The sequence below is a fragment of the Hermetia illucens genome, chromosome 1 (genome assembly GCF_905115235.1).
Source record: "Hermetia illucens chromosome 1, iHerIll2.2.curated.20191125, whole genome shotgun sequence".
Taxonomy (NCBI): Eukaryota; Metazoa; Arthropoda; class Insecta; order Diptera; family Stratiomyidae; genus Hermetia; species Hermetia illucens.
The window spans coordinates 160904785-161047304 of NC_051849.1; the positions used below are offsets into that span (position 1 = coordinate 160904785).

General features: G+C 40.4%; 2 protein-coding genes across 10 annotated transcripts in view; one reads left to right on the plus strand and one right to left on the minus strand.

Moving 5' to 3' along the window:
* Positions 1-17462, plus strand: part of LOC119647262 (protein turtle) — a 792821-nt gene extending 775359 nt beyond the window's left edge. For 3 of the 9 annotated variants that reach the window (XR_005248828.1, XM_038048148.1, XM_038048149.1), the window contains 2 exons: positions 10482-10489; positions 14167-14299. Coding sequence is in view for 7 of the 9 variants with exons in the window: in XM_038048148.1 (XP_037904076.1) it covers positions 10482-10486 (5 nt within the window). In the remaining 2 variants the exon portion in view is untranslated. Of the gene's footprint in view, positions 1-10481; positions 10490-14166 lie in introns of all 9 variants that reach the window. The other 6 variants (XM_038048144.1, XM_038048147.1, XM_038048146.1 and 3 more) reach the window with 5 other exon arrangements.
* A 10166-nt stretch (positions 17463-27628) lies between these two features.
* Positions 27629-112542, minus strand: LOC119661674 (clavesin-2-like). Its single transcript, XM_038071111.1, has 4 exons — positions 111888-112542; positions 68643-68687; positions 28526-29164; positions 27629-28432 (listed from the first exon to the last, which is right to left on the minus strand). The coding sequence occupies exons 3-4, from the start codon at positions 29126-29128 to the stop codon at positions 28034-28036; spliced, it is 1002 nt and encodes a 333-aa protein (XP_037927039.1). The 5' UTR covers positions 29129-29164; positions 68643-68687; positions 111888-112542; the 3' UTR covers positions 27629-28033.
* Between the last annotated feature and the right edge of the window lie 29978 nt (positions 112543-142520).

Consider the following 142520-nt stretch of genomic DNA (forward strand, 5'->3'; position numbering starts at 1 on the left):
ATCCATCGCGCCCTCCAATTTCAAAATCTGATCAATAATCTTTGTCTTCGCGAACAGACTCTACCCAGCGCTTTCGAGGCTTTCTCACAGGTTTTCGCCCCTCTGTCCTGCTTACCGGGAGTCGGAGTTTATAAAAATATCCTTTCCTGATGTAGAAGATCGTAGCATACTGTTTGTATGGTACGAATATGCGACGAGTCGGCAGGACTCATAGAACAGAGTTCCTTTTGTGCCCACAAATAACTTTGTACAGTTCGTTTCGGTCAGTCAATTTGGTGGACGTCGATGTTGAATTCGCATTCGCATTTCTAGTTTCTAGTTTCTAGTTTGATCGTAAATGGCTGATCAATTGTCGATCTTCCAGGCCTAAAACTTCCTTGGTATTCACCAGTCGTCTTATCGGCATACATTCTAATTCTTTTATCTAGTATTTTCGTGGAGATTTTATAGAACGTATAAAGTGGTGACTACTGTTGCGGAATTCAGATCGAAAGAACCAAATTATGGGGAGCTGTCATGGTCCATGGACAGCCTGATTTGATGATTTCAGCAGGGATGTTATCTATGTATTCTTGGCGCCCTTTTTGGCTATATTTCTTGTATATTCTGGTGATGGATTTGTTTACGAGGAGTTGAAGACTTCTTTGGAATAAGACTCCCATTACTCACATGTATCACTTTCGTTCCCGTTTTTGCTTTTGGATTGATATCCATGCCTCAGGCTCTTCAATACTTTGTAGGTTTATCTTGTGTCGTTTTTCACAATGTTGTCATCAATCTTTGATTCTTCCTCGAAATGCTTTCGTTTCTTTTGCCTTAACATTTGATTAGCTGCCAGAGATGTTCATAATTTTCTAGCTTGTGTCTGTATGCGCCGTACACTCCGTACTACGGGCACAGTATGTGACCACTTGAATACAACTCTGCCTGAACTCCACAGTTGGTGCCTGCGCAATGGACTCACGGTGAACGCTAGGAAAACTAGACTAGCTGTGTCCACTAGGAACGTCCGGCGGGGCAGCTACACGCTACCGACCATAGCCGGGGCGAAATTCCAACTAGCACAAACAGTGAAGTATTTAGGAGTGCATTTCGACTCCAAGTGAACGTGAAAGCACCATATTAAGGAACAGTATCAGAAATCCTGCAAATTTTTCTGGCGCTGTAGGACTGCGATAGGTAAGACCTGGGAACTTTAACTAAAACGGATACATTTGATGCATACATCTATAATAAAACCCATTTTGATGTATGCATGGATCGTCTGCTGACCAAGATTGAACTTTACTAACCGCAGGAAACAGAAAGTTGCTCGGATGCCTAAGTGTTACTGGAGCAATGCGTACTACGCCGACAGCGGCACTTGAAGCTATCCCAAATTAATCCGCCATTCGCTTGGAGGTAAAACGGAAAGCAACTAACGACGCATATAGACTCGATACCATTGGAGCATGGAAAGGCAGCCAATCATAAGGCCATGCGTTGGAAATTCCTTGGTAAACATCCGGTAGCTCTGATGCCGGCCGATCATACGGTTTCCAGATTCGTCTTTGAAAAGACATTCACTGTCGTAGTCAGCAAAAGAGAAGAATGGTCGATAAATATATATTAATAATCTTCACCGACGGGTCAGTCATGGAAGACGGATTGGGCGCAGGGTTGTTCTCGAGGAATCCGGAACTGGCCTGACCCCTCAGAAAAATGACGACCATGTTCCAGGTTGAGATATATGCCATTGACAACAGAAGAATGTCTGCGACAAAAATGAAGAGGTCGCACCATTCAAATCTATTCCGATAGTCGGGCAACATTATCAACACTAAACAGCAATCAAACACAATCACTTTTCCGATGTCGGGATTCATATCCATTTTTCCCGATTTTGTTTTAATAGCGCGTTTTATGCGATACCAGGTATCATTTGTATATTTCCTCGTGAAATTCTGTCTATCTTGTCTGGTAGACTTCCGCTTTTAAATCATTTTTTAGTTTTCTCACCTCAAATTGTCGAATTGGGTTAGTTTTTATCCCAAAGATCTTTGAAATTCAGTACCTGTAGACGCTTTTTACCATGTAGTGGTCGGAGACGCAGGTTGTTCCACGATATGATCTTACGTCGAGGATGTTAGATGACTTTTTCTTTTAGTAATGAGAACCTAGTTCATCTGGTTGAAGGTAGCCCCATCTCAGAATGCCTACATCCTTTTGTGAATACGCTTGTATGGGGAGCATGTCGATTTTATAATTAAATTTCGGCAACTTGCAAAGTCAATGAGGCGTTGGCTGCTGCCATTTGATATATCATGGAAACTTTGCCTCCAGTCGTTCCTCGATATGCCTCCTCGTTCCCAACCTTGGCGTTGTAATCACCGAGTAATATCTTGACGCCATTCGGAAACAATGAGTCGTATGGCTATGATAAAATTGATATTGCCTTCGTCATCTTTTTCTTCATTTGGAACGTGTACGTTGATAAGCCATATATTAAAAAAATTTGCTTTGATGCGAGGTGTAAACAATCTTTCGGGCGTAGGTTTGATGTTAATAATATTTGCTTTAAAGTCACAATGAAACCGACTCAAATCGTGTTTCCCGCTTATCTCGCAACCAATCCATTCCTTCCTGGACTGCTAAAACTCTTAACTTGTACTGGTCCGTTGGAACAGCATCAGATTTGTTTAGTGATCTAACATTCAAGGATCCAAGAACGTAATCATTCATTCGTTTGCGCGGTTGTTTCCCTGATATCAATCCTGTCCCAGGGTGTTCATTCTGTTTCTGGACATGATCTTTGCTTTTTCGCTGGATGAAAGGTTGTAAATCCATCACTCCAACACCCAACCCGGAAGACCAATTCAATTGCATTAGACCCCTTTGAAGAAGGGTTGTAATCAGGTAGCAAAGAATATGGTGGAATTATCCCAACTAGGCTGACCTTTCAACTCTACTTTCTTTTTCACTTTTGAACAAAGTCGTCCGTTAAACCATTGGACTTCTTATCGACAGCTCTTTGTGACAGTATAAAAGAACGAATTAATACTGTTCGGATGAATTCCCATGTGGTGCCATTTTCCTAGTTTCTTCCAGTTTATCGTTTCAGCTCTGCCGTTCCGCTCTGGTATTTGTCAAACGGAGTGAATTTGAATTGAATCTCTTTGGCTAGAGAAAATTTATTGATTGCCTTTAAAAGATGTAATAGCCCACTGGATATCGAAAAAGCCAAAATTTCACGTTAAAGTGTGTAGTTAGATTTGGAATCTAAAAATATTCCAGGCTTTGAAACTTCGATCCCATAGCATAATTTACCGTGAAGTGGACGAATTGTTATGAGAGAGGCTAACATCATTATACAATGCTGGTTTGGAAACTTGTTTTCCCTTCATATGCATTTTGCTTAAATCCTTACGCTTCTTCTTGAAGTCTACCATCATCGCTCCGTGCAATTCTAAAGCTTCTTGATGTAATCGAAAACCATGTAATGGGAAATATACTTTCCTTCAATACAAATTCTGCATGAATCCCCCAGTATGTTTTTGAAGTTTATCTTCACTTTTCTAGTCAATTCCGGAGTCTCTTAATGTTTTTGGAGATCCCGTTCTTCTTATAATAATAACCCTTATAAAATTCAGGTCATACAGTTGCAGTTTTTTCGGGTCGGATTGGCCCATACGAGTTTTGATTCTGTATTTTTGTACTCGTAACTTTTATAAGCGCCCCCCCCCCCCCCTTTTCTTGCCCTTGTTGCTGAGGCAGCATCGGAATGGTAATTTGTTTGCACCTTCGTAGAGCCTTTTCGACAAGGGGAAATCCATTTCCTTATTTTTGCATATTTTTGATAACTTTCATCTTTGAAATACAACATTTACAATAATATTCCAGTTACTTTTCCTCTACCGCGTCATTTGGTGGTGGTGGTTTACCGTGCGTCAGCTCTCAGGAATCATCTTTTGCTTGAAAAAGTCAACTCAGGAATGGTTAGTTGATATAAATTAACATCCCCTTGACGTTACGTGGAATAAAACCAGAATTAATTATTACATAGATATCTCGTAAATTTTTCGGATGAGGTTGTCTATTCCATCTGAACTATGTAGAGAAATGTAAAGTTTCAGCTAAACGCTTGTGTCTTTGCATATTGGCATATAGTTGATTACTTCCTGTGTTAATTCGCAATTATTGTCCAGAAAGGGCATTCGTCACTATTTTGCATTTCATATTTGCGATCATATCAAACTTTATCATTTCTAGAAGAAAAGAATCAAGTATTGAAGTAAAATTCTATCATTTTGATGTAACAAGTACAGATCATTAGCAAGTACGTTCACTATAATAGGAAACATCGGACAGTGGGAGGACAATGTGATTCTTTTGAGTCTCAATTGTTGAATTCTCAAATGTTCAAGATTTTACTTTGGAGACTGATAGCAGATAATTGCTACGATTGAAGGAAGGCCTTACTATAATCATCTAGAAGCTACTCCCTTGTAAAAGTAACGATGTTTTATATCACTTTCTTCTCTCTTTGTGATATTTAAAATGGGAAATCTGTGCTTACAAAACCAAAGTCCCTTCTTTAAGATGAGATTCGCGAGACTGAATGCTGCTGAGAGAATTTCTCACTGTTCACTGCATGAAAGCTGTTGTAATTACCATGCTGCGTTAGCTCTGCTTTATATTTTTGAATCATCTCTAAAGCGATTCAGACAAAAATTGCTGCCACCAAGAAATTTCACCTAACTTTCTTTCTGACTGAATCTAATGTTTTGCCAAGCCGTTTACTTTTTTCATCTAAAGGTATAAGATTTCATCTGCTTTCCTGTGTTGATCTTCATATACCATCATTCCAATAGATTTTCAAATCTTCTGTGAGGGTATCACAATTTACTATTCGAGAAATTTAAGCAAAGTTTGGGTCATCAGAGCCCTCGAAAATAAAAATTTTACTCTAGCATAGTTGTTGGCTGTCCTGCGCCAATACGGGTCACTCTATGCAATGGATCCCAAAAAGTTACAATTTTCTAGTAGCCTTATCGCCTCAATCACACAGTCCAATTTCAGAAAATATTCATTACACTCTTCTAAGCATAAGATGGATTTTTTAGCAACAACACTTATTGTCCTATTGTACATAGTTTTCCTGGTAAATAATGGGGACTTGGTTTGTAGAGGGTGCATTATAAAAATAATGCCCATTTACCGGGAAAAATAGATTTATTCATCCGATTGATCCAGACGATTAAAATTTTTCAAAATAATCTCCTCCTACATCGATACACCTGCGGAGACGATTCTGCCACGCCTGGAAAGCACCCTGAAACTCCTCGACTGGCACCTTGTAACTTGAGCTTGTTCTCCACCGACTTCCAGTGCTTTCCCTTCAGCTCTTTTTTCAGTCGGGGGACGAAAAAAAGTCATGGAGCCAATTCAGGGCTGTTAGGAAGTAAGAGGCACCGCGATGAAAGCCGTGTGGCTGAGGGCATTGTCGTGGTGGAGTTCAGTCTTTTAAGCACCTCCAGGTGAAAGGCTGCGTTGACAGTTGGTTCTTGCGGCACAAACTTAAAATGGACGATTCCTCTGACGGCGAAAAAGACAATCAGCATTGTTTTGATACAAGACTTGCTCATGCGCACTTTTTTGGGTTTCCTTGAAGACCTTTTACCACTTTCCGCATGGGGATCTCGAAATGCATCGCTCGTTAAAAGCCTCTTGAAGCATTTGATAAGTTTCCGTTGCATTCTTCCCAAACCGCATACAAAATTTGATCGGGTACCGCTGTTCCAGTAAGCGCTCCATTACCCAGTGACACAATCGAAAACAGACTCCACGCAAAGACACGTCCTACCTCCTAGCCGACTGGAGTTCAACTACAATGTTTTTACCTAGATAAAGTTCGGCATATGGTGAATCAGTCTCCTTAGTCTTGGGTAGCTTTTCTTTTAATCTGTAGAAATACCCGCCACCATGACCATTAATAATCACGCAAATACAGTTGTGTCAACGCTTCATCAGATATCCCTTGACGATTGTTACAATTCGGGCATTTTTATTCGCTGTCATACTACGGCTGAACACATATAAAGAAGAGAATTTCAGCCTACTTACTGTGACCAAGAAGCAATTTGAATTGACGATATCACTACTTGCTCAAATATTACCCTCAAAAACAGAAAAAATAGAATAATGTAAATAAGAAATCACGAACTTTGATCATTATGCCATCGTAAACCACTTGGTTTGAAGTCTTACCAAAAAGATGAATTATCTCCATAAGTCCATATACTCATTCGATACCCGCAAGATATGGAGGATAACTGATCACATAAGTGGGTCGAAACATTGGTTTAACACCATAAAAGATTAAATAAGTGTTAAAATTGTCATTTCTTAGCATTTATTGGAAAATAAGGAAGACCAACGTAAATAAATTACCTTCACTTGCTATGCTTCCTAGATTTTTTACTTCTCATAAAAAACCTCAAATTTTCCTTTAAGTCGTAGATTATCCACTCATCTCAGTTTATCAGGAGTGTTAAATTAAGAACGAAGAAACTACCCTTCACTTCCTTCAGTCAGAAGGTAAGAACAATACCATTCAAGTTTTTTGTCAGACCTATTTGAATTACGCACTTAGGCGTGCGTTGACTGGTTGCAACCTAAATACTAATTTCTGTATATCAAAAAACTTCTCCTCGTTGTTAACATGGTCACTAAGGCCAAACTTCCACACAATCCACTGGTCGATTTTATCCTACAATTTTTCTATAAAGGAAGGAGAAAATTTGAGATGAGAGCTTCAAAAATATCATCATCATCAACGGCGCAACAACTGGTATCCAGTCTAGACCTGTCTTAATAAGGAACTCCAGACATCCCGGTTTTGCGCCGAGGTCCCTAAAAGCTGTCTGGCGTCCTAACCTACGCCATCGTTCCATCTTAGGCAGGGTCTGCCTCGTCTTCTTTTTCTACCATAGATATTGCCCTTGTAGACTTTCCGGGCTGGATCATCCTCATCCATACGGATTAAGTGACCCGCCCACCGTAACCTATTGAGCCGGATTTTATCCACAACTTGACGATCATGGTATCGCTCATAGATTTCGTCGCTATGTGGGCTACGGAATCGTCCATCATTTTTCTTGCTAAGAACCCAAGTCTCCGAGGAATACATGACGACTGGCAAGATCATTGTGTTGTACAGTAAGAGCTTTAACCCTATGGTGGGAAGTTTCGAGCGGAACATTTTTTGTAAGCTGAAATGGGCCCTAGATAGGAGAAATTATCAACGGTCTCAAAGTTATATTTTCTTTATTCTTCCCGTTTGAACAGTGCGGTTTGATGTTATTGGTTGGTTGGTTTTCGGTGTTGACATTGCCACCATATACTTTTTCTTGCCTTCATTGATGTGCAGCCCAAGATCTCGCGTCGGTTACCCGATCTGGATGAAGGCAGTTTGTACGTCTCGGGTGGTTCTTCCCATGATGTCGATTTCAACAGCATAGGCCAGTAGTTAGGTGGACTTAAAGAGGATCGTACCTCTTGCATTTACCTCAGCATCACGGATCACTTTCTCGAGGGCCAGGTTAAAGAGGACGCATGGTAGGGCATCCCCTTGTCGTAGACCGTTGTTGTTGTCGAATGGTCTCGAGAGTGATCCTGCTGCTTTTATCTGGCCTCGCACATTGGTCAGGATCAGCCTAGTCAGTCTTATCAATTTCGTCGGGATGCCGAATTCTCTCATGGCTATACTATGCTATCATAGGCGGCTTTAAAGTCAATGAATAGATGCTGCAACTGGTGTCCATATTCCAACAGTTTTTCCATCGCTTGCCGCAGAGAGAAAATCTGATCTTTTGCTGATTTGCCTAGAGTTGAAGCCTCTTTAGTATGGGCTAATGATGTTCTGGGCGTATGGGGCTATCCGGCCTAGCAAGATAGAGGAGAATATCTTATAGATTGTACTCAGCAACGTGATACCTCTATAATTGCTGCACTGTGTGATCTCTCCCTTTTTATGTATGAGACAGATAATACCCCGTTGCCAATCGTCAGGCGTTGATTCACTGTCCCATACTTTGAGCACAAGCTGATGAACCACTTGGTGTAGTTGGTCGCCTCCATATTTGACCAATTCGACTGTAATTCCATCGGCTCCTGGCGACTTATGATTTTTTAGCCGATGAATTGCACGAACTGTTTCTCCTATACTTGGTGGTGGCAGTATTTGTCCGTCATCTTCAGTTGGCGGGACCTCCAACTCACCGATGTTCTGGTTGTTCAGTAGTTCATCAAAATACGCAACCCATCGCTGCTATATGCCCATTCTGTCCGAAATCAGATTTCCCTCTTTGTCTGACTATACTGTGACTATACGCATCCATTATTAAAAATACCCCCATCTAGGCTCTTCATTTGCTATACTTTTAAATGACCAAGCTAAACATTTTTATAGGGCGCAAACAAAGTCCCTTTTCTTTTTCTTACGCCGAAAATTCTACACTCCTAAAATGCAACTTTAGATGAAGCACAATTTCCGTTTTACTCCAGTTAAGACTTGTAAGTGGTTATGAATAATCTAGCCTACTGTTCGTTTATGAATGTCGCTGTTAACGTCGTTGTTAACGCCTTAAAAAAAACCTTTGCCCGAAAATGGGGTCTTTCGACCGACGATGGTTCTCTGGATATACACAGTCGTGGTTCGTCCCATCTTAAAGTACGGTTCTATTGTGTGGTGACAGGCATTTAGCAAAAAATACAAAAGGACAAAGTTTAATAGGAGTGAAAGAACCGCGTGTACAGTTGCTATCGAAGCTCTGTACCCTTTCCTTGTAGATGCTTTCAATGTACTCCTACACTTCCTCCAACTGGAACTCCACATCAAATACGCGAGTCCACATGTTAGACAGCGAAGCCCTGTGGCCACAATAACATCCTAGACGAAGTACCTCGGGAACTCTGGGCATTTCCAGCGCCACAAGTAAGCCGAGCTTCATAAGAACTTTGCGAGTGGCGACATTTTGCAAGGTTATAAAAAAATGTTCTTCACCGACTGATCAAAGATGGTCTGTGTAACTGATGTGGCAGTTTTCTCAGATACCCCAGTATTTGCCAGTGTATTCCAAGCAGAAATACTGGTGATACTATAAGTCTGTCGATATAATACGTAACATAACCTTTCTGAGAGACAGCCAAGCGGCAATTAAGGCTTTGTACTCAGTAGCGGCATCCTCCAGGCTTTGGATTCCTGGTCATAAGAACATAGAGGGGAATGAACCAGCTGGCGGACTACCCAGGCAACTACAGCACTAATTTGGGCTCAAAACGATCGGTGATACCTACCTATCTACCTTGACAACGATTAGATACTTGCGGATTATGCAAACATGGATCTACAGCGCGAGAGATATAGAAACGATTTTGACTTTATTTTTGGTCACTTTCATTATTTTTTTAGACTCAATTATGCAGATTTGACCTGAAGCCTTGTTGTAGGATTTTCCTGCGAACTGTTGCCCAATGCCCCGGATCGAGGGTTAGGCCTTCATTCATTCAACGATTTGAAGCAATATTTTTTGTTCAGCTTTACGACTTATTTTACCCTTCATTGCCGGAGATTTGATTGGCTGCTCAGTTTCTTCCAAACGGCTGTCAGTCCAAAAAGGTAACAAAAATGTTAGACCTCGAAGAGGTCTGTAGTTGTAGTTGAATACCGAAATAGCAATTGGTTCACGCTAATTGAACTTTCACCGATGAACGTCTAACATTTCATATTATGGGGTCTTTTCATATCTAGACGACAGTTAGGCTTCTTGAGTAGGTATTCACCAAAATCCGATTCTTTGTCAGTTATTTTTGCATCGATTATTTTCACTGTTTTCTTCGCTTTTCTGACAACATTTTCGGTTTCTCTCTTTGTCTCCACTGTTGTTTTATAGAAGTTTAGTTGCAGTTACTGGATTTGTGCACTTTTACATTTGATAGGTTTTTCGTTCCCCAGAAAATATATCTCAACCTTTTAGGTTATAGAAAAGGCTCTTCCCTAATTCTGAAGTGACTAAGATTCTGGCCAAAACTATTACTGAGTGAGTCGCCTACTAGGTTGCTCCGGCTTCATTAGGCTCTGATGATTTTTGGTTTTTTCAACTAAAACCACATAAAATTTAAGTTGATATTAAAAGAAAAAAAAATTCTATTTAATATTTCATTTCTACAATCGGAATCACTTGTTTGAACTCAGGAAAGCTAGGAACCTCAAAACAATCTAGAATCGGATTGATTTCAGCTCGAAGCACTACCATTGTATCTAAACAATTTCAGTTGTAGAATTATTTTTGTAGATTTCTTGATTTGATATATATATTTTACCTGTGATATCATAACTCACTTTATATAAAAACTTATATACATCTTCATGTAATTTTAACTTTCAACGCTCACATTATAAAATGGATTTGCTCACGAAAATGCTTTCAACGTAATTTCAGGCTAAAAGGTATATGGTAAAGCAACAATTTTGAACTTTAAATTTAGTGAATATCTAGTCAATTATTGCTTTTGTTTTGTGTTTTTCTATAATATATAAAGCAAGTACTGCGAAGTATTAGAGATTGTTTGATTCAACTGCAAATATTTTCACTTATCACCTAATTCCTTGTTTTATTGCACTTAATTCTAAGAATAAATCATTTCTCCTTCACTTTGAATTTAGGTACGCTTTCAAACCTAATTACTTCCAACGACTCTATCAAAATATTATACAAACTACTTAGCTTGGATGTGTGTCAACTAATTGAATAAATTTTCATAGAGCTGGATAGCCTTCAGCCTTCAGTTTTTCATCAAATGCACCTTATCTAAATATTAATATTAACAGCTGTTCCCCCTAAAAAACTTAGTATATCAGAACATACTTGTTAGGTGCTAACCCTTCTTATCTCATTTGTGGTACCGTACCCATAGAAATGAGGCCTGAAGCCTGATAACTTCCTAAATTTAGCTAATTTCAATGTTCGGACTTCATTCATTCGTTCAAAAGCAAATCAAATTAACCTCTGCATTAAAGCCTATATTAATTAGGAGGTACCATGCAATATGAGACAATCAATAAACTAACATTAAAGCGCATCTCAACCATGAAGTAACAGGAACGTGATTTGTTTAATTGAAAGAATTACAGCTACCTATTCCTAAGCTCAGTTAACACAACTAATCTTCTCACCTTTGCTGACGTACGTTGAGGACCTATGCGTCCTCTAATAAGATAAATGGCAATTAGGAGTTACTTTAATCCTTAAAAACCAGTTGAACGCCTTAACCCTAGGATAAATATAGCAATGATTTTGAAAACTACCATATATCTTATCCCATTCTCTACTTACTTCTTATCCATTATGTGCTTACATGGTGCCTTAGGACACTAACCACACCTACGAGCAAACGTGCTGCAGCACACCACATGATTTTCCAAGAAGTTTGTACTAGTCCTCCACTGTTCTGCGCAACATAGTTCTAGGGCGACCCACCCACTACCGCTTTCGGATCAACACGTCTACTGGTATCTCCGCCGCAAAGTTCTCATTTGTTATCACAACGCAGACACGAGTTCATAAAAGCTTGAAACTTTTCGGTGACATTAGTACTCACTTTTCATAACTCCCATATTGCAGCACAGAGATTAGCACGGACAAACTTCAACTCGATCTCGATGCCGAGATTTTACACAAAACAGGACAAGCGGACTTAATGCTGTAAATTTATTCAACGCTTTCAAAGTTCTGTCCAATAATGCAGTTAGTAAGAGTCTGATGACCACGTTCAAAAAAGGCCAAGGCAGCATGAAAAACGTCGCCGATCACAAGGAAAAAATATCGGCAGCAGGACGCAACTCTGACGGATTCCGCTTTAAACCCCAAATGCCTCCACACATTTACACCATTATATGTTGACAGGTGCGATAGTCGAAATGGTTGAATGCCAACCTTTTGATCTCGATTCTTCGGACTCGAATTTCGGTCGTCGTGGATGTTCGTTTTTGTCATCATACTGTCCCGCTTATGATGATAAAGAGACTGAAACAGAGTATCATTGAAAACTGAGACTGCGTGAATCCCCTATACTCCACAAAAGGAATGAACAGAATTTCGGTCTGATAGTAGCTATTAATTTCTCCGAAATGTCCTTACAACGCAGAGTATTTCAGATATATTGCCGGTTGACTCTGTCGAAAGCCGCCAAAGTAGTTGAAGAGTAGCTGAAGCTTTGTCCTCAACTCTCCGCAATGATCCGGAATGGGGGATCCAGCACTCAAACGAACTTATTCTTTGCCGATGAAGCTTGCCAGGGGTCCCTTCTTTCAGGATGATTTAGGTAGTACCTTAGCGATATCAGAAAGCATCATCATCAACACTTCCTGGCATATCCAAAATGGGTCCTTCTTCAGAGTCGTGACAATCATCCCCTTCTTCTATATACTAGGAAAGATACAGATTTGCAGTTCCGCGGGGAGAGCATCAAGGCAAATAGCTTTACTTCACTTGAGCGCATTGCTAACAAGGATAATTCTACCCATACGTTATCCATACGATTCAGAATGATGGCGAATTATTCACTACACTTCTTCAACTGCTCATCATCGCAAATGAAAAGCCTTTTCTTAACGCTCCTAATTGGACGATCAATAGGCTTACGACTACCTATAAACTCCGCGGTATTCTGTAACGAAATTGTTATTATTTGCGGAACGTGACAGCTCTTATTTCCATCGCCAAATCCATGGTCTAATTCCTTTTGTCACGTAGTACCCTAAGTTATACTTATCGCTCTTTTTCTCGGTAACGAAATTCCAGTGACTTATACTCACTCCAAAACGCAGCCTCAACATAGCTCTAAACTCGTTACGCTCCCACGTTTTCGCAATCGCGCAGTTCTTGTAACGTCCTCTTGAGCCGTGATCGACAACTTCACCCGGTCAGAGATAAAGACACTATTAATGGTCTGCTTGGTGCTCATTAATATTCTCGGACGAATTGTTGAGTTGGAGTAGTGTGCGGAGCAAGAAACTTTTCCGACCATTGGACGACAGCCGGATCGCAGAGTCGGCCCGTATAGAACATGTGTGGAAGCTCTATTCCGCTGAAAATAGATGCTGTAGCCACACGCAAACGAATATAAGCGATTATCACCATAATGGCCCCTTTCGAATGCCAATCTTTTTACGCACATTCAGAAGCCAACTTCCAAATCTATTGTTGATCGTGATGTGGTTGATTTTATTAGGTTTTCGTTGTCTGTCAACTGACCTTATGGCAGGCTTTGTTCTACCGCCGATGACGATGCGGTCAAACCTCCAGAAATCTACAAACCTTTAACCACTCTTATTGCGGTCACAAAGATCATGCCCCCCATCACATGCCCGATCAAGGAGTTTTCAATACCCACCTTTGTATTTAGATCTCCTATGATGATTATAATGTCATCTTTAAGAAGTCTTTGCTAAAAAGCGTGCAGTTGCTTATAGCAAGTATCCCCACTAAGCACACTGCACTCCTAAGTGCACACCGGAATCTTGCAGTTAATATCCTATCAGAAACCGGCTCCCAGGGTAAAAAAGCGCGTTTTTGCGATAGCACCAGCAGCAATCTGGAGAAAGTGTGCATTCTGACACCTTCGATACCGTTGTCGAAGACCGTGCGCACATTCCAGAAATTAATAACAAACCGTTTTTGGTACTCAAAAAACACCCATGAGGTCAGCCCCTGTCGGTGGGATTATTGACTTCTTGGTAGCAATAGAAGTTGAAAATTTGCCATTTTCTTGAGCAAAAATTTACTTCAAAGTCAGTAATTTCCATTGAGAGATGGCTGAGATGGCTGCAAGCAGTTCTTTTGTAACTTATAACTAGGAAAACGAACCAAAACTTTATATTTCGCCACAAAAAAGCGATACTTCAGCCTTTCCCAACTTTCCTTAAAGGGTCCATTCCTTTACCTCCACCACTTCGAAAAAGTATACCAAAGTAGTTGATTTACTATTTTAATTTCCTATTTTTATAATCCATTTTCGATCTTTGCTTTGGAACAATATAATTTCTTTTTGACAGTTTTTCCTTACTTTAACTCAGATTCTAAATTGGTCGCTTTACTAATATTTGCTTCACTCATTTCATTTTAGATTTAAACAAGGCCGAATATCGGGTCTAAGAAAAATTCTCACAGCTATACTACATTGGATATGGCCACCAGATCGTTGTAAAAATTGTCAATCAGTTTATAGTGTCTCAGTAATCGATCAAGTTGATGGTAATCTAAATAATGTCGGACAAATACATCGAACAATTGATGGACGATTTGTCGTGGGCAATTCACCAACTCCCGCCGAAGAAGTAGACGAGGTTGATGACTACGAACGTGATCGCCGAGGATCACAAAGTAGTAGTAGCGATGATGGGGGCTTCTTGGCCAGACGAGCGGCACATGGACGAGCATCTTGGAGGCGACCTTTAGTAGCATCTTCAAGTCAGCTGAGTTTACGCTCTGAGAGCTCGGCACAGAATTTGATGCGAGGTTTGGGTGGTCTATTGAAAATTGGCACCCGTCCTCAACAACATCTCTATAAGAATCTACCGCTTCCACAGAGCCAGCCACTTACACAAAATCTGCATATAAATACAGTGAGTGGAAGCATGCCTGGACCAGTGACGCCAAGTTTTTACACACCATCGAAAGTGTCCAGAATATTTTCTAGTTCTCCTGCAAGTACAGTGGGAGTCACATCGCCATGGTCTGCGAACCAATTTAGTGATCTCAGCACCGTATATCCAAGTTCAGCCGAACGCTCATTTCCAACGCCGTCAAGTGGAAATCTGAGTAGGTTCCGGCTTTCACAAGAGCTGCCATCGCTTAGGACAATTCAAGAGGAAACCCGTCAATTAAATCACGGATTTGTTCCTCTACACATCCACTCGCCATCCTGGAGAGGCTACTATCAGACCCAAGTTCCATATCACAGCTACCGACCCAGAACTCGATGGTTCCCGCGTCATTCGAGAATAACTCGAAGTAACTCTGAGCTCCTCTCACCACTATCACCGCTAAATTTTACAATGAGAGGGGTGGAGGCTTCGCCAGAGAGCCGCTCCAGTTCCAGTGGATTCGGTAGCAAAAATACTTCAAGTCAACAACAAGGATCTCATTCCGGAAGTACAAGTGAATGGCGACTGTTGCCGCCTTACCGCCCACCTCCACCTCCCCCCTCAACAGCATTTCATCAACAACAACTCTATCCCTACTACTATACTAGTCAGCGCCCCTCATCCCCGCCATATACAATGGAGCATTGGCTGGAGATGATATCTCGTCTAAATAATACCACGGAAACACCCAACCCCCAGAAAGGGTTGGATGTGGGAAGTGTCGACTGCCATTACGAATTCGATCCATCAACACCTACTCCGAGCGCATCAACTCCGACAGGTGCGCCTCGTGACGATCTCCATGTCGATCCGCAGCCTACGACATCTCAATTTCACACTATCGGCCCTACTACGGGGACAGGGTCACGCAAATCCCGTCCCTCACGCTATGACAATATTGAGGCTCGCGTACAAGCTATGAAGGAGGAGTTCTATGCATATCGTAAACGACAAGCTATGAGACGAGCTGGTGTTGAACTCGAGAGTGCATGCTGATGTACCAAAAACGATAACACACACGAACGTGTCATTTTAGGTAATATTTAAATAATTAAATAAGGAACTGCATTATGTAACATAAACAACAATACTGCCAACCTCAAAACTGGATTAAATTATACTTCTCGCGTAATATATCTAGAAAATACTTAGGATTAAATAAATCTTAATCTAATTACAAACAAAACAAATCCAAAGTCATTTAAAACTTAAGACAATTCGCACAGCAATGCATGAAATACGAAACATAACGATCTAAATGCACTCCTCAAATAGATTCTTCTATCGAAATTCAAAGAATTACAGTTCAAACTAACTCAATCAATTCCACATAAAAATATTACTAAAATATTCTTTCAAATAACTTGCCGTATCTTAGAATCGAATACGAACCGACTTGCACTGCTACCAACCATGCATTTGATGGAGTTCCACAAGGTTCGTAACACGGTCCGATTGTATTCTCAACCTAAATCAACTAAACAACAATGTACTCTGCACAGCCTAATGTAGAAGAACAAATGAATAAAATAGTTAAGAATGTACTCTTAAAACACATGTAAATGTATATCTTCCTTTCGGAATGTTCTGTTTTTAATTTTCTTAAAAACAAACACACTCACAACGCTTTATTTTCTCCTAGGGATACGATATGAAACCACACACACAAAGTCTATACCATAAGTAGAAACTTTAATGAAAATTAACATTCGTAATTGTAACTATCTGAAGTAAATTAATTGAATAAATTTAAATGCAACCTAACGAACTAAATGCATGATAAAACGAAGGAAAACAAAACCAAACTTTACGATAGACGTGAATAAATTAAATTAAATTAATTTGAATAAATTTACTATGTGCAAGCATGCAAGCAACAAACAATTTTAAATAAAACTATGGAAAATTAAGTGTGCGCGTGGATCAACGATTTAGTACATTAAATAATTTAATTATGAAATTAAATTAAAAAACAAATTACGATTGTAAAAAACTGATATTTATATAAACTAATTCATAAATAAAAAATATATTAAACGTAAATCTACTCGTAAGACAAGAAAAGGAAAATCTTCAAAAAACCGCAAAAACTACAAATTAGAGAACGTTACAATTTACACATATAGACACAGCTAGCCAATAAGGTCTTCATAAGCTAATCTATTAAAATCTAAAGAACACAAAAGAGGCAAATAAAATTACATGAGAAGCAAAATACAAAATGTACGATTCAATAATGTGATAATAAAAACAAGAAAAAAACATGAAGGAATAAGAATGGCGACATTTTTATTATGGAGAAAATACGAAAATTAGAAAAATATTTAAACACAAACATCACATTACAGCGTAAGATCTAACATTGTTAAATAATGTAACAAAGATAAGAACCCAAGGAGGCAAACAAACGAAACTATCTAAATCCATAGCTTATTCACAACAACAGGAAGGACGACTACAAAACCAGTTATTATTCTAATAGTAAATTGTGTTGACAATTCAAAACCAATGGATGAATGCAAGAAGTATAAATCAATTAAACCATTTTGATTCGGTCGTTACTCCACAATACTCGTTAATTATTATTATTTCACTTTCCTTTTGTAAAAACAAAGAGAATATGAAAGAGGAACGAATTAAATATCTAATTTAATGGACTGAAAAATAGAAGCAAAAGCAACAAAAAAATTGAAAACAAAATAAGATCTAAAATAACAAATTCAAAAAATGTTATGTAAGAAAAATGAAAGAAAAATAAATTCATAATAAATTGAAATTTATTTCAAAAAATGTTTTTTTAAGATTCAGTAATTACAAGGCTCGGAAATTACAGCAAGCAATTTATTTACATATATCGGATGGTCCTAATTTCCGTGCTTTTCTGTTTACAAAGTGTATTATTATGTTTTATTTCCAATTCTTCTAATCTTCTCGTAATTTTGGGGTAGAATAGTAGGTGAAACTCTTTACGCACTCAGTATTGGACTTCCATAACGGTAAGACTTCAAAACACCGTTTGACAGATTAGTTTGTGTAAGTCTCGTCTTAAGGAGCCTGAAAGTCAAGGAATCCCTTTCAATAAAGGGAAGACGGGAGGAAGGGTTAGTTCAAAGAAAATTCCGTATTTTTTTTTTTTTTTGCAGCTGGAATCTGAACATAATGCGCAAATAGGATCCATGTCAGCGCTCCCCTGTATCTGCTTAAAGCTGCTGATAAATTCCAGGCCAACTTCCACAAGAAAAAAGATATGATTGGCGGCGTCCATCATCCCACTGAAAAACACAGTCAGGGATCCTACATTCCCAATATTATGCGGGTAACACGGAACGCTTCCATTCCTGCTTAGAGGCGGAGTGGAGAAATAATCTATCTGACCAGCGAAGGACCTAAATTGTTGAAACGCAATCTATTTACCTCCCAGGTGTATTTTATCGTTCTTCACGAACATCCACCTTCCTTGTGTCTCTTCCTTTGCACTTATAAATCATTTTTTGTTACTTGGCAAGGAGTCACTCCTTCGACCGTCACTATCGGTTCTGAGGCACACCCCGCAGCTACCTATCCTTGTACTGGCACAAGGCGAGTGCGACCTCCTCGACAAGAGCATGAACCCAAATCTGCGCGCCATAAAACAAAACGGACTGCGTTGCATTCATAAAAAGACGTCTCTTACTACAGCCAGAACCACCAACGTTTGTCATCAACCGATTTAAGGCCGAAACATCAGCTATAGGTTTGTCCGCTGCTACTTTGATTTACTCGAAAAATGTCATCTTCATGTCAAGCATCAATCCAAGGTACATAACCGTTGGTTTTCACCAATCTTGCCGACCGATACGGGAGGCAGAATCGATATTTTCTTTTTAGTCAAGATGACCACTTCAGTTTTTCCAACGCAAGGCTGAAATCAGAGCCCGTCATCGGTCCGCTTAACCATGACATCAATACGCCAAGTCTGCTTTGTGCCTATTAAACAATATGCCCAAACTTTTCTTGCATGGGAGCAATAGGTCGCGCCGATGGTCGAATACCAGCTTGTGTACCTTTGCAGGTGTACTCTCGGTTCATGGCGCCTTCTTATTTTTTATAGAGTGACTGCCTCTTCCAGGTAAATCGTGGTAAAAAGCGCGCATCCTCGGTGCCTTCCACGCTGTTGTCATCAACCGCAACGGGTCTATCTGTTCAGCATTAATTGAATAAGGCTTTGGCTGAACCTAGAAGAAACTTTGCGCCATTGTGCCGATCGCATAGTCATGAACATGGCCGAGAAAAGTGATTTTTACGTACAGTGAAATTGTTTTAAAATGTAGCCGGGGACCTCTAGTTTATACTTAATTAAAAAAGCCTATTTCAGCTTACAACTGTTCCGCTCGAAACGTCTTATCGTAGTGTCAAAGCTCCTACTGTACAAGACAATAACTTTACCAGTCCTTATGTATTGATCGGAGAGCGGGTTCTTAGCATGAAAAATTGCGAACGATTGGCCGTGTTCTAGAGAAGAATCCTCCGAAGAATTTTAAGCTCCCTACATGAGGATGGACGGTTTCGTAGCATACATAAGGACGAAATGTATCAGCGATACCATTACCATCAGGTTGTGGATAAAATCCGTCTCAATAGGTTGCGATGGGCGGGTCACTTAATCTGTATGGATGAAGATGATCAAGTCCGGGAAGTCTGTAAGGGCAATACCTATGGTAGAAGAAGAAGACGAAGCAGGCCCTGCCTGAGATAAAACCCATTGCGTACCATTTAAAGCCCTGAAACGATCACATCGGTGCAACTGAAAGTGAAAATCGAAGTTTCCTATTTGCCCTCTTCCTTAAAAGATTACACATTTCCATTACTTCAATATGAATCGCACCGTAATACTTTGAAATACTTTGGTCGTCTATAAATCACAAAAATGCTGAAAATCCTTAGTGTTTAGAAAAAGGTATTGTTTAAAAGTGTTTTGCGTTTTATTCATTCATTCATTTATTTGTATAAATAATTTTTAGCGGGAAGACAAAAATGTTTACAGTTTTACTTCGATGAGAAAAGTGGAGAGAGAGGATGGTCCATCGCTGCTCCGGAAATTTATTTGTAGAGAGGAAAGGACTCCTGCCTCACCGAGGGTTTTCTGGTACACCGGGATTACTCTCTGTGAGCATACCTTCAAGTAGAATTCCTGGCGGTTGGCCCCTTGTGGGAGTTTTATGATATTGGTAGTTATGCTCATATCGCAGGCAGAGATTGTTGTGAACTCAAGTCTGGAGTTGTGCTCTACAACTCGGGCGCCGTACCCCTTACTTGCGGTAGAGGTTTTAAATAGAATGATGAGCCTACACTCAGTATAAACGAATCCCGCTGTACTAGTCGGGGCAGTATTTGTAGTCTCTAAATCAATTCGTGTTCGAAAAGGACCTTCATATAGAATTGTAGAAAAGACTCGTTCACTCATGCATGTAAACGAAAGTTATTTTCACAGTGGGTCTTTCTCTCCCCATCTCGACTGAGTTTTCCTGTGCCTTAACCTAGCCCAGTGCACACTCGGGGCAATGCTTTGCATCGAAAGGTGCCAGGGTCTTGTCATCTTTTATCTCTCGGTTTTGTTGAGTCTATCGATGACTTCTCTACTCATTATTCGCTTCTTAGGCCTAACCTGATAGTTTCTTTTTGAAACCACTTTGCCATTCTTTGGGTTAGGAAATTGACCGCAACAATAATGAACGGGGAGAGATTAGCCATTTCCCATTGCATGTAACTCGTTGTTGTACCTGATGCATCATTCATCTTCCGAGAGAAATGCTCCCAATGTTCTGCGAAGGAAATTGTTTTCAAAGGCATTCAGTGTTTTCATTGCTGCCGAAAATAAGGTCCACGCTTATATATAACATTTCACAGGTCTGATGTCCATTTTATAGATGTGCAACTCTTCCCGCTCATACATACATTTTCACTTTAGAATGGAGAAAACTGCGTAATATTTATGGGCCAGCTAAATGCTCGTTTTTATTTCATTTCCTCAATTTCATTTGGGTTCTTTGAAAGCTCATTTCCTATAAATGTAAAATTATTAACATTTTCAAAATTGTATTCACCAATACTAATATTCTGTCTAGGTGGCGTTCTTTCTGGTTTGCATCATAACCTTATATATATATGCCATTCACCCCTTTGTGGGGTATAGCGCGTCAACCACATCTACGAACCATCATTCCCATACCAACCATACCTGAAACACCCTTCAAACAACTTCATGAGATGCTCGCACTCTTCTTCTACTGTTCTGCGCCAAGTGCCCTTCGGGCGACCCACTCAATGACCATTTTGGGAGAGTGAATTCCAATTCATGGGGTAGTCCGCAATACAATTGTCACCACTCCTTATCCAGTGTCACTTCCGTCTTCCGATCATATCGCGTACGAGTAACAGACCAGTGCGCGATCAAGTTTTTCGCACGAGATAGTGTCAGGCCAGCGTACTCCGATGATACGACGCAGACAGATATTGGGGAAAGCTTGTAGCTTTTGAAAAACAGTGCAGGTCACTTTCCATGTGCAACTCCCATATATCAGCACAGAAAGAACGCTCTCAACAGAACAGTCTCAACTTTATAGTGGTGCTGAGATAACTGTCTTTCCACATTTTAGGCAAAACAGTTAATGCGTGGGCCAACATCCAGTTCAGCGTCACTGTCGACAGAAACCACGCTTCCTAGATATACAAATGAATCGATGCTTTCAATGCTCTGCCTATTAATGCAAACAGGCAAAGTGCGATGACGCATCAGACTGGCACCTTGGTTTTGATGGTGTTTATCTTCAGTGCAACTCTACTTGCTTCTCTTTCCAAATCCAAAGCCATTTGACCAAGGTCTATGACCCGGTGAGAAGGCAAAGAGATGTCATCAGGCATTAATATCAATCAATCATCAACAAATCGTTTTTAACCCTTATCAGAAGTGAAATTAATAATAATAATGGTATTAAGAAAGGTTGCACTGCGTTCGGGATTCATATCCTCCCATGAGCACCTTGGACTGTTCCATTCCTGGTAAGCTCCCCCAGAATAGTTCCCTTTACCGTCCCTCTTCATTCCTTAATAGTAAGCATCTTTCTTGGCTAGCTTATCAACTGCCCCATTGCCTTCTAACTCAATATGGCCGGGAACCCTGAGTATCCAAATCTTACTGCACGAATGACAGATATTCAATTTATTAAGCCATTTCCATAACAATTTAGAGTTTACCGGATCGGACCTAAATGATTTAATAGTCACCTGAATGTTAATCAGAATAGCGATATTCTGCCCTTATTGTTCGTTTGGAGGTTAAAGGAGACACTTATCTAAGGAGTATATTTCCAGCTAGAATATACTAGTGTGCTTACCTTATTGGTTCAAAGTACGGTTGCCCTGAACCATTGAACCAGGATCCGTCAGTGTACCGGATAATCACTTGCAGGGTTAAGTCTGAAGTCAATGCCACACTCTCGAAATGAATACAGAGTGTCGTTAACGCCCCACGTTTTTTCCCATTCAACAATTTCCAGGACTTTTTCTTGTTCAACCCCACTATTTATTTCTAGACGAAGACAACTCGCCAACGCGAGAATTTAGAAACTTCCTAAAAGTGAACTTCAAAGTCCGACTTATATTGCTTACAGTAAGCTCCTTGATGGCAGTTTGACGTTGGCTTTAGTTAATACACCGCATCTTAAAGATGTCATGCTAAACCTTAGTAACAATAATTTGGGATAGCACTTAATATCAATATTTCTTGGATTTAGGCTACCTCTCCGCCTCGCTGACAATCCAGGTGCTCTGAAAATGATTCTCATTCCCTGACAGTATATTAAGATAAAGAGGAACACACCCCTAGAAGGGCCTCCAGAAATCCCGTTGAGCACATCCTTATTTCCCTAGTGATATATACAAGCCAGTCTTTGAAGTTTTCGCAAATCTCTGGCTGTTGTATAATATTGCCATGTATATCCAGCATAGGATTTGCAAGGTGCATGCATCCCCACTTTTCCGGCTGTGGACCTACAGTTATCAAAGCCCTTGTAGCTTTTCGACATATGTTGCATGTTACGGAATAGTTTTTGATCAGCTGGAATTTCCAAGTATTTAACCTCTATTTCTCGTTTAACTTCTATGCCATGCAGTGTAAAGGCTTGCAAGCAATCAAGGTTGCGCTTCCTAATTAATGGCACTATAGTGGTCTTGACTGGATTGATGCACAGCCCCCCTTCCCACACCAGGTACTAGTGCATAATTCTCAATCCAAACAGGATTTTATCACATAGGGTGTCCTCATATTTATCCCTACGGACTAATACAACTAACTCTGAACCTGTATTCCAGTACTTGTTAGCTCTCCTAAGAGTTCGTCAAATACTATGTTCCACATAAGCAGTTATAGTACTCCGCGCTCTGAAAAACCTTGGGTCGTGTTCATGACGATAGAATTGGTACTCGTCGTTATTTCTATTTGCCTGCTATCTAACATCACACCCATCCAGAAGGTCAGAGTGTCCTCGGCTCACTTGCGGATTAAAGCAGGGCTATTTCCTTGGTTTCTATAACATCTGGTAATATATCCGTCAGTTAGTACAAAGCTGTTTTAATTGATCGTCCTGCCCCTGTCGACATGGATGGAAAGGAAAATTAGTGAAGTACATGTAGGGACATTAGACGTGGTCGAAAGTATAAAGATTTATAAAACCCGAAAAAGTGTACTTCTTAAGGGGACCAATGCAACGGATATCCCTGAAATATGCGTGTTGGCAATAGATAAAATAAGAATGAAAAAATAAAAATGAAATATATAAACACGGCCTTCATTGAATTTCTGCTATCAACCATCAATTCCACCTGATAATCCCTAAAAATGTATATCAAGTCGAAGGAAACCGGATACAGTCACCGAAGGTGGAAAGCCACCAAAATGCTTTGGCAAGACCTAGCCAAACATTTACAATAAATGTGTGGCGAACAACTTCAGACAAACATGTAAGGGGGTCATCCCGTGTGTCGGGTTGGAGAAATCGATTTTTTTTGCATGAATTGTACCTATATATAGTGGAGAATATGTGGGCAAAGGGATTTTCCGATATTCCTAGTCGTTCAGAAATTACAGGGTTAAACAGGTAAGGAGTTTGCAGCCGCGGCTAGAGTACTCGATGAGAAAGAGCATCGAATCTTTTTTTTACCTGGTAGTTTTTTACCTGAGCCTTATAAATTTGAACACAGGTATAAATATAAAAAGATGGAAAACCAATCAATTGTCTAAAATTATTTGCTGTTTGGAATAAAAAGGATAATCTAGTCTAGAGTGAGCACTGAAAGGCTTTCAAGCTATACTCAGTTATGTTTTGTTGTAAGTATTGTGCTGTTTGTGTGTTCAGTGATTTTTTTAAATGGATCGTACGAAGGGAGATCGCTTCAACGTCCAACGTCATGCTCGCACCAAAAAACGAGTATTTCATGGGAATCGATACTTATCAGAGAAGAAAAAGGACTTCCCATCAACATCAGCAAAAAAAAATGTATGCAAGCATGAACATGGATGTTTCAATTACGACAAGTTTTGTATATTGCATATTGGATTTTGCTGGAGTTTTCTCCGGTATTTCTGCAAATTTCTGCAAATAATAAAATTTACGTAGTAGTAAAAAAGGAATGCGTAGGACATGTCGAGTAAAGAATGGGAACGCGGCTTAGAAATGCAAAGAAGAATCACAAAGGAATTGGTGGAAAAGGGGCTGGAAAACTTACTGATAAGGTTATTAACGACTTCACTACATTTTTTGGGCTAGCTATTCGTCGACACGCAAATTCGATACAAGGAATGAAGCAAGAAAATTGGGCAAGTTTCTTCCACAAATGTTCTACAGACGAAATGTTCTACAGACGAAAATCCTCAGCATCAAAATTGTCTAGCAGGCGTTGGTGCAAATGGCTCACAGCGGAAACTAAAGGAGAACTGGATAGTTTCCACCACGAGAAGGCACCTTTGACTGAAGAAGTTCAAACAGTCATCAAACCAATCTACGAAGATTTGTCCAGAGATGATCTCTTAAACAGATGTTTAGGAGCAGAGACCCAGAATAATAATGAGTCGTTAAATACATTGGTCTGCACTTTCACTCCTAAACACCTCCATTCTGGGGCCAAGGTGGTAGAAATAGCCAGTTTTCTGGCTATAATTATTTTCAATGGAGGATTCAATAGCATTCTCAGAATCCTAGTGACAATGGGATGTCAAGTTGATCACATATGTTAGGTTTATGTCGCCCGCCGTTATGAAGCGCGAATTTGGCGGTCCGAACGACGATCGACTAACCTCGCTGAAAGAGCCAGAATTAAAACCAGAGAGCAACAATCGGCCTTACAAGACTTTTTTGAAGAAACGGAGGATGCTCTCTATGGACCAGCTATAGCAGATTAATGGTGAGTTAAAATTTTACTGTTGATAATCACTCTCAAATCTGATTTCCGACAGAATGGGCATATTAGAGCGATGGGTTGAGTACTTTGATGAGCTACTGAACAACCAGAACATCGGCGAGTTGGAGGTCCCGCCAACTGAAGACGACGGACAAATACTGCCACCACCAAGTTTAGGAGAAACAGTCCGTGCAACCCATCGGCTAAAAAATCATAAGTCGCCAGGAGCCGATGGAATTACAGCCGAATTGGTTAAATATGGAGGCGACCAGTTACACCAAGTGGTTCATCGACTTGTGCTCAAGGTATGGGACAGCGAATGAATACCTGACGATTGGCAACGAGGCATTATCTGTCTCATACATAAAAAGGGAGATATCACACAGTGCAGCAATTATAGAGGTATCACGTTGCTGAGTACCATCTAGAAGATATTCTCCACTATCTTGCTAGGCCGGATAGCCCCATACGCCCAGAACATCATTGGCCCATACCAAAGAGACTTCACTCCAGGCAAATCAGCAACAGATCAGATTTTCTCTGTGCGCCAAGCGATGGAAAAACTTTTGGAATATGGACAACAGTTGCAGCATCTATTCATCCACTTTAAAGCCGCCTATGATAGCATAGCCAGGGTAAAACTGTACACGGCCATGAGAGAATTCGGTATCCCGACGAAATTAATAAGGCTGACTAGGCTGATCCTGACCAATGTGCGAGGCCAGATAAAAGCAGCAGGATCACTCGCAAAACCATTCGACATCAACAACGGTCTACGACAAGGGGATGCCCTATCATGCGTCCTCTTTAACCTGGCCCTCGAGAAATTCATCCGTGATGCTGAGGTAAATGTAAGAGGTACGATCCTTTTCAAGTCCACCCAATTATTGGCCTATGCTGACGATGTCGACATCATGGGAAGAACCACCTGAGACGTACAAACTGCGTTCATCCAGATCGAGCAGGCGGCGCGAGATCTTGAGCTGCACATCAATGAAGGCAAGACAAAATATATGGTGGCAACGTCAGCACCGAAGACGAATCAACCAACAACATCAAACCGCACTGGTCAAACACGAAGAAGAATAAGGATAGGAGAATTCAACTTTGAGACCGTTGCCAATTTCTCCTATCTAGGGTCGAAAATCACAACCGATAACTACTACGATGATGAAATCCGCGCACGGTTGTTGTCAGCCAACAGAGCCTATTTCAGCTTACAAAGACTGTTCCGCTAGAAACGTCTCACCATAGGATCAAAGCTCTTACTCTACAAGACTATGATCTTGCCAGTCTTCATGTATTCCTCGGAAACTTGGGTTCTTAGCAAGAAAAATTGCGAACTCTTGGCCGCGTTCGAGAGAAGAATCCTCCGAAGAATTTTTGGCCCCCTACATGAGGATGGATGATTCCGTAGCCTACACAATGACGAACCCTATGAGCGATACCATGACCGTCCGGTTGTGGATAAAATCCGGCTCAATAGGTTACGGTGGGCGAGTCACTTAATCCGAATGGATGAAGATGATGCCACCTGGAAAGTCTATAAGGGCAATATCTATGGTAAAAAAATAAGACGAGGCAGACCCTGCCTAAGATGGAGCGATGGCGTAGGTCAGGACACCAGACAGCTTTTAGGGATGTCGAATTGGTGGACCTCGGCGCAAAACCGGGATGTCTGGAGTTTCTTATTAAGGCAGGCCTAGACCGGATACCGTTTGTTGCGCCGTTGATAATGATGATGTTGATAATCACATTTAAATTTTCAAATGCGTTTTTCTCCTAACTGCATCTTGAAAATCTATCTAACCAAATTCCTTGAAATTTTCACGACTTCTTTAATACAAATTTCTACTGTCCGCAAACTGGGATAATTGTAATCGGAAGGGTCGTTTTTTTTTATTCATAAAAAAGCCATAAAAAAACACCAAAATCAAAAAAATTAAGTTTATTTTCTAATTATCCCAGTTTGCGGACCGTCGAATATTGTCCACATTAGTTTAGTTTTTTTTCCTCATATGAACACACACCTTTTTTTTGGAGATCGGTGCATAAATTGACACGTATTCCGAACACTAGCTACGATATCAAGCTGAAATTTATCACATATACTAGAGATATCAGTAAATATATGATGAAAAAATCACATTTCTATCTTTATCCAGTCCTCCAGAATAATTTTTCAAAAAAGGCAAAAAAAAACGGCCTTCACACGGGATAGCATTCCGACGTAACTAGTCCGGCTCATTGAAAGGACAAAGACAAAAACGGTAGCTCAAGTGCGAATTCAAAATAAGTCAGCTGGGTAGCATGGGAAATGAGGGCCAAATCAGGTGCAGCAACGAGCTGTATGAATCCTATCTAACTACAAAGACTCCACTGTGCTGGCCATCTACCGCCTATGAGCAACTCGAGAATACCCAAAAAAATTAAATATTTACAGAATGAGGCCGCCAAAGAAAAAGAAGAATTCAATCAAAAAGGTACAAAAACCAAACGACGCCACAATTTCTAGAAAACGCCATTTATTTTTTCTTACAATTCTTCAGCAGGAATACAAATTAATTCAAGAAATGAAGGATACGATATTCATTTCACATGCAATAAATAAAGTCCTAATGCATAAATTTACACTGTCATTAAATGTATTTATTTTTAGCATTGATAAAGTTTATATGCACAGTTTCGAGAATGATCATTAAAAGTTTGACTTTTTTCATAAATATCTGGAAATACTGAATTTCAATTGATTCTCTACAAAGTACAAAATGCTCCTAAGCCTATGAGATTATAAAAAGTAGTCGCACAAATCTATTAGACATCTAGGGGAAAAGAGAGTCATTTAAACGTACATCCTAGCTCTAAAACACACTAACAGAATATACTCCTTGATCATCTCCGCTTATGGAGCTGTCACAAGTTATGTTTGACCTCAATCAGAGCTGTTTTCGCAGTCGGCTCAAAATTGGCTTTCAAATTTTCCGACGATCCTTTGACGAAGCCTTTCGGTGGCATTGAGTAAATGGTGGTCTCAGTGATCCTGTAGGACTTCGGCGAATCCATTGTTTGACTGGATTCGAGAAGTGTGTGATACCAGTCGAGAGCATTCAATGCAGGTCCTTCGCCTCCTAGTTCAGTGGGGAGGATGTCCTTGGGAACGCATTCGTGGAGGGTTGAGAGATTACCCCCATGCAGTTTGATTCTGTTGCGTGTTTTTTCCTTGAGGAAGGGTTTTATCACGGCAAGTGCTGCTTCGACGTACCATGGTTGTGCTATGAAGTGTATTGCTTTGAATTGCACTGGAAGGCAATCCTAAAAATGGAAAGAATAATAGTAATGAATTTCTATTGGATAGTTTTCCTCTATTATATGCGTTTTGTTTAATAAATAAAATAGAGGCCCCACCTGCAATCCTTCAATCATAAGCTTCAAAGTCTTCGGAGCTAAATGTGATGATTGTCGTAAAGTGAAATTTGTCCAATCCACAATAACTATGAAACCTTGCGATTGATTCTGTTTGTCCTCCAGCAACTTCTCCAATGATAGGAGAAAAGCTCTGTACACTACTTCCATTGAGAATGCCGTAGGATCCCAGTTCGATGTAAAGAACACAATAACCTTCCTTCCACGTCGATCGCGATCTGCTAGGACACTGGGAAAACCGTCTCTCAGAGCCAACTGTATAGTTTCATCGAAGATGGTCAGTCTTTGGAGTAGCAACCTGTTCCGTTGCAAGTATGAATGGTAGTTTACTATCAACTCGAAGGCCTCATCAATCCGAAACTTGCGAGCGTAAAGAAAACGCATAAGAAATTCATCGTCTACATAACAGGATTTGTCGCGTAGAACAAGATTTGTGCTGGCTCCAATCATATCCTTTATTGTTTCCAAGGCGCGACGTCGATCTCCAGGATCATGACGGTTGATTGACTTTGATTCGGCATCGAGATATGATGAAGTGCCGCTCCTATAGCTGCTGGACATTTGAAATTCGAAGTATTCCGACATGTTGATGTTGTTTGATCATAGAATTCACTTCAGTATCTGGAATGAAAAAAAAAATAAAAATGAGAAAATGGTATGTGCATTCTAACTTGAAGGTAATTATACATAAGCGTTAAATATAAGAAATTATGAAGTAATAGCGCCAACTCGACGCAGGATGCGTGAAAGAGAATGTAATTGTTTGCGATTTAGACGTCGATGCAGACAGGACTACGTAAGTGACCCTAGAACGAATATTGCCATGGCAAAAAAAAATTATGAGCAATCAAAATGAACTTTTTCTCACTTTATGATAAGTTGGCAGGCATAAGACGTCAAGAAGGACGGAGTAGTAATCAGGATCTTAGCTAGGTCTCAACATGAAAAAAGACTCTTCATTGAAGGAAGACGAACAGGTGAAAAAGTACGAGAAAGTCAAATATATTGACTATGATGTCGTGTCTAGAATTTAGCTAAAAAGCAAATATTATGTAAGAACGAAGATACTATTTATACATAGTTCGTATTGAATATAAGTTGAATATACCCAATATTCAATTCGATGGTTCATTTTTTTATGCATGCAGGTGGAAATCTTAAAAAGACGCTGCTACGTTAGGTTGCACTTCTGCCTAATAATTATCAGCGGGACCATCTTCACTTCGCCAACACAATAAAGTCACGCCCAACCTTTCGTCTATTGCAGTTATTGTTACGTTTACCGCTCTCGAATTTGATTCCATTCTCAGCATCTCCTTCGTGAGATTATGGGGTCCGATAACTACGATGAGGGCGTCCTTCTTCAATCGCGAATCTAAGGCAATAGAACCTAACATGCTGCGGGTCCTCGCGCATTCAGAACAGCCTGGAGACTCCTCCAACCCCAAGCGACGCAAATACTTCCTGTGTTCATCGGGTCTCATAAGGAACTGTATTAGGTGGTAAATCAATTGTCCTTGTTTTCGTTCAACCCATCTCGCAATACAGGGAATCATTGTATGGGTCCAGCAGCCTTTTACACAATTATCCTATAGCTGCTACCATCTCCTGTACAGCTCACTCCTATTGACTTTTCGTAAGTTCGTAGTTACATCGGGCGGATTTACCCTCCTTCTCTGATAGAGACAGTGTGCCTCATCCCATAAAAAGTCCAAGAGAATTACCAGATACATATATGCACACCCTCAGCTTAACTGGTCGGTGTGACGAACTAGCCCTTCTCAACTTCACCGTGTTGTCTAGTGCTCCCGCCCAGATATGAGCCGCGTATAGCAGGATGGATTTCAGCACAATATAAGGCGCAATATAAGGCGTTATCCATGCTGGAGGTTGACTATCCACCACTGCGTGCCACTGGACTAGCCTAACTATTTTTCTATTTTTCCAGTTCTCTTGCGCGGGAGGCGGCAGTCAACGCCTCCTCGGTTTCTAATGTCGAGAAGGATGGCCTGGTGGTCACTGTGGATGTAATGTTCGCTCACCCGACAGACTGTCCCCATCGCCAACGAGGTAGTGAGGTAAATTAGCCTCAATCAAGCCTAACCCTCTGCATCGGAAGTATTGAACATATCCAACGTTGTCCAGTACGGTGTCCAACTTCGCGAAGATTTCAAGTACGATTTGGCTCTTGGTGTTCATCACTCACCTTCCCCAGTATGAGGCCCATGCGTTGAAATCCCCAAGAATAATGTTAGGGATGTGGTCTCTGGGGTCTAACCCCAAGCTGTGTACCATATCCTCAGATTGCACTAATGTTGAACTAGGAGGAGCGTAGCAACTGTAGATATGGTCGCTTTTAACTTTTGCCCTGACAAGGCGGGCTCCTGGGAATGCTATTTCCTTCTTGTATCGCTTGCCTTCCGCATGCCCATATCGCCGCGTCTCCAGATGAGTCTTTCTCTCCTGACCGGGTTCACAGAAGGCCGTTACGTTTACATTCCACTATGGATAGGTTTGCGAGGGCAGGTCTAGTACATGCTGCTGCAAAGTGACCTAAATCGAGGTAGCTGCAGCATCTATCATTCCTAAGTCGGCACATGACCCAACCTACGGTTAACTTGTCCGCGGTAATTAATTTAACTACTGATTCCACCTATTGGTCACTTGCTTGGACCAAGGGTTCCACTAATTCCGTCCCTATTAAATTTTGTTGACGAGGTGTCACCTGCATTTCTCGTGTATCTTTGCCAAATGACACTTGGGCGTTTTTCTCCTCTACTACCCTAATATAGGAAAACTTACTATCCTGAATTAGGGCCCTTATATTTTGGTGAATATTCCATTTCCCCTTGATGAACTCACAGAGTTCATTTAATTGTTCTCCCAGTGAAAAAAGCGCTGTTCCAATTTGCTGCCTTCTACGCTCGACTTTTAAAATAGTAGCATTCGTGTTGATCCGAGAATTATCCGCATCCCTGTCCGAGTCCCGGAACGAATCTCAACTGCCGAGAGGAAACATTTCCCTTCCAAGCTTCGAGCTCTTATGAGAAACATCGTTGAGGACTTCATTTCCACTTATATATATCTATTGCAGCATTAGATGCCAAAGTAGCCAAGTTTCCTATTACTAAGTTACGGTCGCTGGATATCAAAGGATGTCCGCTCGCTCACTCCTGGAACCCGCCGGCACTGGATTTCCGAAGCCCTGCACTGTAAAAAAAATTCATTTCTTGATGATGTACTGACATTTTGTCTCTTAGGAAGTAGTTATTTAACGCGAAAGCGACAACATTGACCTACTACAGGGTGCGGCAGCATAACTTCCTTTTTTCAAAGCTCAATAAAAACTATTGTATGCATCAGAAAATATTTATTTAGTTTTTATAATGTAGGTACATGTCTAAAGTTTTTATTTACATTGTTTTGAAGATCAAATCTGTTAGGTGACGTCCCCCATTCTCGATACATTGCGTAAACCGATTTCTGGCGTTTGTCATGACTCTTGTTAGCATAGCAGGTGTTATGTTGGCAATTTCTTCTTGGATGTTGGTCTTCAAATCTTGTAGGATTCTTGGACGGTTCACATAAACACGGGATTTCAAAAAACCCCATAGAAAAAAATCACAAAGGGACAGATCGGGAGAGCGTGCCGGCCATTCCAAATCGCCTCTAATTGAGATAACGCGGTCTGGAAAGTGTTCCCTCAAAACAGCTATCGATGCTCTTGAAGTGTGTGCTGTTGCACCGTCTTGTTGGAACCAAGTGTCCCCCAAATCCCAAATCCCCCATTTTCCTCAAAAAACCAGGGACCAATAATTCCAGCTGTGGAAATTGCACACCACACTGTGACTTTGGGTGAATGCAAAGGCTTTTGATGCGATTCTCGAGGGTTGGTGTCAGCCCAGTAGCGCATGTTTTGTTTGTTAACCGACCCACACAAATGAAAATGGGCTTCATCGCTAAAAAAACCATAGCACCCTCGGGAACGACATCAAGAAGAAGCTCACACGCGTTCATCCGAGAATTGAAGTCACGTTCTGAAAGTTCCTGCACTATCGCCATCTTATAGGGATGAAAATGAAGATCATCACCAAGAATTCTTCTCACAGAACGATCGGATAGTCCAAGGGCAGATGCGTGTTTGCGCGCAGAACGCCGTGGCGATCGCAACATTGACGCTCTCACTGCTTCAATGTTCTCAAGTGATCTAACGGGCCGAGGGACTCCAGTTCTTCCTTTTGTCGCACTTGCAGTTTATCTGAATGTAGTGACCCATGTAACAATTGATTTGCGGTCTGGGACGGGAGCCAACGGGGCTAAATTAAAACGAATCCGAAATGCACGCTGTGTTGCAATAACCGAACATCCGCTTGAAAAGTAAACCTCAACGGCAAAAGCACGCTCCTCACTATTCCAACACATGATGGCGACTGAACCGTGTCGGGACAAAACTTTACAGTATCCCCTCTTGAACGAGACTACTAGCGCTCCGCTATGACATCAACTGACTGAGTGGCGCGCATTTTAAAAAAGGAAGTTATGCTGCCGCACCCTGTATAGTAATGCTAGGGTTTCCACCAAACTTCCCAATGTGGTGATCCCTACTCAAACATTTATTACTGTAGGAGAATCTTAAGGTGGGTTCGCAGTAAATTTTCAATATATAATAATATAATACTACTATTTATTTGAACATATATGTTATTATTATTTATTATTAGATTCCACCATACCATTATTATTATTAGATACCATGGATCACCATAATTATTTCTCAGATTTTTAGGTTGGACAATTTTGGAGAACGGGTCCTTGAAATAATTGACACTTTTCGGACCACCGCAGTCCTCGCTTTTGTAACCAATGTTAAAACTAACACCTGCTTCGGAAAGTACTAATCAGAACCTTTCATCCCCTACATGTTCACAGCTTCAACCTTGTTTTCAACAAAATCTTCAAAAATTAACAAATAGTAGAACCCTTTTAGAAACCTCTTTTAAAAGTAAAGCGATAATGATATGATGATGATACTGATAAAATTTGATTGTATTATTCAATATAGTTGCCTTTGAAGGCGATACAACGGTTGTAGCGGTCATACAATTTTTCGATATAATATTTATAGTACGGTTTTTTTCTTTACCCCCAAAATAGACCTCAGTTTCGGAGATAACCTCTTCATCGGCGTTAAACTACTTTCCAGCGAGCATTTTCTTTTGATCTAAGAACAGAAAAAAACGCTAGAGAGCAGACCTGGAGAATACAGTTGATGCCGAAGTAATTCGGAGCCCAATTTTCGCAAATTTGCCATCGTTTTCTGTGACTTGTGGCATCGATTGTCTTGATGAAACAACACTTTCTTCACTTTGTTTAAATTGGGTCGTTTTGCCGCGATTTCATCCTACAAACGCTATGTAATAGTCGCTGATGATGGTTTTCCCTTCTCAAGATAGCCGATGAATATTATATCATGCGCATCCCAGAATACTGACACCACAGCCTTGCGAACCGACTGTTGCGTCTTTGCATGATGCAGCACGTGCAGTCCACTCAGACGACAATCGTTTTGATTGTGATGTAAGATAATAGAGTCATATTTTGTCAACTTGTTGCTTTTGGTTGATCCAAATATTCATGCACGATATGTCCAGTACGTCTGCTTAATATCTTTAGAGCCTCAGCTAGCTCGAACAGGTCAACCAAAATTATATTCTGGATTGTTTTTGTTTTCGTCGGTAACAGCATCTTTAGGGCGTCCACTGCGTGCATCGTCCTCGGTGTTCATTTCGCCTCGATTAAACTTCCCCCTTCCAAAGTCCGAATAATGTTTATCACACACGAAATTCCTTTTTATCCATTGTCTTCATATTATATATTTCGACTCAGTAAAAGGTGAATTCTATAGTCGCCTTAAGTTAGTATTTAATTTATTGTGTTGAAACGACATGGAGATAGTATTCAGCGATTCCAACGCAAATATTAGAAAAGATCTGCTCCACCGTGGAACTACTGGGAGCCAGTTTCTGTACCATATAAGTAACGAAAAAGGAAGCAGGGTCACAAAATTCGCTTGTAGCAGAAACGTGGTAATCTCTTCGACTTGTTTCCCTCAACGCAGGTATGGGTTTTACCAGATAGATCAACGTTCAATCAGATTGATCACGTCCTTATTGAGAAAACCGGAGCATAGTGCAGGGCCAATCATGGCAACAATCACTATTTGGGCAGAGCAAGATAGTCCGGATAGTTGAGTAGTTAGAGCACAAGGCTGTCATACGGAAGGTCACGATTCAAATCTCACTGGTGGCAGTAGAATTTGTATCGTGATTTGACGTCGGAAACCAGTCCACTCAGCTGTGAATGAAGCCCTGAGTTAAATCAGGATAATAATCTCGGGTAAGCGTAATGCTGACCACATTGCCCCCTATAGGGTACTGTAATCTTGTAGTGTACCGTTACGGCCTTAAATGAAGTGATCTAACACACTTCAAAGCCCTGATCCAATTGGATTGTTGCGCCAACGATTATTATTATTATTATCAAGATATCGATCACCGATAGCAAAGAGTGGGAGAAGGAGACTCATTCTACCTATCAGTTCCAATACTCAATAACTCCAGAACGACGAAATAGCATCGAAAAATGTCGATTTACCCTGATCAAAGAAGTATCGTCAATCAAAGTAACTGACTTGATGTGGATACTTGTTCTGATAGATGAAAATACCAGAATAGGGTATTCGGTACAGCTAGAGATAGTCCTCAGCCATAATACATAGTCCCGTTCGAGATAGTGGGATACTACCGCAAGTTAATGAGTAAATTAGGCTAAAATGGGCAAACTAGAGATTATATCTGAGGGCTTGTGAAGAATAAAAACACATAAAAGCAAAACCAAGATTGAAAACAAAGCCTTAAAAATTCTAAATTGCAACCAGTCACCGGTCTCAGCTGTATGAGTTAAATAAGCTCCAGCATCAACGGGGTTACAGAAATCCAGCAAATTGTTGGTTATACAACATTCAAGTATTAAAGGTGTTTGTTCAGACTTTCGAGTACTTTAGATCAACCATTCTGACAAAATAACATCTGCTGTCCTCCTGAGTTTACCGCAAGGGATTTCTCTGCCGCATAAATATAGATTTGTTTTGATTAAAATAAAAGTCAAATCCATGTTAAGCTCAAAGGTTTAAACTATTTATTTGCTAAATCTCCATATCAGAACGCGTGTGACGTTCTGTCTCCCCTAAGCGAATCAAGGCCCCAATCAGAGACTTACAAAACGCTATTATTACTTTCAAACATGAGTTGGATGCTTATTTTGCAAAGTGGACTAGGTTATTTACTTTTACATTAAATATTTACCTCGTTCATATCTAAATTGGATACATTGTAGTAAAATGCAAATAGACATGGTTGTTAAAATATTAGTCACACACGCTATGGTTGGATTTATTTTATTTTACATATGAGAACTAGTAAAAGTAAATACTTACATATATTGGCACGTTGATACTTCATAGCTAGTAAGAAGATGAAGCTCCACAATGCGTATTGCTTAGCGTAACTAACATAATTTACGAATTTTACAGTGCCTATTTTTAGATAGCCCTAAAGATATATGTAGCATTGCTTGTAAGACCATGTAGGAAAACTTATGTAGAGGCTAGCAAAATTAGGCTAGAAAATCGCCCTTTTCGGTTTCACAATGGTCGCATTTGCATTGACGATCTAAGATTTTAGGTGGCATTTATTGGGCATATTTGCACTCGCAAGAATTATAATTCTCCTTCGTATTCATTCCGGCTTTCATTGCGTACTTTCATTGATTTTAGCCTGATTTATGATGATATATTGAAAAAGCTGTTGTTAAGTTCTTCTCAACAAATTCCCATTTACCCCTGGTATTCATCATTACTGTATTAAACTACAAGAGATAGAAATCTCCTTGCAATGTCTGATAGACAAATTAATACAAAGTTTTATTATTATGAAAATTTTGGCTCCGATGGCTTACATAAAACTGCCAATGACAACAGACTGCGGATTATCCAACTAGTAGTGTGGCACGAAATGGTGTTGGAAGTACCTGGTTTACGCGGAAAGCAGTCCATAAACATACGGCAAGAGATGGAAAAACTGTTGGAATATTGCCATCAGTTGCACTATCTTTTCATCAGCTTCGAGGCCCCTCGGATAGGCAAAGTCAGGGTAAAACTGTACATGGTCAAGAGAATATCATTCTGACCAAAATAATAAGACTGGCTGACCTGATCCTAATCAACTTGTGAGGTCGGATAAAAGCAGCAGACCATTCGACGTCGTTCAACCTGGCCTTCGAAAAAGTTATCCGCGATGCGAAAGGCACCATCCTTTTTCATTCCACCCAACTACTAGCCTATGCTGACGATATTGACATTATGGGAACAATAACCCGGGCGGTGATCAACGCGAGATCTTGGGCTTCCTATTAATGAAGACAAGACGAAGTACATGGTGGCGACGTCAGCACCAAAGAATAAAGAAGCAACAACAACAAATCGTACTAACCATATGAGAACAATAAAGATAGGAGACGATAAAATTCCCGCACGGTTGTTGGTAGCCAACAGAGCCTTTTTCAGCTTACAGAACCTGCTTCACTCAAAACGTCTCACCACCCTAATGTATTACTCGGAGAGCTGCATTCTAAGTAAAAAAAATTGCGAACTCTTGACCGCATTCGAGAGAAGAATCCTCGGAAGAATTTTTGGCCCCCTGCATGAGGATGGACGATTCCGTAACCTATGTAATGACGAAATTTATAAGCGATACCATGACTGTCTGGTTGTGGATAATGCGACATAATAGATTGCAGTAGGCGGACCATTTAATCCATATGGGTAAGGCGAATCCAGCCCTGAAAGTCTATAAGAGCATCTTTGGTAGAAAAAGAAAATGTGGCAAGCGCTATCTAAGGTGGAGCGATAGCGTAGACCAGGACGCCACACTGCTTTTAGGAATATCAAATTGACTGACCTTGGTGCAAAATCGGAGTATCTGGAATTCCTTATTAAAGCAGGCCCAGACCGGATAACGGTCGTTTCACCGTTGAAGATAACGATGCTCGAAACGGATGCGGTGGTCGTGATGGTTGAGCGCCAGTCCCTCCTACTGCTGTAGGCTTATCTCGAGCATAGCCTTAAGTATTATCATAATAAAACTCAATAATTGAGTCAAAATCAGCGGTAAAGTACCTCAGGTTGACTCTTGACTCAAAGATGAGCTTTTCTGAGCAAACCAAAGGAGCAGCGAACAAGGCTGCAGCTGGAGTTTCGGGGTTAAGTAGGCTAATGGCAAACATTGGGGGTCCTACGTCTAGTAGGCGACGTCTCCTGATGAGTTCAACGCAGTCTGTCCTGCTCTACGGCGCAGAGGTATGGGCTGGCGCTCTTAACAAGGAGGTATATCGTAAACGCCTCGCGCAAGTACAGAGACGGGGAGCTTTACGGGTGGCGCCTGCGTACCGCACTATCCTGATCACACACGAGTCCTGATGGTGATCGCGGGAGTGATCCCCGTTGCCCATCTTGCAAGGGAGCGTCAGGCCATATACAAGCGCAAGGGAGATGAGCCAAGGGAAGTGGTTGCTCTCGAAGAGTGGCAGCTCTCTTGGAAAAGTGAAAGTAGAGGCAGATGGACTGCGCGGCTCATCGGCAACTTAGGTGCGTGGCTGAATCGGAAGCATGGTGAGACTGACTATTTCCTTACCCAATTTTTAAGTGGGCATGGAAGTTTTCAGTCTTACCTGCACAAGATTGGAAAAGCGCGTTCTCCGGATTGTGTGTTTCGCAATGGAGTTGTGCACAACGCCCACCACACTTTTTTTTTTGTGGAAGGTGGGATGGGGTTCGTCAGCAGCTCTATTTAAACACAGGGGATCTCCCTCCAGACAACATTGTCGAAGAGATGCTTAGGACTGCTGACAGGTGGAACCGTGTTGCCCATTACGTTCGGGCCCTTCTCATTGCTAAGAAGATAGAACTCGACCGATGGAGGAGCCGGATGGCAGGGAATTCCTTGAACTGACAGTTCCCTTCCTTGGTACTTTAGACCATTCAATTTAATGCGTTCTGATACCTTACAGTGCGCTCAATTCACACGAATAGATTTACTTGATCTACTGTAAATTTATTAGTGCTAGTAGCTTTTCCACCAAACTTCTCAGCTTTACGCCATATGTTGCAGCTTACATTTAGGTTAAATTATGTACTAGGCGAATGAATTTTTCATTCTAACTTGTAGTAATATACTGTTATTAACTTTATTTGAATAGACATTAACATGAGTTCCATTTCGAGGTGGAGATTTCATGTCAGTGCATTGGGCTAATTTGAATTTTTTGTGCGTGTAGAGGAGAGACACTTTGTCCAAAGTATGCGAAGAACAAGATAACTGGCATAGTTTCAAAAGTGTCAAATGTCCGGCGTCAACTGCGATGAACAAATGGAATTTGAACTTCAATTATTACAGAGTCACGCAGAATTTGTTCCGTAGACCACTTATGAATCCGCGTTTGTAGTTGCCATTATAAGTGAATCCTACCGAAATCTTGACGAGATTTGGGCATCGCGCGATCGCTAGGCCATATAATGTACGCTGAGTTAGTCGGCTAGTGATTTTCTGTGTGTAAAAAAAAAATAATAACATATATGTATATGTGTACATCTAGCTGCTGCGCTCCAAGTCTTACACTGTCTGAGTTCGAAAACATGCTCGACAACCTTGTTCTCGGAACAAGGTAGCTCAACCCAAATGTGGTTGCCGGCGGGGGGGAGCTAACATCCATGGAGATGTAATAAGAACATAAAGCAAATTCCTCCTCTCTAATAAGCATGCAATCCAGCTATGTGAAGATGCACATTGTTCAGCTGAAAACACAACTATTGGTGGAGCAGTGAATTCGATCGACTGGCTACCGTACCAGATGAGTCGCTCAGAACGCAGAAGATTGGACCAATTACGGACATAAAAACACGCCTATAAGGTAGTCTGCAAAAGCCTTAAGCCGAAGTGAAACAAGAGAAAATTTTTTAAGGAGGTTTATTCAGATGCGGAAGTATCCTCGTGAGCAACCCCCTATAAATGAAACGTCTGCTGGAGCTCCGCAGCAGAATAGGAAAGAACAGAGGATCGGGTCGTTCAGGTCATGGTGAACTCTATATTATATATATTTGCTGAGTTGTGTGAGGCATACATATCCAAGGGGGCATTTTCCACACCATGCAAACAACAGACGCCAGTGCTGTTGCCTCTTAGACGCAGCGGGTAATAGATTGCTCCCAATTGTTTGAAATCCGCAGCATAGATTTCTTAAACCCAGAACAACGGTCAATATCATCAAATTGGCTAATTTGACCGGTTTAACCAAAATGTAATTAACATAAAGGGTAGTCGACGTTGAGGCTATCTAAACGTATACTGATTCCACTATTCGTTTCCTTGATTGTCCTACTGGTCTTTAACTTTTAGGCTTTTCCCCGAGTAGCTTCTAGGTATTCGAGTATTTTACAAACGTGAAAAGTAGCCCAACGTAACTTCCACATCTTGAAAATCATGGAAATTTCTAGCTTGTCAAATGTTTTTGCAGCTCATGGTTCCACCTGATTCACCACCGGTTTCCATCACAATTTGCTACGATGATTATTTTCTTAACTCTGCTTTCTAATGTATTCAGCATTTTCTCGAATGCCTCTATAGGGACCCACGCTTCGTATTCAGAGCATAACACAGGTCTTCCGATTGACTTATAGACTGCTGCGTATGGGGGTAGCCTTTAAAATCACTAGAACAGCATATAACGCTTTATCTGCGAGCTCAATTTGTCACCTCACCTCGTCAGACGCGTTCAAGTTTTCAGTTAGTTGTGCAGTTAGGGAAATATAGAAGTGATTGTGATGTTTTTAGTTCGTTTACTACCTTCCCGAATTTTACAAAAAATCCTTCCTCATGTGTGAAAGATCGTAGTATTATGTTAGTATTGTCTGCGTGTGCTATTATTTAGCCAGACTTATAGAACAGGATACCTTTGACATCCACCGGGACTTTCCATAAGGCGCGTTCTTGTGGCAGATTGAATAAAAGTGGAGTCACTCCGTCACTCCCACCTGTCTCGTAAGCGTTTGCCATGTTTCTCACTTGAATACATTTTTCAATCCCTCCCAAATGTCACCTTCAGGGCAAATTGAGATGTTTTGTAATATGAAAATCAATCATTCTTCCAACCACGCTCTGTATTTCTTGGCTAGTCTCTCGTTTTGCAACCTTTATATCTGGAATTTACGGATTAAGCTGCGTTTTTAAGGTTTTGTGTGAAACAAAACCTTATTAGAATCGAGACGGTGTCTGTCTGTCCGTCTGTCCGTCTGTCTGTCTGTCTGTCTGTCTGTCTGTCTGTCTGTCTGTCTGTCTGTCTGTCTGTCTGTCACACCCGATTTATTCGGAAACGGCTGGACCGATTGTCACGAAAATTGGTGAGAGTATGTAATCTGGTGATCCCTTTACATGCAGTAAGTGGCGCCATCTTGTGTTAAGTTTAAGGGGGGGCTCCCCATACATGTGAATGGAGGGTGCAAATTTTTTTTTCACAGAATGTAGCCATGTGGGGTATCAAATGAAAGGTCTCAATTAGTACTTTTCGAAACTGGTTCAATATTTGATATTGGGTGAAACATGGAGGAGTGAGCGCTCAACATATGACCCCCAAAAAGTGTAACAGGTCTCGTTCTCAGAACCTATCCAACCGAAAAATCTGAAAAAAATCACAGTGGCGCATCTCTACGAAATCTAGGCCTCAAAATATATCCGGTTCCGATATCTGCACAAATAAAGTTAATAATAGTATATTTCCACATTTTAGAAATTTACCCGGCACCCCTCTTGTGTTCATCCCAGAAGTACAAAATTTGGCATGCGTGTAATGAAGAACATAATGCACAGTTTGGTCAAGTTTGAAGAAAATCCAACTATTATTAACAAAGTTATAGGGGGTGAAACTTTACAATTTTTTGTGAATTTCGTGCACTCTACAACCTGCATGACGTCATCATCACATATCAATTCGTCAATACCACAACGAAATAAGTTCTTGTGAATTGGGTCGCAGAGAATTATTTTGTTTTAGTTTTTTTAGTTATTTGCCAGCCAGACATGTGCGCATGTAGGTATATAATATATGCGTGCTAATGAACTTTGCGGGTAGTGCCTAATTCAAATAGATATAAGAAGTAAATCGGAAATATGGGTAAGATCAATTTATATACGTGCATATATGTGTACAGTATTCGGAAATAGGCAGTTTGTTTGTTTAGGGTGAGCGTAATATCTATGGCTGTAATATGTGCGTATGTCTCGTAGTTTGGAAAAATATGAAGGATTATGTTGGATTTGTAGCTAAATACGGATAGAAAAATATGCGTTGAAATTTCTTACATAAGATGAACACAAAACCTTTATATCCGAAGCGCGAGCTTCCGGTATTCCGACTTGTTTCTATATATTACTAGGTAATGGTCCGGGTCGCAGTTCGCTCGATATGATCTTACGACAAAGGCCATCTTTTCGAGAGAGAGTTTGATCTAGTTGATTGAATAAAATGCCATCTGAGAATGTCGAGGTCTTTTGTCGATGTGATTTTATAGGAAGTATCCCTCTTTTATAATTATATTTCATTTATATGGGAAACCAATATGAGGCTGGCCGCTATCATTCGATGTATCATGAAAGTCGTCACCACTAGTTATTCGCTCCTAACTGTTCCCCACTTTTGCGGTAGTGTCGCCAAGTATTTTTTTTTTAGGAATTGCCTTTAACTAACACCTTTTTCCTTTTCGGTTGGGATAATATCTATTTTATATCTATTTTATAATATTTTTAAATTTGTCTTGCAGGCGCATCACACCCATTCGCTCATTTATGAGCTTGAATTCGACAAGGTTTAGTGTTAATTCCTACTCCAGCGATCCTAGTAGCGATTCTGAACTCCCTTCTTCCTGACAGGAAAGGGCAGAAACAGCATATATTGCATGGTGGTAATCTTGGCCGTTAGGGTTGCATTCAATTTAGCCAATTGGACCCTTATACTGAAGTCTTTACTTACAAAAGTGAAGGCTTTGGTATGAAACCTAGGATGAACCCAAAGGGTGTATTGGTCCCCCGACGGTTCAAAGGACACCGTAGAAGATCCACTGCAGAGGATCATCATGGACAATTAGTTTTCTAATTCTCGTGGAGTCTCGGTGATGGATTACGCCAACGACTTAGCACTAGTTGCGGTTGCGAAGCATCTAAAGGATGCTAAAATATACTCATTCAAAGCAATCAGCACTGTTAAGGATTGGGTAGAGAGCGTTGAGCTGAAGCCTGTAGACGAAGAGGAAGAGAGATTCCCATCACCAATCGCGAAAGACATATGATATGGTTCCAGCAAAGACGATACCGAATGTAGGAAGCTCATAATATGAACTTCATTTAACTGTATGCAGCTCTAATTTGGTGGACGAACAGCCCTAAAGATGTATTCTTCTTTCAGAGATCTGTAAATAGATGGTAACAGCGATGAAAATGCCTAAGGAAGAGTCGGTAGACACATAAGCTGGTCCCTACCGTCAGGAAGTAGTTAAAAATACACCAAGGAGAAATACATTATAATCTGACCTAGTTTCTCAGGAAGCATGAAGGACACCACTACAGTTCACTACAGTTGATATTTCACCTCATTGTCCAAATTACGATGTGGTTCTAGAGCACCTACAGAACGTGTTTTTTACTAATTCCACGACATTTGTGGACTAGAAAAAAATGTGGCATAGGATGCGAAAAATAGGAAACAGGAACGTGATCAACTTCATAATCGAATCTAAGGAATGTAAACTGTTTCACTTTTAAATTCAGGAAACCGGGTTGGCGGTAAATTTCCATAATATAACATAATAACATAATATAACTACTATTTTGGGGCGTAAATACCATGTGTATGGAGCACTATATATTCAGATTTCCGATTGGATAGTTCCTGAGAACAGGTCCATGTAGGCGGGTTCACAGTTCCAACCTTTCCACCAAATTTCGTGTGAATAAGTTTAATCATTTCAGAGAAAAGTGCGTGTGGACCTTAAAAATGGAGGCTACTACGAAAGTATATTAATGGACGTCATATATGGAAGGAAGCAGAGCTAGCTAACGTTGTAACCCCGCCCGATAGTGTAATATGATGATTCCACGGTTCAAAGTGAAGTCGGGAGTGGTTTTAGTAGATAAAACTCCACAAACTGACGAATTCAAGCCACGGCTAACAGCATACTAAGTGTTAAGTTGCGCCATTAGCAACCAGATTAATTCAACTATAGCTGGTTAGCAACGAAAACCGCCACATCTGTCATATACGTGAATTGCTAGTCTTTGATCGATTTTTATGGAAATCTCAAAGATAAAGGCTGGGACTTGTTCTGCATGAAGATGACATTGTACCGATTTGAAGAAAACTAAAAATGTTGCATTATTTAAGCCCTTAAGTTGCAAGTCATCATTTTAGAAAAAGCACTTAGGCCGGAATCACTTCTCTGGAATCACTAACTTTTACCCAAGGTTCCTTTGTTTTTAAGTTTTCATCGATTGAGTGTTACAATAGAATCAAATCCAATGAATTTCAAACTACGGCAGAATGAAGAAACGAATCACGGGTAAAGTACTATACAGCTTCTGCATGAGCTAGCTTATGTCCACTTTGACTTCTTCGAATGCAAGCCACATTCTCAAATTTAACGTTGATCCAACATCATGTGATTTCAAAACAACGTAACGCTAATCACAAGTTCCAAAAAACTCATGTCTTAACAATTAAGTGAAAACTGCAATAATGGTGAGTCGTCCCCAAGACAAATTTTCAGAGAGATAATGCAAGTTGGTGATAAACAGTTTTTTTGCAACTAAACTGATTAGTCACGAGATTCATGACCACAGTATTTAGTTTAAAGCTGATAGTCATTCTACTCTCCAATTCTTCCAATAGGCCTGGCTTATTAAGACAATATTTTTAATAAAAGCTTACAAAGGAGTTGATCAACATGTTAAATGTCTTTTCGTGAAAAACCATACAAAATCCTGAAATTCCATCTTTACCATTCAAAAATGGGGGAACAACTAATTATATAATTTTAGTAGTACTAAATATTAATTATATAATAATTTACTGTACAGTATCTAAATGTATGTGTGGATATGTGCATCATGATCATTTTCCTTAATTTAAAAATAAGAGCAAATAATTGATACAAATTTCATGATATAAGAAAAGTTATTATAATCGTACTGTTACATCCCTTGTCATTGGACTGCATGTGTCGATGTGTAAACAACATATTTTCGATGAAAACTTGTACACATGTCAAATGCGCAAATATCGATGAAAAAATATAGTGAAGAAACGATAATAACACCTAATATTGCTAATAATTGATAAAATAAATATCTCTAAAAGATCCATAAAAACATCTTTTTTTAGATGAGATATTATGGTATGAGCAGTAATTCAAGAGAGCTACTTGGGGGTTTCCATATGTGTAGATTTATTATTTTCAAGGTTATTCAAATTAAAAGATTATAATTTGTTGTGCGTTGTCCAATCAAGGAGAAACAGACAATAATGTAATGCTAAAATTATGTAACTCTCAAATTTAATGGTTCTCAAGTCCAAAAGCAAATTCTTTTCACATTAAAATGACTGAACTTTGCAATACCTAAATTTACGACACTTAGGCTTTTACAGTGAGTGCAAAATAATTCAAAACGAAAAAGATTCATCACCCATTTGCTTACGAAAAGAGGCCAATACAATTAATAGTAACAACTATCATTCTGTCCAACAACTCGTACAACACCTTTACCTTGAATCTTAACTTCTTCAAACCGAATAATTGGTCATCTTTTTGAAATACGCAATACCTTATGCACTCATCCAATAAGAAATCATACAGAAGAAAATATAATCAAAGGTGATCGTTGAACCGATTAGATAAACTAATTAAAATTCAAAGATTTAGTACAATGAGAGAAATAATCAATTCTTTATTTTTATCATTTAGTAGATATTCGAAGATAACTGCATTATTTTACTTCCAGTAATTATGATCACTTCAGCGAATAAGACTTATCTTATCAAAACCCTTGTCTCCAGGAGTACATTATCCATCTCATCTCATAAACTAGACAATAGCATTGAAAATTTTGTATTATCATCATTAAAACAAAACATAATTGGAAAACAATATTTCGATGAGAGGTAAATTAAAATTGTTTTTGCTCATACGGTGCAAATTTTATCATTTTTGGGGAATAAGCAACTAATCTTCAATTATGATCTAAAAGCGAAGTGTTTTAGCACACTTCAGGACCTAAGTCGATTGCTTTTCACAAAAAGGAGTTTAATTGAAAATTAAGAGCTTGATACGACATCCGTCCACAGCTTCTTAGAAATCTATTTTCTAAACAAAATCTTCACAGTTAAGTGAAAGGGTCTCATTTCAATAAAATACAAAGTTCTCGTTGGAGTACCCCATTGAAGTGTCTTACATTAAATTCCTTCAAAAAACTAAAAATTGGATTTTATTATCAGTGAAAGAATGCTGACATATCACTTTTACTCTCAGAAAGAAAATCTACCTTCTAATAAGGATATGGGCAAACTTATAGCTGCGACTAGAACATGTCAGAAAACGGGACATCCATATTATACGGTAGCCAATATCTCCTGAATAGATGATAGCGTGTCTACCACTCCCACACGCCATCAATCTCGGTTTGTCGAAATAAGTTTTACCTATCTCCGGGCTTTCTGAAAACTCTGTTCCCCTCCTCTCGGGTTCCATTACATGGCATAAGCAGTTCCATTACATGGCATACGTCGCTCTTCCTCAAAGTGTGATCTTTCCACTGCCATTTCCGCCCCCTAATCAATATAGCTACCGGTAACTGGCCGCAATTTGGGTCATCATTAGATATTTTTTCAGCCTCAGAGTATACCGATGACACAGAGCCGAGAGATTTTTGATGAAAGCTTGGAGCTCCTGAGTAACAATGGTGGTCATTTTCTACTCTATTCTATTTTCTACTTGAATTTCTAAATTTTAGACAAAACAACCAACCCGGACCTAACACAGTCAATACGACGTATCAAGCTCGGTGCAACATAGAAAGAAAAGATTGAGAAATTGATCGACTCCCTTGATGTTCTGTCCTTTGATACACGAAGAGTGCGACGACCAGTCAGACAGAGAACCTGTCCGAATCTTCTTCCTCTTCTCTAAACTCTGCCATAGAAACTTGTTTGAGGGAGGAGGAGGGAAAAGTCCTTATATAGGTATATATCTGAATGACCGTCTAACTTGGTGTATCAAGGAGTAGACACGGGCCAAGGGATTGTAGAATTCACTCAAAGTATTCCTCGTCCCCCCCGCTTTCAAACCTCCGAACCGGACTGCTTTTTCGGGTTCGTCGATTTAGCCAGTATCGAGGTTCTCGGAATGCTCGCCTGATCCAATTTCAGGAATACAAGCTGGATATTCTAAGGTTAAGCGAGGTAAGATAGTGGGACTCCCCAGAGTGAAGTGTACTGCTGTATTTCGGTAAACCTACCGGAAGTAAGCAAGAATTCAGAATAGGATTAATGTTATCTGCATCTGCTAGGCGCCCCCATTTGTTGTGAGGACCGAAATACATAATGTGTGATTCCGGTCAAGGATGAGGAACATCTTAATAGTGCAACATCATGCTCCAAAGGAAAATTCCCATGCAAATGAGGAGGCTTTATATGAGCAACTCAATGCGTACAGGAGACGTTTCGAAAAGGTGACATTAGGACCGTGATATGAGATCTGTTTGCCAAGGTGAGCTCTGATAACACCTCAATCGAACATGTGATGGGGAAACACGGTCATGGGTACCAAGAGACATTTATCGCTCTCTGCACCTTCCGCGCTTCGTCATTGGTGGCACATTGTTCAAGCCAGGAAGCCAGTTGGTTGTCAACTGACCGGCAGCATACCTCTAATTAAATCAATAATATTGTGATCAACAGTATTTGGTCAGATATCTTAAACAGCCAGAGAATATTGATGCACATTGGGCCGCATTAGTGCTCTATTCCCCGATATAATTGAGAGATAATTGAGGTAATCAGCCATTTCCCTGAGGGGCGCCGAAAGGACGGCGGCTAGAAAAGGTAGCCCCGAGGAGCGTAGGGAAATGAAGGCCCTTATTGCCGCTGTGTGTATAAATATGATGTGTTTTAGCTCCGATACAACAGGAAACCTCGCGAAGTGAGCATAGAGTTCACCATTACAAGCGAGAATTCATTATTATGCTGTTCAATCAAGCTGTAGCTGCCGCAAATAACTACGATTTCACTACCGTATACCGCATCACGAAACAATTTTCTACGGTCGCAAGTCTTTCGATGGTCCTATGAGGGACGTTAACGATAGGCTCCTCTTTCACGACAGCAAATATCTTAAGAGGAGTATGGAACATTTCGCATTTCACCGTTTTCATCAGTATAACATATCATATCTTGTGGATGAAATCATAATGCGCGGATACGGACTCCAAATATGATATGATTTCCGCCATCAAAGCGCACAAGCGAGACAAGGGCTCCTACACTTAACGGTTTCTCCCCGTAAATACTCATTGTAGCTCCAGCTACCTCTGCTTCTTCCACTCATTAGTAAAACTTGGGCTTCTGACATTTTTTCAGGAGAGTAGAGAAAGGTGATCATCATCAAGTTTCCGAAGAAGGGATCCCGCCTTGAGTTCGGAAACTAACTTTAAGGCTCATTTTCAATCTCGTTTTCACATTGATAATTTATGAGAAGAGATCAAGTACAGACGAAAAAGAAGAAAACAAAAAAGGAATAAATTACAAAGCAAAAGTAAAGAAAAAGTATGAACGAGCAAAAGGAGCTGTACTCGTATGTACTAAAATTGTAGGCTTCGAAAAATCTAGCACTCGCTTTAAAAATTTCGGAGCAAATTTTGCGCCGCATATGCGAATTTGAAGCGAAAAACGTGGAAACAACATCTAAGGGTTATCGGCACACGTACCAGTTAGCTACCTCGTACCCGACCCGCATATACAACATAACATCCCATGCCGCCTAGAAACTCAATGTACTGTCCACATAATATGGTCAATATGGTGGTCCACAAACACAGTATCTAGGTCTTAAAATGCTCCCGGTTATGATATTTGCTCAAATAATATTGCCATTGTTTGAGCATATCATTATATTATGAAAATTTTTTACCAACACCCCTCCTAAAGTTCATCTAAATTAGTAATACAGTAATTCAGTAAAATAGGATATCAAGCACCATACTGAAAAGTTTGGTGGAAATCCTGCTACTATTAATAAAGTTATTGAAGGTCAAAGCTGCCTCTTTTACGTCAGATTACTACTCCCTAGCAGACAAAATGTCAGCACCACATCGAAATGAATATCCGAGACAATGCGAGCTATGCATGAATGGATGATTCTGAAAATCTTTTACACCGTAGAATACTATGCTTTTCGTTACCTTTCTTTCCTCCCTCAGGTGTAATCAAATTGAGGAAACCTTCGAAAATGTTTGTTTTGTAAGAGACAGATTTTTTTAAAAATCATGCATCAATGCATAAAACATATGGCATTAAGCAAACAGAATCCAAACGCTCATTTCCTTATCTAAAAGAATTCTAAATTAGTTAAGTCACTTGCTAATTAGTCATCAACAATCTGAAAGCAGCAATAAAACTTGATAATCACATTCTTTAACCGTCTAGATTTAACTAGCGTGACTCAAATCTTAAATATAAATCTGAGCCTACTTCCCAGATGATCTATTTTTTTCCAAGGTACAGCAATAAATTTAAGACCATAATAATTTTCTTGTAATAAATATTTGTTGAACTCACTACATATTCAAATAGATAAACATCAACTTAATTTTGTTTGATGTTATTCTATTTGGTGTACCAACAAAAAATGATAACAGCTACTTTTTGGTAACCCCCTTTCATCAAGCAACTTGAACCAATTTTCGGCGAATAAAAATTTAGTGGAATAATTTCAAGCAGAAATTTATAGTTTAAAAAAAGTAGAAAGATTGAATTGTTTGCCAAAAAAGATGCCGAATATTATATGATTCCCGCAATTGGAGCAATCTAAGATGAGTTTGGAAAAAGTACAGACTTTAATTAATTGTACCGACTAGTAACGGAGATAAATATATCAATTTTGACATTAGTGCCTCCTGTCTTATCGTATTTCACGTGCATTCATACACACATGATTGTTTTATCAATTTACGTAAATAAATATTGTGATAATTTGCATTGTCATTGACCTCTGCAATTTATGTTAATCAAATTGAACCAGATATTTAGATTTATATCTACTTGTATATTATTTCCATTAAGTTAATGATCCAGGTATGATGATGCACATTTGTTTCGAGGCGGCCGGCAGGGATTACTTAAGACATTCCGTGCTGCAAATCCCACTTTGTTTTTTTGCAATTTGCTAACAAAATTATAGGGACACTGGTAACAAACAGGAACTTAAATAGCAGAGATCCTATGCAGTGCAAGCGCAAGCCTTCCATAGTAAAAAAGTATTCAATATTGTGCTAAGGGTGAAAGAGTAAATAAAACATAGAATAATTCTTTTCAGGTGCTAAGTCAACGGGTAGCAAAGACAACAATATATATCTGTACTTGAAGTAACCTCAGCATATTGCACAGTATCGGAAACATTAATTTTGCTTATCAGCGACGCCATTTCAGATATTCATACAATAGCATCAGGTTTAGAACACCTTTCTTTAGGCAACATACCGGACCTGTAGCACTTGATTAGCTTCTTGCAAGGGGAAGTAAAAGCATGTCCAGTTGTCGAATAATAACTACGAACCTGCACAACTTATATTTGAGGAACCTTTATTTGATAAGTTCGAAAGCTCCGAGCGAATACTTGAAAGGTGGTATTCACGCCGGGACCGTTCGAAGGGCAGTAAAAATTCGACTCTCCACTAATTTCTTATCCAATTTATTACATTAACATTACATTTGAAACATATCTTTTGAAGTCACCAGCAACATTTCTCCCTGAATAGATGAAGAGACTACAACTCCCACACCTAAACTACAACAAAAAAGATGAAGGAAGTAAGTGGCTCTCGAATTAACTACATATGGGCTAACTATCGGAAACTATATTACTTGTTTGAATTCTAAAAAATTGAGTTTCGATCGAAGGGATCAAAAAGGAAAAACTATCACTTTCCCCGAAAACACAGTTGGGTAATAATCCAAGGGATAATGCAACGTTCGTACTCAACATATCTATAGTAGAATTCCACGTCGCATTTAAACTTTAATTCGACTCAGGGGATAGGCCGTGTGCCAAAGAGAACCAGATTACTCAGTGTGGTAGAAATTTTGTAGGACATGTAGTTCCGTGACATTTCAAAAATAATCATATCATACTCCCATTGGAAACACACGTAAGTTTAAGTGTAAGTTTAAGACAATTGGAAAAATGTCGTGGTAAGGACAAGGAATTGTGAATAACGTTTCATAAGACGATCCAAGAATAGCTCATATAAAACCAGCCATTCCCTTCGTAGAAGAGAACAAGGATGTGTATTGCTTTGCACATCACCTGCCCATTAAAAGTAAGGTCCTACCTGTGTTTGATGCCTCAATGAAGACTTCAACCGGAATTAGTGTGAATAGCCTTCACACTGAGCCGAAATGGCAGGATAATTTGACTTTGATTACATTTGCATGCAGAAATTATGAATATGCATCCTCATCGGATACAGAAAAGACGTTCCTCATGACTTATATGCACATGTCTTAGGAATTTCCAAAGTGTGCTGCATAAGCCAGCAAAGAATATTCTGACCCAAGAATACGTCCTCGCAACAGTTTAATTCAACAAAACTATGGTAACATTCCTCTTAGGTGGGGCACTATACCAGCTGGCCAAGTATGCAGGAAATAGTTTCCCAATCACCACCAGGACATATTGACAATTTTTTAGCAGAGCTGGGACGCTGAAGCATCGACATTTAGTGAACAGATTATTGATGTTCGTAAGGCAAATGGATCCAACAACACGACAAACTTAAGATTGCTGCATGCATTACAGGACGAATCGAAAGAAGTCGGGCTGCATGAGATGGAACAAGAAGCAACCATCGCTACGTTAATGCCTCTGCGGAATTCAACAATGGATGAGATCAGATTCAAGTCTAGGCCAAAGTAAGAGTATGTTATTGTCATCTAAGTTCATTACAGTGCCTTGCACCAATAACAATAGCAATGGAATTACTAATGCAGACAATTTGCCAATTAAAAATTACTTGGGACAACTAGGGCAGTATATTGGCACAGTTTAGACGGGATCAAGCCGAGCTTCAAGAGCTAGAAACTACTCGTCTACCACGTGGTTTCATGATTCGAGGAAGTACTGATTTGAATTTCATGTGTATGCTGCTTCGAAATCAGCATGTCCTACGGCCATCTACATCAAGACAGAAGATGAACATGGAAGGGTGTACGTGCCCTGCTGTGTGCGAAACCTCTTGTGAAGCTTTTAAAAAAGAAATTCATGATTGCAAAGTTTTAGCTGAAAGGTACTATACTTCTAAACGAGCTGAAATTTCCAAGATGGGACTCGAGGAGGTTGCAGTGAATTTTTGGTGCAAATCAACAACAGTTTAGGATTGACACGCTGGATACTTGTCACCTCCCTCAGTACTTGGGTTTACCTTTAACTTTGCTAAGACGGCCGAAACTCCGGTGTTGTTAATATGATAGTTTAGAATTGTTGACAAATACTCCTTGGTTCACCACCGAAATCCATAATAACATCCGGCTGAAGGAGTTCTGTGCATCTAAGAGTGACGGCGACCTTAATCAAGGCTATGCCATCCGCTCTGAAGTCTATGATTAAAAAAGCTTGTAAGAGATATTTCTCTGAAAAAAATGCTTCATTCCTCATCTCCTCATTACGCAAGAGCAACATGGTTTTCGTGGAACATCAGTTTACTGCTTCAAACCTTCTGGTCTTTACAAAATTCGTAACCCCGTGCCAACAACGCCCCACATTTTGGGTTTTTTGGCTCTGTCTCCTTCCTTAGTTTTACTTTTCTGTGTATTGTTCATTGAAATAAATAAAGGACAACGCAACGAGTTATGCCTCCATAGTTCTCACAGTTTGGTAAACCGTCCTTTACGTCAAGCAGACTACATCACTTGCAACAACGACTGATTCTTAAGTATATCGATGCTGCCAATGCGCTATCACTTTAGAAGCCGAATTTGTCCAGAGAATATGAGCAAAATTGACTTTTAGTCCACAATTAGTATATAGAACTGAGGTTGCTAAGAAACTCAAAGATATCATGAAAATACATTTGAAATCCATACAAAGGAGCCTATGAAACCAGCAGTCAGGCCTCCTAATAGTAAAAGGTAGACTGCGAAATCCTGACGTTGCAGACTTTCAGAACCACCCAATCCTATTGCTTCGTACTCATCAGAAGTCAATTCATAAAACTCCCTAAATGGGTGATCATGAAGCATTGACGCCAGGATCGTTCTTGGGACAAAAGCCGTTGATTGCAAGCCTGTTCGAGTGGTAGCAGCCACTAACTGTGATACATGAGACTTTGTGGTAGAGGTGGACTCGAGAGGCGGACGAAGTTGAGTTAAACTGAATACGAAAGCTCAATCCAACAGATGGTATTAGCGTTTAAACCTTCACCGTCTGTTACCATGGCTACCAAGACAGCCAGGTTGGGGTGATGAAGATTTTTCCCTAAGTCGGGAAATCGACAGCTGGACTCTTGAGGTTTGAAAGGTTTTGTGTATTTCTTATATATTTGAGTGAACATTTGTCCCATTTTTCCCCCATCTAGCTTGCAATGTTTATGCATTTAATATAACATACAGCTTTGACATATTACAACTATGTTAACAATAATACGATTTCCATTAAACTTGGTAGTTGGGGTCCTAGTGATCCTAGGATGAACTTAAAGAGAGTTTGCATATTTCCGAGAAAAATTTCGTAATATACTATCATTAACAACAGATATCGAAATAGAGAGTAGTATTTATTCAGAATTTTCGTTTGGGTAGCTTCTGAGAATGGCACCTTTAAATAAATGCTCTCTATTCAGTCCCCGCGCCCCCTTTTTAAAATTAATGTCGAAACTAATACCGACTTAAGAGAGACTAGGCTGTGAAAAAAATGTATATGCCCTTTTGGAAATAGGGGGACTCTTAAACTCAGTATAGAGTGATGTTACATCCATATTTGTTACGCAACACCAAGTCCCACGATAGAGGGGAATACGTCATTGCTGAAAAAACTATCCTTCGATTTAAACGGCTACAATCCCAAAGTAATAGCCGGTGACTTCAACGCATAGGCTGAAGAATGGGGCAACCGAGAAACGAACACCAGAGAACAACTATTACTAGAAGCTTTTGATCTAAATCTTGCTTTAGCAAACACTGGATGCGTCAACACTTTTCTAAGAAAAGAAATGGGGTCAGTGATAGATGTCACATTTGTTGGTGACACTTCAGTTAAAGATCTCCAATGGTACGCTAGTGAAAGTTACACATACAGTGACCATCAAACAATAATTTTTGAAACCCAGCAACTTAAAAAAATGAATTGATTTCGGAAGACAGCTGTAAAGTGGGCACTCAACAGGTTTGACTAGGATACGAACAGCTACAAGAACAATACAAAGAGACACGGAAGAAATTGCATGTAGTTATAGTAAGAATTAAAAGCGAGCACTTCAATCGGCTGTGTAAGGAAGCTGATTCCGACTCCTGGAGCGGTGCCAACTAAACAGTCCTTTCCAAAACCAAACGACGAACTTTTCCCATAAAAAGTGGATATCGGTAGCCTTCTTATTGTCCAGGTGGATCACGTCCATTCTCCTAGCTTGGATAGTATCCCCAACAAAGCGCTTAAGACAGTAGTGAATATAGCGCTAAATATGTTACCCAAGGCCTTTAGTGCATGTCTTAAGGAAAGACAGAGGTGAACCTCCATCCGTCAGACCGATATGTCTTTTAAATAATACCTTAGCTTAGACAGGAGGAAGTCAACCGGAAAAAGGAACGAGTGCGGACCAGGAACGTGAACACGAGTGTAATATAAATGTTGATCCAACCCCGCGATGTAACACCATATGGGGGTCCCCCGGGGAGAGTGAAAAGAAGGAGATGAATTTAGTGGGTAAGTAACCGTCTGGCAGAAGCCAATGGTAGCTTTTCAAGCTTTCCACAAAAGACAGACAGACGGACGAACAGGCAGACATTGAACCGATTTTCACAAAATTTTGTTTTGCACAAAACCTTGAAAAGATGTGTTTAGTCGGCAACCTTGTGGAAGCTGTGTAACACATGGGTAGTAATCTGACTGATGACCATATTTTACCTATCTTATAAGAACAATTGTATACAATATTAATACCAACACTAAACAAGCCTGTATGCATATGTACGTGCTATATAGTTAGATGAATGGTTAGGAAAACTGTGTGCCACCATACACTCGACACAATTGACTGCTTTGATGAGTTCTGCCGTGAGGCATACATATATTTCCCGAATTAAAATCCGGATCTACTTGAGTTTGTGTTTATAACGGTTATCGTTATATATCAATGTCGACGGAAAAATAAGATATAATGCAGCTGCAACAAGTCTTCTTAGGTTTTGGAATATTTACACTCTCGTCTGCGAATATCCATCAAGAGTGCTTTTTTCTACAAGTGTGTAAGTATGTATGTCCGAGAAAATTGCAACACTGAATTAATGTAGTAATGTTAATTGCAGCTAAGGGGAACCATACAAAATAAAATTATGAAGTGGGGAATATTTAAAGAAAGATGCCAACCAAAAAAAACTGCCACAAGAACCACGAGAAATCACACAGGTATAAAATCCCTCTGGGATGAATTGTTAATTTCCGGAGAACACAGAAATCAACCCCATGATTTCTAAGCGAATTGCCTAAACTTGGTCATTTCGGTTTCGGATTATCTTTTACTCTCCCTCTTTAGTTTGCATTTAAAGCTTGTAAAGTCATTAACTGCATTGCTCCTTGTGAATGTAGGTTAGACATTTCCACGGTCTAGTAGGTCTGAAAATACTTGCTTGTTATCGGTGTTTGCAGAAAATTTACCTATTTTAAAATAAACCGTGCGTGTCTGAAATAATATCGGTTAAAGGAGTGAAAATTGACGATGATAAAGAACAAGACATATACGGCAGATTTTTTACAATCGCTGTACCATCCTTGTCTGGTAAACTCCAATTGTTAAAAAAAACTGTAACAGCATAAGTGCTTTCTATTTGTTTGCGCTAGTCGGCATAGGGTTACAACAAACAATTTAAGGGAAACTCTTGGTTCATTATGATTTTATAATGCAAAAGAGTAACTACTTAAGTTAGCTTTCCAGCAACAAACCCCATCGTCGGAGAAAAACTAGGTAGTCATTACTTTTCTAAAGTAAAATACTTTTCTGCAATCTTAGTTGTCATCAGCAATATAACCACTTTTCGAAATTCCGATTGGTCCTTTCATTTCCTTCAAAAAAGTACTGAATATATACATAACATGTGTCTATATTCTTAACCTAAGTTCAATAGCTTCTTAACATAGAATGCAATTGCCCTTGATGGTGACATCAGAAAGTCTGGATAAACAATGTCTTATCTGAAAGCCATAGACCTTTTGAATTATCTTCATTGAAAGTGTATTCATTACAAAGAATATCAGCCCCTTACATTGCGTGGTGAACATTTTCACCAATCTGCTAATCTGTTATCATTTCATTGTTCATCTCACCTTAGTGTATAAAAGAAACGGCTCTTACTGAAACTAGTACCATAAAAAGCATTTGTGTTGTATTAATCAAATTTATGAGTTCTTTCGAAATGCGCTCCACCTTAATGACGTTTTCTGTATCACTTTCTAGTAACTTAAATAATTGAATAAAAAAATTCAAAGAATTCATTGGCTATCTTGAAACAAAATATAGTTCAAGAGCACGTGTGTTATTCATAAGTAATTCAAGTCATGCTTTTTTCGTCTATTATGGTCTTAGACTTGGTTTTGTTCGATCAAGTCATTTGTATCAGACCAGCAATTCGATTAATCAAATAATAGGCTTTCACTGAACGAATTCCAATGAGCTGTCTTCGAATCCGAGCCACCGCAATGTATAGTTATAGTAATTAGGTCCGTTTATGCATTTAAGAATGTTACCTCTCCAAAACGTATGCAGACAAGGTTCATTAACATCGACAGCTGATTTTTTTTTTCAAAATGGGCAACTATGACCTAAAAAGTATGAAAGTATCTTGATATCTGTGATAATATCTTTAAGCTGGAAAGACCGTTTTTACGCATATTAGATGCAGCAAAGTTTTTAATGAATGTCACAATTCTAATTTCAAATGCAATCTCTAAAAAAGTATAGTCGGAGCCTAGAGTAAGATGAGTAGCCTTCAAGGCCCTGAAATTGCCCAGAACGGATAACATCTCCCAATGCTACTCCAACGGATTCTAAGGACCATTCTAGGTATGAACGTGCTAAAAAGTAGTGTAACCTAGAGATACTAATGGTCTGAAGGCGATCAAAAGTTATCTCCACTGCAAACGCAGGCCCCTATAAATCAATTTATTGAAAAGAGGAGAAACATTCTAGACAACAGGATTAAAATCTAACGCGTCCGATCCATTACATCTTTGTCACCAGACTGGAAGATTAGCCGAAATTACTACGAATCAGTTGAAGAATGTATTACGCGCAATAGACGCATCTAAAATGCATAGCAACAGATGCAAAAGAAGTTCTATTGTGTGCATTTATGTACATCGATACAAAATATATAAAATATAAGAACACCCTGGATTACTGAATGAAAAACAGGAGGTACTAACAGGAATGATTATTACAGCCCTGAACATAACCCGCTATTTTCGCAACTACCGCCGCAAAGTGCAACAGAAAATTTAAAGATACCCAATGCGGTCGAATTAAACTGGGACGATCACTGCCAACAAGGACAGAAAGGAAAACACACGACTGTAATACGTGTAAGAAAGTTGTGATTTGCAGAACCATAATAGCAAAGAAATGGAGATAAATTTCAAAAATACTACAGTACAATACGACCTACGGGAGGAGGAAACTTATTTAAGCATATGGGGAGATTTAAACACAACAGAAGAGAAAGTATAACTTCAAGAAACTACTTTTGGAAGCATTTAAGACAATGACGTCGTACCCAGTTGCATCTTTGGGGGTCCTCTTAGGACTGGCCACTCTTCATGTCCATACATAGGTGCAGGTAAAGTGCAATGCCACAGAATCTCCGCAAAGTCAAAAAGTTGCCTGAACAGAAGGAAAATGATAGCCCGAAATACTGACATCGAAAACCAACATGACAATGAAATTTCATTCGATATAAAAATTGAGACGAATTGAGGCGAAAGATGAACATGCCAACCTTGCAAAGTATGGCAGAAAGCAGAGAGAAAGAAAGATGGGTTCCTCACCATATAGGCAGCAGGTGCAGGAATTTCTAGGCTTAGGCAGTTGTGCTTGCTTCAACGTACAAGAACCTAAAGAAAGCAAAAAAAATCTAACCACAATAAGACACAGATACTCTGTTTTCTTGGCTTTACTGGGATGAAATGCACTGACGCAATTGATGAGCTAGCAAACAAGGTAGCAAAAACGCCACCCCATAGACCAGAACTCTTTTGTAGAGTTGGAAAAAGCTTCACAGCTATGACACTCAAGTCTATAGTGTCTTTTAGAATGTATAAATCACAACGCTCGTATGATTGCTTAAACCAAACAAAAAAATGTCTTAGGATCATAATGTGTATACTCACAAGTCACGCAGGCTAAACAGGGACCTATGGAGGCTGAAGGTAACAGACAACTATACGCACAGATTCTTATCCATACCAATAGATCCAACTATATAAATCCCATAATGTTTTTATGTGCACGACGAAGCCCACATCACAGTTTCCATGAACTCGGCCTGCCGTAGATGTGTTATGAGCCCTACCAAATTTTTTCAGTCCCGCTATGAGTTTATTCTTACAGGTGGTTCCGATGACACATCACGGAACTTAAATTTCCACCCAACAACCTTATGGGTCTTCCAATAACATTCACCATCATATTAGAGTATGCTCAACTAAAAGATGAAAGTTACCCTTTAAGGTTTGCCCAATAAATTTAACGACACTACTATCATTCGGCACCGGGAAACAACGTACCTCCACCAGGTTTAACTCGTTTTCCTTTGATGCTTCTTCTCCTACCATGCTAAAACTGTTTTGTCCGCATCCCATCTGGCCTGTTTCGATGATCACAAAGGAAAGTCACCGAGTGATATCAGTCGAACAAAATTGGCCTGATTTGGTTCGCCCGATAATCAAAACTTTGAAATACCATAGAAGCGAGCACTCTTAGGTGGCAGCTTTATGTATGGCTCCTCCCACATTAGGGTGAGATTAGTAAACCTGGACCTGTAAAGACGCGTTCCTCGATATCAGGCTAATATATTGTAAAATCCAGGATGTAGAGCCTGTGAAAGAATTGAATGAACACCTATCCTTTTTGTTAAAGGTTAAGAAGTCCATGGACTTCAGTCAAATCTTTAGGGCAGGGGAAAAATAAAACTGGATATTGAATTATCGAAATATCGATCACTATGAAGGAGCGTTAGAATTCAAATTCAAAATAAGTAACTTGTTTTCGTCGGGTAAAAAAGGAAACAGACCACAACTCTCGGACTGTCTTAGAGACAATTAATACTAATGCAATATCAACTTTGGTTACAAAATGGGGCGAATGTACAAATGCGAGTTAGCAATGATTGCAACCCCAAATCAAACTTCCAAGATATTTTTTAGCCAATGATTTAACGAAAAGAAAAATTTCCAAGAAAAATTTCATTTTTAAAATATTTATTGAAGTTATACAAATTGTGGATTCCGGAAACCAATTGTCCCTTCCATTAGTGTGCTCTCTTCTGAAAAACAGTCGGTCCCCGAAATACAGCATGTGTGTAACTTCGAAATTGCAAAGAGGTTAAAGTACGCTAGTCTGTAATAGCTATTTTGCTCTCCTAAGGTACAACGGACCCAAAATATGAAACATTGCACCCTCTAGTTATGACCGCAAACAGTCTAAAAATCAAAATCGTCGTTGCCCCATGAATGACGTATATCTTGAAGGAGTGACCACGAATTGAGTCGATTATTCTTTGACTCGAAGAAGCTCAGAACCCACCATTCTCAGAAGGCAATTCACCTGCTAATAGAATAATTAAATTAACAAACTTTGGCAGCAATTCAGCAGGAGGATTGATAGGGTTGAGCATAACTAGTAATATAAGTGCCCATGAGGCAACCTGGAAGATGCAAAAATAAAGAATGCAGGGGCAAAACCACATCATACTTATGCAAAATGCTCCAGCTCCAGCTGCAAAAAACATAATCGTAACCGGAGTTTCACATTCGTATCATTTTCCATTTGGTGACCCCTTATTGGGCGCCACTTCTAATTAACCCTCATGCATCATCATCAACGCTGCAACAACCACTGTCTGGACTAGGCCTGCTACGTCTCCGCAGAATACATGCGGATTGAAAAGATCATTATTTTGGGCACTAGAAGCTGTGACCCTATATGTTAGTGAGATATTTTGAGCTAGTCCCGGTTGTGATTTCGGAGCCTAGGTTGAGGGAAAAATTTTGAACGGTTTCAGAATTGTAATCTCCTAGTTTCATTGTTTCCAGTTGACTCTTAAGTGTTGTTATTGGCTTTGTTTTGGTGCAGACATTATTACTATGTCCTTCGTGTTGCCTTCATTAATTTATGGGCGAAAATTCCGGACTATCTGCTCTAGCTGGCTGATAATAATTTGTATATTACCAAGTGTTCTTCCCATTAGAGCAATAAAGGTTTCGAGAGTGATCGTGCTGCTTTTATCTGGCCAAACACATTGATCAATAATATTTAATAATTTTGACGTGTTACTGAATCCGGTCGGACAATTTTCCTATCGATTCCCACAGAAAGAAAATCTCTTTCATATGGACCAAACAAGATAGCCTAGAATATCTTATAGACTCTACTCAGCAACATGATACCCTTGTAATTGCCCCATAGGAGGAGAGGGATAGCTACAGAGTACTCAATGTACTCGCTCCCGAATTTAACCAGTTCGGTTGTAATCCAATCAACTTTTGACAACTTATCGTTCGTAAGCCGCTGAAAATTTCTTTTGCGCTAAGTGATGGTAGCATTTGTTCGTCATCTTCAGTTAGCCATATGGTCGCAATTCAAATTTCGTCCTGTACGTAATCCTCTTGGTCGGTAACTATAGCTTGTGTAAATGTATCAATGACAACGGAATGCGGATTATCCAACCAGCAATCTAAACGAAATTGTTCCTGGCTTGCGTGGAAATAGCTCAACAAACAAACGTGGGTCTTTCCAGACGGGATCACTTTCAACCAAATTGACCACATGTTAATCGAACGTCCTCATCTCACTGCCTTGATGAATCATCATCATCACTGGCGCAACAACCGGTATCCGGTCTAGGCCTGCCTTAATAAGGAACTCCAGACATCCCGGTTTTGCGCCGAAGTCCACCAATTCTATATCCCTAAAAGATGTCTGGCGTCCTGGCCTACGCCATCGCTCCATCTTAGGCAGGGTCTGTCTCGTCTTCTTTTTCTGCCATAGATATCGCCGTTCCGGGCTGGATCATCCTCATCCATACGGATTAAGTGACCCGCCCACCGTAACCTATTGAGCCGGATTTTATCCACAACCTGACGGTCACGGTATCGCTCATAGATTTCGTCGTTATGTAAGCTACGGAATCGTCCATCCTCATGTAGGAGGCCAAAAATTCTTCGGAGGATTTTTCTCTCGAATGCAGCCAAGAGTTTGAAATTCTTCTTGCTAAGAACCCAAGCCTCCGAGGAATACATGAGGACTAGCAAGATCATTGTCTTGTACAGTAAGAGCTTTGACCCTATTGTGAGACATTTCGAGTGGAACAGTTTTTGTAAGCTGAAATAGGCTCTGTTGGCTGCCAACAACCGTGTGCGGATTTCATCATCGTTGCTTTTATCGATTGTGATTTTCGACCCTAGATAGGAAAAATTATCAACGGTCTCAAGTTGTATTCTCCTATCCTTATTCTTCTTATTTGACCAGTGCGGTTTGCTGTTATTGGTTCGTTGGTTTTCGGTACTGACGTTGGCACCATATACTTTATCTTGCCTTCATTGATGTGCAGCCCAAGATCTCGCGCCGCCTGCTCGATCTGGATGAAGGCAGTTTGAACGTCTCGGGTGGTTCTTGCCATGATGTCGATATCGTAAGCATAGGCCAGTAGTTGGGTGGACTTAAAGAGGATCGTACCTCTTGCATTTAACTCAGCATCACGGATCACTTTCTCGAGGGCCAGGTTAAAGAGGACGCATGATAGGGCATCCCCTTGTCGTAGACCGTTGTTGATGAATGCCAGAATAAAAACGGAGGGATATTATTGAGTTACATCACTATCTGGTTGAATGGTACTCCGGGATCGGGTAATAACATGACCAGGAAATGCCTCTTAGATTAGAGTAAACACTAAAACACTTTCAAGGGGATATGATTGCCGCAATAACTGGAGCTATCATATGTTCTGAGAACCAACAACTGACTTTTACATGTCATGCGGGATATCAAATGAAAGGTCTCAATTAATACTTTCCGACATTAGTTTTTAAGTGGGGAGTGCGGGTATCACGGCACTGTGAATAGTTTGACATATTAAATATATAAATATTAAGGGCTAGGTAGAAATAGGGCAAATGTCTACTTAAATATAGAAAAAGTACATAAAACATTTCATAGCTAGAGCGCCAAGCTTCTGGGTTTCGACTTGACTTTATATTGAAGATTTTTAAAGATGGACGGAGAAGTTTCCTTGTGCTTCAGCAATGAATGATGTTTTTTTGCTGAAGGAACATGTAAATCTTGCTCAAAACATTAATAAATAAGCGGTGAAAAAGTCAACATTGCCCGTTTATTTAATTATTAAAAAAATACTCAAAAAAACGAAAAGTCCCTTCCCATGGAACGACCCATTTAAGAAAGCAATCTTTATTTGCAAAATCAAGCAAACCATAAATTCAAAAAACTGCAAATTATAGGCCAAACTGTAGCCCATATATTGTAGAAATAGGAAAAATTAATGTAGCTTTCACAAAACGATATAACTACAATTTTCCAAAAAAAAATCACAAAAGTTTAGTTATCATTTTGTCATGTTTATTGCTACGTTCTACAAAATCTAGTTAGTACTGCTTGTGTAAACGCAATAAAAACTATAGGTAAACATAAAAGGAAACCAGGGAATGACTATTTTTAGTCTTGTAGATTTTTTTTATATTTTTGATCTCTTCGATTTTTTACAGCGCTTTAAAATTTTAAGATAATACGTATACATGAGCATGCTATAATTAACTTTATCTGTGCAGATATCGGAATGGAATGTATTTTGAGGCCTAGATTTCGTAGAGATGCGCTCCTGACTTTTTTTTCCAATTTTTCGATTGGATAAGTTCTGAGAACGGGGCCTGTTGCACTTTTTGAAGGTCTTATTTTGAGCCCTCACTCCTGTAGAAAACTTTTGCACCCGCATCGGGTGTGGCAGAAAGACAGATAGGCAGTTCGGATTCTGAAAGACAATAACTACTGCCAATACTATCAGTACGGTGACAAAAATTGCTGAGGAAGCAGTAGAGGCCAATAAATCTGGCGTGATACTTACTCATGGTTGATCGAAGGCTAAAATTCAAGCCCCATTTTAAGAATTTAGCAACAAAGATTTCCAGAGTTGCTACATTGTTGTCAAGAATGTTACCAAATAGGTGGCTCTAGGCAAAGCCGTCGACTGCTTACTTCGAAAGTGCAACTCCGATCTCGGCATCGGCATTAAAATTATAAGCAAATAGAAGAAAGATCGCACCCCATATCAATTGAGTGCATTCCGAAAGCCGTGCGCTTACAGCACCTGTACCTATCGTTGGGAACTAACGCGAAATGAAGCGATTTGGGAGTGGCGAAAAAGATGGGATGATTAAACTAAAGGGTGCTAGGCTCATAGGATTATTCCAGATATCTCAAAATGGATCAAACGAAGGCACGGTAAAGTTAATTAGGACCTGACTCAATTCCTAAGTGCATACCTTTATCGCTTCGGGTGTGACCACTCCCCATATTGCCCATCATACCAGATGATTCCAGAGGATACGAAACATGTTGTCTCGGAGGAAAGTAGTAAATAACGACACGAGCCGCAGTTCGTAACTGACCCTACCCCGCTACGTAATACCGAAATGGCAGGCCCCTCATGCAGTCGCCGGGGTAAGCAAAGGAGAAGATGGTTTTAGTGACTAAAAGTCTCACATAACCATATGGCAAGAACCAGCGGTAGGTTTTGAACCTCTCCGTCTTACAACGCTAACAAAAAAGACAAACAAACGGCGAACATCGAATCGATTCTAATAAAGTTTTGTTTCACATAAAACCTTAAAAAGATACTTTATTACAATTTTCAAGTATCGCATATACATGAGTTTAGTTTTAATATAAACGCAACAACGGATTTTTATTTCCATGATTGAATAAAATTTTCCCTTAGTAAAACTTCGATTTAGACAGAATTCAACAAAATATATTGGATTTCGCCAGGGTTCCAGCCCAGGAACAACATTTTTATAAATGCTTTTGCTGAAACCAAACCATGGAAAAATGAGCAAAATCATTGATTTTGCTACTTTTCAAGTTGAATTAAATCTTATATGGTTAACAGAGTATTGTAAACGAGAAAAAAAATCAACTAATTTCTTGCCATATATATGTAAAAATTTACACTGTTTATTCACTCTTATTCTACTACTGAAACAAATGTTCAAGGTTACTTTGATACAGTAAGGAAGCCAATCTTTTCTGCATAATTCTGTATATCAATCACATCCAATTTCTTGTAATTAATCATTCTTACCACTAGAAACTTGCCGCAACGCAATTGCACTACTGATGGTAATGGTTCAAAAATATCCAAGACAATAGTCTATTGTCTCCAACCAAACTTCCTACAGTGGTTGCGCAAACTCGTCCCACACCATATTTTAACTAAATGTATTATTTGACAGCAGCAGTGTTCGAATTCATAACATATAATTATATCATGGACTTATCTCATAGAATAAATCCAGCTGAGTCACTTAGACGTGAATACTGGAATAACATATTGCTCGGCACAATAAAATGACAAATTGCATGAAAAACTTTCGATTTTCGATTTTCAATCTTTCACTGTGCTCTGCTACTATCCGTGCTCTCTACAGACGCCTACACCTTCCACTCAAGTACTATCAAACAGGCTTATTCATGAATAATATGCAATCGTATCTAAAAGTGCAGATATTTTCATCTTTTCTGCAGGCTCCTCTAGAAAAGCGTCAAAAAAAACTAGCAAACTTTCAAGGTAAGATTTGCTACAAGTTTAGGAAGTTTTGTTATTCAGTCTTTCGTGCGAATGAGTGGCAAAGGTGGGCGACCTACTGATGAGTGTTTTCAACCAAGAGTAACAACGTCCACTGGAACGATTCATCCCATTAGCACAAGAGGTGAGTCAACCAGATGAGCTCGGTCTGGGATGATGTCGCCAACATCTTGGAGCCACTTGAGAATGATTAATAAACGATGCAAGCAAACAAAACCAGGAACAAAGAATGTGCATCTACTTATGAATATTACACATAGACATAAATACATAAACGATAAAGTGGAACCTCATTGTAATAAGTCTAAAGGGATTAAAAATCTTACTGGACTTAAACCTTTTAAGCCGATTACTTAGTTCTTCCCGGAGTCGAACTAATGAACTGCCTTAACTGTGTGTTTTGTTCTGTCATGGTGATTGGATTTAAAACCACGCTTTTTACCTGCAGAAATAATCTGATTTATTTATTTATCGCACCTCATTTGATTTCGTTCGCTTATCAAAAATTTTAATAAAAACAATTTAAATTTTTTCGAACAAAAACACTGTGAAAACTTATTACTTTTTATCGCCTCAACTTTAATAACAAATTGTGGTCTGTTGTGATGAGTATAATATTTTGCAATACATCCAATCGAAGTTGTCGTCAAAGATAAGTTAAATAAGGCATTCTAAACAATCGAATCTAAAAAGACAACCTTTAGATAAGCCCATCTTGGTCTCTTGAAAAAATGCTAACTTGCCAACCACACCTTCCACCGAAAAACTAACTAATAGCTAAAAGACAAAAGATTGATATCTGTTTCAATAAAGGATTGTTGAAAGTTGAAGATAGGTACGTTATGTATGAACTATCACAAAAGTGATATCATTTTAAAGCGTAATGTCACCTTAAAGTGTAATATCGAATTACGAGGGCGATCCAAATATCACAACATCATTTAACATTACAAAATCAATTAATATCGCAAAATCATGACGTCGCCATCCCGCCACCGATGATGTCTATGATACTACTTTGTATACCCCTATGTGTGGGGTTCAAAACACAAGTTCATCCAAGAAGTATTATATTTGGCATGGATATAAGGGATAATATAGTACACAATTCTAGAAAGTTTTATAGAAATGCTACTGTTATTATCAACAAAGCTATAGTAGGTCATAGTGTTCTCTTTCTTCTGAGGCATCGCACACCGAATATACTCTATATATTCACCGCACTTGTATTAACATTGCATTTCTGAATCTAGAGAAGGCGTTTGACCGTGAGGCATACGGACTTATCTGATATGCTCTGCGCCAACACTTATTCGCTGGGTTCAATTGCTCTATCAGGTTCCGAATACTTTTCGGAAGTTCGAATTGTGGCGGGCATATCTTAACCGCTTCGTGCCTCGACATCCTTCCTTCGACCTGATTCATTGAAGTACATGATCTCCTTTATCTTGCATTCCCATTTTTCCATCTCAAACCTGAATCCTCCTTCTTGCCATTTGTCAGTCGACGTCTGTCGAACAGATGGCTGTGTGCTGTTGAACTCTTTGATGTAACGGAGAAATTCATGTGGGCCATTCAGGACGACGTGGCCACTACCCGAGCTTATAAAAAGCTCATAATGATAGAGGAGGTGGAAATAGCAACAGCAGGTGGAGAACGACCAGTGCAGAATGTTTGGTTTGGCGTTAGAGACGTTGGGCCATCTCATTTTTGGCTGCATTGTAATGGCACCGGTGCAATACACAAACAGGCAAAATGCTATGACTCACCAAAACCTAGCATACAAACAGGAGCTGTTCATAGGAACATGTCCGGTTTACCAGTATGAGCCGCAGGCAGAACTGGATAGTTCTGCTTACAGCGTATATTGGGACCGGATTTTTTTTAAAACTTTTTCAAATGTCACAATGAGCAGGCATGGCCTACTTTATATGATTACTCTGTGTGAAGTATTCCCGCTGTTTCTAACCGGCCTCGTGGCGGGTCGCACTCTCTCCCTAAGCCCCCGGTATCGCTCCGCCACAGCACTCCGCCCCCAGCTGGCAAGGCTACTCGACTGCAATCGACCGGTGGACGTCAAAACGAACGCTGCGCTCTCGCTTCCATCCAGTGCCGACTACTTCCTTGAAGAGAACGTGGGTACAAAGCATCAGTGACTAAGTTGTTTTTACCAGATACATATTGAATGTCCGATGTTAACTGGCTAATGTAGGCTAAGTGCCGAAGTTGGCGAGGAGTCGCTTTGTCGAACTTTTGCCGTAAGTGGAAAATCAGAAGGTTATGGTCCGTGAACAATAGGAAGTGCTTAATACTCAAATACGCGACCAATGATTCAAGATCATAGGCGATGTAATGCCGTTGAATGGGTTTCAACTGTTTTGAGAAGAAACCCAACGGTTGCCAGTTTCGATTCACCCTTTGGTGAAGAGTACCGCTTACTGTGGTGTTAGAGGCATCGACGAACAAGCATGGAGGTGCATTTCGTTAAGGGAATGCCAAAAGAGTAGCGGCTGACAGCTGTTGCTTGGTGTTTTCAAACGCTTCGACGGTTTCTGGAGACTACACAAACTTCCACGAATCTTTGATCTTAGGACCAGACAAAAAGGTATTAAGTAATGCCTAGTTGCGAGCAATTTACCATACCCAAGAACCTTCTAAGGTATTTGATGGTCTTTCGCAAAACTCACGATCGCTTGCACCTTGCCTGGGTCGGGTCGGGTCGAAAGCCGTCATGGATGATGGAATGACCTAGAAATTTCACCTGTTCCTGAAGAAATTTGCATTTGTTAACATTGACAATTAGGCCATTTTCAGGGGGACATTGAAAAATACACTCGAAATGTGTCAAATGCTCGGAAAGTGTGACTAGAACGTCATCCAAGTAGACGAAACAGAACTCCAAGGTTCGTAGTATAGAGTGGATAGATCACTAGAAGTTTTGCGCTGCATTGCACAGGCCAAAAGTCGATTTGATGGTAGGCCTTGACAAGATCCAAGATCGAGAAAACACGACAGTTTGCTAAATAATGCACGTTGATGGCCACAAGGTCGCCATCCGCCATTGAGCTTGGGGACCAAATGGAGTGAAGATAACCAACTGGTGTTAGAAGGTCTGCATATATCCTGTTGAAGTAACTGTTCAAACTATTTTCGCGTATCGCTCCAAAGAAGTATGTAATCTTGGCTTCTTGGTTATCAATAACCAAAAACTTACGATCATTGCGAGTATTTCCGCTTGATATGGAAATCACGCCACACCATCACCGCCCCTTCCATTTTCATAAAATATACATGTTCACTTAATATGTCATTGAACTAATGAGAAATGAATATACAATAGTACACGCAAACGTGTATCTGAATCTTAACTGAAACTTACTTTCATAAGGAGGGCCCAGTGCTTCCTGATTATCTAGAAGTAAATCTGTAAGAGAAAAGTTAAATTGTATGTCATTATACTAAGTCTTGGAAAAAAATTCAGATAAATCGCTAAAACAAAAATGATTTACAAAATTCTAAAGTCCACCAAAGTGAGTAAGTAAATCGTTTCGCAAACGTTTCGAAATCGATTTCCAAAACTGTTTTATCTTAAAAGCAAAACACAAACTGAAAAGATATCAATCTGAACATGAGCTCTAGAGTATACTTGCACATGAACAGTCAATGATTGAATCAACGAGGCACCAAGCTATCAAAGATGACTAATACCAGAAACAATTATGTTTCATCATAAACAAGAAAACAACATAATCGTAAAACTGCACACAAAAGTGAAAGTCCATCGTCTTGCACAAATACTAGTAATTATTGCAATTTTTTCTCGTGTTCGAGGTTAACATCGTGATGCCTACTGTTCGCCTGCAGTATGCATAGTATTGTATGATGGATATCCAGATTGCATGAAAAAGGCAAAATATTTAATTTTAATTTGAAGCCTTCTTTTTATAACCGAATCAACTTCGCGTAACCTTGTCTCTTCAGACAGATATCTTGTCTTGGATCGTGGCTAAGCAACACCAAAAGAAAGAACTGGATTTCATGCTTAACAACTAGTAGAATGTAAATTACAAAAACCGTCCATTCGTTGGCCAACGACCAAGGATAGATTAAGCGTGTATCTTTCTTTATACGTCTGTATAAATGAAAAAAAATAAATTCAAACCAAGAAAAAGATCGTTGAAGGAACTCACAAAAAAATCACTACGCGCCACCGAGGCATCGATAGTTCAACGATTTATTGAAGTTATAATGGAAGCTATTGGAACTGGTTTCCTATAAATACTATAGAGAAAAAGTGCAAGATTAGTGGTCTGAAAAGATCGTCGGAATGAGAACGGATACTGATTAGCATTTAGATGGACTTCGAGCTAATGAAACTTCCTGGACTGAGTCATGGTTCATTAGTCTATCATGTGGGATATTATCTTTCTTTGATTTTCATATTAATACATTATAATGTAGCAAACTTCCACCTCTAGAACATGCAGTATTTAATATACGTAAAAAGATATTCCACAGCACAATCACCAAACATTCTGATGGATAATAGTCTGAAAATGAACTAAATCACTTTATCTTAATACTATTTCCTTGAAAATCGGCTACCAAAAATCATTAGTCATTTATCCTTGATACAGTTTCAATTCGAATTACGTATTTTTATTGGACTAACGGCAAATCACCTTTGAAAATTAATATTGTAGCAGATTTAAGTTATCTAGTAATGGAAATTACCAGTATAATCGTGATTAATATTTTTATTGTATTTGCCATAGTACACGCCCACATTCGATGAGAAAAGTAACATAAAGTAGAATAAATGTGAAATTATGGAATTTCTGGTTTTAAAAATCCTGAAATTTCCTGGGCTAACTCTAATGATTTGTGAATAATTATCAGAAGTGACTTTGCTTATTTTCTCTTTTGAAAGTGCAAAGTCAAGTATTCTGATTTATTATGGAATTTATCTGTTTTATGGGCGTAGTGGCTTCAGTTTTATTGAAGTTGTTTATTTCACGGAACCTTATCGATATTTCTTTGATAAGATATGCAGAAAACAAAAGTTATAAGATGGAAATGAAGTTGACTTTATTGCTAGTTATGATCCAAATCGAAACATTCCAAAATCAGGAGGCAATTAAATGATCATTTGACCGAAAATGATAAGGAAAATAAATTTCTTTTTCGAATTTTGATCTTAAGGGTTATCACAGAAACAGTAGTTGAGATATTTCGAATATTTATCAAGAAAATTGAAAGCCAGTTTAAACAAGTTATTTGGACATTTTTGCGTTACCACATTTTTTTTATGGCGTTACATTTATTTTTAGACCTTTCTACTGCATAGAAAATAACAAAAGGTTATAAAATCTTAAACATAAAAAATTGTCTACATCCCTCACCATCGTTCCGGAATAGTGTAAAGCCATTTATATTATTTTTACTTTAGTATTTCCAGAAAAGCAAAAAAATCGGCGATGCTGCAGACATTTGTGTGATAGGTTCCTGACCAAACTATTTTAATGTGTAGCAAGTTTATCCAAATTTGTCAGTTTTAGCTCATTAATTTCGTGTTTAATAGGAAAGATCTTCAAGTTATGGTGAATACTAAAGTTTTTAATGTACCACCGTGGGAAAGCAATTGTTTTCAGTATCTTAGATTGGACTCTTTGAAGACTTTCGATGTCAGATGTGGAAATAAAGCCTCAAAATTATGCACCATAATCCCAGATTGAGTTTATGGCTACTGTGCTTATCATACAAGACCTGTGGGTTGTTGATGGGGTAGTCAGGGGTCTAAATTTCCAACATGCTGACCTATTGTATGCCAATGGAAGCGATCGACCCCGCACCTGCATGGTAGTCTCAAAAGACTTCCAGGCTAATTTGGTTAACGACCTATGTGATGGCGACACCACGTCGGCTAAGCTAACCATAAAAAGTCAACAGGGAGGTAAAGAGACACTATTGTGCTCTGCATATTTTCCCTACGACGCAGAAGACGTTCCCAGTGAAACATTCATCAGAGCTATCCAATATGCCAAAAGTAGAGGCATATGGGTAATAGCAGGATGTGATGTCAACGCTCACCACATATGCTGGGGAAGTTCGAACATCAATGCAAGGGGATCGAGACTACTGGAGTATCTAGTAGGAACCGATTTGCAGATCCTAAATTTGGGTAATGAACCCACTTTCTTCAACGTGGTCGGGCGAGTGGTCATCGACATCTAGATGGCATCACCTGAACTCGCGGCTCTGTTCGGAGAGTGGAGAGTATCAAACGATATCACACTCTCGGATCACAGACGCATTGATTTCGTAATGGGCATGGATCCACCTCCACGGAATCCGCGGAAGACAGATTGGGTGATGTATAAAATAGAATTGAGCGCCCGAGTCACGATCCCTGGGAAGCGCATCAAATCCATTGCTAGAATTTAGAAGACCACCCAGATGATCACAACTAGCATGAGACAAGCTTTCGAAGAAAGCTGTCCTCCCAAGATGCCAAAGAAGGGTAAAACACTATGGTGGAACTCAGATTTGGCAAAACAGAGGAGAACGACAAGGATGCTCTTCAATCGTGCTCTGAAGGGTGAATCATTCACTAGCTGGAATCGCTATAAAGAGGCACAGAAGGCTCTAAGGATGAGCATATGATCGGCTAAACGATCATCTTGGAGACGCTTTTGCGAAGAGACTAACTCTCTTAAGGCAACCTCAAAAACCTCAAAGCTGAATCGGATTCTGGTCAAAGAGCGAAACTGGGTTATTTACGTTTACAGAAGGGAAAGTAAGCGATGAAGAAACGGCAGACCATTTGCCTGAAGTACACTTCGCAGGCAGCATCCAACATCTAATCTCATGGCCAACAGGTGCATACAGCCCTAAACCGAGAGACTGGAATCTGGCATGCAAAGTAGTATCACTGGAGCGAGTAAAATGGGCATTTAACTCGCTCCCTAGATACAAGTTTGCAGGTCTGGATGGCATTTTAGCTTTCTTTTCGAAATCTTCCCTGGATATTCATTTTAGTTTGTTTGCTCTCTGTTTCTTAATCCGTTCTATTTTCTCCGTACTTTTTAACTGATAACTTCTGTGCCAGATGCAAAACGCTTTCAAAAATTAGAATCCTGCAGTGAAGTACAGACAGTCTAAATTCAATAACCGTAGAACTTATATTTTACATTTGTTAAAGTTTTTAGATGTTTAACTTTCTTTACTTCGTGTCACCGTATGCTCGTTAGAGGCAGAAGTCAGACTCGCTTCATGTGTTTCTCTTCTGCCCCTAACTCATGGCACACTTTTCTCGCCGGTCCTCCACTCCCGTGGCGAGCTCCGCAAAGTGGATAGATCCGCGCCATCTATTCGTTCGTATTCACAACATTCGAAATAAATTTCAAATGCTGCGAATCCTGCCGCGCCACAGCATCATCCTTGCGCTAGTAATAGAAGGAATGGATGCCCTGGGTGTACACATTCGGAATATATATCGCGCATGCCTAGCACACGATTATATTCCAAATAAATGGCGCGATCTGAAAGTGTAATTCATTCCCAAACCAGGAAAACTCACCTACACAAACGCAAAAAGCTTTCGATCAGCTTTCTGCTAAAAGGACTAGAAAGACTAGTAGATCGGTTCATAAAGGGTAGACACATTCCTAAGTGGTCACTTTACCATAGGCAACTCGCCTACCAGAAAGGCAAATTCACGGAGATAGCATTCCATGAACTTACAGCAAAAATTGAAAAGATGATGTCCGAAAAAGAATACGCCTTAGGCGCATTCATGGACATCGAAGCTGCCTTCAATTATGCCTCATTCGCAGCAATTTGTGATGCGGCAAGACAGCATGGAATCGAACCGTTGCTAATCAGTTGGATCCTTCACATGCTAGAGTGGAGAAAAATCCACATATCGGTCGGCCTGAAGTCTATTGAAGCAGGATGTCTCAGGGGCTGCCTACGAGGAGGGGTTCTCTCTCCACTGTTATGGCTCCTGGTAATGGATACCCTTCTGTGACTCCTGGGGAACAAAAAAGTCTTCGCGCAAGCACTTGCGGACGACCTAGCCATAATAATTACTGGCAAGTTTGCAGACACAGTATGTGACCGCTTGAATGCAACTCTACATGAAATCCACAGCTGGTTCCTCCGCAATGGACTCACGGTGAACGCTAGGAACACTGGACTAGTTATGTTCATTAGGAATGTCAGGTGGGGCAGTTATACGCTACCCACCTTAGCAGGGGCGAAAATCCAGTTGGCACAAACAGTCAAGTACTTAGGAATACATTTCGACTCTAAGTTAACGTGGAAGCATCATATTCAGGAACAATATCAGAAATCCTGCAGATTGCTCTGGTGCCCCCTGGTAAGTCCCATTTTGATGTATGCATGCATTGTCTGGTGGCCAGGACTGAACTTTGCTAACAGCAGGAAGCTGCTAACGCAGATTCAGAGACTTAGTTGCCTAAGTATTACTGGAGCAATGAGTACTACGCCGACTGCGGCACTTGAAGCTATCCTAAATTTACCCCCCATTCACTTGGAGGTGAAACGGAAAGCAGCCAACGACGCATATAGGCTCGATACCATTCGGGCGTGGAAAGGCAGCCGATCACACGGTCATACGTCTATCTGGAAATTCCTTGGAAAACATCCGGTAGCCCTGATGCCGACCGATCATATGGTTTCCAGATTCGTCGTTGCAAAAACATACACTGTCGTAATCACCGAAAGAGAAGAATGGTCGACAAGTGGTCATGAGTCTTTTCAGATTACAGACCTAATAATCTTCACCGACGGGTCAGTCATGGAGGATGGATCGGGCGTAGGGGCCTTCTCGGAGAATCCGATTATTGAATTGACCCGACCCCTCGGAAAAACGACGACATATTCTAGGCGGATATATATGCCATTTCATTGGCAGCAAAAGAATGTCTGCGACAAAAGTGGAGGAGTCGCACCATTCGAATCTGTTCCGACAGTAGGGCGGCATCATTAGCACTAAGTGGCAACGACTTATCAAGCCAGTTGGTGTGGAGTTACCATCAGGTGCTGCTGAAACTTGGCCCACTGAACGAAACATTCCTGTGTGTACTATGGGCCTAGGCCTGAGTGCTCGGAGCTGCGGCTCACCCCAGTAAACTAAACTAAACTGTGCTTATCAGCACTTTGAATTCACTGCAACTTGGAAAATTTGTTGAGCCAACAGTGCAAGTTTTTAAATCTTAGGTTTTTTTTGGGCTCAAAATGATTCAGAACTGGATATTTACTAGGTACGTAATTTACCTCCTTAGAATAAAGAATGGGTATGCCGTTAAGTTCAACTGAAAGACATGTTCGTTTCTTCAATGTGAAAGTGACATGGCTACGCTTTGTTTCGTTAACTTTAATTCTCCAACCTACCATTGCACAATTTCTTTCAAGTAAAGACTCATTCTGGACCAAGCTCATGTTACATTCTCCCGAGATTAACCTTTTCTGTTTAATAACAAATCCCCCAAATCTCCTGACTGTGAGATACAACTCCAGAATTTCATAGATATTCACAGGTCCTTGATTTTTTAGATGAGCCCTTAATCCCAAATCTTGTCAAATGCTTGTGCAACGTCATGAAATACAGCCAAGTGGTATTACCTTCTAAAAACACAAGTTATCTTAGAAGCTAAACGATAAACTTCCGTCAGTTCGATATTTTCTCCAGAACCCGAACCGGCGAAGGAATAATTTCGGTCAAGTGTGATCATAGCATGTATAGTAGGAATTTCTCGAATAGTTTTGATAGCATTTAGGAAAGTAACCACCACCAATAAACAGGAGCATCAGTTGAATTATGGCAGACCTTGGCAGTTATTAGATCATTTTCCCCATAATAAAGTTGGAACCAGGAAACTTTTTGTGGTCGATGTTCTTTTACAAAAATCTTGACTTTGAGATGAATCAGTTGGTCATTTTTCAAACATTAGTAGTGTGTTTGGCTGAAAAACTCTCTCTGGTGAGCAAAGATTAAACTGTTTGACCTATTGAACTTCTTCAGCGCTTTCCAAAGGAAATAATTTGTGGTTGCTCTGAGTTGGGGTTTAAGAATACACTCAAAGTCTTCCCTGCTTGTCGTAAAATGTAGATAATATGTGGGTTAATAACCTGCAAAGTTCGAAACGTACTGCTACCGAAACGTCAACAACGCCTCGGATGGTAACTAAACCGAAGTCCGAAGTCCTTTGGCTATTGCAAACCGACTACGACTGTTGTTTGAAATGAGCGCACCCTCCTCGACAACGGTGTCCCCAGAATGCTCGCTTTCCCAAATTCGAGCGAAAATTCCACCGATATATAGTAAGCTAGGCATTTTGGGCCTAAGCGAAGTAAGATGGTTGGACTCTGGACAGTACTTTTACGGCAGTGTGAATGTGCTTTTGTACTCTAGAAAGTCAAGTCAGATTGTTTCTGACGGCTACCGCAAGGGGCGCTCTATTTGCCTGAGAGCCAATGTCTAACAGGATTCTGACGACCCGATTCCGGTCCAAGCAGAGGAACATCACAATTGTACAATGCTATGCACCAATGGAGATTTCCGATATAGTGGTGAAGGATGCTATCTACGAGCAATTACACGCGATGGATAATCTGAATGTCAAGACGGGCTCCGATAACTCCTTGCTAAGACATGTGCTTCCATCGTCTCGTCATTTTTGACACATTGTTTGAACACAGAGCATGCCATATGGTCAGTTGGGTTTCGAATGATGGTTGACATCATACGAGCAATCAGATTGACCATTTTGCGTCCAGCAGCATATTTAGGATTTGTCTTTTGCATATGCGTAACAAAAGAGACCCTGACACCGGCCACGAAAGGGTTCACCATCTGATGGTGGCAATTAAATTTTCCTGCTCTGATGTCATCTGATAACTCTCTCACCGAACCCTTGCCCTTAGCAGAAAGGCTCTGGATTTGGAAAGAGAGGTAAGTAGAGTTGGACTGAACATAAACACCAACAAAACTAAGCTTCTCAATCTGATGGGTCATCGCACTCTCCCCACTTGCAATAATGAGCAAAATATCGAAAGTGTTGGTGAATTTGTACCTAACTGGACTTCGCTCGACGCATCAACAACGCTATGCAGGCAGTTATCTCAACACCAACCACCACCACTCGAAAGCTCGAAGATCTCGCCTTCCACGTATCATCGGCGTGCACGTACTATTTCAAACGAAGCACTTGGTCGATGGACAGACCTGTTACCCGTAGACGATGTTATCGGGAGGCGGGCCGGTAAGGTCACATGGAAGGACAACGTCAGATTTCCCTCTTTGTTTCGGCCAGATGAGCATCGAGGTGTGTAAGGCTTCATCCTGCTGACTTGTTGGTAAAACTTGCGCGCCTTGTGCGGTTGCTCCTTGTACTTTTCTAGTTCACAGACTTGCCGGTTCTTCCAGGCTTCCTTTTTCCATCTGTGAAGTCGCTTCTCCGATCGACGAAATTCGTAATAAGTCTCTGCGCGAGTCCGCGTTCTTTGAGAATGGAACATTACTCGGTATGCGGAATTCTTCCGTTCCATTGCTAGCCGTTCCGACTCTTTTTGCGCCTGGAGCCAAGTATCTTTGTGGCCGTATTTATGATAACGTTCTTCAGGTGGTGGATCATTTGTTCATGCTTCATCTCCAGGATCTCTGTTGACTGCCGTTATTGCGGCATCTATTTCGCCCTTATAGGTGTCACGGAGAGCTGTGTTGTGAATGGCTTCAGTATTCACTCTCACCTGATTATCAGAGGGGATTGTAGGTGGTGTTATAATTCGCGCTCGGAGCACTATAGTGAGAGTGGTGGAGATAGTGGTGTGAGTCTATATTGGCCCCCTAAATGTTCAGGCATTCATCAAGTCTGAGAGGTGGCGGCGTTCAATTAGCACGTGGTCAATTTGGTTGAAAATGGTCCCGTCTAGAGAGGCCCATGTATGTTTGTGGACCGCTTTCCGCGCAAACCAGGTACTTCCAACAACTATTTCGTGCGATACTACTAACTGAATTCTCCGCAGGCCGCTATCATTGGTATCCTTATGTAAGCTATGGGAGCCGACTTATCGCCTGAATACGGACTCCACCCTTACTTGACTGTTGAAATCTCCAAGTATGATTTGGATATCATACTTGGAACAGGCTTCGAGGGTCCGCTCAACTGCCTCGTAGAAGGTATCCTTCTCCAATTCTACAGTCTCCTCTGTATGGGCACATGAACGTTTATGAGGCTTATATTTCTAAACTTGCATCGCAAACGCAGAAGGCATAGCCTTTCGCTTATATTTTCAAAGCCGATAACAGCAGGTTTCATTTTTTGGCTGACTGAGAAACCTACTCCGAGCACATGGTTTACTGAATGGCCGCTACAATATATGGTGTAGTGGCTCTTCTCCAGGAAACCGGTCCCTGTCTATCCCATCTCTTGCAACGCTGTTATATATCTGCCTTACATTGGGACAGGATATCTGCTATCTGCTCACGGGCGTTCGTTCTGTACAGGGACCGCACGTTCCATGAGAAAATGCGCAAATCGTTAATCCGTTGTCGTTACCGGGTTCGTCGTTTTGAAATTCATCCTGTCTGATATTCCTCCCGTGGCTTCGTAACATCGGTTTTCCTTGTAACATTGTCAGTCCTACCCAACCCCCAACCTGGAAGACCAGTTAGTACAATTTGTTCCGATTTTTAAGCGCGGGAAGCTCACCTTCATCGTTCCCCCTCTGCAGTTTTTCATGAAGAAAGAACTCCCACCGATCACCACGTAGAGGTGGAGATAGAGTTTGGTAGTAGAACTGGTGGTGTTGATTCAGCAAGCTTTTCCCAGGTTTAATGCTCCATCGTGGGTAACAGTCCACGTTTCGCCCTGCGACCTATACTACCCTTTGACCGCCCCCTGGAATATCACCTGGGATAAAATCGGAGCGGTGGGGTCGGTTAAGAGGAGTCGACCCTACATATGAAATTATGCAGCTGTTCAACTTCCTCACCCTTAGAAGAAATACACCTCAAAAATGTCGTGAACTAGGAATATGCACTCTCTATACCGGTAGCAGAAGTTCTTAAATTCGCTAAAGACGATGTACAGGCTGAACAACACACCAACTTAAACTGGTCCCCAGAAAATTCTCCCATGAATATTTACTAAAGAGAAAGAATACTACTTCAATAGCTAAATAAATATTCCAAGGGCTGTGGTGGAACAAATTAACTAGCAAACCAAAGAACATTCAAAAATCATAATTCGTATCATAAAAATCGCTCTTAAGGTCGGGAAATCAAAAGATGTGGTTGTTACCATCTAATATTTAAAGGTTTCAACAAAATTTCAAGAGAGCTGCTAATGTATAGATGATATTGACTAATAAGCGAAACTAAAGGGACGAATTCACCATTAGCTTTTTTTCGACAAGAAGAAGGTTCCTTTCACCTTTCTTAACCCCATTTTCAATAAATGAAAACTTAAACACATCACCAGTTACTATTTAGATTATTTCTGTAATTCTATAAAAAGAAATTCGCAACTTTCATCTGCAACTTTCTATCAAGCGACAAAGCAACCATTGTTCGAAAAATTAGCCACAGCTGAGAGGTCCAGCGGAGTCAATGTTCCTTGGAAAAAATGACTAAGCGCTCGAGCAGGCAATGATAAAGAAATAACAAAAGACACGGTTAACACCTACTCATTGCAATAGTGCAATAACACATTTGACACAACCATCAAATTGATTATTAATTTCCCCAATAGCTTTCACTTATTCCGAAACCATCTGGTGCCATTGTTACATCACAAGACCTCAGCCTCGGTTTCACCACACTACAAACCAAGGAGCGGCACTTCGTCCATTATATTCTCGTTCCAAAAGAATAATCAACGATAATCGCAGATCGACTGAGTGCGGCTCTAATACGGCTGAAAAGATTGATTCGTCGGCCATTGATCGGTTTGTTGCAACCATATCCATTATAAGATGCTTAAGTTTGGACTTCAGATACACACAATATCTTCTGGGGGCTCAAATCCGCATTTGTGCCTCTGCATCTTTCACAAAAGAACCAAAATATTAGGAGAACGTGAAAACCCCTTTATGGTGATGTTATTCAATTTCCTTTCCATTTCACCTCTTTTTATTGTTATTTGAATTATATTATTGCGTTCAATCCGGGGCTGTTGTACGGATGTTTCACAAAAGATGTGAATATAAGTAATGTTCCATTATAATTACTCATCGAAGCGAATCAACAAAAACTCCAGAAATGGCAAAAAGAACGTAGCGTACGAGTGTAAAAAGTCGGTATGAATCCCCAACGGGAACATATGCCAGATGAGTGGAGTAAGTTAGCCATGCGTAATCTTGATTCATTAAAAGCCAACTTTGGATAAAATTGGATTTGTTAGTTCAGCGGCTGTAAAATGTTTATCGTTTATCTTGATGGAGAGTACCCAAACCAAAACAGCACTATATAATGCACCGGGAACGGCAGACTTCCTTAATGCTGAAAGTGATTGTATGTATGATATACAGTACAGCCAACTCTTTAGGAGATATCCAGTAAGGTCTTCCACTTTTTGACGAGGGCTCCATTAATATATCTTCCATTTATAGCTTCCGAACATTAAGTTTTCATACGTAGACGTTACGCCTCTTGTATAATAAAGATACCTCTCCATTGGAACAACAAAAGGTGGAATCTCCTGCTCGTAATTGGATATAGACATTGGTTTTGCAAGTAAAATATTGTCTTACGCACAGCGCTAAAAGATGTGTAATTGCATTTATGCAAACACCGTGACATTTGTTATACTTTAAGCAGATCTGGTTTATGTTGACCAGCAAGCATTTCCAGACAATTCACAAGAGAGAATGAACATTCATGCATTTACCGATTTTATCTTTGCAAAGTAGTCTTCTGAAGTCTGAGTAAACCGACTCCATTCACCTTTCCGGAAATAAAATTGAGTAACTGAGAATTAGCTAGGTATCTTAGGAAATAATTGGAATGAAAACTTTGGTGCAGTGCAGGGAGTGACTCTCTCAAAGAAAAACAAAAATTAAGAATTTATTTACAGTTTTCTCCATTTATTTCTGTCTGTGCCATGAAAAAGGGATCCACTCTATAGGGTTGATTACCTCCAAATTTCGAAATAATTTTGTTATTGAAACGTCAACAGCGCCTGGGATAAAGAAAAACCTCACAGCAATCACTCTTGCCTGTTGAAACGGTTTTCTGATTAGTTTCTGGAATACACTCCTCGGCAACGATATCGATGGCTCCCAAAATGCTGGCATCCTTCCAGTCAAAAGAGAATTCCAGCAGTAAAAGCTGGACATTTTGGGCCTTAAAGAAGTGAGATGATGGAACTTTGGAGAGTCCTCTTTCCCCTTTTGTAGCATCGTACATCTGTACTGTTGGAAGTCAGAATATTCCTGCCAGCTACCGTAAGGCAAGGTAATCCTGACTGAAACGCGCCATTCCAGGTTAAAGAGTTTCACAGCCTTGCAGTACCACGCGCTGACTTTCAGCACGAAGGTGCTGCAAGAGAAATTGGAGCACTGTGAGAGCGGTTGTTATCAATGAAAAGGTGAAAGTTGCTATACTATGCATGGATGGCGTCTATCCAGCGATGCGAAAAGAGAGTATGGAGAACTTAGAGCTTGCCTTTCTCTTTTCAGTAGGTTAAAGTAGTCTTCATACCTAAATCTGAGAAAAATTAATATTCAAATCGAAAGAACTCTAGACATCATTTTCGCTTGTTTGTTTCGTTTGTTTGGATAGACTGGTTGAGGGTCTCACTCGCGAAAAGGCGCTAAGGTCGTACCCACTTAATGAAAACCGACAGGCTTACCAACGTGGAAAGTCCTGCTGCTCACACTAGTTTCAAATATAGAGGCCGCAACTCTGAAAGGCGAGTACTCGACGGAGGTATTCGTAGAACCAGAAGAATTCGTGTCAGGATATACTAAAAGAGCAAGGTTCTGGAGCAGGAGTCTATCCCTCGAATAAAAACGAGAAGTGGGGTTCGCATCGCAATCTGCAGCAACAGTCAAGTTGCATGGAAGACGTTGAGCAACACTTTGATCACTTCAAACATCGTTCGGGAATGTAGAAATCGATTGAACTCTATTTCTAGATTCAATACGAACAACCGGTCATTGTAGTGTAGAGGGAACTGAAGTCTCCAATGCATTAGCAAAAGAGGGTTCAATATGTGCCACACTCGGACTGGAACCAGCAAGTGGGGTGTCAGTAGCATTGGCTAGTGCTGCTATCAAAAATTTGGAAAAAGCTTCCCATAATGACAGATGGCTGAACCTTAATGCTACTAACCATAACAAACTTTTCCTGCCAGAACCAAACAAGCATAGAGCAAAGTTTACCATGTCGAAAAGCACTTGCGGAAGTATGGCGGGTATTCTAACTAGGCATAATTCACTAGCTGGGCATATGTTCAGGAATAGGAATACTTGAACATAATACGGGTCCAACGAGATTTGCGGAACATTTTCTATGTGAGTGCCCCGCCTATGGGCGCACCAGCCATTAGATTTTTGGTGTTCATGTGCTCCAACAGTAGACTAACAGGAATCTTGCGCTACAAAAACGAATCCGGGATATTCCGTTAGACGGGGGGATCGAGTACCATGGCTTTGCCTCTCCCCACCGCAAACACACTCGCAGACAAGGATTGCCAATATAAAGGAGAATGACGTTTTTTATAAAAAAATACACGACATGACATTGTGACTACAATGGATGACTTGCATGCTAATGATGAGCAAATGATGGGGAAGCATAGTCTTGCTGACTGTAACAACAACAACGCTTCGTCATTGGCGGTCCACTGTTCGAATACGAAACAGGAGTCGATCCAGTTTCGAATGACCGGAAACAAATATCTTTTCGAATCAGTCGTATCGCAATAAGTACTAGATGCAGAAGTTCGACTTATCTTTGTTTGCATAAAGTTACTGTATCTGCTCGCAGGGGACAGAGAGTCGCACAAATTCAATACGGGCTACTATCGAAATTTGGCTCATGCCCAACAGTAAGAAAACTTTCTTCCTGGCCAAACAAAGCAAACTTTTAAAAACCCACCCTCGAAAATTGATCAACACTGGGTGCAATTCAAAAGTGTCATTGCCTCTTACGTTGCAAAGGTTACCGATCACGCGCCAAAAGGATGTCGCTAGACCCGGCTAGTTGTAGGGACATGGAGGCGGATCGATGAACGTAAGGAAAAGAGACCTCTGTTGATCACAACTTTCCCCAAAAACACGCTTCCTCCATTTTCAGTGACGTATTTCCGCGTCAGCGGCCAGTCAATTAAAGCAATTAGAAAGTGCGATGACTAAAGAAAATTCAGAAGGAAAAGAAAACAGACAAAGAAAAGATCCAGTCAAAAATAATCATTAAAAAGAAGTAACGTCCTACAGTCAAATCAAAATTTGAAAAGGGGAAGGCTGATCCGGGCCTCTTGGACTAGATCTAACGTCAGTGGAATCAAGCGAACGCTGAAAGGTGATGATGCTAAAATTTAACCAGTGTTCAAAAGAAATTCGAATATTTTCCGCGGTAAAATTTAGAGGATGAAGTAGTAGTGACACCAGCAGATATTCAGAGAATGCGACGACCTAGATGAAGTCATCTCATGCAAGAATACCTCCATTGCTCTTCAAGAAGAGTTCGGCCTTAATGATAACATCTAGACTAGACTAGGATCAGCGTTTAATGCTAATGAAAAATTGAAAATGGAAACTGCAGTCCCGGAGGTGATATCAATAATTGCAGGTAAGACAAAGATAAATGCAGGTAAGCAAAGATAAGAAAAGCAGAGATCACCGACATGTTATAGGTTTCAACAAATGTGCGGTATATAGAAAGGAAATCAGGCAAGTATATGAAATTGATACAGATCAACCTCACCCATTGCCGGACGGCTCAAAGCCGCGTTTATTGGCTGCTTCGTTATCGAACTTTGAGGTTGAGATAATTTGACAACATTATCGAAATGTTGCCAACATTATTTAAATGAAAGATGCATTAAGTACGACATGATCCTATGGGAAACAAACTATTCATGGAACTGTGACAATCATCATGGAAACTATGGAGTGATGGACACTAAGGGTCAGATCCTTCTCAAATCTTTTATGGAGCTATACAAGGTACTAACCAACAGTGCAAGCATGATCATCATTGGAAAAAGAATTTGAAGCTTAACGCCTCCTGCGGTGTTTGAATGATAACTTTAATGATAGGCCATCTTTCTCTATCTTGTGGACAGAGAGTGCCAATATGGGTTTAGACCAGAATCAGAAAATCTGGTTCGGAATACGGATTTCAAGTACTGCCCAACAACAATGCTAGACTACAAAAAAGCCATTAGTCCAATTGTGGTTGTTTTAACCAATTTAACTAAATTAGGTGTCCCTGCTAGCTTAGCTAAATTAATTTAGAATCATTGTACCTTTGTACCGGAACATTCCCATGATACGAATAAACGATTACTGAAATCTGTTACGTTATATATTGGACACTCTTTGACGACGGTGGTATACTGTGGAGTGATTGGTCTTCGCGTAGCGGAAGAAGCAACCGCGAAGCTCACTAACAACGTAGGGCTGAACTTTGCGAACGAAAAGATGGAGGCAGCCAACATCAACCATAGAGAATATCCGAATTGGAGATTACCAAAATACCTCGAAATATATCATGGAGCAGTTGGTGTCAAGCCTGAATACCACTTCTTTGATAGACATCGAAGCGAAAAAAGTTTTCATACACACAGCGATTCAGTCTTTTAAGAAATAGGTTGAGGGCGACAAGAATAAACATAGGAGATTCGTCTCTGGCCGTATTGATAGAAATAGTACGGTGGAAAAAAATTATTGCACATGTTCAACAGTCTTCGGTATATCCACGAGAAAAATTCCGCGCATAAGGTCTGGTGTTAGTACCGTGTATGTGATTCAGTGCATTGGGGTGCGGCTCCGTGGTGTCGCACATATGACTTCTATCACAGCTGTTTATGACTTACCACATGTGATGGGAAAATACACACAAAAAAAAACCATCTAGGCATCATCGACACATCAATACATGAACCACAAAGGCAAGCTACTTCGTGCCCCCAAGATTCTTGATTTACTCCTCCAGTATACAGTCTTCTTGATTGAAGGAAAATATAAAGCAGTCGATTGTCAAATGTTGTTATTATAAGAAAGTCTCGCTTTGGTTTAAATGAGTCTCAAACTATCCTGAATACACCGATTCATCCGAGAATGCGGTGCACCTTGTGTTCGATTTTTCGAAATTCACGGATTACAGAAGGAGATTGAGGACCGTCATGAATATGAGCATAGAAACCAGCATTTTGGTCGGACAGATACTGAAATCAGAGGATATCTGGACTTGAAAAATATTATAGATTATTCCCGGAAAGCAGAGAGTTTTCCCCGTTTCATATTACTGCATGGTAATCCTAGGAAGATAGGGCCAGGAGAAGAGTAGAGTTGGATTCAATGGATGCAAATACCGCACGCTGGTACAGCTTCATCCACCAAAAGTGCATTAAGTCAGTCAGGTAAGGACCCTTATTGGAGAGCCTGAATGAGGGTGAATTTCCTCTCAAATTAATTCTAATAATATCATTTAATTCTCCAGTGGCCAATTCGAAGTTTGTCTTTGCCTACGAGATTTTGACAGTCGGAAACGCATATAATAACACAAAATTAAGATCACTAGGGAAATCGGAAGTTGTAAAGGTAATGGATAGGTTAAACCATAAAAAATTTCGCAAATATTAAGTATGGCTTATATAAGAACTTCGCAGCAGAAGGCGGAAGAAAGGAAGCGATATAATGTCGGTGATACAGGGTTTCTCATTCACAGTGTATAAATCTTACATAGACATACTTTCCCCCGAAACCTAACTTATTTCACTGCACTGACTGTGTACAGGTGGCCTTGTGCAAGGATATCAACAAAAAGTCGGACTAGCTCAATGAAAATGAGAAGATAATTCAAGAAAAATCAGAAACTACACGGTCAAAATATACCTGTTGTCTGAAATTTAATAGGCGTTTTACGGCAATCGTAAAAGTTGTGTTTAATAAATTCTTCAAATACCTTGTTCTACAGTTCGAATCAACTTTTACGATCATCTCCTCTAAGAGGAGGAAATGAAGGATTAAACTTATAAATGAAGACCTTAGTTCAGTTTAATAATAATAATAAGCTTTGAAAGCCCAGTGTCTATTCTAGAAAGACCCTAATATGAAGTATGACTAACCCCTATAGGAAGAATGGAATATTTGTAGAGTTTCACCACTTTCACCAAGATAAGTCATCTGAACTTCAACTAGCCGGCGGAAAACATAACACCGTGCTGGGATATATTCAGATCAGTAATAAATTGTGGACGGAAAACATTCTAGAAGAAATCACCATTTAATCTACCCACCTTTAGGATATGAGAAAACTGAACGCTACGGTGTGCGGAGAGTTGGCTAGCTATATTCTGGTTTCGTACAAAATTCAATTCAATAATGAATTTTCCAAGGAACAAAAGAAGAAAATAAACATAAAATTATCAATGGGGACTATCAATCTGAATTGAAGGCACAAGATCGAATCTCATGCTTTGATAGACAAACAAAAGTTCAACTTCTTTTGTAGTGCTTTTGCCAAAGGCTAAGGATCGGAGATGGGGATTCCGAATTAAAAGCTATTCAAATTCAAAGATTAGATAAATAGATAAATATTCATTTCCTAGTATAATTCTAAATTTAGCTCATATTTAGGACCTTCCCTGCGCTGGGCCACTATCTTTCTATTTATTATACTTATTTAGAGTGCTTCGCGAAGGCTCTCACCCGTTGTCACAGACAGTGTAGACTGACTAAGCGGAGTTTCCAGATCTTTTATCAGGCATATCCCTAGGTAATGGATAAGTTTACTGGCATCATGTACCTAGATAAAGATCGCACCATGTTCTCCTCAAGAAAAATTTCGAATTCCCATATGGGAAGGTAGCATTGAGTAACGTATCGCTGTGGAGGCTAACACCCAAGACGGGCGAACCAGATTTAACTGCAAAATACTTGCAGCTAAAGTGGTTCGCTCCACCCTTTTTTACTATCGCTGAACCCACAACACAAACCTGACGATAGCAGGGTGGAGGCATTCCAACGGGCCCAGAATTTTCTTAGAGGTCCGGAATAGAAATTTCAATGATTTTAGGGAGGCCCTCATAATTTTTACCACAGACCCATATAATTTTCACCCCGAGCATAGATTTCCTCTCTACGTCCCTGACTCCACATGGTGGCAATAAAGATGTACAGGGTTTTCAAACAATTTCAGAAAACGCTTCCTATACTATTGCAGGAATAGTAATTATGGATCTCCTCAAAAGTAAGGCGACCTATTTGTAAGAGAAATGGATTGAAATTATTTGTGAAAGTAAGGAAGATTGAAATACTGAGGCGAATCGCCTTTAATGGCAGGTAGTGGACAGTAGGAGTTTAACAGGATAAAATTGCACTGAACAAAGTTTCAGATAGCATAAAGGAAAACATGAGATCGATTGTACCTCATGGCATTTGCTACCAACACCAGCAAGTTCATACACTCGCAATATTTTTCAGGAGCGTTACACCGCGACTTCCACTACTTAGTTTGTTTGGTAGTTTCTGTATCAAACCATAATATCCTAACTGAAACTCCGTTATGCAACTTTATATTCAAAAAGATTTCAATTTGTATGGACCTTGACAACTATCACTAGCTATTATCAAGCAATAAACAAAACCCTGGCAATATATGTACAATACATCATCACTTCCCGGAATAAAATGACAATCACATATTGAATGGAAAACCCTCTTTCTCCATATTTTCCGTAATAAACTGAAATTTTTACGTCAACAATTCTAATTAAATACGCAACAGTGCCATTCTAATTTATTGTTGAGCCAACTGGGTGAAAAAACCAACAATATAAAATATAACATGCTTTCATGTCAGTCATTCGTCAAAATCAGTGAACATTGAAATTTCAAGACCAGCCATATAAAGTTTACCTCAATATGTCTGTACTAATTACATTCAATGCAATATGGCCAGGTAATAAATTTTATTTCTTTGAAGAAAAATTAAACGGCAAATCCAAACAAAGACTATATGATATCCGAGACCTCGTTGGCCGGCAAGTCAATCAATGATGAGTAAGCCGCGACTTCCCCGTATGAGATTCACGGGTAGAGTAACGCCGGGTTTAGTAGGCAAAATTTTAGATGAAGGTTGTTGTAAATATATTATCTGCGCTTATCGAACAAATATCGAAATCGAAAATAAAAATATGTAAAAGAAGTCAAAGCTTTCAACAAGTACATCCGAAATCTATTGTGATTTTGCTGGTTTGCTAAACCAAGCAAAATAAAATTTAAGATATGTTCAACCCCATCTCCAAAGTGACTGAGGCGTTTATGAAGAGGAAGGGGAAAGGCGCGTCACTTCTCCACCAATAAAAAGTCGTGGCGTCTCACCGGCCGCCCCCCCTAAAAGTTATGGCCCCTCAAAGTTGGGTTGATATCTTGATGGTAAAGTTTGAATACCCCGTGTACCGGAAGGGGAATATAGAAAAGTAAGATGAAGGTCACCCTTTCGAATCTCATTAAAGAACTGCCCCCCCCTCTCTTAAAATACTCCCCATTCGAAACGCCATAACTTTTTAATGAGTGGTGACCTCCGCGATTTTTCAACACGGTTTGAGAGAAGACCTTTCACTTCTTCCTTCGTCTTTACTCGTGCAGAGAGAGGGTTCACAATTAAACCCTACCATTTTAATATGAAAATATCCTTATCTTGAGGCGGTATGTGTTTTTAGTGTAACTGCCGCAATTCATTAACAAGAGTAGAAAGGGGCAACTTTCCTCTTTCTTCAACATATACTCCCCGTCCTCATGCAATAGGGTTGAAAATTCAAACTTTACGACGATGATATAAAAGAACTCCCACTTTAAGGGTAGTTAACATTTTGAATGAGGTGGCCGCCACTAGTATTCATCGGATTTAAAAAAGGGTATACCTTCCCCTCTCCCCTTCATAAACTACGCACCCCCTCCTGGAATGTGGTTTTTGGGATATCACGTGACAGACTCTTTTCACCCATAAGTTGCTCATTCAGAGAAACTCTTTCGCTTAGATGAGATTCTCAATGTTCTCCTTTAACGATGTAAGTATCCTTTGTTGCTCTATGTATTGTTCATCCATTTATACATAAACACGATATTCCTTAAATATATTATGTATTAAGAAATGTTTTCTTGTAACAAAAGATGTTCACTTTGACATTCCCTTTTTTTACTCTTATTTTTTATAATTAAAAATTATCTAATCCAATTAAAATTTAAATTGAAAAACGATAAAAGAGAAAACAAGAGACAAGCTAAAAACTTCAATTATTTTTCTATCTTTCCGCCGCCTACTAATGGCACTCTTCCACTGCCTGCTCTCTACTCCCGTGGCGAGCTCTAAACTGAGTGAAGAGCGCCGGTGACGTCATCTGTCCGCTGGTATTCGCAACATTCGAAATAAATTTCGAATGCCGCGAATCCCGTCGCGCCACGTGGTTGAAAATTCGACAACACATAGATGCTGAGAGACATATACATTCAGCAGTATAATCTTTAGCTATTATTACTATTAGAGTCATCTCTTTTTCCTTAAATAAATCTCCTTGAAAAGTAAAGTTCTATTCATACGATGCAGAAGCTAGCGCATCGAACAAGGGACGTCTCCAGCACAGCCAAGGCGAAAGTATTCATACTATCCAGCAGCTAGCTTGTCCAGCAACAGCACGTGTCAGACTCAAAAGAATTGTTCCATACCTTTACTATGAGAGTATTTATACTATGCAGAAGCAGGCGTTTCGGATACAGCACGGAACGTGTCAAACACAACATCGTAGAATCCAAGAATACTCATCTTCCGCGTAGAATTTGTACACTGGAAGACTGTGCGGCGTACATTTCAGTCCGACTTTGAATAACTATTTCATTCTTGCATCAATTATTTCGTCAATAAAAACTAATGAAAAATGAATTCATGTAAAATCAGTATCGACAAATGCAACTACCATTCTTTCTGAATGGCATTGTAACTATTTGTTCATTTATCCAAACTGATGGTAAATTCACAGCTGAAAAAGAAACGAACTTTGCACAACATTACTATCTTTACAGATCAAATAGAAGTTCGCATTACACATGGAACCATGAAGATCTCGAGAGGGATTTAATGAGAGCAAAACAAGTGTAATATCCATCTACAGTTGCAATGCGGCACGAAGCCTTACGAGAGAAGAATTCCAATCTAGGATGGAGAGGCTAGCGATGGATGCAAATGACTACAGCCCTAAGGTAAAAGCTGATGATTTCAACGGATGGGCTGAAGAATGGGTTAGCGAGAAACAAATGCAACAGAACGTGTATTACTCAGAACTCTGTCCCATCTGAATCTTATACTTGCTAACATAGGATGCGTAAACACTTCTCGAAAGAGAGAAATGGGGTCCGTGATAGATTTTACATTTGTTAACGATATTTTAGCTAAGGATCTGTAGTAATGTCCGGATAGCACAGCGGTTGGAGCATTAGGCTTTCGTACGGAAGGTCGCGGTTCAAATCTCACTGGTGGCAGTGAAATTTGTATCGTTATTTGACGTCGGATACCAGTCGTGTCCATGACAAGATATATTGTATCCCAGAAGCGAGTTCCGAACTTTTGATATCGGAGAATGCCGCAAGGACTGAATCAAAGCCAGAAGATGCTGCCAACGAAATAGAAATCTGGATACGAGCTACTACAGGAAAAATACAAAGAGGCCCGAAAGAAATTACATTACATTACATGGATGTCATAGAAAATAAGATTGAACACTTTAAGCGAGTGTGTGAGGAAGCTAACATGGACCCCTAGAGAGGCACCTAGAAGATAAGAATGTCAAAAGTCAAAGCCAAATGCTCTCAACCAATTTCTTACCCTAATCTGCCTAATGAAATAGTAACAAATCTTTCACCACAAGAAGCAAGAAGCAGAAACTAAAACTAATCCCCAAGTGGGTTTAGGAAGGCGGTCTCTCTGGAAATCAGTTCGATTTTCGAAAGAGGAGGTCTACGACTGATGCAGTTAGCCTGGTGGCTAACATAGCTAAGACCGCACTTGACATGGATAAATGCTGTGCAATAATCACACTCGATGTGAAGAATGCCTTCAATTTCGCGAGATGGGGCAAAATAATTGAATCCCTAATCAACTTAAGCGGGCCGAAGTATTTGGTGCGTATCGTTACCTACTTCCTAATTAATAGGCTAATCATATAAAGGAATGAAATCATATCAAATGACATGTGGAGTCCCACAAGAACCCATCCTAGTCTCATCCCTGTGGGTTATTATGAATAACGGTGTACTGATGCTTGACCTCCCTACTGGTGTGGCCGCCATTGGTTTCGTCGACGACATTGGTGCAACGGTTCTTGCAGGCCTCCCGATTAGTATGCAAAGCATAAGAGGGAAGTAGCACTATCGTGGAATAGTAGGAGAAGTCGGACGAATCAGAATAAGACCGCCGGACCCACAGAATCATATAGGATATTCGGAAATGCATCGAACGACCCCACGCCGAAGTAGGTTTCGACCTAACACCGTTTTTAAGCGCACACGAATGTTATCGAGTATATCTCTATCGATTTGGGCATGACGATCCGCCATATTGGCCAAAGGGCTAGCATATTGCAGAGGACGCAGAACACATTTTATTTTATTACCCAAGTTTCGCAGCCCATAGGGCTGCTCTGGAAATTTCAACAGAATAGCACTTAAAAGCAGAAGGTATCATGCATTATATGTTGAAGTTGAAGTCGAAGGCGATATGGACTGAAGACGAAAATACGATAGCAGCCATCCATAAAAAAATCAGGCAAGAGGATGTCAGCCGGAAGAAAGATCGAGAGAGGAACACAAATGTTAACATGTGTGCAAGATAAATTATGATACAGCCCCGTGACCTAATACCATATAGGAGCCCCGCGGGGAGAGTGAAATTAGCAAGGAGCAAGAGCAAACCGCGATAAAAGCAATGAAACGTTATCAAAGAAGCTGAAGGGATCAAGGATTAGTCGTCAAACTCCACATTTCTTTGGTGCTCGCAATCGTTATGTCCTTCTGCAGTACTCTTTATCCCCATCTATGATGTCCGTTGATATTGATTATGTAACAATAAGGTTGATGCTCCAAAACCTTCACATAATCCGTGCTTACTTACGAAATTTAAATATCGATTCTGACCCTTGGGTGAGGTCTATTCGAACCGTTGTTTGCCTAATGACACCAATAGCCAGGCCGATCAAAAAAGCAATGTCTAGTAAAGTTCTCACTGCTATATGATTGCATTTCAAGTGCACAGAAGACTGTTCTGTTTTCAGTGGCAACTTGCAACTGGAGAAGAACACGCATCAGCATAACTCACGGAAAGCGTTGTGAGGATTCCGCTCTCTAGTAGTCCAACGGTTTAAAGAAACTGGCCCGATTCTAGTCTTGAAGCCAACGAGTAAAAATGCTATGCAATTCAAGGACAATGAATTATATGCCGATTCTAATTTACTATAATATTCCTTTACTATAGAGTTATCTTTTCCTTCTACAGGACGTAAGTATTTAACAATGATCTTTGTTCCTGATGTGGTTAGCATAGAAGGATCTTAGTTTACTCCTTCACCTGTTAGTTAAACAGAGCATCCAATCTAATGACTTTTTGCTCTGATTTTCGCAAAAAGGTGTCTAACGGAAGGTTCATTTTTCGCCTTATCTGACCCCATTCTTTACAAGTATTAATCATTACAATTGTGATCATAAGCATTATGTAATCTACAATATTATATATGGTATTTTCCATTTTTTTTTCTTAAAGTTGTCTATCTTATAGAGAAAGTACGGTAGACAATGCGCTGGGTCTAATTTTTCTAGGACTCTACATTCTAGCTAAGAAATATAGTTAGGGGTAGTATATTGAAAAAACTGTACCTCAAGCACATTATAGTCTACCCATTACTCAAGCAACGCTTAATTAGTGTAACTCTTAGTATAAGTCCTTAACATGCCGCTAATAATAATAATAACCATCAGGTGGCCGAGACATTTGACGCGTAAACTTCACCATTATCATACTCAGAATTGGAATCCCAGCCAGGGTCATGGATGTTTGTGTTTGTCTTAAGGAGATACCGTACTACATGGATGAGGTAAAGGTCCGACTTGTACCTAAACCTTGAAGTCTCGTTCTCCTGAAATATTTGTGCACCAAATGCTGAAGAGCGGTCCTTCTTATTTATGAATTCATAATTCATATCATATTGCCACTGACAAAGCCTAATCTGTGTCAATCTTTCGAGTTTATTGGCAAGAGAGTTTCCACGAGGAGAGTTTTCTGCCAACAAAAGAACCTGACCATTCAATTTTGTGGTGTGAAATACTCACCACTATCGTTGCTTCATTCTATGGTGGTCCTTACACCCATTCTGCTTTTAAGTTTAATATAATGGGAGAATTCTTTTTATCCTAATCAAGAACTTCCTTGGTGGCTGATACTGATTATTCCAATGCACTTATATGGTTCACTTGGAGAAACGCACTGTTTAAACCCTCCTCTACCCTAGCCGGGTGGTTAAATCTAGGTAACCAAGATGCATTTTTAAATTTAATATTTACCGCTAATTTGAAACTAGGTATACCTGACTGATCACATGCGTCTATCTAAGTATGCATCCCATATATGAGCATCTAACATACATATATACATATTAGCTCCAGGCATGTATCATCAAATACCCCACATGCGCATATAAGGTGCAGGCATACCTGCTGAGAATATAGGTAGTAACATTCGCAATGTTTTTATCGAGTGCTTCACATACTCGCACATCTATCTCCACCATATTCTGTCCACACTTAACTTTTGCTGTGTAAACTTGGCAACGTTAACCCGTTTCTAAAGTGAGTCAACCAAAACTGCGCTAACGTCGTACACATTTCGAAGAGATAGATATATATATAACCATAAGTGTACACATCGGTACCGGCAACCTCACACTAACCAGTAACTGACTTCTACGTAGAGCACATGAGAATTCTGCTTTAGTATCAACTCAAACGAACTAACAAAAATATTAGTTTAACTGTCTTTGTGAAGTGATGATGATCATACAACCATATTCCATTATATAGTGGTGAACCTTCAAAATTCTGCAAGATACTGGAAACAGGTATGCAGGTGATACTTCGATGGCTACCAGTATGATAGCAACAATAATGAATAACCCAAAGTTATTAAAGATATTTTGGAAGAAGCGTAAAAATCGACATGGCCTTGATTGATATTGCTTTGTTACGTCGGATTGAGCTTAAAAAAGATTGATCTTTATTTCGATGAACTTTTGTTAATAATAGCTGATTTCACAACATTACTAAGTATATATTGCTACAAGGAACGGCTTGAATTAACCTAGCAATACACCTGAAACCTTTTGGGTTGGCTAATAATCCCAAATTAACTATGTTTTGGAAATAGTTGTTACATAATTGAGCCAATGTTAGTCTGAAATATAATTTTGAGCAGAAACAAAGAACATGTCTTATGGGTAATTGCAACTTGAGTTTATAACTTTTGTTCACGGAAAATAGTACTTTATATTGTCTGAAAACAGCAAATTTATATTAACGGTCTGTTTAATGGGAAAATGACTTGAAAATGACTTGAAAATAAATTATATGAGCCAGTTATTAAAGTTCTGGGGAAGTAAAAGTTCCAAACAATATATTACTTTGCAGTTTTATTTTGTATTTAGAAGAAAAGCAGCGTACGTAGGTATTGAGAGCAGTAGGCTTACTTTAAATCTTTGAAAAAAAAGATTCCGAGAATTCCAGTAAAAAGATTCCAAGCCCCCAAAAGTTTATAAATCGTTTTTATCAGCAACTTTATCAGGATATCAGGATTTGATCTAGGCCAAAATAATGAAGCTAAATAATCCAATATAAATTGTTCAAATTTCTAACATCTTGATAGTATCTGGTCAAAATAGCTTAGATATAGATAATCGCTCGTTCTTTATTAAATGTTTATAACTTCTACTAAACGTTAGTCATACACCGGTTGCGGCTTGAAGCTTCTAAGTATAACTTATTTACGCCTATTCATCTATGTATTTCGTAAGCAGTAGATTAGATCAATATTAAATGGCTGGAAAGAGGGCCGTTCCGAGCAGTGACACTGGTACTGCCTGGTGCGGGTATTTGAAAAAAAAAAACTCATCTAAAAATGATTGTCCCAGAGAAGTCAAGGATGCTGATTGCGATGATAGTATTCGTATCAGATGTACAGCCTTCAGGACCGTCCTACCTGCATTTCATAAATGAGAGGCATCGAGTTGAACTTAAACTTCATAGAAGCTACTCGTAACTTACAATCACAAAATCGTACCCGTTATCGAACAACATTACGAAAATCTTCAACAAGTTGTTTGAAAAATGGACATACGCGGCGAATCCCTCAGCATTGGGGACAACTGGCAATTAGAACAGCATGGAGTATATTCACATATGTCCAAAATTAGGTTTTTTTCGCAGGGTGGAAATAACAAAAACTTATACTGATCCTCAAGTCGGATAAACCGACAGAAGAACCAACATTCTACAGATCTATCTGTTTTCTGAATACAATAGGTGAGATTCTCCATCGAATAAACTATAACATGCCCAATAATTGATGGGCTTAAAGAGTAATCTTAGGAAAAAACTAAACCATTTTGTACGGACGGCGGGCAAGAAGTTTAATCCGAAAAGAGCCGAAATACTTGCGATCTTCGTAGTGAATAAATCCAAGGAAACCTTTAATAAGGACCAAGAAAAACTATTGAATATGTTCTTAAACTTTGCATTGAGGCACATTCAACTTGCCGACCAAGCAAATATATCCAACGTCGCTAAAACCAAATGATCATGTTGAGTCATACCTCTGGGGAAAATGCTAAGAGGTTCACCTCAGTAGGCGCGATAGGACGGCTCGCGGTCCTATCGAGAAATAAGCAAGGGTTCTTGGCGCAAGGACGTAAGTAAGTTAGTCCGAGTAAAACAAATAAGTGTCTGCAAGGCAAATATTGTCACCCTCACTGGAAAGACCGAGGAACTCGCAAGAAACCTTCGGAAAAGGCGCATTGATATTTGCGCTCTACAAAAAACCTGATGGACTGGTGCCAAAAGCTGCGGCATAGACCACAAAAGTGCTGAAAATGGCTATAAACTTCTCCATTTTGGTAGCCTACACGCTCAATACGATGCTGGCATTGCCATCTCAGAGAGTTTCCGTGATGCTATTAAAGAAGTCGAACGATTGGAGACCGACTGATGAAGCTTACCATTATATCAGCTGATCGCACAATTCACTTTTTCACCGCGTACACACCACAGACAGGTCGGTCTGATGTCGAGAAAGATGCCTTCGTGAAATTTCTCGATGCAATGACCTGTAACGTGTCCGCTGATGTCTATATCATAATTCCGAGGGATCTTAATGGTCATGGGTATGGAAGGGCAGACGGCAACAGATACCATGGGGAAAAGGTCTTGGAGCATACCATGAGGGTGGCGAACGTATAGTCGATTTTGCGGACACCCATAACCTTGCCTCTGTAAGTACACGGTTAATCAAACGATTGTCTCGTCTTCCTACATTTTATACTGGGAAAAGTAAAACACAAATCGACTACAAGAACGCTACTTTGCCTACCGACTGCCGAGCCGCAATGGATAGATGGCGATAATATTTCGAGCAGATTTCAACTGAAGAATTTATTCATTCCTCCACTTCCACAAGCATTTCGATCACAACTTATCAGCGCCACTGAAGTCGAGAAAGCAATAAAACGAATGACATTGGGGAAAGCATCTCTGGAAAGCAAAGGGCTGGGAAACGAACATCGTGGTTCAGTGAATTCTTCAATTTAGTTATTCAGGAAGTAGAACACCATCTGAATGGCAAGAAAGTACCACAGTTGCAATCTGGAAAAAGAAAGGTAGTCCAGCAGAATGTTCCAGTGCCATACAATGAACATTTTTGAATGCATTGATGACAACCGTCTTCGTGAAATCGTTGAAATAACCATAAACCTTTACCAAGTTTGTCCAGAACTGCGAAACTACTGATGCAATACACGCTGCGCGGTTACTCATGAAGAAACATTGTAAAAAGCATCGCTCTCTTTATTTTACATTTCTGGAACTGGAGAAAGCGTTTGACCATCTGCCACACGAACTCATCTAGTATACTCTACGACAGCACCTAGTATCAGAAGAACTCGTGCACTGTGTTTACTTGCTCTACCGCGACGTGTGCATCAAAACCTGTGTGTCTCTGTTGGTGTTCTCCTCTTTCTTCTTATTATGAGCAGCGTTCAACGTCCAACGCCCTATACACTGCTTTATGCAGATGAAGTTTTCCTAGCGTCTCATAGCAAACAAGATCTCGAGTAACTTGTCCAAAAATGGAGCGACCGCCTCATGGTCTCAGATTGAATCAGAATAAAACTGAATTTTTTACGACCGATCCCCATAAAACAGGCTCTATCACTGTCAGTGGCCTGCCCAGAACTGAGCGATTCAAATTTCTCGGATCAATGCTATCATCCACTGTATTATGAAATTGCATCACGCATTGACACAACCTAGATGAAGTAGCGACCAAAATGCCTGTAGAAACAACGGTGGCTTAATAAACTGGGTTGTAATTTGAAAGCCTCGTGACTGCATCCAGATCAGGCCTTTGATAGAACAAAATGACGCAACCAATCACCACGAGCCGGCCCCGCTTGTGAACGGGGCGGCTAAAAAAAGAAGAAAAAAGACACAACCCGTAATAATATGGGTAACATTCTCTCCTTGTATAATGAACCTACCCTCAACAAACTACGGATAGAGCAAAGACAAGCAAAAGTCATAAAGGAACTCCAATATTTTATTTGAGAGCGGGCAGAGAAAATGCCGTAGTAATAGTGTAGAAACTGACTACGACGCGGCCATGTTTGAAAAACTTCTAATAGAAAGATACTTTGAATTCAGGCAAGAGCCTTTGCCGGATTCCATCAAACGGGTGGGAAATATTAAAGAAATGTTGTTACAGCACCGAAAATTCAATCAAACTTAGGATGCTTGACCTCGTATTGCCAAGAATAAAAGGTCTACCTAAGAATCATAAACCTGGCAACGAATTCCCGGAACTTATAACAGTCAGAAACCCGCCAAACACAAAACATCGCCAAGAGGCTGTTAACGATTACGTTCAAACAACCAAGGGGACTACCCGAAAAAACCGTCAAGAATAAAGAGGGTTTTATCAGGAAACTAAAGGAGGTACAAATCACGACACTGGATTAATGACTAGCATCCCAGTGAACAAGGCACTTCTTTGTTTGGAGGAGTGACTACCAAGAAGAAATCCCACATCCTTGACATGAAAGCAAGAAACCGGGATTGCTAGCTAACTTTTAGAGGGAAGTTCTACGAAGGAACCAGAAGAGTGACAATGAAATATTCCTGGACAGTATTGGTAATGATCTACATTGCAAAGTACTACTCCCTAAAATCTGGACAAGGTATGTAAATGAGATTTTCACCATTGTCCATAAAAATAAAGGCGATTTTGAAGGTCCCGAATAAGGATGGAGAAGATGCTCAAGGTACATCAGAACTTAAAAGTATAATGGAGACAGAAAACAATCGGTAACTCCCATTTGTAGATTCAAGGATCATTAGAAAGGAAAAAGAGATTTCTTTTGATCTTTATAAAAAGCCTACACAGACAGCGAACGATTCTGGAAAATTCGAACCACCACCATTCATATTAAATAGCCCCTTTCTATGCAAAGATCGACAGATTGTTCTCCATGCCCCTCAATGCTGAACGATTTTTGAAAGAAAAGGAGTACATCATCGACAACGGAATGAAAAATTATTAAAGTCTCATGTGGAAAGGAAGGCGAAACTCCAAGAAATACGGACAGTCATATCCTTGTTAACTACTCAGAAGGGAAAAAATAATAGAGATCACACAATCTACATCTTCGTCAAAGCCTAAGTCAAAAGGGCGCGACATGGTGCAATCGAGTAGTATGCATCAACTCAAAAGCACGATAGGATCGCCCAAGGCCTACAAATTAAAGCACGAATCCAGCGGAGTATACAAATTAATATATCCAGATTGCTAGAAAAGCTATATAGGATAAATGAAAAGACGGAGAGGAAGAAAAAAAAACAGCAAAAGCTGGACCCTTCAGGTATGAAAGGTTTTAAGTGTTTTTTTATAAAAACATTTGAGTAAACAATTGTCACATTATTACATTTATATCCATTTTCATGTGCTGCTGCCATTCAGAGACTTAGAGCTTGCACTGAAGCGACAATTTTGACCAACTATAACTTTGATAGTACTTGTGCGATTTCCACCAAACTTAGTAGGATTATGCTCTATATCATCATCATTATTGTAAAATTTCAATCAATTACTGAAAATTAGAGTAATATACTATTATTATCTTTATTTGAACAGATTATCGGTATGGATGGTATTTCGGAGCCTAGGTACCATATAGTGGAAGCTTTCTGATTTCTTTCAGATTTTTCGAATAGGTAGGTTTCGAGAATGGGCCCGAGAAAGAAATTACCACTTTTCAGCCCTCGCCCGCCCCCTTGTGAATTAAATGTGAAAACTGAGACCAGTTTCGAAAAATAATCGAAACCTGTTATTTAATAATCCACATGATCATATTTAGTGAAAAAACATTTTACACCTCCTTCCGCATATATGAGAACCCTCCTTAAATTCCACGTACTTAGAACGATGTAAATTACCGTATGCGTGAGCGTTCACAGTGCCCATCTTCCGTTTCTGAAAAAAATGCATGTTACAGATAGCAAACCAATTTTAACATGGTTTTGTATTACACAAAAACCTTAGTTGAGTATGAACTTATAAAGGGCACAACTGGTGCCCGGAATACGCATATATCAATAAAATAAGATATCCTGTTTTAGGATATAAGTAACTGTTTTTATTATTTATTTTGATTCTAGTTGATAAAATAAAATAATTTGGTTGGCTTATAATCTAGCCAGGGAAGGCTTCACTTAGAAAAACGCTGCGCGCTGTGATTATTGACCGTATTATCGAAGCGGGATCATAAAACTAGGTTGATACTTTTAACAAGACATCGAAGATACAAAAGGGTTCAAATTTGCACTGGTAAATATGTTGTCCACTCCACTGTCATCACGGAAATACCTGGGAGTAATTTTCAACTTGAAGCTGAGTTTTATTGAGACGAAAGTAACTACCATCACCTGGACATTAGCAAAGATGCTACCAAATATAGGCGAGCCAAAACACAGCCAGCCATTGCTTCTACTGCAAGTTGTCAAATCTGTTCTCTTCTATGCGGCACCAGTAATTTACAAAAATACCTCGGGACTGAATTAGCGCTGGAAACTGTGGGAAGCTACATGGTGGCATCGGATGTAATGTGGACCGCAGTAGTTGCAACGGTGAAACGAGAGCACTCGCAGCTAAAAGAAGCGTAGAAGGGAAATTACCGCAATTAACACCACACAAGGAGTAGCAACAAATGCAAGCGGGATGAGTAGCTAACAACTGGCTGAGACCCGCAAAGCAATACCAAAACAGTGGTCCTGCGAAGAGAGTGTCGAATCGTCAAAATACGCCGTTCGACATAAAGTGATGGAGTCCAGCAGGATGTCCGAGAAAATTGTCATTATGACAACTTTCAAATACACTATCAAAAATTTATCCAAGCATCTCTGGATAATGTTCTTAATAAGAAACTTAAAATCGTCGACGCACTGTAGGCAGTTTTGAACAAGATGATACAAAATCCGAACTTCTTCACCAATGTAAACATATATATAACATGTACGTATTCCAGGGCTTGTTCTATAGAATTAGCTCGCTAATTACTGCTAAGCAGAAGCATCAAAGTGGACGCATTTGAATGTAAATACTTTTATCCCCATTAATAATACTTAAGGATATATTAGCACTTCCAGTACTTATGTCAGTGTAATTGTACCTCAGGGAGAAGAGGAGTCTTATATAGAAAGTTGTGCATAACAGCCAAAAAGGACTCCTCCTGGATGAATGTTGTGCATTAATAATTAGGACATTAACGGAAAATTTCCTTAAAAAAAACAGCCATGATATCCCAAATAAAGCCGAGTAGATTCATCCGCAACAGTTTTGACGATAAAAGTGATTCAAGTTCTAGGGATAATAGGGAACTTCTAACAAATTTTAATAAAGTTGCAGGCAATCATACCCCCTACTCTCTTGTGGTGCTCGCTTTTCTTGTCGCCCAATGAGATTATACACACACTTGCAGCGGTGCTTCTATCGCATAGAGAGTATATCTAGACTCATTTTTTACTCGATTTCCCCTATCCTCTTAGCTTCCAACAGGACTTTTTCGGGAAAGGGCATCTCAAATATGAATCAAATGAGAGATACCAAAATGGGTAAGAATACCAAGGTTTAAGGTTTAAGAAAAAATGATTAGCAGTAGGATTACTTCAATTAGTCACCTTTTTAGTAATTTTTTTCAGGATGCAATGTACATCAACAATCGATAGAAGATTGATCCAGTTAAAGTCCATTGAAATTCCAAAAATGTTGGTGATAATAGTCACGTGCTTAAACCGTGTGGCTCGACATAATCTTTTATATGAAACTGTCAATTTTTAAACCAGACTTAGATTTTATCTTTATTACAGTTTATTTTCAAAACATCGTAAAATAATTAATCATTTACTTGCAATCAGTCACGTGCTAATTTACTGCAAAAGACCATTAAATCCTGCCAATGGTGGTCTAATTGCTCAACTTTGAACTTTTCGCATTTATATTTAAAGTGTTTGTTCCTAAACGTGTCTCAAAATGGTGATGGGGTAAAAAAAACGCGAACTTATCTTTGCTTATTACCATCAGCTATTTCGGTTGAATCTGATATCAAGCCACGTCAGAAAATCTCTGAAAATGTTCTAAATATACGGACAAAGCAAAATATGATATATACATACTTTTGACGACCGATTCCCATAAAACAGGCACAATCACTGTCAATGGCGATGACCTGCCCAGAACTGAGCAATTTAAATATCTCGAGCCAATGCTATCAGCCAATGGAAAACTGCGTAATGAAAAACTGCTTCACCCATCGCAGCCTGGATAAAGTGGCGTTCCGCAACTGTTCTTTATCTTCGATCACAAAGAACACCGGTATCAACGAACGTCTTAAATCTAAAATTTACTGCAGTGTCGTCCACCCTGTCGCCCTCTACGGTTTTGAGTGTTCGCCGACTATAAAAAAAAAGGCATCTTGCAGTAATGGAGACGAAGATGTTGCGTGGGACTAGCGGCATGACATGTTTTCATCACTTCTGAAATGAGGATCGATATGGGGTTGTACCGATCGTGGGAAAATTGCGAACGAGGCGTCTTCGATAGTATGAGTAACGAGAATCCAGTCGCCAAGATTAGTTTGACCATCGAAGTCGATGGTAAGCGACCAAAAGGCCGGCCGAAACCACAGTGGCTTGATACTTTAGATATGGATTTGAAAGCCTCGCGATTGCATTCAAATCAGACTTTGAATAAAGCAAAATGGCGAAATCGATCATGACGAGCCGATCCCGCCTGTGAACGGGACAAAGGCTGAAGAAAAAGAAAATCCTGAAATTTCTAAACGAACGAAATAAGTTTATAGAAGGGTCAATGAGATGAAAATATTTCATTACAAAACTAGAATTACAATGTAAAGTAGGTACAATAAGAATTGAGGAGATTTTTCATCCTCACATGGGATACTTGAAAATGAATTTCAAAGTCTCAATAAAAATAAACCGTCGAGAGAGAAGTAGAAAAGGGGGATTCTCCATGGGAGTTCTGTCAGAGGCGTTAAATAGAGAAACTTTAACCAAATTTTGTCAATCATGCATTTTATGAGAGGCTAGATGATTCTCACCCTGGAACTGATTTTTGCTACGACCTTAATGATGATACGGCAAACCACTTCTGCTTCCTCAAACAAAAGCGAAATTATCTCTGCCAACAAAACCCTCAAGGAGAGGAAAAACCCAGAGCGTGAAAGTCTTCCTTCGGAACTACGCCTTTCAGCCCCCGTAGAATCTATACAGTTCCTGGTTACGCTTATTGGTAACTTCTGGTAATTTAATTTTTTTCTCAATGGATGAAAGAAGAGGATGATCGTTAGAATTAGCTCGAGGGCACCCCTTCTTGAGTGCAACAATTAGAGAAGTATTTGCATATTTCTTGCCGTCACAAAGGTAATCCCTGAAATAATCCCAAAACGCATCAGAAAATACCTCGTGGTGGTACATTCCGCTGTGTACTTCCCCTTACTAATGTTCTTAACAAAAGCATATCCAAAGATACCTTTTCGGATATATGACAGGTTGATCATATTATACTCCAAGCAAGTCGGAAAACGAAGGCTCGACGCTTCAGGCAACTTTGATCTATCGTAACTTTAGTTTCCCAGAATGATCTTTCATATTAAGCCTACATTATAGCAATTTTATCATTCTAGTTCGAACCTCCCTAGGTTCACAGTAAATTTTCAAAGTATAGTAGTGCACTATTTTTAACTTTATTTAAATAGACATTGAGATCGAAAGGACTTTGAACACTAGATGCCGTATATATGATAGTATAAGCGTAAGAATGGGTCCATGAAATATATGACTAACTCTCGCACTCAGCTCTTTACACCTTATGTCAAAACTAAATCTTGCTTCAAAAGACCCTAATTGAGATCTTTCTGTTAATACGCCACATGGCTTCATTCAATAAAAAAAATTTTACTCCTCCCTTTACCATGCATACCGACCCGGCTCAAATTCAGCGTAGAATGATGTTCCTCCACCAAGCTTCCGAGAAAAGTGTATGCAATCAACAGAGAGGCCGACAAACGGCCTTACGGACAAAAGGACAAACATACACCGTGCAACTCCCTTATCATGCGCTCCAAAACCTTTATGAAAGACAATTTGATCGTTATTTGGAATTGTCCTTCTTCTTCCATATTGCAACGGTCGTGCTTGTTTGCCAATAAACAACGTGGTTCGGGAGCTCACTGGAGCAGAGTATGGGCATCAATTGTTCACTTTTCAGAGCTTAGTTGCTATCTGATCAGCTCATTTATTCGCACGCATTCTTCGGAATGAACTAGCATGTTTTTATTACCAACTACAACAAGTGAGTCTAGATTTCATGAATTTCGGGGGATATTCGCCTAGAACTCCATCAAAGAACAAGAGTTATAAGTCACTCCAAAAAATGCAAGTTTCAATATAATTAGTTTGAAATAAAGGCATTATCAAAAATCAAAAGTGTCAAAGAATATGCCATTTCTATATTTACTCTACAACCGTCAATAATAGAGATTAATATATTACATTTCACTAATTTACTGAAACATTTTCTTCAAGTTCATTCACTTTTCCACTTCTTTTCTCTACATGACTCGTACTTTAGATAACACAAGTGATACTCTCCCCTCCATTCAACTCCACCACCTTCTTCCTATCTTCATTAGTAACAAAAATTTTCAACGAAGCACCATATACATATCCAGGTTAGAAATAGCGTTAAAAATAGGTAGTTCGTTCCAGATTATCATTTACCAGGTCGGAAAGTGGAAGTGCTTCAGGTATGAACTTTTTTTTTCCATTTTCTACACAGTTACAGCGCGTTTCTATTTATTACGCTAGTGCGATACAGGCATTCTACTGCAAAAGAGATAAATTTGAACTACATTAACTTGGTTAACAGGAGTCGGATTTTTACCAAACTTTCCAACATTGTGCTTATGTGCAATAATCATTTTTTTTTTTAAGTAGAAAGGTGAAACGCATTTACGTACAGCGTACGTACAGTTGTCCACTGCTCTGAAATAGACTACTGGCTAAAAGAGCCCCTGACACTTCTTGGACACTGGCTGACTGACTGACATTACATAACACTAGGCCTATTCAATTCAGCAGCGCACAACTCGTTGTTCTGTGCCATCTGTAGTATGGTAGGTAGGTAGGTATCAGTGGCCGCTCCGAGGAGCCCAATTAGCGCTTTGGTGCGCCGTTTTGATGCCACAAACTCCTAAGACCGTGACTGTTGTTATGGAAGCAGGGAAGCAGAGTCCAGCCGGCTCGGATCTTCAGAGCCTGCCCGTAGCATTATCATCTGTAGTATACATTTCCATCTTTTTCGCCTTAAAATAAGTTTGAATGCAACATGCCACTCGGATTTACAAGGACTAAACGGTGCTCATTAGCTAAAGGACGCATACTGGATGCGCGGCAACCGACTTCGTACATTAGCCGGCCAACCACAACGTTAGGTGAACATTATTTGGGACGACTTTACCTAAGGACTCACTCCCTGAATAGTATCTGTGTTGCAAGCAATTATTTTGCAGGGTAGAAAAAAATAGCTTCAATGTTTATCTAACATTTTCTAAACTTCTCAGAGTTTAACTTTATCATTTTCAGCTTTCTAATTCTTTTGGTTAAATTCATTCATCATATTGGAACTCAAGCTAATACTTTGGTAGCTGATTCATATTTTTATTTATATTGCATTAGATAACACTGCGATTTTTATTACTTTGAAAATCACGTGTTAGTAAACATTCTCTGAGTTTTCTTTTTTATCTGGCATTAATTTTATGTAGCAATAATTCTTATCATTACCCACATCAACTGATTAAAATCACTAGTCCCATGGGCGACTTCATCATCATTGCCTTTGAAGGCAACCGATCTAGATTCACCATGAATTGCTACTTAAGATGACTCATCTGTATGAGAAAATATACTACATATGACCGGAAATAATCCCACTTACGATACAGTGTCGGTAACTAAAAATTATGTTAACATACTATTATTAATGTTATTTGAACAGATATCAGAATGGAAGGTATTTCGGGGTCTATACTTTATATATTTTTTAGATTTTTAGGTTGCTTAGGTTCCGAGAATGGGTCCCTGAAAGGATTGACCACTTTGCAGCTCCTACCCTCCCGCATTCTGCATCAACATGTCAGAACTGAGGCCAGCAAATTACTAATTTCATTTGATACCCCATATGACTACATTTTGTAAAAAAAATATGTACATGCCCTTTTCTGGAGACCCCTCTTAAGTTTCACATAGAACAATGTACCTCACGGTATCCCTGTTCTTTCATAGCTCCCATCCTCCACCAAATACAACCGTTTCAGGGAAACGAGCCTGTGACAGACAAACAGACTGATGGATAGTAAACCGATTTTAACAAGATTTTGTTTTACATATAACCTTAACCTGAAATATGTATATATCTTTCTTGTTTGGAAGCAAAGAACAAAATGATGTCGGTGAAATTTAAGCCGATTGCCTGCGTCCTTCTGAAATTTTTACCTACCACTTCTCAGCAGCTCGGACGGCTATACCTTTCAGCCCAAAGCCGCAAAGGGCTGTAAATCAAGAGATTACTAGAAGACAATCAGCTGCGGGACGACAAGGCTCAACATGATCACAAAAAGAACGAGTTCTTGGAGGGATTATTCATTCAAAGAAACTCTGCATACACTAAATCTAAAATGTGTAAGTGGGAAATGGGGGGAAGTTACGTCGCGAAGCCATAGCGGAAAACAAAAAAAAAAACGACAAAGCACCTTCATTCGCTGTCTCATCTGCCAAATGTCAATGATGTGTGGCATGTAGGTCACAACGTTCCCGACTCCACGCGGTTGAACGACTATATTTTCTTTCGCTTTCCATAGTCCTTACAGGATTACACTGACCGATAGACTCGGAGCCAAAGCTGGGACTGTACAGGACGGGGTCTTCCAAAAGTTAGAGGAAGCCCTTCTCAACAATTCGAATTACAGTGCCTTAGGCCATTGTTCAAAGTGATTCAGGATAAATCCCTACCCACATTTTTAAATTTTAATTTTATAAATCCTCAACGGAGACTGCAGATTCTCTCTAATAATAGCGACCATAATGCTACTCTAATAGAGATTCTGGTCAGTGACAAAGAATCAGCCTTTTCTTGATGAACTGTGATATCCACAGGCTAAACTTTAAACAAACAGATTATGAGGAATTCGAGGAGAAATATGCTCGGTGATATCGAGCGAAATGCTTACCTTCCGATGGTACACAGTACAATTTTTCATGTGCAAGGAAGTTATGTTATAAAACGTCTCTTAAACTGAAACTTATAGTAGATGTTCTTAAACCTTCACCTAAAATAGACTTAGAGTAAGCACGACTTTCAGGAGTTATAAAACGAAATGTCCTATACGAACGGCACTGTGGTTCTCCAATTCAGTCACATGATGCAGACTGACCTCATACCGAATGATTATCTGCTGTATTATTTCACGATATGTGAGAAGTTACCTCCTTATGTAAATGTTAAAAAATAATAAAAAATCATCCGATACGGTTGGTATTCCCAACGTGGTCCGGAGCACTTACCGGAGATTGGCGTCAGCAATTATTGCACCCAGTTCGATAATATGTTGAACAATTCTCTCCTTCCAGGACAGTGGAAAGAAACACGGATGTTCCTGATTTTAATGGAAGCGAAGGATTCTTCTAGTTCTACGTAATGCCGCCCAATCAGTTTGCTCCCTAACATCAGCAATTTGAGTCGAAGTGTGTTCCTAGAGTGTTTCTAGCGATTGGAAATGACAGGACGATTTTTCTATTTCACTAGTTCATTATCTCGATATTTCGGGAACCACTTGTTCCATTCTTCAGTACCATACGGCTTTATTATAGCGTTATACAAAGACACAACTGGCTCCCGGCACATCGGTATATACGCATTAAAGTATACTATTATAATATATAGCAGAAAAAAACCAAACAATTATTTCCACTAAAGGTGTTTGAGGTTTCGGTATTCAAAGCTTTGAACGGAAATATATTGCCGAATGCACAATTTTGTTTTCTATCTAAATGGAGATAACCTCCGATTTTTCTCGCGGATTAATAATAGTGAATGTGTAAAAATGAGAGTGTCCTTTGATACCATATGCTGGTTGAGCTGGTTATCAGACCTGTAGAAAATGAGTTTTTGGGCATTTCGTAGTGGGGAGGTGTAGTATGCTGTATGACAAGTGTTCAATAACAGATGGCAACAGTACGAGTACTTCATCTAAAAAAATGGAGACCAGTGGTTTTTTTTTCATCTGAACATTGAAGCGTCGATGTGCTGAAACTGGTCTAAAATCATATCGCCCCACAAAAAACGGAAATTCATAAGAAACCATGAAAAGATCCTTTCGAATTTCATAAAGCAATACAAAACATTCACCGCAGCTGACTGGGGAAAAGTAGGACCTGAATAAAAAGTAATTTCAAAGCATTTAGAAAAAGTTGCGGCTAATGCCAGTTTTTTAACTCCTGTTTAGATGTGAGTCTACTAAGAACGCATTGAAAGACCAGTTGGTTTCCGTTCAACGACGATCGGGAGAAAAGTAGCACACCTCCTGTATTCAAATTATTGGTAAACGCCCTCCTTTACTAGTGGCTTGGGGAGTGGTAGTGAACAAAAGTCCTGGACGCTTGGACTTTGTAGAACTTAGCAAAAACTAGTAACAATATTTAAATGTCTTAAAGGATGGTCTAGGCCATTTAAAAAACGAATGGAAGCAAACAGAAATTTTGCAATCTTAATGCAAAACAATGCACCCTGCCATGCTACGAAATCTGTCAAGGGCTTTTATCCAGTCGAGACATTACCACTTCCTGATATCAAGTCAGTTGAAAATGGTTGGAGTGAGATTTATGAAAGGCATGAAAGTTTAAACTTAACACTGATGCATTTTTTAACTTTTTTAAATGTTAAACAACATTCAATCAATCGTTCAATCCCATTACCCATCAAAATTAACTATTCAAATATGAACATCTATCTGAGATGTAGATCCCCAACAACATATAGAAAGGAAACCACAATAAGCAATCAACACTTTAAAATCAAAACACTATTCGTAACTAGGTAAACATTTCTCCATAGTGATACTCTCCTCTTGCACTCTTTTTCTTCTTAAAACCTTAAACTTCCCCATATTAATCTTATCTCCATATTACACCTCACATATAGTAAAAACTCCCTCGACACGTAATACCAGCCTAGCTAGTTCAATGGCCAGCGAGTGAAGCTATGAAATGAAACCCGTTGTAGATCGGAAAGAATCGCCTACAATTCTTTTTGAATTAAAAAAAAATATATTTTTTTAAATTTTTTTAGTTTAGATTTTCCATTCGATGATCAATATGGAAAAATTTGGAAAAAAATCACACCCTCTTTTTGCATGTAAGGTGAGCCCCCAAATTTCATTTCAATCTATGTAGCCGTTTTCCAGAAAACTAGGTGCAACAGACAGACAGGCAGTACATCGGCTTTCATAGGATTTCGTTTTGCACAAAAAAAAATTTAACAACAATTTGAAAGATGGTCGAATACACCTCAGAATGTCCACATTGGGTTTTAAACAATACCAGGCACGAATTGTCTGCAAGCCCGGCATTGGTACAAAGTGCAAGAACTATTTGAATAAACGCTTTTCTAGTACATGCCAATAATCTAGAAAAATTTCAAAACCGATCTTATTTATTATTATATAATAATAATAAGTGCGAACTTAGACACTTGATGTACTTAGATGACATCAAGCTGTATGCTGGGACTGACGACCATCTTAAAAGTCTGTTGCGAATAATAGACATGTTCAGCCGTGATATTCGGATGGAGTTTGGATTAGACCAGTTTAGAATCCAAGCCATTTGCAAAGGTCATCACGAGCCGCATGCCGGACATAGCATTGGTGACCTCCACATCGAAGCTATAACCGAGACAGACTTCTACAAGTACCTAGGAATTCTGCTGGAAACCCATGCTCGAGTTGGTGATCTGAAGGATGCTCTGCTGTCCGAATTCCTGCGACGTGTAAAGCTGGTGTTGACATCGCATCTCTCGGTGAAGAATAAAATAAGCGCGTTGAATGTATTCGCACTTCACACGGATGAACCTACCTCGTGACATCAGAGGTAGGGGCGTGGTTGCCGTGCCGGTACAACATCATCGCCAAGTCGACTCACTGCGCGCTTATTTTTACAGCAAAGAGCAGGTGAGTCCCTTGGATGCGGCTGTCTGTAAGGCAGACTGTGGACTGACTCCACTTAACTTCGATCTTTCGATCTTTCAATCCTCTGAGTGGGGTGAAGTCGGACCAAGAGCGGGTCGATGAATGGAAGTCGAAGGCAATGCACGGTAAGCATGTGAATTGTCTTTGGCAGCCATTTGTCGATTTGCATTTGTCGAACAGATGGCTGTGTGCTGGGGAGCTCTTTGCTGAGACGGAGGGGTTCATGTGTGCCATTCAGGACGGCGTGGTCGCCATCGGATTTATAAAAAGCTCATCATGAAACAACGGGTGGAGAACGACCAGTGCAGAATGTGTGGTTCGGCGTTAGAGACATTGGACCATCTCATTTCTAGCTGTACTGTTATGGCACCGGTGCAATACAGCACCAGGCATAATGCTGTATGTAAGGTTATCCATCAAAACCTTGCATACAAGCATGGGCTAATCACGGGAACATGTCCGGTTTACCGATATGAGCCGCAAGCAGTACTTGATAGTTCTGCTTACAGCATGTATTGGGACCGGCAAGTTCTGATTGATCGCCATACTCCACACAACAAGCCTGACGTACTGTTAGTTGAGAAGACGGGTCGCTCCGCGTATATTATTGATGTTGCTATCCCCCATAAAAACAACATTGAACAGAAATACGTGGGGAAGAAGGTGAATTATGAGCCGTTGGCTCGGGAAATCAAAGAAATTTGGCATTTCGAGCGGGTGGTTGTAGTTACCATAATATTGTCAGCTACAAGTATTGTACCTAAAGTCGTCACGGCTTCCCTTGATGTCCTGGGACTTTCGCACAATTTGGTTCAAACCATGCAGAAGTACACCATTCTGCATATGTGCTCAATGTTGCGGGGAGTTCACGACGGATTCTCCCATTAACCTACCATCGGCCACCACCACCAGCACCCCTTTAGTTTCTAAGTAGATAGAATGGTCCGAGCCTAGATGCTTTGCACTTAGTGCTAGTATTAGGTAAAATCCGTCATCTGCCGAGATTGTGATAACTCGGAAAATAATAATAATCGTTAGTGCAACAATCCATATAGGATCAGGGCCTTGAAGTGTGTTAGAGTACTTCATTCAAGACCGTAACGGTACACTACAGTACACAATTAGCTGATCATATGACTTGAGAAGGGAGGGCTAATTTCAATTCAATTTCAATCACCCCAGGCGCGAATTTTCTTCCTTATGCGATATGGCTAATTGACAATACCTAAATGGTGAGGTGAAGAAGTGTTCTTACAGGTCAGGTGACTTTACAGGTCATGAATTGAGTACTTTCCATTTCCTTCAAATCATGTTGGAAAGCTTACTTTCTTCACACTCCAATAGGTTACTTGACAGTTCCTAATCCATATCTGCCCTCTAGGCTGAGTGAATAATAAATGATATGCCAGTAGTGATCAAACATAAATCAAACAAAATCACAAGGTGATATTTATTTAACAAAACGTAACGAACTCAAATTATGAAACATTGAAACCGAAATATTTCCTACCTCATCTACTCGTGACGATATTATTGTACCAAAACAACAACAAACAAATTACCATTTTTCACTTTTAATTATAAAAACAAACTGAGTCGTATAAAGCGTTGAAAATTAGCCACTAAATTCAAATTATATTAAGTAAAAAGTCCTCAGGTGCTTAAGCCTCGCAAGGTAGAAGCAGCTGCTCTGAACCCATTATAATTTCTACAAACTAATAATTATTTTGCCCGATTTGGAAATCAGTCTGAGCAGAGCATCATCTGCCTAAAAACCCAACAGACAAAACTATCAAATCGGATATCGCCCATTGTAAAGACCCCATCGACACAGGCATAATGACAGGAAATCGGAAGTGCGTGATCCATTATCTATCCCGTCAGCAGCGTGCTCAAAACACCAACTCACTAGTTACATACTAATTACTTGTGACAAAATAACAACAATTTACGGTCATTATAATTAATAATTGCGAAAGACCGCTATGACGACAGGAGGCATATGCTCGCATCTACATAATAATGCCGTGGGTTCAGTGGAGCCCCCATTTCAATAATGCCCTGACAAACAGTGAAGAATAAACGTAACAACCTTACACTATCTCAATTGCACTGGATCAGCCCGCACCGGCAGGTACGAGTATTCGGCTAGTCTGGCATCTAGCAAGGTAACAGCCATCCCAGCCACCATCATACATTATGCATTCCAAACCAGCGGACAAAAAGGCACAAAAACGCCAACTTACCCGGTTACTATCCAGAATGAGAATCAGCTATTCACGCTATTGTGCTTTATATTGATGTTGGATTAGATATAAACAATCGGAAGATACTTTTTCTATTCAAATTATATCTTTTATTTCCACTCTTCGGGGCTCAATTATTTATGCACTATCAATGGGAAAAGGAAGTTATTTTCCGGTTACACTGTAACTAAATTACAATATCATCACTTTGTATTACACTGTTTGCACTGGTGGCACGTTCACTGCCAAGAACACTTTACTTTGCCGTATCTCTCAAATAAATAGAAACAATTAAAATGTAACAGTTGCATATCACCGAAAACGTGTTGCCGAGATTAAGCAGAAATTCATAATCTAAGTCAATGCCTTGCGTTTATCTCTCCTGGAAAGCATGTTACGCGTACACTTCGCGAAACTGAACTTTGCTGCAATGTGAATTTCAGCACATAAATACCCATCAACGTAGTAACTGTACAAATAATGCACGATTTAGAGAACCGACCCCCAATACATCCTACTTATTAGAAGATAATGAGCCAGACTTCCAACTGGGTTTCAAAAAGTAACGTTCGCATTAATCAAATGTCTAGTACGGACTAATCGGTAAGCGACTGAGAACCATACCACTTACCTGTCCGCTTTCCAATACCTCCTCACCAAACCACCACTAAGGCGGTATCGCTGCGACCGCGGTACCGAGCAGACCAGGTGTATCTACATATCACCTACACGGCGGAAAGGTAAGCAGCAAACACCGCGTACTCTATGTTGAGTCCAATATAGAGTAAAGTGAGGAACATAGGCCAATGTGCATTTCCCATGGAAAAAGTGGAGCAACTTCGCGAGATAGATACTTGTCCCTGAAGTAATGCGACCGGATATCGTGCACTCGATACACAGCTAAGTGCATACATATTTCGCGATTATTAATTTGTATCTATGGGCAAGTATCTTTCAGAGATATCCAAGAGTATGGAGAAAATGCACCGGTCATCTGCTACCATTAAGAAGCCGGATGGTGGTAAAAAGATATTTTTCTAGAATTCAATTGAAATTCAGAATAATTCCTTTTAAGCGACCTTGATTTCAGTTATTTCTAGACGTCGCGAGACATTGGAAATATTTACTTAATAATACCCAGCCATCAATATTCTTCTTGCAGTAAGTCTGCAGATCTTCGTATCCTCGCCATTTTAATTACTGCTTCATTAAGTACTATGGCTACAGTTCCTTCTCCAAACAGTATGGGACAAGTGAAACCGACAACATATTTTTTCCCAAAATGAAATGGGCGCCCAACGTGGGCTTAGAGTGGAAACTATGAAACCCTCTCTCTGTCTACTCATTTCGCCTAATAATATTGCGGGATTCCTAGTCCTCCATCAGATACCTCCTCAGGTGGTGGATCGGAAAATGTCCCCTAGATATAGTAAGGACTGGAGAAATCTAATACCCGGTGCGAACCAAAACTAGGCAAACCTAGGCGCGATGATCTAATTGAGAGCTCCGGCGCACGGTTCTCAATGTTAGCCGCCGCTTTTATCTCTCTGACGTGCCCTTATAGAGGATCGTCAGCCCGGCTCGAAGGATACATACGAAAAAAGCTGCACGTAAAACCCATCAGAACAGCTAGTCTCCAGGCTCCGTTCAGTTAGCTCTATCAAGTTTAGAGAAAAAAGTACACTAAGTCACAACACAACTGTTTGACAAACAGCGATCAGCCTTTCAAAGCGACCTTGAAACAGATAAAATTGGATACAGAAGTAAAATGCACTTAGTTCCTAGCAAACAGTTCCCAGACATCCCTGTGTCAGATCAAAATCCTTCAGATCAAATCAGAGCATTGTCAAGTGCCATCTACTAGCTGAAGACATGAGAGAAGTTATTAAAGAAGTACGGTAGGAACGCCTCTAGAACCAAGTGGAAGATAATATCATTGTCCAATCTAATACACACGTATAGCTTGAACCAAGGCTGAAGCCAGAAGCCAGGAGACCCGCCGTTAGCTATGCTAATGCGGTAAAGAGCACTCGACCATTCCCAGAGCAAATACTCACTTGTGTACAACGGGAAATAATTGAGGACCTCATCTTCATGGAGATGTTTGGGGGATGGAATAAGGAGATCGTGTTTACTGTCACACGCTTTCGACCAAATCTTATACAGGTGGACTGTGCAACGGGGGACACGGCAGACTGGGCTAGAACTATGGTCGCTAAACTGCCAGGATGAAAGGAAATAAAACTGTCGACACCTGCTGGGGATCATACACCAGGTTCACACATGATGACGGCGTGGCGCAGCAGGGTTAACAACATTCGAAGTTTATTTCGAATGTTGTTAATTCGAATGACGGACGCCACAATCGGCATCTACTCCGTGGCGGAGTAGGCCTTGATTTTTGAAATGTAAAAAATAATAATTGAAGTTAAAAAGTGAGTTCACATAGAAATTTTAATCAAGCAAAACTAATTATTGAAGTTGATAAATTTGTCTACTGAGAGAGTCTCGCTAATTATTCCTTGACTTCCCTTTATATCAATAAAATTATTTAAGCTGTGATTTCTACGTTTCTACTCCGCGACGGAGAACACCGATGGTGGCATCCGTCAGTCGAATTAATAAGATTCGAAATAAACTTCGAATGTTGTTAACCCTGCCAAATAATCGTTCGTTGTCTAGGTTGCTGCTGCGAATGTTCGGAAAAGGGACCCCGGCCATACGTTCCGGCCACCTTTCGCAAGGAAGTGTTTCACGCGGTTCACGACCTAGCGCATCCACGCATCAGGACGACAAATCAGTTAGTCACCGAGAAATACTTCTGGCCCTCCATAAATAAGGACATCAAGCCCTGGGCGAGAGAGTGCATCGCCTGCCAGAAGTGGAAGGTCACCAGGCATGTAAGAAAAAAAGTGGGCACACCTTACACCGCGATATCATAGCCCCTTTGCTCTCGCATGGTTTCAGGCATTGGCTCACAATCATCGACCAACATTACGGCCCAATCTTGTTCCGAAGCCCTCTGTCGAGAGTGGATCCCTCGCTTTGGTGTCCCTGCACTGATCATCACTGACCAGGGAATGCAATTTGAGTCAACCCTTTTCTCGGAGTTAGGCAAGCTTCAAACGCCAGCGGACTACGGCATACCACCCGCAATCCAATGGCCCGCTATGATCCGTCCTGGATTCAGGTCTTGCCTCTCGTCCTACTTGGCCTCCGAATAACCCGCTTCCTTTCTTTTATATTAGTAAAATTATTTAAGCTGCAATTTCTACGTTTATTTTAAAAATTGCTAGCGATATTCATATCTAATATCTAGAAGAATCTTACAACCAAGTCGTACTAAGACTAAAACGGTTTACCTTCCCAAACCATAGCGATCGAGACGGGGCAACTTCTACACCTCCCCATCAATCACGCACGATTATGGAGAGTTTTCATAAGCAAGGGCGAAGGCAAAGACTTACTCCCGATCGAGGTAGACGACCGTTCTCTAGAGTCAATTAAATGTAGTAATTCCCTCATAAACTATAGATTTGATAGCATACCTGCGCATGTGCACAGGGAGGATTAAAGGAAGTATACTTCAGGGTCAAAGGGTAGTATAGGTCCCGGGCGAAATGTGGATTGGTACCCACATTGGAGCATAAAACCTGGGAAATCCCTACTGAACCAACACCAACAGCTTTACTACCAAACCCTATCTCCACCTCCACGTGGTGACCGCTGGGAGCTCTTTCTTGACGAAAAGCTGCAGACGGAGAAGGATGAAGGCGAGTCTCCCGCGCCTAAAAACGGGACAAATTGTACCAACTGGTCCTCCAGGTTGGGGGTTGGGTAGGGCTGACAACCCTACACGGAAAACAACTTGTTACGAAGACACAACAGGAGCCTCGGATAGGACGGTTTTTAAAACGACGGACCCGGCAACGACAAAGGAACAACGATTTGCGCATTTTCTCATGGAACGTGCGCTCCCTGTACAGAGATGAAGCTGATAAGCAGCTACCTGATACCCTGTCCCAATATAGGGCTTATATAACAGCGTTGCAAGAGATGCGATGGACAGGGACCGGTTTCCCGGAGAAGAGCCACTACACCATATATTATAGCGGTCATCCAGTAAACCATGTGCTCGGAGTAGGTTTCTTAGTCAGCCAAAAAATGAAACCTGCTGTTATCGGCTTTGAAGCGAACGGCTATGCACTCTGCGCTTGCGAGGCAAGTTTAGAAATATAAGCCTCATAAACGTTCACGACCCTACAGAGGAGACTGCAGAGTCGGAGAAGGATACCTTCTACGAGGCAGTAGAACGAACCCTCGAAGCCTGTCCCAGATATGATATCAAAATCATACTTGGGGATTTTAACAGCCAAGTAGGGAAGGAGCCCGTATTCAGGCGATACGTTGGCTCCCATAGTTTACACGAAAAAACCAATGATAACGGACTGTGGACTATCCAATTAGCAGGGTCACACGAAATGGTTGTTGGAAGTACCTGGTTTGCGCGGAAAGCGGTCCACAAACATACGTGGGCCTCTCCAGACGGGACCCTTTCAACCAAATTGACCACGTGTTGATCGAACGCCGCCAACTCTCAGCCTTGATGAATGTCAGAACATATAGGGGGGCCAATATAGACTCGGATCACTATCTCGTTGGCATGGTGCTCCGAGCTCGAATAACAATACCACCTAGAATCCCCTCTGACAATCAGGTGAGAGTGAACACTGAAGCCATCCACAACACAACCCTCCGCGATACCTATAAGAGGGAAATGGATGCCGCAATAACTGCAGTCAACAGAGGACCTGGAGATGAAGCATCAACAAATGATCTTCACAATCACCTGAAGAACGTTATCATGGATACGGCCACAAATATACTTGGCCCCAGCCGCAAAAGGAATTGGAACGGCTGGTTTGACGATGAATGTAAGCTAGCAACGGAACGGAAAAATGCTGCATACCGAGTAATCTTGCATTCTCAAAGAACGCGGGCACGCGCGGAGACTTATCACAAACTCCGTCGAGCGGAGAAGCGACTTCACAGACGGAAAAAGGAAGCCTGGGAGAACCAACAAGTCTGTGAACTAGAAAAGTACAGGGAGCAACCGCACCAGGCGCGGAAGTTTTACCAACAAGTCAGCAGGATGAAGCCTTATACACCTCGATGCTCATCCTGCCGAGACAAAGAGGGAAATCTGATTTCCGACAGAATAGGCATATTAGAGCGATGGGTTGAGTACTTTGATGAGCTACTGAACAACCAGAACATCGGCGTGTTGGAGGTCCCGCCAACTGAAGACGACGGACAAATACTGCCACCACTAAGTTTAGTAGAAACAGTCCGTGCAATTCATCGGCTAAAAAATCATAAGTCGCCAGGAGCCGATGGAATTACAGCCGAATTGGTTAAATATGGAGGCGACCAGTTACACCAAGTGGTTCATCAACTTGTGCTCAAGGTATGGGACAGCGAATCAATGCCTGACGATTGGCAACGACGCATAATCTGTCTCATACATAAAAAGGGAGATATCACACAGTGCAGCAATTATAGAGGTATCACGTTGCTAAGTACCATCTATAATATATTCTCCACTATCTTGCTAGGCCGGATAGCCCCATACGCCCAGAACATCATTGGCCCATACCAAAGAGACTTCACTCCAGGCAAATCAGCAACAGATCAGATTTTCTCTCTGCGGCAGGCGATGGAAAAACTGTTGGAATATGGACAACAGTTGCACCATCTGTTCATCGACTTTAAAGCCGCCTATGATAGCATAGCCAGGGTAAAACTGTACACGGCCATGAGAGAATTCGGTATCCCGACGAAATTAATAAGAGTGACTAGGCTGACCCTGACCAATGTGCGAGGCCAGATAAAAGCAGCAGGATCACTCTCAAGACCATTCCACATCAACAACGGTCTACGACAAGGGGATGCGCTATCATGCGTCCTCTTTAACCTGGCCCTCGAGAAAGTGATCCGTGATGCTGAGGTGAATGCAAGAGGTACTATCCTCTTCAAGTCCACCCAACTACTGGCCTATGCTGACGATATCGACATCATGGGAAGAACCACCCGAGACGTACAAACTGCCTTCATCCAGATCGAGCAGGCGGCGCGAGATCTTGGGCTGCACATCAATGAAGGCAAGACAAAATATATGGTGGCAACGTCAGCACAGAAGACGAATCAACCAACAACATCAAACCGCACTGGTCAAACACAAACACGAAGAAGAATAAGGATAGGAGAATACAACTTTGAGACCGTTGACAATTTCTCCTATCTAGGGTCGAAAATCACAACCGATACGATGATGAAATCTGCGCATGGTTGTTGTCAGCCAACAGAGCCTATTTCAGCTTACAAAGACTGTTCCGCTCGAAACGTCTCACCATAGGGTCAAAGTTCTTACTGTACAAGACTATGATCTTGCCAGTCCTCATGTATTCCTCGGAAACTTGGGTTCTTAGCAAGAAAAATTGCGAACTCTTGGCCGCGTTCGAGAGAAGAATCCCCCGAAGAATTTTTGGCCCCCTACATGAGGATGGACGATACCGTAGCCTACACAATGACGAAATCTATGAACGATACCATGACCGTCCGGTTGTGGATAAAATCCGGCTCAATAGGTTACAGTGGGCGGGTCACTTAATCCGTATTGATGAAGATGATCCCACCCGGAAAGTCTATAAGGGCAATATCTACGGTAGAAAAAGAAGACGAGGCAGACCCTGCCTAAGATGGAGCGATGGCGTGGGTCAGGACGCCAGACAGCTTTTAGGGATATCGAATTGGTGGACCTCGGCGCAAAACCGGGATGTCTGGAGTTCCTTATTAAGGCAGGCCTAGACCGGATACCGGTTGTTGCGCCGTTGATGATGATGATACTTCAGAGGGCACATCACGTACCGAGGTCTCCGAAAGAATCGCGGAGGCCATAGAGACTGAAACGACAGGAACGAGGATGGAGGTAGAGCTGCTGCCTAGTAAAGAGGAGAAGCTTACCAACCTTCACCTAGACATTCCAGAGCTCTAATTCGACAGCCAAATACAAGGAAGTACCATGTCAGAGGAGGAGGGCAATACTCTGTCATTGGAGAAGAGCTAGCACTAATGGAGCCAATGGTCAGCACTAAAATAGCCCAAGCAAACCTCCACCATGCAAAAGCTGCAACCGCAGTAATTGCAAGAACAAATCCTAACATTGAAGTAGTACTAGCTCAAGAACTTTGGGTATACTGGAGGCGAATTCGTGATCTGCATTGAGGAATTATGCAGATAATTTGGGATTCCTTGTTTGAAAAATTAAGAGCTTTCATCTTTTTCGAAAGAAACTTTAGATATATATGCCTTTCAAAGTTTCTAACTAGATACCTCGTGGCTGTCCAAGTCTCACTGGAAACTCGAGAGGCAGGCGGGACCTTTCAAGAAACCACACCCGGACCCAACCGGAATTAGTCGGTAGATTCGCGAAGTTCTGCGAGAGGAAGGCGCTATTTGTCTGACATCTGGGGAAGTAGCAGCATTAATCGAAGAAGTGAATACCTTCTGGAATTCATCCTCAGTAATAAGTTAAAAAACATAATGTAGGGAACACTGCAACATCCACGACCAGCAGCAGGCAAGAGATACTAGACGTAACTCTAGGGAACACTCTGATAAGCGGCTTGGTGAAGAATTGAAGGGTGTCGGATAAGCCTTCTATGTCGGATCACAGAATAATCAGGTTCGATATTGAGCGCAACTACGAACTAGATAGAATAATAAAGAATCCCAAAACAGCAGACTGCGACTCCTACACAAGACACCTGGCAACATGGCTCATCCGAGTCTAGGGTTCGCGGTGAATTTTCAAAATACAGTGATATACTAGCATTAACTTTATTTGAGCAGATATCGTACCGAAGAGTATTTTGAGGCGTACATACCATCTACACGGAGCACCATATTTTTTCAGGCTTTTTGGTTGGGTAATTTCCGAAAACGGGTCCTTGAAATAATTGACGAACTTCGGACTCCCGCATTCTTCCCCTATGCAACCAGTTTGAAAACTGATATCTGCTTCGAAAAGTACTCGTCGAGACCTTTCCTTTGATACCCCACATGGCTATATTTGGTGAAAAAAAATGCACAACGAAGAGCTATATTCCCTACTGCGTTCAAGATTACTCATAGTTTCCAGCTACCAAATTTCGCATCAATACTTTTAACCGTTTCTAAGGATATGGGTGTGACAGACAGACAGACAGTAAATCGATTTTAATAAGGTTTTGTTTTCAACAAATATTCCAATTGAGAATATAATCAACAACTAGGGAAAAAAGAAACATGGGTAAGAAAGTTTTGAGAGACATAGGTCTAACTTGAGTTTGAATAACCGAAAGAGATTTTAGAAACCGAATGAAACATTTTCGCGATACAAGACGGGTTAGTAAGCATTCGAAAATACAATAGACTTTTGATAATCCGACATATATGGGACCAAAGAGGTGTCGGATATCCAAAAGTGTCCGGACTATCGAAATGGATTTTTTTCGGAAATGTTTTGTGGAAATTTTTATAAAATAAGAATTAGGGTAATTTGGAAATTTTCTTACTTTCTAAAAATATGCATTAATTAGGTATGAAAGTGTACACCTTTATTTATAGATAAGAGTCGACTCGATCTTTACTATTTTGATTTAAACATCTTTTATTGTCTTTTTTTTCCTAGATCATGTCTTCATCGGTTTCAATAACTTCTTTCATTATTTCTTCGTCTGCATTAATATCACCGAAAATCCACTCTCGTATACATTCAATTGATTCGGGTGCCGTGTTCATGTTGCAAATTTCAAGAACAGCATCTAAAGCTGGTAAAAATTCATTGTTGGATACTTCGCCTTGGGTGGGTTAGCATTTGAAATATTTGGCAGGTTTTACTCGTTGCCAGGCATACGCAGCGTTGATAATTGCATCTGTGATGGTGCAGTTTCTCGAAAGTGCCACCATGAATTTTGTGAAAATTACCGAAGAGGAGATTCGACGAGGCATGAACCGCTCGAAGAAATGGAGGGGCCCTGGTCTACCTCAAGACATTCTTTCCTAGGAGTAGAAAGGAGAAGTTAGATCAAAGGATTGCAACCAGCAACACATTATCGACTCAAAATTTTTATGGCAGGCAACTAGGAGCCAGAGAATTGTTACATAGATTATGCCACGGCTGTCCCGTACACCTGGCAAATCGATGTCCTACGTCTGTATCGCATTTATCCGAAATTAATAGAATTTTAGGCGACAGTAATGCAAGGGTGGCATGCCACCTTGCCAGTGCACTCATCTGAAGGTACTGATACTTCGGAGTCCATCCGCATACGGAGAGGGATCTTCTAAGATAACTTATTGGGTCCGCGTAGGTTTTGTATGGCACTAGACCCTTTTAAGTTACGAATAATGAATAATGCTGCGGGTGCCTTTCTTTGGAATCTTAACAAGCATCCCTTTCTTCCCCGCTACGGGAAAGGTCCCGGATTCCCAGATTTCTATACGAATGGGAGTAGCAGATCTGCAGTAACTGCAGGTGCAACGATGAATAACTCTGCGGGGAGACAGTCAAGACTTATTCAGTCAAGCTTTACTCCGTCCAGATGGTTTCTCCAACGCTTGGAGGGACCTCACCGGATATGATACGGCTAACAAACGTGGTGAAATGTTCTTTTCACGCCTTCTGCTGCTCGTCATCGTGGATGAGGAGTGAGCCGATAACGTCCTTCACGATACCATCGAAAAATTTGCGACCACATGCAATCGAACTCACTGCACAGGATAGCCAGTGAGTGGGAGGCCCCAAGACTATATGGCTTCAAACGGTGAAGAAAATGTGTAAACGACAACAATGGCCCGTAGAATTGTGTGGGCATGCTAGACCCCACATACGGTTTTCTGGAAACCATCCCTCTCAATTCATCGTGTGCGTGAAGAAAGTCTGAAAATTAGAAATTAGTTTGATTCAAGGAAGTTTAACGTGTAATTGCATTATTTAATTTAATTCTACGTGGTCTGGACAATAATTCTGCTGTCAGAGCCGCAATATTAGTGGGGACTGGTCAGTTGCAGCGTTCCATGGCTTATAGCTGGGATAAGCGCGAGAGCTATCCAAAGCCTTTGAACCCGGTGTCTTGGACGCGAGAAAGTTTCTGCTACTACCCGCATAAGCGATTAGTGCGGAGCGTGATAGGACCGTGGCTGTGTGCCAGCCATTCTAATCTGAATCGAATTGGACACCCTGACGGCCAATTAAAATGTCGTCTCCGGGCGGCTCAAAAAAGTGTACATAACCAGCAACAACTGCTTCAATTGCATAAGAGATGCTGGGAGGATATGCTAACAGAAAACTTTCGCATTCAGAGCGTGCCGTCTAACTAGGACATTGGATCTACAACTACAAGTTTGGAATCTAGAACGTGCGCTTCCTATTCAGAACTCATCGAACAAGTGGAAAAGTACCAGATAAATGTCTTGTAGATAAAAATAAATTTATTATGCAGTGAAATATTAAAAGCTTAAAACACAAGAATGCGACGTCCATGAGAATTTATCCGGAGTTATTATAGACTACAGACCAATCAATGAGAAGACTGGAACGCAGGATCTATAAGCGAATGAGAAAAACCCTGCATACAAACAATATCAAGAGCGAACACAAAAGACAAATGGGGCAAATACGAAGAATTTAGACATGCCGCCCAAAAATCTGGAGAAATAAAAAACTGATGCATACGTTAAAACACATAATTTAAGATCCACTTACAACTTCACAACTTCAGTAATCACAGGAGTCCAGCCCAGAACCATAACCTCAAAATGAACGGCTTAAGAAACTATACTGAGCGAATTTACCAAGAATGGAACAGCCTAGTCTGCTCATCTGGGAATATGAACCCAAGCGCTCGAATGATTACTTAAACCTCACCAAAAACCTCACCGTTGGTATCATAACAGGAATACTCACTAGCCATTGCAAACTAAATTATCACCTGGGAGAGCTGGTGATTTCTACAGAAGAATCACACATGCTCTACCATGGTGTTTATCAATGAAAAAGTGAGAGCAGCTATACTGTCCCTTGAAGACTTCAAAACACCTGTCACGGATGGCATCCATGCAACGATTCTAAGGGATGGTATAACGACCTTAGAGCAAGTACTAGGAAATATTTTGGAGGATGTTTAGCTCTGAGCTGCCTATTGGCAGATAGTCTTCATACCGAAGCTATATACTGGCAAGATAAAACCTAAACAACTTGAAATAGATAGGCTTAACGTCATTTACATCAGCTTGAGCTCACATTCGCGATAATTAAGGGGAGACTGTTGTGTGCTGCAATGAGTGTTGACCGCTACCTAACAACAGAAATAACGAACGGTTACCCCGAAGGAGGTGTCCTATCGTCATTTTTGTGGAGTATATTGACCGACTCCCTACTATGCGATCTGCAAAATTTGCCAATACTTGCCCAAGCTTATGATGATGGCCAGATAGCATGCCATTGAGATCTCGGAACGGTTTGTAGAAATATCAAATGCGTCGTGAATGTTATTTATGGTTAGTGCCTCAGATGTGGACTTTCAGTAAATCCAAATAAAACCGTTATGGTATTATTTACAAAAAGAGGAAACTGAATGGTCTTTGCCTTCCAAAGATGAAGTGTACTACCTTTCAACTATCCAAAGAAGTGAAATATCTAGGAGTCTTTGTGTCCGGATAACTAACTGGTTGGAGCACAAAGTTGTCGTATGGAAAATCGCGGTTCAAATCTCATTGGTGGCAGTGGAATTTGTATCGTAATTTGACACCGTATACCTGTCGACTCAGCTATGAATGAGTACCTGAGTCAAATTAGGATAATAATCTCTGTTTTGTACCGCTACGGTCTTGAATGACGTGCTCTAGCACACTTCAAGGCCGTGATCCAATTGGATTGTTGCGCCAACGATTATTATTATTTCTAGGTAAAGAACTTCTTTGGAATAAATATTTAGCGGTAAAGATGAAACGAACATTTACAGCTGATGGGCAGGTGGATGTTTGCCTCGACATAGGGACTTAACCCCACGTAGTAATGTGGATATACGGTGCTCTCATTAGGCTCATTTTCACTTATGCATCGTTGGTCTGGTGGGTTAAGATGAAACAAAAGACTTTTCACTGTAGACTAGCCTCACTACAAAAAACTGTATATCTGGATATTACCAGTGCATGTCATGAATATGACACCCGGTGCAACTCTAAATGCATTACTCAAAATGCAGCCCTTTGAATATTGTATATATTCACAGCAGAGGAGCTCATATACTAATTCTTTCAGATCTATGGCGAAATAACGGAATTGGGAGACCCAGAGCACTGGAAGAGTTGCGTGTCCGGTCGTTATGGTGTAGAGCAAAATAAAATATCAGATGCCTTAGCAAAAGAGTGTTTAATTTCGCCCATGCCGAGACTTGAACCAGCAATTGTCGGGTCAGTGCCACACCAAACACACGCACATTTTTACCTAATCAAAGGCCCCTCCCTCCTACCTCCTTTCCCGCAGAACTTCATTTCGGTGACGTACTATTTTTTAAAGAACCATCCTCTTGCCTTGCTAGCCTTCGACCCCAGTCAGCTTTTACTGATCGTGGACTACTGCATATAAATTTTACTGGTGCACAAGTATTTCTCCAACTGTAGTACATTTTCTTTCATGCCTTCCCCAAGCTCCTTCTTCTGTGCACGAAAGACGTGCTCCGGGAATTCTGTCCTTCTATCCTTTACCCTTTTATTGATAAGTGCAGTCAAGCGGCTACATCTAGGATAATGACTGCATGATAATTGCTGGTACTCCAGCTCATACAATAACTAGCGAGCGTCTTCCGAAGTTGAGTTATCCGTATGGTAATCCTACTAGACTATCAACAATAGGAAGCAATCTGATCTTGATTACTCACCAGCATTTCCCCACAATTTTCGAAAAGTATATGATTCTACACGGTAGAGTTTCGATAGTTCCCTTGGATCTAACTTTCGTCTTTCCGACTTTTCCATGGCGCAAAAAATTTCTATTCAAGAAGCGCGGCTCAAATGCTTCACCATATGATTGGCTTAGTTATGACCACCACCCTTATGACTTCATTTGGTACACCATCGAAACCTATTGCGTTATTGTCCCCCACTATGCCGAAAGTAATTCTTCACCTGAACAACGCAGAATGAAGTCAGGGCATATGATTCAGGCATCACCCCACAGTTTAATTTGTGGCACAGCCCAGCCTAAAGCTATTCCCCTCGCTTCACTCTGTAAGTTGCCTGAGGCTTGTACAACATCCTACCTACTACTATCTGACCCACTTGTCTGGCTTGATGGCACACTGTACGGACATAAGAAAATTCACTATTCTTGCAAAAGTTGAACCTTTTCCAGATAAATATGTACTGTCCCGACTCGCTGACGTATTGCATTATATGGAAACTCAACTTATCCTTTTGGAACACACGCATTGAAACCAACTGCAATGACTTTTGACCTCCCTCCTTTTGCACCCAAAACCAGACTATCCCACATAACTTCGACTCCTCCAGTGTAATTCTTGGAAGGTAGTAGCAGCTGCAGGCTTATATGCCGCCTATGTTCACCCACGCCAATTTTAGGATACCTAATATACTCTTGTATAACTTGGTTGCCGTATTCCCAGAATGCCGCTGCTACTACTAGTTGCTCTTAAATTATTATGTCGAACCTATGCCCCCACAATGAAATAATACTTCAGGAGAAGACATCTGATGTACGCCAACATGTTTAAGTTGCAGGGTCTGACGCACTCATTCCAGTTCTTAAAGTTTCTTTTGGATCGCAGCTCTTGCAGTCTTCATTGGAATATAACTCACCTGCCTCTGACTTCAGTATTTCTTCTGCAAAGCTATATCTTCGCTGAAGGTCATAAGGAACTGGAAGACGGTAATTTAATTCTCCGTGCGTTCACTTGAACCATCCGGAATCATCCCACGTTTGCTGCCATCTCAAATGGAATTCGTTGCTACTAGCTCGTATCAGTGAAGTCTCTCTGAGAGATAACTTTTGAATAACCGAACCAAGTAGCCCAGTTTAGCCTAAGTGCCTTTAATCAAACCCCAGCTGGACGAATTATCTAGTGTTACCAAGATGCAAACGTTACTAACTTATATCGCCTCCGGAGTCAGATGCACAATCACACCGGCTCGCCAAAATCCATACTGTCGTTCGGATAGACCCTCTGCATGGAGCCTAGTGTATAGGACCCTCTTCAACGTCATCCCCATAGTCTCTAAAATATAGACAAGGCGATATTAAAAGGCGCGCCGGTATTAGAAACATTTTCATCGCACAACCAATTCTGAGATCTAATTGCGTCGACAAGGGGTTTATCTTTGCACTGACAATCACACTCTAGTGCTAGACTACTACGGCAATGACCGCCGATTTTTTTGTAAGTTTAATTGACAATAGCCATCCCTTGAGAATATTTTGAGGTCCTCTTTTACGATTGCTTTCCGTAGACTATTGACTGGGATGTCTGCATTTGCTTTATATCTGAAGTGACTAGTTTTCGCGTTTTCAGATTGAGGCATGTGAATACCTTGCTAATTGAGAGATAGTAGCTGGGAATTTGTCAGATAGTAGCAAATTATTTGCACCTGGAAAAAGCATTTTCATAACACGCCAGATCATTCTTTACTTTAAAATTTTATATAAGTTGATTTGCTGGTATCTAAAAATATTCCATTATAGATCCATTAACATTTTCACATATGTTTCAGAAAATTCACGATAAACATCTCCACTTTTGTCAGAAATCAGAAGTGAACTTCGTTTTTCCAAAGCTTTCTGAATACACAATACTTAGTGCTTTTTACTATTTAAACATCCAAAATCATGCCTCGGATTTCAGAAAAGTTGGTGAAAATATTTCGCCCCATGACTTATCAGACGCGACTGATTGTGGAATGAATCGTGCAATTGTTGCTATGGTGCTTTCACCCTTCAATCCCAAACATAATGAGGGAGTCTTTCACTTTCCATGTATGTACTTCAATTGAGCACACATGAAGTCGCAATAATTTCCTTATGTATCTATTCTCCTTTTGTAACATTAGTCCCTTCTCAGACTTTGAATGCGATTTACAGAAAGGGAGCTAGCTATTCAGCTTTGCAGAGTTTCCTGTTTGTGGCGCCTTGCATTAGGGTTGCAGGTATTCGTATGTCCCTTAATACACCTCACGATGGAAACGATAGTATCTACAGATAAGTATCAAATGTAAAATTTTAATTACACTGACAGTGTGACTCGTATATTCATTTTCCAGCCTTAAATTATGGCTCCCCAATGGCACAAGGATTTCTTTCGGAACTAACTACAATTCTTACGCCAAGGCAGACTATATCCAAGAATTTATCCGGAAGAGTTTTTTAAACACAATTATCTACTCTGATAGAATATATCGTCCAACTGAATTATTTAGCTAAAATGGCATTCAATTAATGAGAATCAAAGCATAGCGTGATTAGATTAAAGACTTTTAGTTGATCGAAGGGAGTTCAGGGCTTAAAAAGATACCTCAAACCATTACACAAACATTGATTAGCAACTGCGTCAAATTGAATACAGAATCCTAAAAAGCATTTGCCTTTCATCGAATTCTTACACGAAATGAGTAAAAGTGAAAACCAAATACTGCGAAGTATACGAATAAGCCATGAATCAGTGTAGATTCAAATGAGACGCTTCAATTATCGACAATGGTAGACATAATACCTCGAGAGGCTGACAGTGAAAAGAAGATTGTCTTTGCGTGTGCATTTCTGTAATTGAGGTACGCCATACCTTATCCTTAATACCCTAAGTGTGCGTACGTTGTTTTCTAGCTGAGCTGGCTCAATTAAAACATCTGTTCACTCTCATGTTTATGCTTTGCCTACAAGATACTCGTAGATATGCATATTCGATCTCTAAACTAGATCTAAAGTATCCAATTACATCGTTTCATTGACGGGACAAATTAACCGCAGGAAAAACTTATCTAAGACTTCAAGTTCCATTGCTCGGAACATAGATCTCAGCTAAAGCCACATCTCAATAGTTATTTACCTGACGGAATAAAAAAGCTAATTTTAGATATCTATAATTTATTTGCTATTAGCAATGAAAGATGTTGTGATTCAATGATTTATCTGATTTGCAAAGATATCTCGGATGAATACTGCAATTGCAATTCTTTCAATATTTGCACGTCACAGTTGAAGGTGGTACAATAAGCTAGTGTGGTGGAACGTCTAAAAAATCTGTTGACTATTGTCAATAGTGAAAGTAGCGTCATTACTAAAGTGAAAAAGTTAGAGAAAATTGTGTGTTACTCGACAGAAGTAACCGTGACCTAATGTTTGCACAGTGCTCTGCTGTTAGGGAGGGAGTAGGGTCCACGGGGATGCGTCGCTTTTTTGGCTCCGAGTCCAATCACTTTCCCCTTCTGATGTAGGAGATATTTAGTCACGACAACATGCGGATATAAATTATTTCTATTACATATAGGCCGGTAGAAGGATAGCACACCTAGAGGTAATTCTAATTCTTCTAACCGTAATTCGTTGGTAATACGGTTAGAAGTCACATGGGTCGCCTGTGACATTGTGGGGACCGCAGGTTTCAATGTCTCTTTGGAATTCCTTTCCTCCTCCTGCAATCTATTATAAAGCACTCTAATACGCTTGGTGTACGTTGTGCTTGTCCTTGATAAACTCGGACAGCTAAGCTTTTTTGCCCCAAGCTGGGTGAAGGGCAACTCCTTCGGATCAGGATTCTGTTCTCTATGAGTCCCAATGGTTACTCTTTTTGTATGTTCCTTCACTTTCGGTACGTACTACCCTTCCCTGTACTTTGCCTTTTAGGACCTTTGGCATTGCCGCCGATTTCAGCGTTGACGAGCTTCTCCTAGTCCTGTAGTACCTCCAGCTGTCGCCGTTTTTGTGGTCCAGAGATCTGCTTTCAGCACATCCTTTTTCGGTTTTAATACTGGTGTACTCGGTAAGGTGCTACAACGTTTGAATACTTTTTCTTCAAATCTAAATTACTTATCATATAACATTAAAAGCCATGCTGGCCAAGCCGTCCCGTACCGAAGAACTGCGGTCGAGGGATATCGACGACCGGAGGTTCACTTGCTGACTCCCAAAAGCCGCCGCTCGGGTTCCCTGCACGGTAAATTTATTCCTTCTCTCGTCTTCCAAGATGTTTTTATGTTATTTGTGTCCTTTCCGAAGTCATTTCACTTTCACAGCAAATGCTTGCAAATGCACAGTAGCAAAAGAGGGTGCATGACCACATATTTACCCATTAATAGGTATGCCGTTACCCATCACTTGGGGGCGAGCTGATGGGAGATCTGATAACTTCTCACAGATCTATCTATTTGCCACACCCATTTCTTCAGAAACGATTACTCCTATTGATACGAAATTTGGTGGAAAAGTAGGAATGGTAAATACCCTCACATGCAGGGAGTACGTTGTACGTTTGCGGAAGACCCATACATGCATGGGATGTAATTTTCTCCATCGAAATTTTTGGCAATCTAAGACTTTGAATGCTAGTATCACACTAAAGTAAATAGCCTGGTATTCTAAACATAAACATTGCGGCCTACGTACAAATGGGACAATGTCCACTCAAACCTTTCATACCTGAAGCGTCTAACTCCCGTTGCAAATTTCATTCAGATAAATATCAACATTTCGTCTTTCCTTTAACGAGACTAACACCAATTCTCAAAATGATAAATAAAAAGAGAAAAAAAATTATTCATTTGGTGATCTATCTAATAAGAATCTATTTCAATGTATTATGATTCTGTTAAGGGGAAGCCGCACCGCACCCTTAAACAAGTCGGAATACCGGAAGCTCGTGCTTCGGGTATAAAGGTTTTGTGTTCATCTTATCTAAGAAATTTCAACGCATATTTTTCTACCCGTATACAGCTACAAAATTACGAGACATACGTACATATTACAGCCGTAGATGTTACGCTCACCCTAAACAAACGAACTGCCTATTTCCGAATACTGTACACATATATGCACGTATATATTGATCGTACCCATATTTCCGACTTACTTCTTTATCTATCTGAATTAGGCTCTACCCGCAAAGTTCGTTAGCACGCATATACTATATACCTACATACACACATGTCTCGTTGGAATAATTGATATTCATATACAAATGATTAAAGAACTAAACAAAATAATTCTTTTCCACCCAATTCATAGGAACCTACTTCGTTGTGGTATTGACAAATTGATATGTGATGATGACGTCATCAGGTACTAGAGTGCACGAAATTCACAAAAAATTGTAAAGTTTTACCCCCTATAACTTTGTTAATAATAGTTGGATTTTCTTCAAACTTGACCAAATTGTGCATTATGTTCTTGATTATACGTATGCCAAATTTTGTACTTCTGGGACGAACATAAGGGGGGTGCCGGGTAAATCTCTAAAACGTGGAAATATACTATTATTAACTTTATTTGTGCAGATATCGGAACCGGATATATTTTGAGGCCTAGATTTCGTAGAGATGCACTACTGAGATTTTTTGCAGATTTTTCGGTTGGATAGGTTCTGAGAACGAGACCTGTTACACTTTTTGGGGGTCATATTTTGAGCCCTCACTCCCCTATGTTTCACTCAATATCAAATATTGAACCAGTTTCGGAAAGTACTAATTGAGACCTTTCATTTGATACCCCACGTGGCTACATTTTATGAAAAAAAATTTTGCACCCTCCCTTCATATGTATGGGGAGCCCCCCTTAAACTTAACATAAAATGGCGTCAGTTGCTGCATGTAAAGGGAACGGCAGATCACATACTCCTACCAATTTTCGTGACAATCGGTTCAGCCGTTTCCGAATAAATCGGCTGTGACAGACAGACAGACAGACAGACAGACGGACAGACAGACAGACAGACAGACAGACAGACAGACGGACAGACAGACATCGAATCGATTCTAATAAGGTTTTGTTTCACACAAAACCTTAAAAACTATTGTGCCCCTTTTACTGCTTATAGTGTACCTATTAATTATAGTATCTCAAGCCTATAACCGTTAGGAATTTTAGTATATTCTCTACTTCCAAATCTTTTAACTTTGCATCTTGTATTAAGTGTTCTCCCAGGTGCTTTGAGCTCCTTTGCACAAGTGCCGGACACTGTCCCAGAACGTGTATAGAGGATTCATCACACTCCACACAGAAACTGCAGGCAGTGTCCGTAGATATCCCTAGCTTCCCTACATGATAGATAGCCGGCAATGACCAGCGAGAATTCCCACTATGATACGGAGGTTCTTCTTGATGAGGTTTAAGCAATCCGTTGTGCGCTTGGGTTCGTATCCCCCAATAAACACCCTGGACTACTCCACTCCTGGTTAACCCGCCCAGAATAGTTCCCTCGACCGTTCTTCTTGTAATGTGATAGCCATGAACTCGTTTCCGATTCCACAGAAGCGTTCTGGACCGTTTAGAGGCGTCCCTCCTCCCTTCTTGGCTAGTTCCACTACCTCAGTGCCTTCCAACCCAACATGACCTGAAACCCAGAGTACCCAGCCTTATTGAGCGAGCCGAGCATATTCAGTCTCTTAAGGCATTTCTATACCAGTTAAGAGTTCACGTGGTTGGACCTGTGTGCCTTGATCGCTGCTTAGCTGTCAGTCAGAATAGCAATGTTCTGCCCCTGTAGTTCCTTTGGAGATTAAAGGCTATGGCGTATATGGCCTGGAATATAAACTACGGTCTCCCAGTTTACCTTGTTACTCCAACGTTTTTCAAACTTCTTATCGAAGTGAAACCTCGTTGTCATGTTATCCCTTGGTATCAATACTTCGCAGTACCGTCTAGAAAGAATATCAATCTTCCTTCGATTTAGGCAGCTCCCCGCCTCACTGATACTCCCGGCCATCCTGAAGATTGCCCTCCTTGCCTGCATCTGTGTGTGCAAACGGAGAGGGGTTAATCCCAGAAAGACTTCCAGGGATGCCGTTGGGCTTGTCCTCATTGCTCCACTGATATACACATAAACCAGTCTTTGGAGTTTGTGGTCTGATAAATTCAGTTCTTTCTGCCCTGATTACCGCCCCCACAGGTAATCATTGGCAGTATATGTCCAAAGTAGTATCTTCGGGCTGCAACCCTATTTTTTTCCTGCTATGGACTCATAGACTCATCAGAACCCTTGCAGCTTCCCGACAAATGTTTCCTACATGCGTCTTCCAGAGTAATTTTTGATTTAACTTAATTCCCAAATATTTGATATCTATTTCTCGTTTCACCTCCACGTCACATAACGTTATGGCTCTTAGGTGATCAAGCTTACGTTTCCTAATGAATGATACTATAGTGGTTTTGGCTGGATTGGTACACAGCCCCGTCTTCCTGCACCAGGCACTAGTAACTCTTAATCCCACATAGGGTATCCTCATATTTACCCCTACAAATTAAAACAATATCGTCAACGTAACCCTGGATCTTCCAGCATTTGTACACTTCTCCAGAAGTTCGTACACTACCATACTCCATATAAGCGGTAATAGTACCCCGCCCTGTGGACAACCTTAAGTATTATCCATGGCAACAAATTTGTACCTGTCAGTACTTCTATTTCCTTACTGTCTATCATTCTTCCAATCTAGAAAGGCAAGATGTTCCCTTCCCTTTGATATCCAAAAACGCACACAGTGCTATTTCTTTTTTTTCTATAGCATCCCGTAGTACATCCGTCAGCTGATACAAATTAGTTTCGGTTGACCGTTCTGCCCGGTAAGCATATTAATACTGATGTCAAAGATTACGCTTTAGAACGTTAGTTCTAATATAGTTTTCTACGACCTTCTCCACCATTTTGAGAATGATGTTAGGCAAATTGGTCTGAAAGATTTAGGGTGAAAAGGATCCTTTTTACCCACTTTCGGAATAAAAACAGACCTCACCAACCTCACAGGAGACTCCAAGATAATTTCTTAGCCTCTCCCACTGTCCACTTTATCCTAGCTTCAGAGCATGCTTCTTTTGATAGACCAGTAGCTTACTTCAAACTACAATTTTATTTTATTATGTATATATATAATATATTTCGGGAGCAACTTACACCCTTCATCAGTACAAAGCTACAAAGCTAAAGTAGCTTTGTACTGAAGAACGGAGTAAGTTGCTCCCGAAATATATATATACATAATAAAATAAAATTGTAGTTTGGAGTAAGCTACTGGTCTTTCAATTTTAGACTTAACTACAAACAGAAGGCAATATCTAACATTTTAGAAATGCTTCTTTTGCTAATTTCCAGTTCTTCTTTCTTCCCCTTTTATTCGTTGTAGGGGTGGGGCAGAATGTTGTCGCATGCCGCCGTGGGGGAAGACCCCGAGAAAGCTCTGAGAAGCAGGTATACTCTGTTCCTTTCATTCTCGGTAAATATCCCAACCTCTTTCTTCAAACAGACAGAAAATATTGCCCTCTCTTTGGCTACATTCCTTATTATTCTTTTTATTTCGGAATTCCCCTCAATGAATAATCAGAACCCACATGTCATCGACTGCTTCTCGGGTGCTCCCCCCGGCTTCTAGTGAGACTTGGATTGCTACAAGGTCGCCGGTCAGGAACTCAGAAAGGCATATATATTTTAAATTTTGTTTAAGAATAATGCGAGCTCTTGGTTTTTCACAAAAGGGGCCGCAAATTACCTACATACTTCTTCCTTGCAGACCGGTTCACCCAGGGCTCAGGGCCAGAACTATTCCAATGTTCTCCTTGGAACTTGCGCTCGCAATTACCGCAGATTTAACTTTCGTATGGTGGTCGTTTATCACTGGGATAGGCTGGGCATTGGTTCCATTATTGTTTGGAGCTCTTCTTCAGTGTCAGAGTATCACCTTCCTCCTCCGACATGGTGCTTTCTTGGGCGTCGCTATCCACCGTAAACCCTAGAAAGTCTAGATTTAGGCAGTCCAGCTTCTGCTCTTTACTAGGCAATAGGTCTACTTCCCTGACTGATCCAGTCCTTTCCGCCTCTATAGCTCCCGAGATTTCTTCGGGGACTTCGGTATACTTTCTACCTGGTGTCTCCTCCAAAGTGTCTTCCCCGGCTGCTCCCTGTGCACGTGCAAATTTATGTTGCCAAATCGATAGTTGATATGGCAACTCCGACGTTTGATTGCCTCCAGGGATCGGTCATCGACCCCAATCGTAAGGAATCTACCCTTGTCCTACACCTTACTTCTGAAGACCCTCCATAGTCGCGTATGCAGATCCTCATTCTGAGCGATTAGAAGGTGCATGAGATCTTCCGTCTCTATTGTTGCGGCTTTCGAGAGACCATGTGTACTCCTGGTATATCATACCCACACACGTTGACGGTTGTGCTCTTTCCCAGTCTGGCAATTCAGGAACTATGGTCCTAAGCTACTCTGTGATGTCTTCCGACGAGCAGTCCACCAGTATGTGACCTGGTCGAAAATGTATCCCGGCAAACACAAGTTTCGCAGTCCATCCCTTGCACATTTGCCTGGCGACAAGGTTTTCGATAGTTTTCTGCCCCTCACGAGTGAGTATTAGCTTGGAAAACTTTTTTGTCAGTATGGCCAGTCAAATGCCCTAGACTGCACTAGCAAAGCTAATGGCGGGCTTCCTGATTCCAGCCATCCTGATTCCAGCCTTCAACCCTGTGGCCTACTCCCTCCCTTCTTGGGTTCAGGTTTGGATTTTTTGGGAGCATTCCCTTCATGCGGGCTAATCTGCGCTGCTCCCCGCTTTCTTTGCTCCGATAAAGATGGTTTAGATCTGTCCTAACCCCCCTTAAGGGTCTCTTCTGGTTTCAGGCTTTCCTTCAAATAACGCAGGTACCATTTAGCACCTCCGCCGCTGAGACCTATCTCTTTCCTGACGTCTGATATATTGCTTGTCCCTGCTTTTTGAGCCGTGGTCTTTGTTGGTTGCTGTCCTCGCAGTATACCAATGTTGACCTTGGATCTACTGCTTGACATCCCAGATTCTCCCTTTTTAGGTGTAATCGCCTGGCACTCATTATTTCGGATGGGTTGATCCTGGTTAATCAGTTTGGGAACGGTCCGGGTCCCGCTTGTTTTGTTGTAGTTTTCTTTATTTTGGTAATATCGTCATTTGATTTCCACGAGTATGAAGATTAGGAAGTTCGCCGGGCCATAGCCCCCGTAGCACGGCAAGGTCAAACTTGCTCACTGAAGCGACTAGGTATCAATGAAGCTACTCTCAAATACAGTCAGTTACCCCTTACTGCAAACTAAACAATGGGCATGGTTCGCATGACACCCTGGATTGGGTGAGGTGTTTTTCGACTCCCCACTCTAGATCCGTAGTGTTTTGTTAAAAGTAGGGTCACCTCGTACAAGGTGTGGCTATCACCACTCACCAACGGTCCTGGTAGACGAGAGGCTGGGCCCCAAGAAAGCCACACATCACCCTATAAGAGAGAGATAGAGAGGCCCCAGGGAGCTATATCCCGCCTCAGTCTAACGTTCAGTGCACTGCTTGACCCCATATTTCAATGTAATTGCACACACTTAAAAAACTCTCTAAGCATAATATATTTTTTGCTCTTGACGCTCACTTTGCGGTCAGAGTCCTTTGTGGGAGCAATGCTTTAACAGGGTTTTCCAACTTTACAAGTAAGTCCGCGCGAAGTGTAGCTGACCTCACATCCGCGCTCATTTCGCGCCAGTGCGATTAAATATAATAAAATTTTGTTTGTGATCTCAAGTTGAATCTACATCTGCCTGAACGGTTGGGTACAGTAAATTAGAAACTGCAGAATAGTTATCAGCTCATATAATAATTAAAGGACTTAAACATCATCCAAGTATAATTGTTAAACACAAATATGTCTTATTTCTTTACTTGAAAATAAAAATAGGTCCGTCCAACTTGAGTCATTATCAAATCGAAATTCATACTCCGCAATTACAGATAAGATCAAATTTATAAATTTATTTCCATCCACGGCCGGCGCATGAGATAAACCATCTAATAACGATGGAAATGCGATAAATTTTCAATCGCTCAAAGATTAATTCAAATCTTGGCTAATAACTATTCGCGCACTTTATGTAACGTTTTTAATTTCTTCAATTTGTAGGTTGATCGCTGCTGGTTGCTAGTAATTTGATGCATTGGGTTTTCCTCCTTGTTACCTCCGTTGCTGGTTCTTCTTTCTTCTTGGAGATTAATGAGGACAGCCAGCCAACGCAAATATATTCATAACGTAGCAGGGAGGTATCGAATTTATCTAGCCTGGATTCAACCATTATTGCCATGAAAATATGAATTGGCACCTCAGCGAATGATTTCGAGAGCAACTTGCGGGTTTATTGGATGTGATAAAAAAGCCATGTTAAATAGGCCAGCAAATGATTGGGTGCATGTTAAATATGGAGTTCGCAAGATTGTTGCTAATTTCATACTTTCATTCAAGACGTTGCCTGCGATTCGTAGATAGGAAATTGTATGGATGGAAAAGCATTTGAGGTAATAGCACAATTTGCGCAGAACAAATTGCAGAAGTAGCAAAAAGCAACAACACAACATTACAATACTTTTGAGCAGCCTAACTTCCCATTCATGAAATTTACTGCAGCTTTTGTGGTTAGGCAATTCTAACGATTTTACATGTCATTATTTCCACTTTGCAAAGCAAGTAACCAGACAGAAAACAATAAAGACAGATCATCTCCTATGATGGATTCTTCTGTATATTCAGCAGTAGATTGACTTAACAATAAGCCATGTAGCCCTATTTCTCCTTTGAAAATATAGGACTTTCTAAGAGATGCTTGGTGGAACTTCCCAGCTATTTGTACATATATGGGGTTTCAATTTGAACGTTATAACTACATAAGGGAGGAATGAAAAGGAACACCAATAATAAGTACCCACGCCAGTATATATCTTTTCCTCGGAATTATCTTCCCATTTTTTTCTCTATTCCGTCTCCAAACTCAGAAAAATCGGAAACTCGGCGATGCAGGTATGCTTGTAGGATACATATATACAGGGTGCGGCAGCATAACTTCCTTTTTTCAAAACTCAATAAAAACTATTGTATGCATCGGAAAATATTTATTTATTTTTTATAATGTAGGTACCTGTCTAAAGTTTTTATTTACATTGTTTTAAAGATCAAATCTGTTAGGTGACGTCCCCCATTCTCCATACATTGCGCAAACCGATTTCTGGCGTTTGTCATGACTCTTGTTGGCATAGCAGGTGTTATGTTGGCAATTTCTTCTTGGATGTTGGTCTTCAAATCTTGTAGGGTTCTTGGACAGTTCACATAAACACGGGATTTCAAAAAACCCCATAGAAAAAAATCACAAGGGGACAGATCGGGAGAGCGTGCCGGCCATTCCAAATCGCCTCTAATTGAGATAAGGCGCTCTGGAAAGTGTTCCCTCAAAACAGCCATCGATGCTCTTCAAGTGTGTGCTGTTGCACCGTCTTGTTGGAACCAAGTGTCCCCCAAATCCAAATTTTCTAGCCGTGGGAAAAAAAAAATCTGTAGCATGTTTACATACCGGTCCGAATTCACCGTCACTGTAACCTCATTTTCCTCAAAAAACCAGGGACCAATAATTCCAGCTGAGGAAATTGCACACCACACTGTGACTTTGGGTGAATGCAAAGGCTTTTGATGCAATTCTCGAGGGTTAGTGTCAGCCCAGTAGCGCATGTTTTGTTTGTTAACCGACCCACACAAATGAAAATGGGCTTCATCGCTAAAAAAAACCATAGCACCCTCGGGAACGACATCAAGAAGAAGCTCACACGCGTTCATCCGAGAATTGAAGTCACGTTCTGAAAGTTCCTGCACTATCGCCATCTTATAGGGATGAAGATCATCACGAAGAATTCTTCTCACAGAACGATCGGATAGTCCAAGGGCAGATGCGTGTTTGCGCGCAGAACGCCGTGGCGATCGCAACATTGACGCTCTCACTGCTTCAATGTTCTCAGCTGATCTAACGGGCCGAGGGACTCCAGTTCTTCCTTTTGTCACACTTGCAGTTTGTCTGAATGGAATGACCCATGTAACAATTGATTTACGGTCTGGGACGGGAGCCAACGGGGCTAAATTAAAGCGATTCCGAAATTCACGCTGTGTTGGAATAACCGAACATCCGCTTGAAAAGTAAACCTCAACAGCAAAGGCACGCTCCTCACTATTCCAACGCATGATGGCGACTGAACCGTGTCGGGACAAAACTTTACAGTATCCCCTCTTGAACGAGACCACTAGCGCTCCACTATGACATCAACTAACTGAGTGGCGCGCATTTTAAAAAAGGAAGTTATGCTGCCGCACCCTGTATATATGCAGTGAGTGTGTCCGGCTGTTGGCTTCAATGGGATACTGACATAATATCTTTTCATCATCATCAACGGCACAACAACCGGTATCCGGTCTAGGCCTGCCTTAATAGGGAACTCCAGACATCCCGCTTTTGCGCCGAGGTGCACCAATTCGATATTCCTAAAAGCTATCTGGCATCCTGACCTATGCCATCGCACCACCTTAGGCAGGGTCTGCCTCGTCTTCTTTTTCTACCATAGATATTGCCCTTATAGACTTTCCCGGCTGGATCATCCTCATCCATACGGATTAAATGACCTGCCCACCGTAACCTATTGAGCCGGATTTTTTTATCCACAAGCTGACGGTCATGGTATTGTTCATAGATTTCGTCGTTATGTAGGCTACGGAATCGTCCATCCTCATATAGGGGGCCGAAAATTCTTCGGGGGATTCTTCTCTCGAACGTGGCCACGAGTTCGCAATTCTTCTTGCTAAGAACCCAAGTTTTCGAGGAATACATGAGGACTGGCAAAATCATTGTCTTATACAGTAAGAGCTTTGACCCTATGCTGAGGCGTTTCGAGCGGAACAGTTTTTGTAAGCTGAAATAGGCTATCTTTTACAATGCAATAATTACACGCGAAATAGACCTCTTTCCACCAAACTTTCCAGTATAATGTATAGCATAAGATTATGGTGTAATGTTATTTCGAAATTTTGGGAGATCTGCAAAAAAATTACAAAATATACAAATACACTATTATTAGCTTTATTTAAGTAGATATAAAAGTGGGCTCGGACAGGCAGGCAAAGTTGCTAGATGGCAACGATCCTTGCTGTTTCCGAATCAATCGACTCACGTTTCCCAATTGATAGTCCCAGATAGCCACCAGTGAGCTCGGTGTTGAATTGACATGAGCGGTAATAACGACGATGACGTGCCATGGCATGGACTTACGATTTGGCGAATGATTCTAGCTGACAGCCTGTGGCATTCTGATGCCTTATTACACCAGAGTGAAATCTTATGGAAATAACTTTCAGCTACCTTGCCCCGAATATAATCTTAGCAGGGCTGCAAGTTAGTTCAAAGCCATGACACCATTAGGTTGATAGTACAGACTCAGATACTAGCTACTGAATCTGCCTGAACACAAACCGGGAAACCGGAAGCTTGGCGCTTCAGGTATTAAAGATTTTGTTTGCTTCTTCTGTTAGTATATTTGAGTGCAGAACTATCCCATTTGTACGTAGCCCGTTATGTATATGCATTTAGCATGTCAGACTATTTACTTTAGTATTATATTGATATTAAGTTGCAGTAAATTGACATGGTAAAGTCAACTTTGGGCTACTATAACTTTGTTAGTAATAGCATGATTCTGGTCAAACTTGGGAATATTATGATTCATATTATATTCTATACTACTAAAAATTTTCATAACTCTAGCATAAACTTAAGGGGGTCATCCCGTGTGTCGGACTCGCGGAATCGAATTTTTTTTGGCATCAATTATATCTAGATATAGTGTAGAATATATGCGAAAAGTGATTTTTTGATATTCGGAGTCGTTCGGAAATTATAGTATTAAACACGTGATAATTCACATGCCAGATTTATGTCGATTGCCGTAATAAAGCTCGCATTTATCGATCCGAATGTTGTTCGAATGATTTCGCTAAAAGGACAAAAATTGAAGCCAAGGCTGTACATGTGTTTCTTCAAGAAACCTAAGATTTATGGATTAGGTACAGCAGATTAATGGTCAGTTAAGGTTTGATGGCTAAAAATCGCATTCTACTTTTTAAATGCGTTTTTCTCGAAATTGCATGTTGAAAATCGGCTGCCACCATAGCCCAAAATCTATCCAACGAAATTTTTTGAAATTTTCACGACTTATTCAGAACATACTTCTACGGTCCGCAAACTAGGATAATTGCGACTCATTCAGTAGTTTTTTTTTATTCATTAAAGGAGCCGTGAAAAAACACTAAAATTCAAAAAAAAAAAAGTTTAACAAGGCACCAAAAATTTAACTTTTTATATTTTTTAATAATCCTAGTTTGCGGACTGTAGTTAAGTCTGTACGATAAAATGCCGTTTATTTTTTCTCTCCAAGATGATCCCAGCGTCCTCAAGCGTGGCAGCAGAAAAACACTTTCTTTGGAGATGGGTGCATAAATTGCCCTGTATTCCAATAACCAACTAAGCTATCGGGGTGAAAAAATTACCATACACGCTCAAGATATTAATAATGGTGAATCTATGGTGAAAAATTCGCATTTGTATCTTTATCCACAAAAAATTTGCAAAAAAAGGCAAAAAAAAACAGACAGACGGACAGACAGACAGATAGACAGACATTGAACTGATTTTAATAAGGTTTTGTTTTGCAATACCTCAAAAAGGACCATGAGAAAAGATGGGCAGCTCCAAGTTGTGTGAGGTTCCTTTCTAGAGAGAAAAAGTGTCGAAGAGGATGGACCTTATCCGAAAGACAAAGTTAGAGGAAGAAAGGCTACTCAAGAAGTGGATGATCTTGCGGAAAATTAATGCTGCCACCATCTTCCAGCGAAACATCTCCATGGATGACAAAAATACCACGATGGAGATGGACACTTATTATACACCAGCGAAACCTCACAGATGAGCTGTTGAAGGACCACATCGCTAGCGCAAACTCTAACTGCACAAAACACGTTACCCTCTGCCCGTCAAAGTGAAAAGAAACAATTGATAAAATAAGATGAGGGGGATCTGCCGCCATGGATGAAGTGAGAAGAATTCCCTAAGATGGTAACTATATCAAAGTCGAGGTGAACTACAACGACAACATCCGTGTCAAATAAAAGAGATGGGGCCAACCACGGTTAGATGCCATTCTCATCAACGGAACGAAGGGAGATCTTTCGCGGAAGCAGGGATTTGCTATGGACAGGACAAAAGCACTTTGTATTATATGTGGTGAACTCGAGAACAAAGCAAACACTTGCAATTCTGAAAGAAGATGTAGCTCATATTTCCAGTTCCGCACGCTGCCAGGTTTTCAAAGAAGGCTTGTAGATCCTAATCCTGGAATCGAGCATACATAGGAGCACATCTGCTTGCGACCTGACAGGACAGATGGTGCAAGAAAAAAGAGCTCAGCAAAAAGTGTCGTGATACGAGCTCACCATTATGGTAGGTCGATATAACTCATATTGCTGCCACCTGCGTTAGGAATAGGATTAACTTGGCAAGTGCGGCCTATGACCGAGAAGATGACTTCGTTTGGGTTTATTGTGCGGAAGTGATTTTTTTCAGCATTTACCTCACCCTGAACGAACCTATATCCGTTTTTCGCAATAAGCTCGGCACCTTGAAAGAGATGATTCGAAACACGGAAGGAGTTCTAGTTGGAGGAGATTTTAAAGCTAGAGCGCTCAAATGAGGCATGCCTCAACCAGATTCTCGAAAGACACGAATTTTCGAGATGGTCACCAGGAAACGACTGTTCTAAATTTCGTTAGCGCTCCGACATTCCAACGGTTGCCAGGACACTATCCATGACCCAACCTTTGCTACAGTGCCCACAGTGTCAACGGTGCAACGATGGAGGGTGAATTGGCAAACAGCAACGGATGGAACATCGAGAAGGTTGAAGTTGGAAAATGTGTCGAAGCTCATTCAAGAGGAATAAATGAGCGACAAGACCCGGACGCGGACATAAGAACTGTGAGTGAACCGCTATTACATTCAACAATAAGCCTTATCACTGTAGCTTTCAATCCATCGTCGCCCAAAAGGAGACTCCATCATGAAAAGTTATATGTGTCCTGGTCGATAGTTTAAATTACAAGTCCACGAAGGAACTGCCTCAGACTTTTGCAAATTACTCAACCTGCAAGAGGCAGAATAAAGAGAGTGAAAAAGGAACTCCGCTACGAAATCAACAGATAGAAAGTACTGCTGGCACTACTGTGTGACATTAATAGGGAGCCATGGGACCGTGAGTACAAGCCAATTACCAAACAACTCGGTGCTCATCGATCACCTTGTTCAATGGAAGCAAAGAAAGCATTTTTTCTTGTCCACCTCATCCGAACTGATAATGCCGATAGAAGGGGTACTACGGGGAAAATCCCACTCTTCACTATGAAGGAACAAGAAAAAGCAGTCCCGTCCATGAACGAAAAATTCCCAGCGAGG

Coding starts and splice junctions, on each gene's coding strand:
- LOC119661674 (XM_038071111.1), bottom strand. CDS start 29,128: ATGTCGGAATACTTCGAATTTCAAATGTCCAGCAGCTATAGGAGCGGC. Junction 28,433..28,525: donor TTATGATTGAAGGATTGCAG/GTGGGGCCTCTA, acceptor TTCCATTTTTAG/GATTGCCTTCCAGTGCAATT.